Source organism: Capra hircus, assembly GCF_001704415.2.
Source record: "Capra hircus breed San Clemente chromosome X unlocalized genomic scaffold, ASM170441v1, whole genome shotgun sequence".
NCBI classification, from domain to species: Eukaryota; Metazoa; Chordata; class Mammalia; order Artiodactyla; family Bovidae; genus Capra; species Capra hircus.
The window spans coordinates 10,371,145-10,515,323 of record NW_017189517.1 but is presented as its reverse complement, the minus strand read 5'-3'; the positions used below and the strand labels follow the sequence as shown (position 1 = coordinate 10,515,323).

General features: G+C 40.6%; 1 protein-coding gene across 1 annotated transcript; it reads right to left on the bottom strand.

The window, feature by feature from the left end:
* Positions 1 to 38,556: 38,556 nt before the first annotated feature.
* Positions 38,557 to 136,721, bottom strand: ADGRG4 (adhesion G protein-coupled receptor G4). The gene is given in 31 exon segments (XM_018044067.1): positions 38,557 to 38,777; positions 39,674 to 39,799; positions 44,568 to 44,845; positions 48,282 to 48,360; positions 56,504 to 56,773; positions 57,718 to 57,838; positions 60,699 to 60,803; positions 63,459 to 63,503; positions 65,220 to 65,339; positions 71,042 to 71,070; positions 71,073 to 71,166; positions 82,634 to 82,787; positions 85,299 to 85,545; positions 95,348 to 95,466; positions 98,503 to 98,635; positions 99,659 to 99,822; positions 101,501 to 101,585; positions 104,273 to 104,361; positions 106,360 to 106,457; positions 108,168 to 108,346; positions 108,349 to 108,790; positions 112,697 to 113,929; positions 113,931 to 114,160; positions 114,163 to 114,204; positions 114,207 to 114,648; positions 114,650 to 114,988; positions 115,101 to 115,404; positions 115,677 to 116,390; positions 116,484 to 117,273; positions 136,098 to 136,653; positions 136,656 to 136,721. Coding segments are annotated over 31 exon segments (7,914 nt in total).
* Between the last annotated feature and the right edge of the window lie 7,458 nt (positions 136,722 to 144,179).

Here is a 144,179-nt window from a genome sequence, read left to right as displayed (position 1 = left end):
CCTGTGTGTTCTTTGGAAGGACTGATGCTAAAGCTGAAACTCCAATACTTTGGCCACCTCATGCAACGAGTTGACTCATTGGAAAAGACTCTGATGCTGGAAGGGATTGAGGGCAGGAGGAGAAGGGGACGACAGAGGATAAGATGGCTGGATGGCATCACCGACTCGATAGATGTGGTTTTGAGTGAACTCTGGGAGTTGGTGATGGACAGGGAGGCCTGGCATGCTGCAATTCATGGGGTCACAGAGAGTCGGACACGACTGAGCGACTGAACTGAGGCATATCTATGGGCTTCCCTGGTGGCTCAGACAGTTAAGAATCCGCCTGCAATGCAGGAGACCTGGGTTTGATCCTTGGGTCAAGAAGATCCCTCGGAGAAGGGGATGGTTACCTACTCCAGTCTTCTTGCCTGCAGAATCCCATGGACAGAGGAGCCGGGGGGCTACATTCAATGAGGTCACAAAGAGTAGGACACATCTGAGTGACTAAGCACACCCACACACAAGCATAAATATTAACTTGTCTAATGCTGATAAAAACTCTATGTGTTGGGGATTTTACTCATTATCCTCTCTTTACACGTGAGAAAACTGAGGTACAGAGAGGTAAAGTAACTTGCCCAAATCAGACAGCTTGTAACTGGGAGTAGGTATTTGAACTTATGTGGTTTGACTTTGAAGTCTGCGCTGTTAACCACCCACACCGCCTTTAACTGATTCCATGACTTTGGACAACTCACTCAATCTCTCTGAACCTCAGTCTCCTCATCTGTAAGCTAAAAATGTTGGTTTTGATCTCTCAGGTTTTTAATGGCTATACTATTTTAAGATTCTTGCTATTAATAGACATTTACATGTACCTAATACTGTGGCAATTACCAAAGACAATATAATGCACGTATTACTCATTCACTCAATACATAATTAATGTGTGTCTAGCATATACCAAACTGTATTCCAGGCACTAGAGATACAGCGGTGAACAAAACAAAAAATCTGCTCTTATAGTACTTGCATTGTAATAAGTAGATTTGTTTGTAGAGCAATTCCAGTGTGCCTGACTTTATGCTCTGTTATTTTGTAGGTCGTTGTTTCTTTTAATCTTTGCACTGGTCATGAGCCATATGGTACAGATGAGAAAACTGAAACTTGGGGAGGTGAGGTGCTTACCAAAGGTCACACCTAGTAAGTGGCAGAGCCTGGTTCATTCTGCTTGCAAAGTTCATGTGTTAACTCACGTCGTGCTACTTTCCTTATGAGGACTTTCTAACCAATGGGGTTTCTAACATACAGTATAGTGAACTGGCTTAAAAAGAATCTCTTGGTATTTTGATCATTTTTAAAAAGTGAAGCAAGAGTAATGGTAGGAACTTAACCTGCAAAGGCACATCAGAAACTCTCAGCTGATAAGCTAGAACATAAGGATTCCTATCTCTACAGTGACCACTGGGCCTCTTGAGAGGAATCACAAAAGGCATGTAGAGATTTCCTTTACAAGGATTTCCTTGCATTTCCTTTACAAGGATTAAAATTCTTGGACAAAGTAGAAGGCAAAGGGTGCCCTAACCTCTGGCTGTATGAACCACTATATGAACCATTGTACAAATGTCTTAAAATCAATTGCAACATAATGGATCCAATTGTCTGGATAGGTCCAAGAATTTGGCTCAGTTAACAGTGTGTGTGTGTGTGGTAGGGTAGAGTCATTCAGGTTTGAATCAAAGCTAGGATTCAGACATGCCTAAATTCTGTAACTTCACTGAGCTCTCCACTCTATCACGCCATCACTTTCTCTCAGTTCTTTACTCCTCCCAGCTCCTTGTGCAGCTTAGGTTCCATGAACCACTATTATAATCACTTCTTTTCAACTCTCTGGTTTCTCTATCTCTCTACCTTTTCTCCCTGTCTCCTCCCTGATAGTGTTTACCTGTCAAAAATCCAACTCTGATTGAACTCAGCACCGGAGCCACTAAATGTTTCTGGAGATAATCACAGAAGTGGGAGACCTGCCTTGACTTTCAGTTCACGATCACCAGTGAAAGCAGTGCAAGTCACTCAGTCATATCCAACTCGCTGGGACCCCACAGACTATACAGTCCATGGAATTCCTCAGGCCAGATTACTGCAGTGGCTGGCCTTTCCCTTCTCCAGGGAATCTTCCTAACCTAGGGATCAAACCCAGGTCTCTTGCATTGCAGGTGGATTCTTTACCAGCTGAGCCACAAGGGAAGCCCAAGAATACTGGAGTGGGTAGCCTATCCCTTCTCTAGCAGATCTTCCTGACCCAGGGATCGAACTGGAGTCTCCTGCATTGCAGGTGGATTCTCTACCAACTGAGCTATCAGGGAAGCCCAGTATCAAAAGGCAATTAATACCACTAGGCAGTCCTGGTACATTTTCCTGATAAATTCATTTTATCACTCTTCAAATTATTGATTTCACATCTCTCCTCTCTCGTCAAACCTGCTATACTCCTCATTCTCAACAGATAACCTCACTTTGTATTTCACTGAGATAATAGAAACCCCCATACAAGAACCCCCTCCTTCTTGCAGTTATCAGTCATTACCCACCCCTTGCAATACCTAGTCTTTCACTGAAGACTTCAGTACCTGAATTACCATCTCCTCGGCCCAAATTCTTGATATTCTTGGTGATTTCAGCATCTAAGTATAGGATCCCTCCAACCCTCTAGCTGCTGCTCAGATCCTTGACTTCCTTTCTCTTCTTGTGATCTTTCCCTCCATTCCACTCCAGTCTTTTGTCATTTGACTTTTGTCATTATCCAAATATTCACCACCTGCAAAATTTTGACTTAGAAGCATCTCTCTGATTGCTACCTCCAACCCTTCCAGCTCACTTTTTCTGGAGCCTCTATGCCAACCATTCTTTGACTCTTATCTAGACCTCCAATCCATTAACCCTACCACTTTTTCACCAACCAATTGAAACTCTCATGGCTTCACTTTCCAGCTTAGATTCTGCATTCCAATACTATGATTACCCCCCTTGCATATATCCTCAAAGGACTGATGCCTTTCTCCCACCATCATTCTTGCCTATCAAAACCTCAGTGGTGGTTAAATCCAATTTTCCACCTATTCTGAGCTGGCTCCTGAGCAGCTAAAGCTGTCTGGAGAAAAGCATGCAACCATATTAACTGGTCTCACTTAATACTTTTGCCAAGACCTCCAGCGGGCCCTTAGTTCTGGCTGTCTGTCTTCTTGTATACATGTCTCTAGTCAAGCCACTCTTCTGCTCTCCCAGATGATTATTTCACAGCTTCTCCTCTTCAACCTCCAAAACTCTTTTCACTTCTTTACCTCTCGAAAGATAACTTTTCTTTTTATTTCATGAGAAAATGGATATAATAAAAAGTTTTATATGTTTCTACCACCAAATCTACCAACTTATCTACCTCTACCCTTGTGATTAAGTTACACATAAACAAGAGGCCAAGCTCTCTACCTGTACACTGGATCCCATCCTCCCTTGTCTACTGGAGAATACAGCTCCACATATATGCCCCCACCCTCTGCATCATCAATATTCTTCTTGTACTGGATTATTACCATCAGCATACAAAAATGTGTTGTATCATTCATCACAGAAAAGTCAAATATCCTTCAAGCTGTCAGTCTTTTCCTCTTCTCCTCTTTACACCAAAACTCAAAAGTTATAGAATTTCACTGTCTTCCGTTACTTTCCTCCCATTCTCTCTTGAATTCACTTAAATCAGGATTTCATCTCCACTGGTCCACCAAAATTTCTCTTAATAATCTCATCGATGACCTTCATGTGACTTAATAGCTCACTTCTCAGCCCTCATCTTAGCATCACAGATGCTTTTGGCACAATGGCTCCATACACTTCTGGTTTTCTTCCTATCTTGGTAACCACTTCATTTCAGCCTCTCTTGCTAGTTCTTCCACATCCTTTCAACTTCTAAGTTTTGGAGCACTCCAGAGCTCATTCCTCAGACTCTTTTTCTTCTCTGTCTAATGTTGTTGTATCAATGCCCATAGCTTCAGGTGCCAGCCATCAGTTGATGACTCCCAAATTGCTGTCTCCAGTTATGACTTCTCCCTTGGGCTCCAGACTCATCTCTCTGACTGCTGTCTCTTCATTTCCACTTGGTTGTCTAATATAGAGCTTGAATTTAACGTTAAAAAAAAAAAACTCTAGATTTTTCTACTAAAATCTATTCTTCTCCTAGTCTTCTCATCTTAGTTAATAGTATCACCATTTATCCATTTGTTCAGCCCAAAAGCTGAAGAATCATCCTGGGTTACTCTCTTGCTTTCACCCCAATCCATCAACAAGGCCACTCAACTCTCCTATCCAAGTCATAGCCAATCAACCCCCTTCTCACTTTCCACAGCACCATCCCAGTCCAAGGTACGATCATATCTCCCCTACCTCTTACCTAGTTTCCCTGCTTCTTCTCTTGCTCTTCTGCAATCTATTACCTACAGAACAGCCAGACTGATCCTTTATCAAAGAAAAGGCTTCTCATTGCTATTAGAATGTAATCCAAAGCCTGTAAAGGTGATCGTAAAATTCCCATGCCCACCTTTCCCGTTCTGACTCCTATCTTTTTCATCAGTGCTACTAGCATATTTCTCCCCCGGGTTTTTTTGCTCATTGTTCCATTTCTCTGAAACTTTCTCACATTCTTTTAGGTCTCTTCTCCTCACAAAGGACATTTTTTGGGGTTAACTTGGAAAAATAGCTACTTCAATTCCCCCATACACACAACCACACAGTGACCTCTTAACCTATTTTATGCTTCCTCCTAACAGTTATTTTTTCCTGAAATTCTGTTACATATTCTGTGCTTTTAATTCTTTGTTATATGTCTTCTCCCTTAGAACAAAAACTCCATGACAGGAAAGGAGGGACTTTGTCTATTTCACATTATCCTGAGATAGAGCCCAGAACAGTGCCTGGTATGTGTTCAGTGAATGAATGAATTGTCTCGTCACCAAACCCATAATTCTGCCTTCATCTGTACATGCCCTCTCATCTTTCCTGATACAATGAAGACTATTTCTTTCTTCCAATGAAGACCAAACCCAGTTCTTGCAAGCTATAGCCCAACTCTTCTTACCCAAGGATAATGATGACAATAGCAACAATAAAAATAAATACTTACTGAATACTTACTATCTGTCAGGCACTGGTGCTGAATGCCTTATATACATTACCTTATTTAATTTATTACCTTATTTACAACATCCCTATAAAATAAGTACTACTTGTTACTTCCATATTATAGAATAAGAAGTTAAGGCTCTAAGAGATTAAATGGCTTGATTGCGGTCACACATCTAATATGTGGCAGAGCCTGAATTCAAATGCAGATTTCCTTACCTAAACCCACACTACAGCCTGTTCACTCTGCTAACCTGGAAAAAAAGAAAAGAAAGTGAAGAAAAACAACAATGGATAAATACAAACTATTACATGGAAATGCCTGAAGATATCAATAATGTTTCTCCAAACTTTCTCCCACCCCAAATATAATTGAAAAACCCAGGAAAATAACTATATTTCAGGTGAAAATAAGGCCATCTTTACTTCCTCTCAATCACCCGTAATTTCCTTTTTTCTTTTCCACGCACCACTCACTGGTGCCACGCTCGTGTGATATATGTCCTTATGTAAATTTAGAATCTTGAGGTTTCAAAACTCAGTTTCCTAAAATATCAAATGAATTGCAATCTTATTCTGCCTCTCAGGGTGATCTTTGGTGCAAGAACTCGCCATCCCCCTCTCCCCCGTCCCAGCATCTAGCTAGGCTGCGTAGGAAACTAGTCATCAGCTCACAGCCCCATGCTGTTAGATGAATTCCTATCTGATCACATTGCTCCCTGGCCCTCCTTTTGAGTATAGGGAAGTTTGGCCTGGGAGAGGGGAATTAACCAGGACAAAGGTGGTTGGATTTGGATCCCAAGGGCTGGAGGCTAAGACAGGGAATTACCCAAAGCTTCCAAGAGTAGGAAGAGGCAGAAGCACCAGTGCAACTCATGAGAACTGAGACTTAAGCTAGGGAAACTAGCGTAGTCACTATACTCACTATACGCCCATCAGCAGAAGTGGGGTGGAAAATGGGACACAAGGTTGAGAGCAGAATGAAAAGAAGGTTGGGAGCAGGTTGAGAAGGCCCAGGAGTGCTGAGCGGTCATTCTGAGTGCTCCCGCTTCCTTTCCAGGCTCCTCTGTCACCATCCTCCCCCCACCTAACAATATGAATCCCAGAAGTTCTTCCACACCTCTGAGATATCTCATAGGTTGTTCCCTCATCCTGGAATACCTTTCTTGTACACCTTGGCCCACAGAAATCAATTCACCTTTCAAGGATCTACTTAAAAGTCACCTCCTCCATGAAGCCTTCTTCATCCTCCTCAAGTTAAAATTAGTCACTGCATCCTCTATGCTATCAAGTTTACTTGTACCCTTCATAGCACATAAATTCTGTGTTATATTGTAGTTTTTTTGTGAACATGTCTGCATTGCTCACTACTGTGTAAGCTCGATGAGAGCAGTTTTGCTTCTTTCTTATACCTAGTTTCTTGAAGACAGGGAATTTTTAATCTTTGTCCTGTTTATCTTTGTGTTCTCAGGGCCTGGCAAAGGGGCTGGCACAAAGTGTTTATCGAATGAATGAATGACTGATGAATGAGGAGTGAAGGAATACCAAAGACAAACCACAGCATATAAAATATTAAAACAGCTGGCAAGGCAAAAAAAAAAAAAAAGACACCCTATTTTATCTATACTCCATCTTTTTCCCAAAAAGACTTGACATGGCTTGAAAGTCATATATATTTACATTAGGACAAATATAAAGTTAGAACATTGCTGAAGAGAACAGAAAGTGAACAACTTTTGTGGTAGTAATTGGTCTCTTGGTTTAAAGCAGTAAGAAATAAAAATCCATCTTCAAAAATCCCATTTTCTGCTTTTTCACTCTTGACAGAAGCACACAACTTTCAGCAAAACAGTAACCCTCTTAGAAGAACTCAAAGACACAGGATACTAACACACACGTCCTTTCTCATTAATTTTTTGTTATTCTTTTCTCAGCACTAACCAGTAAAGTACATAGGTGAGAAAACAAATGTCAAGGAGAGACAAAGAAGAGAAGTGTCAAAAAGAAATAAAGATTCAAGGCAAAAGATGAAGTAACCTTTGCCCACTGGGATATGCTGTTAAGTGAGTCAGCTGTCCTTAAATCTAACAGCCACCAACTTCTAAAGAAGATTTAAAGAGGCTTAATTTAAAGATTTAAAGAGAGAGAGAAAGACACAGAAAGACAGAGACAGAGAGAGAACATATTCCCAGGTAAGCTAAAGGAAAGATAAGGGGACGTCTCTGGTGGTCCAATGGTTAACATTCCATGCTGCCAATGCACACAAGTTTGATCCCTGGTCAGGGAAGTAAGATCCCACATGACACATGGTGTGGCTAAAAATAAATAAATTAAGGAAAGATAGGAAGAAAAATCAGCAACTCCATCAGGAAAGGAGGAACAGGAATGGACTGGGACATAAAGGTAGAAAGTTACCTTTAGTTACTGTACAGTAAGGTACAGTAACTGGCCTTCTTGGCAGTCAAGGAAATAATACACAAGGGGCTACAAATCTCTCTCTGTCTAAAGAAAACATGGCCCCAAGAGTAAGTCATCAATTCTGTTTCTCCAGGAGTGAGAATGGCTGTTTGAAACCCTCCCACTCTCTTAGCCATTGCCCTTTGTGACTGGTGACCCACAGTGGCAGGTTTGGCTGTGACCTTGAGAAGGAGGGAAGGGGAGTTGAGGGGTTCAGAACTACAAGGTTCTGAACATGTGGAATTGTTGGCTCTGTGCTCCTCCCACTGAGCCACCCAGTCATGGACTTTGACAAGTGATAGATAAGAAAACTTCCTCCAAAGAATCGTGTATTTAAAACAAATATTAACACTGAAAATATGATCATTTAGGTTATTTACCTTGAGCTCCTTTTTAAAAAGAAAACCATTGAAAATTACAGTGATGGTTTATTTAACTTCTCAATTTGGAAAACCTTCTCAGAACATAGGGCAGTAATAACTAACATTTTCTATTTGTTAATTAACTTTTCCCATTGCCAACAGCTTAAACCTAGTCCCCTCCTCCGTAGAAAGACAAGTTACAGCTAACGTTTAAACATTCATCTCCCCCTTCTAATTGCTGTGTAGGAGTAATTCTATGATTCTGGAAGGAAACTTCAGTGAATAAATGAACGACTCTCTCATTGCTATTTGGAAGTTATAAAAATTACAAGACATCATTCCATTATATTCTCTCATTTCCTTGTCATTGGAAAAGGTTCCAACCTTTCATCATATTAAAAAGCAATTATCAAAATGTTTTATTCCATAATAAGTTGACTACTAGGAGAGAAAGTATTCAGAAATCAAAATAAGGGGTTCTTTTTAGCATATAAACAAGTGAGTCAACCTTCCATATCTGAAAAAAAAAATGATCACTGAATGATTACCTTTAAAAGCAACTTTTGGGAATTTGGTGTCTTTATTTTGGTGTTTCTGTATTGACTAATTCTTGTGAAACCATTGTGATTGCATGAAAGATGTTATCTTCCTGCTGACTCTGCAAGTTTTTTTTTTTTAATTTTAATTTTTACTTTATTTTACTTTACAATACTGTATTGGTTTTGCCATACATCGACATGAATCCACCACAGGTGTACATGCGTTCCCAAACATGAACCCCCCTCCCACCTCCCTCCTCATAACATCTCTCTGGGTCATCCCCGTGCACCAGCCCCAAGCATGCTGTATCCCGCATCGGACATAGACTGGCGATTCGATTCTTACATGATAGTATACACGTTTCAATGCCATTCTCCCAAATCATCCCACCCTCTCCCTCTCCCTCTGAGTCCAAAAGTCCGGTATACACATCTGTGTCTTTTTTGCTGTCTTGCATATAGGGTCATCATTGCCATCTTTCTAAATTCCATATATATGTGTGATGGACTTCAGTTACAGCACCTTCCAAAGTTGGCCCACAGCGCATGTGCCAAGGTTGCTGGACTTTTTAGAGAGAATCTGCAGAGTGCATTCTTCTGGAGTCAGCCGGTCGACCAGCAGTAGGCTCTGACTACAACACACTGCAAGGCACTGTGCTTCTGAGCTGCGGAGAATTACAAAGGGATTTAAAGATATGCCGCCTAACCCCTTCATAATAATCCTTAACATCTGCACAGAACCTTTCAATTTACAAAGGGCTTTCCTCTAGGTTATCACTTTTTATCCTCACAGTAACTGATAGAAGCTAGTACACTAGGTCTTACCAATCCTCATTTGATAGATGATGAAACCCAGGCTCAGCAGATTTATGTGCCTTGTCTGAGGTGAGTAAAAAAGGATCCGCGGCTAGAGACGAACTCCTGTGAGGAAGAGTACAGTGCTCTTTAACATCTTGTCACTTTTCACTTATCAACAAATGCAGGGCACCCATGAAAGGAGTAGAGCAAAATAAAATTGTATACAGAGTCAGCAACCTGAGTGATCAGTCAGAAAGGAGCAAAAGATACCGGGGTTGAGATGAGGTGGGCTGCGGTGTCACTCATGCCCGAGGCTGCTAGACCGTAGGGCAGCTTTGTGTGAGTTAGAAAAAAAAGATGTTCCTTTCTAATGGAAGCAGTCCTGGAAGTACACGGAGCTTACAGAGCCTATGTGGGAAGTAGACAAAGGGGGAAAGTGGTGGAGGGTACCCCTTCCTGCCAACAAATGTGACCAGTGCCAGGATGCAGGGTCTGATGAGCACGGTTTAGCTTTCAACCCTCATTCTCCTTCTCCGCTGGGTGCCTTATGCTGGGCATTTCTACACAGCCATGTGGAGTGGCCCCAATTTAAGTAACTAGCAAGTCTAAGAATAGGGAAAGCTGGCTAGAGTCTTTGCTACTCAAAATCTTGTCCTTGGACCAGCAGCATGGGTTTCACCTGGGAGCTTGTTAGACATGCAAAATGGCAGGCCCCTCTTCCAGACTTCTGACTGAGAGTCGGCATTATCATAAGATATCTAACTGATTTGGGTGGACATTTGAGTTTGAGAAACACCAGGCTACAAGCAAGAGCCGGGCTAGGAACAGGATTTCTTGGAGCTGGAGACAGGACAATCAATGCTTTTTCATTGAACTGGAAAGCAGGTTTGTCTAGCTGCAGAAGAGGGCACTCAGACTAAAGAAGATGACACTCTGCTTGGAACTCAGTGTGGAAAAAACTTGAGCTCTTCTTTGTACTACTTCCTTTGGCGTTATTTGAACCATCTCTGATGCATTAAGCCCTACTCATCTAAAGCTCATAATCCCTGTTCTCAAGGAGGTCACAGAGATAAAAGAAAATATCCAATCCACTGCAACAGGAACTGCCAGTGAAGATGTAAACAAAGTGCTGGGGGAAGTGCAGAGGAGCAGCAAACCCCTCTCCTTGTGATATTTGAGTGTTGAGTTGAATCACAAAAAATTGATTACTCACACAGAGAGGAGAAAGTTGTCTCTGCAGGCAGAGATGTCTCTCTCCTGCACTGAATCATGGACCTTCTGTCGGGGTCTGGTTTAGTTTATATCTTGCTCCCCTTCCCTTATTTCAGGGCCTCGCACAGTGGCCAGGGCGTAACTGTTAATGAATGCTTGTTCAATGACTGATGAACCAACAGGCAGATTGGGTAAATAAATGAATGGCTTTGGAAAGAGGAATCATGTAGACTAACATGGGAGGTGGAGAGACCTGATAATTGCCCAGGAATAATATGGTTAAGATCTGCACAGGGGCTATGGCTAGAGAAACGAGGGAAAGATCTAAGAAACACTGTGCCATGCTAGTATTTCTTGTTTGAAAGAGAAATGTGACAATGAGACAGAGATATTCTTAAAATACACTTTTGTCAAATCTGAATGCCCCTTGACAATGAGCTGAGCAAACTGCAATCAAACCCATTCTCTCCAAATGGATTGAGTGGAGGGCACGGGAAAGGCCGCTACCAGGAATTAGTCTGACATTTTCCAGCTCACCGTGGGGTTCCATTTTGCTTTGGGTGAGAAAATGGGCATTTTCCTTTTACAGATCTTCACCGCACAGAATAAGGCAGTGGTCCCCTGAATGAAATCTGGTCATTAGTCTATCTTTCATAATCTGCATAATATTGCCAGAGTAGTGCAGAGGGAGGGGGTCTCAGGCCAGCAAGCCAGGGACCCAAAGGGGCCCATCTGGGCCCTGTTAATACAACAAAGCACATTGCAGCCCAGCAGCCCCAGAGCTTCCTTGCACTAAATATTCAGTAATGTGGCATAATTGGCTTGGAGCCTGCATATACTACTGTAGGTTGAACACAGATGGCATTTTCTACAATATGAGAAATACACTTGAGAAATAGAAGTAATTTAGGCTCTCCTCTTTAATGTAAGACATGATTGGACTTTCAGGGATGGCTATGTTGAACGGATGGCATGCGGTTGAAGCCAGTAGAGTTGGTGGGGCTGGGAGGGGGAGGAGAGACTTCATGTAAAAGATGCAGAGACACCGAATCAAGTTCATGGTTCACCTGGAGAAAAAGAGGGATGCAAGGACTCCAGAGGCATTTCAGAACTAGGGAACAAATTGAATGTGGGTGGCCAGACATTGGCAAGACACAAGAATGACTCTTAGATTTCTCATTTGGGGAGATGGGGTGAAGATGAGTTGGGGCATGAACATGTTGACTTGGTGTCTAGGAGTCATTTAGGTGGAGATGTTTGTTTCAATGAAAATTGGAAATATAGGGCTGGAGTCCAATAGAGAGGTTTAGGCTAGAGATACAGACATGAAATCTATAAGCATATTGTTGCTAACAAAAGCCATAGAGAGGATTCTTTCTCTCAGAGAGAATTCACAACACAAGAAGAGAAGACTGAGGAGAGAATGCCTGTGGGAAAAGAGCCAGGACAGAATGGTACCAAGGAAGCTGAGGCAAGACAAAATTTCAGCATGGAGGGGTCGTCAATACTTTGGAACACTACAAAAGGTTGAACAGGCTACAGGCTGAGAGGAAGTAATTAGATCAGTTAATTAGCAGGTCCTTGGTGCTGGAGATAGATCTCTCAGGAGGTGATGGAAATGTGTTTCTTAGAAAGGAACACCTTTTCATGGAAACAGAAAGGAATTAACAAGTAAACAAGCACAATAGAATAGAACGTAATGTTTTGGAGAACATCTTCACCATTAATAGAAATATTAGTGCCTGGAAAATTAGCAAAGAGGAAAGATGTAATCAGGCTTGGCTGTGTAGAAGAATAACTAATTTGAATCACTCATGCTAATAGCTCACCACTTATGCCTAATTAGCATGTGGCATGCTAACTATTGTGTATACTAATACATACTTGTCAGCTTAACTTTTTTTTTGGTCGCACCATGCACACGCATGTGGGATCTTAATTCCTCGACCAGGGATCAAATTCGTGCCCCCTGCAGTGGAAGTGCAGTCTTAACCACTGGACCACCAAGGAAGTCCTTCAACTTCATTTTAAGTTTTATTTTATTTCACAGCTAAATTTTCTTTGGGTCTGCTCAGGCTTCACAACTTGTAGCTTATGTAATATTGTTTGTTCACTATCTTAAAAAGGTTTTAGAAGGAGTATTAGCTTGGACAGGAGAAAATTCTCAGATGTTGGTTTACTTCTGTGACATTTAACTTGGCAATTAGGGGCTGAGAGAGGAAAAATAAAATGTATATACAGGGAAAATGGAGGCCAACTTTATGGCCTTGTCACACTCAAGAAATATGCTTGCTAATGGAGATGCTTGTTCCATTTTGAGAGAAGATTGTGTTTTTGAAAGAAGCTTTCTTCCCAGGCCTCTGGTAGTTACATATAATTACCACATCCTAGGGAACACAAATGTGATGAAAACTCAGCCAATGTGTTCTTTGGAGGTCATCTTGTGAGATGTGGTTTGATGTGCATTACAACAAAACTTATTCTAAGATTTTTGTTTGTTTGTTTCCCCACACAAAGACTCATTTGTTGGTTTAGGACACTAAAGTATGTATTATTTTAAAAGGTATTGGAATATGCTTTTAACTCTATTTTAATGTTATAAGGTTTGATGGATAAACAATATAATAACTACCTTTTATTGAGTGCTGATTCTGTGATAGACATGTTACATGTACTATCGCAGTACTCAAAAATTTGTATTGAATCTTCTTTAATTTTGTCCTTAATGTTAAGAAATGTGTGTGTGCTAAATCACTTCAGTCATGTCTGACTCTTTGTGACCCCCATGGACTGCAGCTCTCCAGGCTCCTCTGTCCACGGGATTCTCCAGACAAGAATACTGGAGTGCGTACCTGTGTCCTTCTCCAGGGGAACTTACAGACCCAGGGATTAAACCACCGTCTCCTGTGGCTCCTGCATTGCAGGCAGATTCTTTACCACTGAGCCACTGGGGAAGCCCTGCTAGGAGATAGACAATATTATCAATCCCTTTTTACAGAGGAGGGGCTAAGGGATCATCTGCCATCTACTACCCATTTCTTTCTTCCCAGTCACAGCAAACACCATTGAGTTGTCTCTGCTCCCTGTCTCCTGAGAGCTACTCCAGCCAGGCTCTTGTCTCCACCATTTATAACACCTGCTCCAGTGAAGTCACCAATAAGCTTCCCATTCCCAATCCACAGGTCAATTCTCAGTCACAATCATCCTTGACCCGTCAGCAGCGCTGAAGACAGTGGATACGCTTCCCTCCTTAGCTTTCAGGGCACCTCACTGTCTTGCTTTTCCTCCAGCTTCACTAATCCTTAGCTTCTGCTGGCTATGTCCTATCTCTGATGCAGTGGGGCCTCTGGACTCAGTCCTTAAAGCTCTTCCCTATCTCCACTCCCTTTTCGGGTAGTCTCATCTAGTCTCATGGCCACGACTCCCAGACTTCTCCCTCGAGCTTCAGATTTGTGTTCCTACTCAATATCACCTCCACCAGGATTTCTAATAGACATCTCCATGTGTCCAAAACACTGTTTCTGATCTTTCCCCACAATAAACAAGTAAGAAAGAATGAAACCTGCTCCAAACTCTACCTTTCACAGATGGAGGCCGTAACTATACCTTTCAGCAGATGGAGACAAGATTTCCATCCTTCTGGTTGTTCAGGCCAAAAACCTTGGAGTCATTTTGACATCTTATTTTTCTCAATCACCATACCCTATCTGTCATGAAATCATGATGGGTCCACCTTCAGAATATACCGAGAATTCAACCATTCCTCACCCCCTCCACTGTCATCTCTCTTTTCCTTGATCTTGCCAGGAATACCTCTGTCTGCCACAGGAAGCCCTATGGTTAATTTCCTTACCTCTTTGCCCAAATGTCACCTTCTCAATAAGACTTACCCTGACCACTCTATTTTTTTTCCTTTTTTTTTTTTTTTTAAATTTTAAAATCTTTAATTCTTACATGAGTTCCCAAACATGAACCCCCCTCCCACCTCCCTCCCCATAACATCTCTCTGGGTCATCCCCATGCACCAGCCCCAAGCATGCTGTATCCTGCGTCAGACTACAACCTGCACCCTCCCCCCAGCAACCCAATGCCCAAGTACCCTTCCCAGCTTTTTATTTAGTCCATGACACTTTCTACCTTCTAACACATCACATAACTTAGTTATTTATTATGTTAAATGTTTGTTGTCTGTCCCCCACTATTAGAATGTCAGTTCAGGAAGGCATGGATTTTCATCTGTTTTATTTGCTACTGTACACTCAAGCACTGAGTACAGAACCTTGCCTATAGCAGGCCCCATGGTTTTTTGTTGGATTGCGTCAAACAGCTTAAGTATCTTGCCAAGGGTTGGTGACATAGTGACAGGTCTAGCATTTAAACCTCAGCCTCTCTGATACTATAATGACTCTATTCTACTGCTTTCCATTATAGCCTGTGGCAGTGGGTCTCAGCAGGTGTGCCCTGTACCCCTCTGGTGAGTCAAGGAAGAGAAGTACTTTTACTATGCCCAAACATGCAAAATGATATGATGATGGCTATCATAAAGAATATTGTGCTGAGTAGACCATGGAATATAGAATAGATTGGAGTTCAACCTGCAAGGGAGGAAGAGGCAAAGGGCAACATCAAACAGCATCAAATGAATGTCACAGAACAACATCACCCCAGTGTCCAGAAAGACAGCAAATTCATGCGCCTCATGGGCATAGAGGTGAGGGTGGTCAGAATAGCGAATTTTTCTACTAAAACCGTGACACAGGATTGGTGTGTGTTGATAAACATGAGAATAAATGTAGCCACGCTATTCTAGGCCCTGTAAGGCATTGTTTTAGTGCAGTAGAGACCATCTTATTATTATTTTAAATATTTATTTGGCTGTGCCAGGTCATGTTTGCAACATGCAGAATCTTCCATCTTCATTGTAGGTGGGATCTTTAGTTGGGGCATGTGAATTCATAGTTGTGGCATGTGGGGTCTAGTTCCCTGATCAGGGATTGAACCTGAGCCCCCTGCATTAGGAGCACAGAGTCTTAGCCACTGGACCACCAGGGAAGACCCAGGATCACTTTATTATTATTGACTTGTTTAGTAAACTTTCAAAAGCCCTTCAAGCTTGCTGCCAAAAATTCTAGTATTCAAAAGTGTGTCATATCTCAATAAAAGTGTTTTTTAAAAAGCATGCCGAGATGATATGGGGAGGGTGGTGGGAGGGGGGTTCAGGGTTGGGAACTCATGTACACCTGTGGTGGATTCATGTCAATGTATGGCAAAACCAATACAGTATTGTAAAGTAAAAAAATAAAATTTAAGTTAAAAAGTAAATAAATAAAAAGCATGCCATAGATTTTTAAAAAGATTGTTGAGAACCCTTGCAATCAGGTTAAGTTTCACTGGCTTTAACCACTCTCCCTCTGTGTAAGCAAAGCAGGGCAGTATACCTTTTTCTTGCTTTTATTTTGACATTTTAAATATAATCAGAGGGGGGACATCCCTGGTGGTCATCCAATGGTTAAGACTTTGCCTTTCAATTCAGGGGTGTGGGTTCAGTCCCTAGTCAGGGAGCTAAGATCTCACATGCCTAGAGACCAAAAACCAAAATATGAAATAAAGAAACAGTATTGCAACAAATTCAATGAAGATTTTAAATATGGTTCACATCAAAAAAATCTTTAAAAGAAATTTTTTTAATTAAAAAAATAAAAAAAATAAACAAATAAGCAGAGCGATTTCCCTGGTGGCCCAGTGGTTAAGGTCTTCCCTGCTGGCTCAGTTGGTAAAGAGTCTATCCACAATGCAGGAGACCCAGGTTCAATCCCTGGGTCGGGAAGATCCCCTGGAGAAGAAAATGGCAACCCACTCCAGTATTCTTGCCTGGAGAATTCCACTGACAGAGGAGCCTGGTGGGCTATAGTCCATGGGGGTCACAAAGAGTTGGACATGACTGAGTGGCTAACGCTTCCACTTTCCAGTGGTTAAGACTCCATGCTTCCATTGCAGGGGACAGGGGTTCAATTCCTGGTCAGGGAATTGAATTCAAATCCTGGTCAGATCCCACATGCTGTGTGGTTCAGAAAAAAAAAGCTGAAACCATATGATGGAGATGAATTTATTTAAGATGCAGACAACAACAACAACAAAACAAGTGAGAATTCTCTGATACGCAGGGTTCAGGGAAAGGAGTACAGGGCTTGGGAGACCTGAGTCTAGTCTAAGCTTTACAACTGGGAGTGCAGCTTTGGCCAACTCATTTCTCTTCTCAGAGCCTCAGTTTCTTCCTCCATAAATAAGTGATGATGATGAGGTGAGGGGCAATTCTAGATGACCTGCATACTCTCCCCCAGCTTTGATCCTGTGTGTGTCCATTATTCCGTGTTGGAGATTAAGGTGTTGCTTGAAACAGAGTATTCAAGAGATTAGAAAGTATTTCGATGTATTTCTTTGTCTCTGTATTCAGTTAGTGCCTTGCTGCTGCTGCTGCTGCTGCTGCTGCTGCTGCTAAGTCGCTTCAGTCGTGTCCGACTCTGTGCGACCCCAGAGACGGCAGCCCACCAGGCTCCACCGTCCCTGGGATTCTCCAGGCAAGAACACTGGAGTGGGTTGCCATTTCCTTCTCCAATGCGTGAAAGTGAAAAGTGAAAGGGAAGTTGCTCAGTAGTTAGTGCCTTAGGTGCAGAAGATTGAGCTAATCAAACACATCTCATGACACATTTATCATCACTCTTGTCTTGTTGACTTTATTTGTCTGGCTTATCCCCACATTTTGGATCTTCCCGTGTGGCTCAGCTGGTAAAGAATCTGCCTGCAATGTGGGAGACCTGGGTTCGATCCCTGGGTTGGGAAGATCCCCTGGAGGGGAGCATGGCAACCCATTCCAGTATTTTTGCCTGGAGAATCCCCATGGACAGAGGACTATATGTAGCCCCCCATGGACTGGCAGGCTTACAGTCCATGGGGTCACAAACAGTCGGACATGACTGAGCAACTAAGGACAGCACACCCCCACATCTCATTCACACACTCCTTCCTCCCTCATTGGCCACCATTCTCTTCTGATTAATTTACTATATTTTTGTTGGTATGTATTCTTATAAAATGTGTATTATCATTTTCAGTGAATGCCTTTTTCATTTCTGTAAATGGTATTACAGTACATATTATTCTTTCTTGCTTTTTTCTTTAACCCATCAGTATTTCCAAATTCTATACATGCTGCTCTATTTAAATCTAATCCCTTGCTTCTAATCACTGAAAATGACTCCCAAACGTTGTGTCCACCACATTTTGCTGCTCCACTCTCCGGGTGATGAATGCCAGATTGTTTCCAACTCCCTGTCACCATAAATAATGCTGCAATAAGAGGCATTCCAATTTAGAGAAGAATTGTAGATGAAGGTGAGACTAAGAAAGGCAGCTGCTTCTGAACTGTGACTAGAATGCTAGTTAGGTCTTTTCTTCAACAGGCTATAAAGCCTCAGGTGATGGAATTCAATGCAAATACTTCCTTCAGGGCAGTAATCAGGATCTGAGTTCTTGTGGCGCCAAGTCATTATGTTAGCAGGTTTCTTTCACTGAACAGCTGTTTGAATCTATTAACCCTGTTAGAGATTTTGACATTGGGTAGACACTTCACCTCTACCCTCACTCCCAAGAGATGAACCCACACCATTCCCCATCCCCCAGTGATGCAAGACCATGGTCTTTGACTTCAAGTGGCTCTTGAAGGAGGTCAACAAATTCTTCTGTTTCCTTACTCAGCGCTTCCTCCCATTCTCTATAGCAGCTATTACAAACCTTCTCGATTTTATCACTTCTCCCCGTACTCTCAGCAGGTTACATCACCTTGTACTTCAGAAATAAAATAGAAGCCACTGGATGAGAATTCCCTTCGATTCCTATTACCAAATCTATAATGTGCCTGCATCTACTCCCATCCTTTCTTCTTATTATAATAGAATGCTCCATCTCTGTCTAGGAGGAATCCTTCCATCTGGGCTGTGGATCCCATCTTCTCCTTCCATGCTCTTTGGGTTAAATTGTATTCTGTCAATATTTCAATCTCTCCCTCTCAATATTTCAATCTCTATACTTCTACTAGCCACTTCTCATCACCACGCAAATGTGTTCAAGTCTTTCTGATTTTAATACTATGTTTTAAAAAAACTCTTATGATTTGGATTCCTTTTATTACTTTTTCTTCTCTGATTGCTATAGCTAGGACTTCCAGAACTATGTTGAATAATAGGGGGAAAGTGGACATCCTTGTCTTGCTCCTGATCTTAGGGGAATGCTTTCCATTTTTCACCACTGAGAATAATGTTTGCTATAGGCTAATCATATATGGCCTTTACTATGCTGGAAGAAGAATGGAGCTGGAGGGATCAACCTGCCTGATTTCAGATTATACTACAAAGCTAAAGTCATCAAGACAGTATGGTATTGGCACAAAAAACAGAAATATAGACCAATAGGACAAGATAAAAAGCCCAGAAATTAACCCATGCACCTCTGGGTGCCTTATTTTTGACAAAGGAGGCAGGAATATACAATGGGGCAAAGAGAATCTCTTCAATAAATGGCACTGGGAAAACTGGACAGCTACATGTAAAAGAATGAAATTAGAACACTTCCTAACCCCATACACAAAGATAAACTCAAAATGGATTAAAGACCTAAACATAAGACTCAGTCAGTTGGTCAGTTCAATCGTCCAGTCGTGTCCAACTATTTGTGACCCCATGGACTGCAGCACACCAGGCCTCTTTGTCCATCACCAACACCTGGAGCTTACGCAAACTCATGTCCATTGAGTCGGTGATGCCATCCAACCATCTCATCCTCTGCCATCCCCTTCTCCTCCTGCCCTCAATCATTCCCAGCATCAGGGTTTTTTCAAATGAGTCAGCTCTTCACATCAGGTGGCCAAAGTATTGGGGTTTCAACATCAGTCAACATCAGTCCTTCTAATGAACATTCAGGACTGATTTTCTTGAGGATGGACTGGTTGGATCTCCTTGCAGTTCAAGGGATTCTCAAGAGTCTTCTCCAATACCACAGTTCAAAAGCATCTATTCTTCGGCACTCAGCTTTCTTTATAGTCCAAATCTCACATCCATACATGACTACCGGAAAAACCATAGCTTTGACTCACAGACCTTTGTTAGCAAAGTAATGTCTCTGCTTTTTAATATGCTGTCTAGGTTGGTCATAACTTTTCTTTCAAGGAGCAACCATCTTTTAATTTCATGGCTGCAGTCAACATCTGCAGTGATTTTGGAGGCCCCCAAAATAAAGTCTGCCAGTGTTTCCACTGTTTCCCCATCTATATGCCATGAAGTGATGGGACCAGATGCCATGATCTTAGTTTTCTCAGATCATGTTGAGTTTTAAGCCAACTTTTTCACTTTCCTCTTTCACTTTCATCAAATTGCCAGTCCAGGTTCGATGCATGATACTGGATGCTTGGGGCTGGTGCACTGAGACGACCCAGAGGGATGGTATGGGGAGGGAGGAGGTAGGGGGGTTCAGGATAGGGAACACGTGTATACCCATGGTGGATTCATGTTGATGTATGGCAAAACCAATACAATATTGTAAAGTAATTAACCTCCAATTAAAATAAATAAATTTATATTTTTAAAAAAGAGGCTCTTTAGTTCTTTGCTTTCTGCCATAAGGGTGGTGTCATCTGCATATCTGAGGTTATTGATATTTCTCCTGGCAATCTTGATTCCAGCTTGTGCTTCTTCCAGCCCAGCGTTTCTCATGATGTACTCTGCATAAGAGTTGAATAAGCGGGATGACAATATACAGCCTTGACGTAATCTTTTCACAATTTGGAACCAGTCTGTTGTTCCATGTCCAATTCTAACTGTTGCTTCTTGACCCACATACAGATTTCTCAAGAGGTCAGTCAGGTGGTCTGGTACTCCCATCTCTTGAAGAATTTTCCACAGTTTGTTTTGATCTACATAGTCAAAGGCTTTAGCATAGTCAATAAAGCAGAAGTAGATGTTTTTCTGGAACTCTCTTGCTTTTTCAATGATCCAGCAGATGTTGGCAATTTGATCTCTGGTTCCTCTGCCTTTTCTAAACCCAGCTTGAACATCTGGAAGTTCATGGTTCACCTACTATTGAAGTCTGGTTTGGAGAATTTTGAGCATTATTTTGCTAGCTTGTGAGATGAGTGCATTGTGCGGTTGTTTGAGCATTCTTTGGCATTGCCTTTCTTTGGGATTGGAATGAAAACTGACCTTTTCCAGTCCTGTGGCCACTGCTGAGTTTTCCAAATTTGCTGGCATATTGAGTGCAACACTTTTGCAGCATCATCTTTTAGGATTTGAAATAGCTCAACTGGAATTCCATCACCTCCACTAGCTTTGTTCATAGTGATGCTTCCTAAGGCCCACTTGACTTTGCATTCCAGGATGTCTGGTTCTAGGCGAATGAGCACACCATTATGATTATCTGGGTCATGAAGATTATTTTCATATAGTTCTGTGTATTCTTGCCACCTCTTCTTAATATCTTCTTCTTCTGTTAAGTCCGTACCATTTCTGTTCTTTATTGAGCCCATCTTTGCATGAAATGTACCCTTGGTATCTATAATTTTCTTGAAGAGAGATCTAGTCTTTCCCATTCTGTTGTTTTCCTCTATTTCTTTGCATTGAATGCTGAAGAAGGCTTTCTTATCTCTCCTTGCTATTCTTTGGAACTCTGCATTCAGATGCTTATATCTTTCCTTTTCTCCTTTGCTTTTCACTTCTCTTCTTTTCACAGCTGTTTGTAAGGCCTCCTCAGACAACCATTCTTTTCTTTTTCTTGGGGATGGTCTTCATCCCTACCTCCAGTACAATGTCACGAACCTCCGTCCATAGTTCATGAGGCACTCTGTCTATCATATCTAGTCCCTTGAATCTATTTGCCACTTCCACTGTATAGTCATAAGGGATTTGATTTAGGTCATACCTGAATGGTCTAGTGGTTTTCCCTACTTTCTTCAATTTGAGTCTGAATTTGCCAATAAGGAGCCACAGTCAGCTCCTGGTCTTGTTTTTGCTGACTGACTGTATAGAGCTTCTTCATCTTTGGCTGCAGAGAATATAATCAATCTGATTTCAGTATTGCCCATCTGGTGATGTCCATATGTAGGATCTTCTCTTGAGTTTTAGGAAAAGGGTGTTTGCTATGACCAGCGTGTTCTCTTGGCAAAACTCTATTAGCCTTTGCCCTGCTTCATTCTGTACTCCAAGGCCAAATTTGCCTGTTACTCCAGGTATTTCTTGACTTCTTACTTTGGCATTCATGTCCCCTATAATGAAAAGGACATCTTTTTTTGGGTGTTAATTCTAGAAGGTCTTGTAGGTCTTCATAGAACCATTCAACTTCAGCTTCTTCAGCATTACTGGTCAGGGCATAGACTTGGATTACCGTGATATTTAATAGTTTGCCTTGGAAATTAACAGAGATCATTCTGTCATTTTTGCGACTGCATCCAAGTACTACACTTCAGACCCTTTTGTTGGCTATGAGGGCTACTCCATTCTTCTTAGGGATTCTTGCCCACAGTAGTAGATGTAATGGTCATCTGAGTTAAATTCACCCATTCCAGTCCATTTTAGTTCGCTGATTCCTAAAATGTCGACGTTCACTCTTGCCATCTCCTGTTTGACCACTTCCAATTTGCCTTGATTCATGAACCTGACATTCCAGGTTCCTATGCAATATTGCTCTTTACAGCTTTGGACCTTGCTTCCATCACCAGTCACATCCACAACTGAGTGTTGTTTTTGCTTTGGCTCCATCTCTTCATTCTTTCTGGAGTTATTTCTCCAATGATCTCCAGTAGCGTGTTGGGCATCTACCGACCTGGGGAGTTCTGCTTTGAGTGTCCTATCTTTTTACCTTTTCATACTGTTCATGGGGTTCTCAAGGCAAGTGGTTTGCCATTCCCTTCTCCAGTTGACCAAGTTTTGTCAGAACTCTCCACCATGATCCGTCCATCTTGGGTGGCCCTACAAGACATGGCTTGTAGTTTCATTGAGTTAGACAAAGCTGAGGTCCACATGATCAGATTGGTTAGTTTTCTGTGATTGTTGCTTTCAGTCTGTTTGCCCTCTGGTAGAGAAGGATAAGAGGCTTATGGAAGCTTCCTGATGCGAGAGACTGACTGAGGGGGAAACTGGGTCATGTTCTGATGGGCAAGAAATATAAGACTAGGAACTATAAAACTCTTAGAGGAAAACATAGGCAGAACACTCGATGACATAAATCAAAGCTACATCCTGTTTCCCACCTCCTAGAGTAATGTAAATAAAAACAGAAGTAAACAAGTGGGACCTGATTAAACTTAAAAATTTTTTCACAGCAAAGAAAACTTGAAGCAAGGTGAAAAGACACCCCTCAGAATGGGAGAAAAGAATAACAAATGAAACAACTGACAAAGGATTAATTTCCAAAATATATAAGCAGCTCATGCAACTCAATGCCAGAAAAACAAACAACCCAATCAGAAAGTGGGGGAAAGACCTAAACAGACATTTCCCCAAAGGCTTACAGATAGCTAACAAACATATGAAAAGATCCTCACCATCACTCATTATTAGAGAAATGAAAATCAAAACTACAATGAATCAGCCATGTCAATATATGGCAAAAACCACAATATTGTAAAGTAATTAGTCTCCAATTAAATAAGTAAATTAATTTTAAAAACATGATCTTATAACAAAGCCTATCTTTAATAATCTGTATGAAATTCAAATAAATCACAGAATAATGATTGGAAGAGTAAAAAAAAAAAAAAAAACTACAATGAGATATCACCTCACACCAGTCAGAATGGCCATCATCAAAAGCCTACAAACTATAAATGCTGGAGAGGGTGTGGAGAAAAGTGAATACTCTTGCACTGTTGGTGGGAATATAAACTGATACAGCCTGATATATAAACTGATACAACTGATACTATGGAAGACGGTATGGAGATTCCTTAAAAAACTAGGAATAAAACCACCATATGACCCAGCAATCCCACTCCTAGGCATATACCCTGAGGAAACCAAAGTAAAAGAGACACATGTATCCCATTGTTCATTGCAGCACTATTTACGATAGCTAGAACATGGAACCAACTTAGATGTCCATCAACAGATGAATGGATAAAGAAGTTGTGGTACATATACACAATGGAATATTCAGTTCAGTTCAGTTCAGTTCAGTCACTCAGTCGTGTCCGACTCTTTGCAACTCCATGAATTGCAGCACGCCAGGCCTCCCTGTCCATCACCAACTCCCAGAGTTCACTCAAACTCACATCCATCAAGTCGGTGATGCTATCCAGCCATCTCATCCTCTGTCGTCCCCTCCTCCTGCCCTCAATCCCTCCCAGCATCAGAGTCTTTTCCAATGAGTCAGCTCTTCACATCAGGTGGCCAGAGTGTTGGAGTTTCAGCTTTAGCATCAGTCCTTCCAAAGAACACACAGGACTGATCTCCTTCAGAATGGACTGGTTGGATCTCCTTGCAGTCCAAGGGACTCTCAAGAGTCTTCTCCAATACTGCAGTTCAAAAGCATCAATTCTTTGGCACTCAGCTTTCTTCACAGTCCAACTCTCACATCCATACATGACCACTGGAAAAACCATAGCCTTGACGAGATGGACCTTTGTTGGCAAAGTAATGTCTCTGCTTTTGAATATGCTATCTAGGTTGGTCATAGCTTTCCTTCCAAGGAGTAAATATCTTTTAATTTCATGGCTGCAGTCACCATCTGCAGTGATTTTGGAGCCCCCCCTCAAATAAAGTCTGACACTGTTTCCACTGTTTCCCCATCTATTTCCCATGAAGTGATGGGACCAGATACCATGATCTTAATTTTCTGAATGTTGAGCTTTAGGCCAACTTTCTCACTCTCCTCTTTCATACTCAGCCATAAAAACGAACACCATTGAGTCAGTTCTAATGAGGTGGATGAGCCTAGAACCTATTATACAGAGTGAAGTGAGTCAGAAAGAGAAAGATAAATATCATAATCTAACTCATATGTACAGAATCTTAAATAATGGTACTGAAGAATTTACTTACAGGGCAGTAGTGGAGAAACAGACATAGAGAATAAACTTGTGGACATGGGGAGAGTGGAGGAGAGGGTGAGATGAATGGAAAGAGTGACATGGAAACTTACATTACCATATGTAAAATAGCCAACAGGAATTTGCTCTATGGCTAATGAAACTCAAACAGGGGCTCTGTATTTACCCAAAGGAGTGGGATGGGGAGGGAGATGAGAGGGAAGTTCAAAAGGGAGGGGATATATGTATACCTATGGCCTATTCATGTTGAGTTTTGGCAGAAAACAACAAAATTTTGTAAAGCAACTATCCTTCAATAAAAAATAAGTTAATTAAAAAAAAGTTTTCAGCCTCAATCCCTTCCAGTGACCTCCACCTTTCTCCAGCACCAACTCCTGAAACATAGCAAATAATTTATTGGAAGCAATAGTTTTTTAAAAATTAATTTTTATTGGAGTATAGTTGCTTCACCATGTTGTATTAGTTTCAGCTGTATAGCAAAATGAATCATCCATATGTATATACATATATCCTCTCTCTTTTGGATTTCCTTCTCATTCAGGTCACCACAGAGGATTAAGCAGAGTTCCCCATGCTATACAGTATGTCCTCATTAGTTATGTATTTGATAGTGGTGGTTTAGTCGCTAAGTCATGTCTGACTCTTGTGACCCCATGGACTGGAGCCTACATAGTATCAGTAGTGTATATGTTTCAATTCCAGTCTTCCAATTCCTTTCACTCTCTTTTCCCTCTTGGTATCCATACCTTTGTTCCCTGGGTCTGTGTCTCTATTTCTGCTTTGCAAATAAGATTATCTATGCCATTTTTCTATGTTTCACATATATTATGTGATAGCTGTTTTTCTCTCTCTGATTTACTTCACTCTGTATGACACTCTCTAGGTCCATCCACATTTCTACAACTGACCCTATTTCATTCCTTTTTTATAGCTGAATAATATTTCATTGTATATATGTACCACATATGTTTTATCCATTCCTCTGTTGATAAACATTTAGGTTACTTTCATGTACTGGCTATTGTAAATAGTGCTGTTATGAACATTGAGGTGCATGTAGCTTTTTTTTTTTTTTTTGTGAGGCCCCACTTTCATGGTCTGTATTCGTACTGAAAATCAAGATCAAGCAAGCTTTTGCGCTTCTGCTCCACAGGAGGTTTCTGTCCTCCCTATGCTCACCTTAGGCATGTATCTTTTTGAATTATAGTTTTCTCGTGGTATATGCCTAGTAAAGGAATTGTTGGGTCATATGGGAGAGCTACATTTTTGAGCAATCAATGTAAGTTTAGAACCCATCCACTGGCCTCATCCTTTTTAACTATGGCTTGATCTTTCACCAAAATGGCTGCCAGCAATTTACCACTAATTGTGGACTCATGCAACTGAAAAAGTACATTAGAGCCACTTCCCATGAAATCATTCTCTAAGAACTAGTGAAATGTTTACAAGAAAAATAATAACTAGTCAGGAGGGGAGTATTGGCAATCATTTTAATAGTTTGACTCCCATGAAAAAATTCTATATTGACTAAGTTTCCTTAGGTGTGAAAGAGCTACATTTGTGCCCCTACACACTCATCCTCCAAGATCTCACCAGAGTTTCCTTGTCCCTAAATCCAGAAGAGACATTTCTCCCTTGTCATATTTCCATTCTCCCCAGCAAATTGTCACTAGGTTGTTTTGCTGTGAACCTCTCCCTTCTTGCCTTGCATGACACCTCATAGTTCTGGTTTCCCTCCTACCTCTCTAGCCATTCCTTCAGGATGTCTTTTGCAGGCTGATCCATTTCTGTCTGACCCTTGGTATTTCTCATGTCTGGGCTTCCTTGCTTCCATTATTCTATCTTTTATATTCTATCCTTCAGTAATGCCACTGATTCCTACAGTGACTTTGATTACCATCCATATGCCCCAAATCTCTATTTCCATACTTAACTGCTCCCCTCTGCTCCAGACCACATATCTAATTTCTTTTTAGACATCTCCACCTGAATCCACAGGCATCTCAAAATCAGATGCCCAAGACTGAATTTATCATCTTTCTCAACAATCTCCATTTGATCACCTCCACTGTTACTATCTCAGTGAGTGAATGGCATCAGCTAAGCCAGGGAAACTCAAAAGCACTATAAATATTCTGATCATTACTAAAATTTTAAGTTACAAAAACTATAGATGCTTTAATTACATAAAAAATTAAAACAATCCATAAGTGGGACTTCCTTGGTGGATTCCTTAGTGGTTAGGAATCCACCTTGCAATGCAGGGGATGTGGGTTCCATCCCTGGTCAGGGAGCTAAGATTCCCAGATGCCTCAGAGCAACTAAGTCCATGCACTCTGGAGCCCTCACAACACAACAAAAGGCCCTGCATGTCACAATGATGATCCAGTTTGCTGTGACTAAAACCCAATGCAGCCAAATAAGGAAATAAATAAATACTTTTAAAAATCCACAATTATATACAATAAAAAGTGAAAGTCCCCACCAATCACTCTTCCCACAGGTAAACCACTATTGACAGGAGGGTATATCCAGATGGCCCAGGGGTAAAGAATCCACCTGCCTATGCAGGAGGTGGGGGTTTGATCCTTGGGTTGGGAAGATCCACTGGAGGAGGGCATGGCAACCCACTCCAGTATTCTTGCCTGGAGAATTCCATGGACAGAGGAGCCTGGTGGGCTATAGTCTATGGGGTCATAAAAGAGTTGGACACGACTTACTGACTAAACAAGTATATCCTTACAGACATTTTGAGCTACATATATATGGAAATGAATACACACACAGTTTTATTTTTACACATATTTTATCAAACTATATGTACTATTTTGCAATTTGCTTTTTAGCATAAGATATATTACAGATATCTTTACATTATTAATCATATTGATGCAACATTCTTTCTATTAGCTGCATATTATCTCACATTATATATAGCCCACATTTATTTAACCATTATAATATTGTTGGGCTTTAGTTTATATCCAGTTTTCACTGTTCCAGGGTTGCAGTAAAGACCCTTGCCCTTAAATCTTTGTATTTCTGTGCTAGGATAAAATGCTGGAAATGGGGTTTCTTGGGATAATTACATGTACATTTATATTTGGATAGACACTGCTAAGATATCCTCCAAAAAGCTTTTTCCCTTCTACTTTTCAACTGAGAGACAGCACGCATACACTAAAGTGGATAAAATGCTCTATTTTAAGTGTGCAGCTGCATAAATTTTTATATATGTAAATTCCTGTGTAACCAACATCTCTATCAAGATATATACCAGTTTCAGCACCCTAGAAGTTCTCCTCTTGCACCTACCCAGTTTATCCCCTCCCTCAGAGATAACCTTTATCTGACTTCTATACTCATCAATTATTTTTGCCTGTTCACATACATGAAATCATACTGTATATAATGTTTTATGTCTGGCTTATTTGACTCAACATAGTGTTGACATTTACCCACGTTGTTCTGTGTACCCATAGGTCGTTCTTTTTTCACCATCATGTAGTAGGACTATGTTTGGGTTTCCCACAATTTGTTTACTCCGGGTGCTGATAAGCATCTGGGTGCTTTCCATGTTTTTGCTGTTATGAATACCAAGTGGATATGAGCATTTGTCTTCAAGTCTTTTTGTGGTCATTTGTTTGTATTTTTCTAAAGCACATACCTAGCAGTAGAATTGCAGGGTCATAGGGTTGTTTAATTTTTTATTAGAAATTACAAAACAGTTTTCTAAAAAGGCTGTATCTGTTTGTCCTCCCACCAGTCATATAAATTGAGACCTCCACGAAGTGTATGAGAGTATCATACACAATATTGTTACTGAGTATTTGGTTTTCTTTCTCCCCAGTCAGTTGTAAGAATAGTGTCTCTCTCATTCAGCACCTCAAAATTAATGGACTCTCAATAAATATTGTAAGGTAATTCAGTTCAGTTCAGTCACTGAGTCGTGTCCAACTCTTTGCGACCCCATGGATCGCAGCACGCCAGGCCTCCCTGTCCATCACCAACTCCCGGAGTTCACTCAAACTCACGTCCATCAAGTCGGTGATGCCATCCAGCCATCTCATCCTCGGTCTTCCCCTTCTCCTCCTGCCCCCAATCCCTCCCAGCATCAGAGTCTTTTCCAATGAGTCAACTCTTCACATCAGGTGGCCAAAGTACTGGAGTTTCAGCTTTATCATCAGTCCTTCCAAAGAACATTCAGGACTGATCTTTAGAATGGACTGGTTGGATCTCCTTGCAGTCCAAGGGACTCTCAAGAGTCTTCTCCAACACCACAGTTCAAAAGCATCAATTCTTTGGCACTCAGCTTTCTTCACAGTCCAACTCTCACATCCATACATGACCACAGGAAAAACCATAGCCTTGACTAGACGGACCTTTGTTGGCAAAGTGATGGCTCTGCTTTTGAATATGCTATCTAGATTGGTCATAACTTTTCTTCCAAGGAGTAAGTGTCTTTTAATTTCATGGCTGCAATCACCATTTGCAGTGATTTTGGAGCCCCCCCAAAATAAAGTCTGACACCATTTCCACTGTTTCCTGATCTATTTCCCATGAAGTGATGGGACCAGATGCCATGATCTTCGTTTTCTGAATGTTGAGCTTTAGGCTAGTTTTTTCACTCTCCTCTTTCGCTGTCATCAAGAAGTTCTTTAGTTCTTCCTCACTTTCTGCCATAAGGGTGGTGTCATCTGCATATCTGAGGTTATTGATATTTCTCCTGGAAATCTTGATTCCAGCTTGTGCTTCTTCCAGACCAGCGTTTCTCATGATGTACTCTGCAAAGAAGTTAAATAAGCAGGGTGACAATATACAGCCTTGATGTACTCCTTTTCCTCTTTGGAACCAGTCTGTTGTTCCATGTCCAGTTCTAATGGTTGCTTCCTGGCCTGCATACAGATTTCTCAGGAGGCAGGTCAGGTGGTCTAGTATTCCCATCTCATTCAGAATTTTCCACAGTTTATTGTGATCCACACAGTCAAAGGCTTTGGCATAGTCAATGAAGCAGAAATAGATGTTTTTCTGGAACTCTCTTGCTTTTTCCATGATCCAGCGGATGTTGGCAATTTGATCTCTGGTTCCTGTGCCTTTTCTAAAACCAGCTTGAACGTCTGGAAGTTCATGGTTCACGTACTGCTGAAGCCTGGCTTGGAGAATTTTGAGCATTACTTTACTAGCATGTGAGATGAGTGCAATTGTGCAGTAGTTTGAGCATTCTTTGGCATTGCCTTTATTTGGGATTGGAATGAAAACTGACCTTTTCCAGTCCTGTGGGCACTGCTGAGTTTTCCAAATTTGCTGGCATATTGAGTGCAGCACTTTCACAGCATTATCTTTCAGGATTTGAAACAGCTCAACTGGAATTCCATCACCTCCACTAGCTTTGTTTGTAGTGATGCTTCCTAAGGCCCGCTTGACTTCACATTCCAAGATGTCTGGCTCTAGGTGAGTGTTCACACCATCGTGATTATTTTGGTCATGAAGATCTTTTTTGTACAGTTCTTCTGTGTATTCTTGCCACCTCTTCTTAATATCTTCTGCTTCTGCTAGGTCCATACAATTTCTGTCCTCTATCGAGCCCATCTTTGCATGAAATGTTCCCTTGGTATCTCTAAATTTCTTGAAGAGATCTCTAGTCTTTCCCATTCTGTTGTTTTCCTCTATTTCTTTGCATTGATCGCTGAGGAAGGTTTTCTTATCTCTCCTTGCTATTCTTCGGAACTCTGCATTCAGATGCTTATATCTTTCCTTTTCTCCTTTGCTTTTCACTTCTCTTCTTTTCACAGCTGTTTGTAAGGCCTCCTCAGACAGCCATTTTGCCTTTTTGCATTTCTTTTTCTTGGGGATGGTCTTCATCCCTACCTCCTGTACAATGTCACAAACCTCCATCCATAGTTCATCAGGCACTCTGTCTATCATATCTAGCCCCTTGAATCTATTTGCCACTTCCACTGTATAGTCATAAGGGATTTGATTTAGGTCATACCTGAATGGTCTCGTGGTTTTCCCTACTTTCTTCAATTTAAGTCTGAATTTGCCAATAAGGAGTTCATGATCTGAGCCACAGTCAGCTCCCAGTCTTGTTTTTGCTGACTGTATAGAGCTTATCCATCTTTGGCTGCAGAGAATATAATCAATCTGATTTCAGTGTTGACCATCTGGTGATGTCCATGTGTAGAGTCTTCTCTTGTGTTGTTGGAAGAGGGTGTTTGCTATGACCAGTGTGTTCTCTTGGCAAAACTCTATTAGCCTTTGCCCTGCTTCATTCTGTACTCCAAGGCCAAATTTGCCTGTTACCCCAGGTGTTTCTTGACTTCCTACTTTTGCATTCCAGTCCCCTATAATGAAAAGGACATGTTTTTGTGTGTGTTAAATCTAAAAGGTCTTGTAGGTCTTCATAGAACCGTTAAACTTCAACTTCTTCAGTGTTACTTCTTGGGGCATAGGCTTGGATTACCGTGATATTGAATGGTTTGCCTTGGAAATAAACAGAGATCATTCTGTCGTTTTTGAGATTGCATCCAAGTACTGCATTTCGGACTCTTTTGTTGACTATGTTGGCTGTTCCATTTCTTGTAAGGGATTCCAAGTAAAGTAATTAGCCTCCAATTAAAATAAATGAATTAATTTAAAAATAAATATTTGAGGAATTAGATTTGTAGTTAAATGACTTCTATATATTATGCTTGAGGATCTCTACCACACAGCTGGAAGAGTGAACACATGTTACTGAGGATAATTTGTTTCTGGTGTGGATGTTTTATTACACCCAGGATAGTCCGAGTTTGTTATGGGTAGCACTTTGACATACATTGCTGCCTCCAAGAATCCCATGGACGGAGAAGCCTGGTGGGCTACAGTCCGCAGTGTTGCAAAGAGTCGGACACGACTGAGCGACTTCACTTTCACTTTCATTGGTGTTTTAGCATGGGACTGGGTCCAGAGGAAGCACCTATAATGACCAACATGCAGTGCTTGGTCAGATAAACAGCTTAAAAGAATGTCAGACCTCCGTGAAACCTTTATTTTCTCACATTTCTGGACTCAGTCACAAGGAGGCAGAGCAGAGAGGGATTCTTTTCTAGTTGTCACTAGCTGTGTGGCCCCTAGCTCTAATACTAGGAAAAACAGTCCCCCATCCTCAAGTGCACCCTCCAATTTTTTTTTACTTGTGCAAGACTATTTATTGCAACATTTTTTTGAAATAGAAACAGTTTGGAAACTGTCATTAAGAAACCTGCTTAAAGAGTTATGGTGTAGCCATACAATGGAATGCCATGCAGTCTTAAAAGAAATAGCTCTTTATATACTGATATATTACTAAATGTAAAACAACTGCAATATCAAAGAAAAAGTCAAGGTGTAGGAGGAGTAGGTATATTACCTGACCATTGTGAGGGTTAAGACAAGAGGGGGAGAAGACCTAGAGGAATATTTCCCGGGTGGAAGGCAGCTAGAAGCCAATCCAGCTCACTGACAGCCTTCACAACCTGATTTCTTAGGTCCACCAACGGGGGACGTCTGATCCACTATTAAGTATACCCCTCTGTCTCTACTCCTGAAAGGGCCAGTGTCTGAGGATTTGATGGAGCCTCTACACTAGGTTCTTATTCTTCCCCTATAATTGCTCTAAAGTTTTCCATTCTTCTGGGAATTGGTGGGCTGAGGGTTGTTTTTTTAATCTTTCTCGCATGAACTAGGCCTTCATCAAAATTCACTGCAACTCAGATTAATTTCCATTTCTAGTCCCACTGCTGTCCAAAACCAACTAAGCATGATGGATGAGCTGGTTAACATTTTGAAGGTGAAAACTATCTATCTATCTATCTAACCATCTATCTAGCACGTCCCCTGATCTGAGTGCCTTCCCCCTGTTAATGTAGCACATCCTTCAGGCTCGCCTCCCCCCCCCATCTAAGTGATAGGGGGTGTGAGCAAAAGCCATCAACCATGTTTCTATGATGAATACTAGGTTCACAGAAGTAAATGTCGAAAACTTGGGAATTTGCCAGTCCTAATTTTTTATTTAATTTGCATAATCATTTGCATAGGACTGCATACGTTAAGGAAACATCTGTAGTTTTCTTATGCATGTAGATGACATGAATTTTTTCAATATTTGAAGTTACCACTTATTATTGATTTCTTTTGCATCTTTTTTCAATATTCACACCAGAGTCCTGCAACACAGGGCCCTGAATGTCATATGCCTTCCCTGTTTCTATAAATCTATGTCTGTGAGTCTGTTTCTGTTTTATAAATAAGTTCATTTACATCATATTTTAAAAATTAGTTCCATGTATGAGTGATATCATATGATATTTGTCTTTGACATATTTCACTCAGTATCAGAATCTCTAGGTTCATCCATGTTGCTACAAGTGGTGTTATTTTGTTCCTTTTTATGGCTGAGTAATATTCCCTTGTATAGATGTACCTCACCTTCTTTATCCATTCTTCTGTTGATGGACATTTAGGTTGCTTCCATGTCTTGGCTATTGTAAACAGTGCTGCTGTGAACATTGAGGTGCATGTATTTTTCAGATTATGGTTTTCTCTGGGTATATGTCCAGAAGGGGGATTGCTGGATTATATGGTAGCTCTATATTTAGTTTTATGAGAAACCTCCATTCTGTTTTCCATCAGTGGCTGCACCAATTTACATTCCCAGCAACAGTGTACAGGATTCCTTTTTTGCTACATTCTCCACAACATTTTGGAGAAAGCAATGGCACCCCACTCCAGTACTCTTGCCTGGAAAATCCCATGGACGGAGGAGCCTGGTGGGCTGCAGTCCATGGGGTCGCGAAGAGTCGGACACGACTGAGCAACTTGACTTTCACTTTTCACTTTCATGCATTGGAGAAGGCAATGGCAACCCACTCCAGTGTTCTTGCCTGGAGAATCCCAGGGACGGGGGAACCTGGTGAGCTGCCGTCTGTGGGGTCACACAGAGTCGGACACGACTGAAGCGACTTAGCAGCAGCAGCAGCAGCCACAACATTTATTATTTCTTTCCTTTTTTGATGTTCAATTTAAACCAATATTTAATGAAGAGCACTTACCTGTGGTATTGAGAAACAGAGTTTTGCCTTACCCAAACTGCACCCCCAAACCTAGAATACCCCACTCTCAGCCTGACTAAACAGCACATCATTTCCTGCAGGGGATGCACTTCTCTTTCACCACATCCTTGCTTTAATCATTCACTCTTCCAATGTGTGTATCTTGTCTCCCCAGGTAAACAGTAAGCTGCAGGAGGTAGTGGCCTAAGTACTACATGTCTGAATCTTTCTCTTCTTGGCAGAGCTCAACGAATGCTTGGAGGTTGACTGTTGATTGAAAACAGCCTAAAGGTTCTAGAGTCTCTGTCCCATAATTACTCAAGTCCTTTTTCAAGCAAGTGTCTGCCATTTTGTGGGTCTAGGAAGAGTAAACCAAAGGATACCTGAAGGATATTTAATCAGTGTTGTCCCTACAGTCTTTCAGTGTTGTCTAATTTGCCATAAACTCATGTTTTACTAATTAGCAGGAGTAGTCATGAAACGAATCATGAACTTTTCTATAAACTGGTGTTTCTATTCTTGACAGCATGTCAGATCATTAGAGACAAGCTGCACATTCAGAACAATCAGCATCCTATTACTCCCTGAAAATAAATACAATCGGGGCATTTTCCAAGGTCCCAAATGGTCCCCCCAAATCAAAGCACTTCCAGAATCCATTTTGTTGTTTCTGTTTAGTCACTAAGTCATGTCCAGCTCTTTTGCAACCCATGGACTGTAGCCTGCCAAGCTCCTCTGTCCATGGGATTTCCTAGGCAAGAATGCTGGAGTGGGTTGCCATTTCTTTCTCCGGGGGATCTTCCCAACCCAGGAATTGAACTCATGTTTCCTGCATTGCAGGTGGATTCTTTACTGCTGAGCCACTGGAGAAGTCCATAAATATGCATAGGTTTGCTAATTACACCCAAGTCTTGTCCCTAAATCTATTTTTGAATGAAAGTGACTTAATGTTGCCAAATCAAAGACATTTTCTAACATTCAAGATACATTGTTCATCATTTATGTCAGTCCTTTCTCTCTCACTCACTCACCTTCCCTTACCAAAAAAAAAAAAAAAAAAAGTACACATAAAGCCCTATGGGGAACAATGGAGGTGAGATTTCATGAGGACAACATTTCATAGACAACAGGGTTGACTCAGTCAGATATTCAGGGGCCTAAGTGCCTACCTACAATTTTTTGTTATGTGAGACAGTAGAGGAAGCACACAGGGATCTAAGAGCTTTATACCAGTGACTAGCACCAATGTTCCAGTCTGTTTAGTAGTCAGTGTTAAATCTTGCTTAGAGGGGTTAATACAATAGCTTTAATGGGAGTAGACCTGGTGGGTTGGACCATGAGGGAGTGAGAGCTGAGTTACCAATATGAAGAGAAAGTGGTTAAGTTGTATCATGTTTCTCTGTGCTAGAAAATGTATAGCCCTCATCTCATTTAAGCCTCACTTCAACTCTAAGATGAATGTAATATTACTACCCCAAGCCTCACGTCTAGGAATCTGTCATATCTCTGCCAAGAGCTGCGATATGAACTCAGCTCTGCTCTCTCCACGGCCCACTGCACCACAGACATTTATGAGAGTAATGGGGAACTCGGTTTATGATATTGAAACCCAAGAATTTACCTCTTTGTTCCTCATTGGAAGAGTCCAATTACCTTTATTTATTTTCATTTATTTATTTCTTGAAGAAATAGTACACTCAGCACAAGATTCAAAAGACACAAAGAGATATAGGGTGAAAAGAAAATCTCCCTTCCTCCTTGGTTCCCAGATACCCAGTTCCCCTTCCTGAAGACTATCACTCATACTTGCTGCTTGTGTATCCTTCCAGAATGTTCATCTCTTCACTTGTTTATACCTAAGGGCAAATGTGAGCAACCTGCCTTGGCTGGGAAGCCTTGGTGACAGCATTTGAGATGAGATCAAGAAGGCCACCCGTTGTGCTTAGCCACAGATAGCAAGGTAGGCAAAATTCATCCTCAGGGTCGCTCCATTTCAGTGAGTCTTCTCACCTCCATCCCTCTACTGTCCTGCTTAGCCTGACCTATCCTTTCCTCCCAAGGGAGAACCACTGGCTTCAGACAGCTCCTGTCCTGTTCCCTTGCTCAGATCCCTGCCTGCTCTGCCTCAGGGGCTGTCTTGGTTGAGTTCATCCCCCCTAAGGAACTGATGGGTGTCTGGATTGATGAGCCACCGTTTTCACAAAACATGTTGACATTTTAACAAAGGGCTTCAATCAAAAGAGTAACTTGAATAATGGGGATTTCAGATGCTTTGTCATGACAAGCCAACAGGATAGCATTTTTTTTTTCCTCAAAAGGTAGGACCTTGTGACTTTTCTTCTCTCCTTCCTGCATGCGTGTCAGACCAACTGGGCACCTGGAAACTTGGGCCTCCTGAAATTGCTTGACCCCCAGTGCAGTGAGGACTCTGACCATGATCCTTTTTTCCTTTCAGGATGTGGACATGAGAGTTTTTGAAACAAAATCTCCAACTCTGTAGACAGTTCTCCCCTAATATAGGCTCATGTCTTCTCTACCAAAAGAGAGGAAACAACTATTATAATGAATAGGAGAATTATTCTAGCTTTAATATTCACTAAATGCTATCTCATTCTGCCCCTTCCAAAATAATATTTAGAATACGAAGTTGGAACAGATGGTTTTACAAATTCAACATTTTCCACAATCTGGGGGTGGGGGAAAGTGGGATTTCTGCCGGGATTTATTTATAAAATCTTTGTTTGTGAATGGAATTCATTTTGATTTTCTCAGGTCATATTCTTCTCACACTATTAGACACAGCTTCACAACTCAAGGAAGAGAAACAGTTGGGATCTTCATCAAAGTAGTCTGCATTGGGAAAAAAAAAAAGAGCATTTTCAGCTGTGGCATTACAGGCTTTGCACATATAGTAGCATCAAAAGAGATGTTTATCAATTGAAGGAATGAATAGAAGAATTAGAAAGGAAGTAAAAGTTGTGGTGCTTTCCTCAGATAGTTTAATCTAAATCTGGGGTGAATTAATTCATTCTGACAGCATTGTTAGGCAATTACAAGTGCATCCGTTCAGCCTGCATTATGACTTACAAGCTGTGTTATTCACAGTAACCCTAACCAAGGGGAGGCTAGTCATGGGCAAAGACTGGAGGCCTTCAGGAAGAGACAACATAAAATAATAGCACACCTATCTGTATCCCCTATGAAACTGATATTCTTGCTCTGAAGGTTTAGCTGTTTCTCAAGTCTGAGAGTGCCTAGTGGTACAGAGGGTGCAAGTTTCCACTCAGTGCTAATGGAATCAAGTTTCTGGCTGCCATTCGTCTGATGGCAGCATCCAGATTGCAGTTTTAGAACCTGTGGCCCAAGAGGCTGGACATCCTGCCCCACTGGCTGAGTTACTGTCACAAATAATGAGCATCTCGGTGCTGGCTGCAGGCACCTGGGCTCTCCAGGTCTATAGCTTGTTGTTAAACATTTCAATCCAGGATGTGGTATTTACTACTGCTCTTTCAAAGAAAAACATTTCCATTTGTGTTGCATATTTGCTAATGAAACAATATCCCTCAGAGGCAGCAGGGGAGCCAGGAGTAATTCACCCTCTTAGAAAAATATTCCCCAATCAGTCACAGCTATTACCATCCAAGAAACTCCCACAATTTGGCCCCCCATATGCCATGCTTCATCAGTGCCTCCATATGAGCACCAACATATCTTCAGGTTAGCTGGCCAGAGTTTGATGGATGCTTGTGGCCAAGGAAAGATTTTCTTCATACGCACCACCAGGCAGAAATGGAGACAGAGACCCCCACACTAGTCAATGAGCCTAAACTGGAAAATGATGTTGCTTCACACGGTCCTGAAGCTGATAGGCACTTTGGAGATGGTCCATCTTGGCCCCCACTCCACCCTCCACCATGTTGAAGGTAAGGAAATGTCACTCTGAGTAGGGAAGTGATGTGCCCAAGGTCACAGAGTTAGTGGCTTAAGCCAAAGCCTTCTGACTCCAAATTTGGTGCTTTTATTTTATTTTTTTAACCCATCATGCTGCTTCCAGATTGGCTGCAGCTCTTGGAAACAGGACTACTGAAGGAGCCAATAGAATGAAAACTACAATGGATGAGGCTGTCCCACCACCAGCACTGAGATGGTGGGAGAATGACTACAGCCAGGCCACCAGAGGTGTTCTGTGTGTTGGCTGGACTCTACTTTGGTCTTTAAGAAAGGAAAACAGGCTGCAGTACGATACAGCCGGAAGCACAGAACATGAAGTCATTACATCACCACCTTGAAGCTCTTAAGTTCTTGCTCTAGTTTGCCTTTCTCTTTACCTTAGGCTTTCAGATCAATCCTTTCGCTACACTTTCCCTCCTAACACCCAACTCCAACTCAACACCAGTCACTGTACCTAGAAACTTGGCTTCCTATGGAAGAAGGTGAGCATCTAAGAGTGACGTGCAGCACACCCTGTATTCTCAAGGGTGTGCGATGAGCAACTAGCCTGGGAGCCAGAAGACCTGAGTTCTGGCCCCAGTTCTGCTGCTGGTGGGCTGAGTGGCTGTCCATAAAGCATACTCCTTTTCCTGCTTAAGGTCCCTCATCTGTAAAATAGGGGCTTGCACTGAGCAGTGTATAAGGTGCCCTTGGATTTTAACAGTGTGTGACGATCATTTGCAACTGCCCATGAATAATTTGTTTACCTCCAGTCTTCTCTCCTTGTAGTTTCATTGAGTTAGACAAAGCTGAGGTCCACATGAACGTTCAGCATGTGCTTCTATGCAGTTTCTCAGCCCAGAGTGAGCCTGGGTGTACACATGGACCTGCGCGTGTCGTCTTGAGGAAGAATCATTTCCCAAGACCGCATCTGTGGCCTCACGCTAATTCAGTGTCTCTGGAATGTGAGTGTAGATAGCACAGCCTTTTCTCTCACCATTTGGGGAGCTTGTTTCTCTAGGAGTGCCTTGGGCAGAGCCTAAAGATTTCACAATGGAACTAGCTGTAGTTGGCTTGACTGATGATGTCAACAAGTTGTGCACAAAGGTTTCCCTCAGTCTCTCCTGTTTCTGCCTGACACTGGGCCCACACCAGGTGCTGCCATCTGAAACGACACCCCAAACAGTTAAAAATGGAAAACTCATCAAATTGTGGTCTTCAAATGGGTAGATTACACCTCAAGAATCCTCTTAAAAATATAAAGCTCAGTGTACAGACTGTTCACTCTGGGTACCTCAAAGAGTGAAAAGTAAGCCTGAACCATAATGTGTGGTACAGGCAGAGCCAATTCACTTACCAAGGATGCCTCTCTCCCTAGAGCCCAGTACAGGGACCAGCAGGTTACTGACATGCCCAGCAAAAAGGAACAGGATCTCTGTGCTGCTTATAGAATCTTCTAGTTCAAGCTCCACCTTCCCTAAAGGCAATAACCTGAGCTTTGCATGGAGACTGAGAGAAGCTACCTAAATGGGATGGAAGAGCCTTTGGATGTGTAAAAAACTGGTTCGCCTGGACTGGAGCTCTTTTCAGTGGCAACACCAGAGTCCACTACATCTCTCACTGTGCAGGAAGGACCTTTGGTGCATCTGGGCAGCCCACCAGCCATCTTAGGGAAGCTGACATGTTCTCTCCTCCTCTACCATCACTCCTTGTTTCCCACATCTGGCTACGGGCCAGAAAGCCCCTGGGACCCAGTGCCTGGAACACAGCAGGCACTCAATCAATGTTCTTTTAATTGAATTGAGACTCAAGTGACAGCAAGGACAAGCAGTCCAAGGAATTTAGGCCAAAAGTGAAGCCTCACTAAGTTAAAATATGGCCCAAATCACATCCTTCACCTGACTTCATTCATCTCCACACAAAAGTACAAATCATTTTCCTGGCAAGGAAACAGCCTCTGTTTGATGCTAACACTGTATGAACTCAAGTCAGGAGGCCAGTTAACCTCATCAATTTGGAAAAGCTGCAAAAGTCAAAACTTTACCCCAAACGGCATCTTACCAGAAGTGTTATCCAGTCGCCACCACCCATAACAGAAAAGCAGCTGCCACTGCTTCCACGCATGCTCCTTCACTGCACAGTGGAACACAAAAATGAGGAACCCGAAGTCAGGAGAAGAAGGTCAGTCTCTTTCAGCTTCTTTCACTCCCGGTCACCAGTGCCTAGACTCAAGCCTACTCTTGCCACCATCAATACTCCTAAGGAAACCCAAGGCTATTACTAGTTTTCTGAGGTCACCTTTCTAGCTCCCTCCCAATGACAGTGATAATAAGAAAGTGTATCAAGATTTCACATCAACCATAGTTTTAGAGCTTGAGAGGTCAGATGTGCAATGAGAAGCAGCCTCTGAGATGGCTTTCAATGTAGCCCAGACCCTGGCATTCATATCCTTATATAGTCTCCTCCCATATTGTACCAACAGAATAAAATATGGCAGAAGTGATGGCACATCATTTGCAAGACTACATTATAAAAGACATTGTACAATCTCTCTCTCTCTGGCTCCTTGTCTTTCTCTCCCTACCCACCCTGCCCCCACCCTCAGAGCTGATTAGAAGCTACAATGGTAATCATATTACAATATATAATGGGTAAAATGGAGTATAAGCTTTAAAACCTGTGAATCACTATATTGTACACCCGTAACTTAAATAACATTGTACAGCAACATTACGTCAATTTTAAAAAAAGAGAGAAGGGACTTCCCTTGTGGTCCAGTGGTTAAGACTCTGTGCCTCCAATGCAAAGGCCATGGGTTCAACCTCTGGTTGGGGAATTAAGTCCCCACATGCCACATGGCCCAAAATTAAGTAAATAAATAAATATATGCAACTTAAAAATTTTTAAATAAATAAAAATAAAAACCATAAAGGCTTCCCTGGTGGTCCAGTGGTTACGAATCCACCTTGCAATGCCGGGGACACTGGTTCAGCCCCTGATCTGGAAACATTCCACATGCCAAGGAGCAACTAAGCTTGTCATGTGCCACAACTAAATAAAGCCCGTGCACCTAAAGCCCAATCTCTGCAACAAGAGTTGTTGTTTAGTTGCTAAGTCATGTCCTACTCATTCACGACCCCATGGACTGTATCCCGCCAGGCTCCTCTGTCCATGGGATTCTCCAGGCAAGAATACTGGAGGGGGGTGCCATTCTCTTCTCCAGGGCATCTTTCTGACCCAGGGATCAAACCTGATCAATCCCTGATCTCCTGTACTGCACACAGATTCTTTTCCGCTGAGCCACCAGGGAAGCAACAAGAGAAGTCACCTCAATGAGAAGCCTGTATACCGCAACCAGAGAGAGTAGCTCCCAGTCACCACAACTACAGACAGCTTGCACAGCAATGAAGACCCAGTGCAGCCATAAATAAATAAAAATAAAAAAGAAAGAAAGAAAAAAGGGACATTAAATGCTCTGCTTCATGGAGTGGGGAGCTTTCTGTCTCTAGGAAGCTTCAGGTGGAGGCTTACTGTTACTTGATGGGAAGATCTGGCTTCCCAAGCCCCAGCCCTGAGACTCTCTGATTTCATGTGGGAGGCAGCAATCTGGAGGCTAAACAGAATGAGAAATCTCACTACCTCCCCTGAGGGGTTTATCTCCATTTGTAACCGAACCACTGTGATGAGGAAGCCAGCAGCACTCGCTCTTTGGCTAAGCAGCGACCACCTAGAAGGTAGTCCAGCAACTTGATGAGAGCACACCCCAGTCTCGGTCTCAGGGCAATTAAAACTCCTTCAGCTTCAGCAGGAATAAGGAGGCCACAGTGATAAAGCAGCCCCTCTTACTGCTCTGATTTCTTACACGGAGTTTAGCTAGTTCTCAGAATTAAAGGTTATTCTGTGAATTGCAATGAGCTGCGTGCCAGCTCTCCCTCTCTGCCTGACAGCCTCCCTTTTTCTTTCCAATAACAGATTGATCTGCTTACTCACTAGCACATAGCCATGAGGGAAGATGGCAGGTTTTTGCCACCTGTATTTTTATTTGTGCATCCCTCCTTCAGAAATAGCTCATCAAGAACATCATTTTTTCACACCTGACCACAGGGCAACCCCCTTCAGCCAAACTTGCAAACTTGCCATCTGTCTTTTAAATGGCTAATTTGTTCATGTGTTTCATTGCATTCTTGTTTTGAATGTTTGGGACGTGTACGTGCGTGTGTATGTCTATGGAACTTGAGTTTGAAACTCTGAGATCCGAAAACCCCCTCTCTGCAAGATGGCACATTCTATCTTGCAGGTGGGACTAGGAACTAGGAAGGCTTGGTGATTGACATAAAGCCTTATCCGACAGACAGAGACAGCCTGGCTCTGTCGATGCTGGATCTGTGGGGCTTTGGTTTTTGTCCTCAGGAGATATCTCCCTGGATTCTGCATGTACCCATCCAGGCTTCCCATTTAGAGACGACTCTCTCCTTCCAGTGTGAGAATGGAGCACGTGATGTTTTGCAAACACCCCTCCCCTGCTTTTAGCTCCAAACTTCTTTGCTTTCTGATTCTTTCGTCAGCTTTCGCTTTAATCCCTGTTTCCATAAGGTTGAGTGTGTTTCTCCTCAGAGCTCGTGTGCCTGAGAGAAGCCTGGAGTTAACTGCTTAGGAAGCAATCCACACAGGCGTTTGGTTCTGAATCCACCTCCGTACACAGTCTAGAGCAAGGCACTTTCGTTCTCAAAGCATCATGCTGCTGAGACTGGGGTATCTCAGTGGAGGCCAGGTAAAGTCAGGAAGTAAAATGAAGAACCATCGCCAGGGCCTCCCTCGGATATGACTAGGTGCTGGCGGCCTCAAAGGAAGCCATGTGACGGTGGTGTGCAGCACTTTAAAAAACTCTGTCCCCACTGCCAGAAGAAATAAAGATGGCATGCGGACAAAAACAACACATTTTGTGTCTCTTTATATTCCAATCAGAATTGGCTATATAAGGGACATCCCTGGTAGTCCAGTGGTTAAGACTCCACACTTCAATGCAGGGTGCATGGGTTCGATTCCTGGTCAGGTAACTAAGATCCTGCATGCCACTCGGTGTGGCCAGAAAGTAAAAACTTTTTTAAAAGGAATTGGCTGGTTGGTGGAATCCAGTGGAACAGAAAGTTTCTTTCTTTTTTTCTTAAAGATTTTTTTTTGATGTAGACCATTTTTAAAGTCTTTATTGAATTTGTTGCACTATTGCTTCAACATTGCTTCAGTATTGCTTTTTGGGGTTTTTTGACCATGAGGTATGTGGGATCTTAACTCCCTGATGAAGGATGGAAGCAGCACATCCTGCATTAAAGGTGAAGTCTTAACCACTGGACTGCCAGGGAAGTCCCAAAAAGTTTAAGTTGATACACCTCATTGCTCTAAAATGAGATGGTTTCTTGAATCACAGGACTTGCAGTAAAAGAGTATACCTTATTCTGAATTGTTCCCCCACCCCCTGAAGCACCTTGTAAATGACTGGCCTAAAGTAACTGCAGAGAAATTCACATTTCCCATGTTTCCTCAGGGGTTAACAACCACAAGGATAAAGGATTCTGAGGTTTTTAAAACGCCAAATTTGAAACAAAGTTTTAACGTTTTTTCCTCAGCAGCATTTCTCAGAGCTTGTAGATGCCAAGGTACATTGCGCCATTTCAAGAGTGAGGGAGGTACTTTTCTGCATTCCCCAAAGTTCTTTGACCATAGTACTCTTTCTTGCTGAGCACCCTATGGGATCACCAGCTGCCTTTACTCTAGTAGAAGGGTTAAGAGCAATAAAGTGAAAGTGAAGTCGCTCAGTCGTGTCCGACTCTTTGCGACCCCATGGACTGTAGCCTATCAGGCTCTTCCATCCTGTAGCCTATCAGGCTCCTCCATCCATGGGATTTTCCAGGCAAGAGTGCTGGAGTGGATTGCCATTTCTTTCTCCAGGGGATCTTCCCGACCCAGGAATCGAACCCAGGTCTCCCACATTGCAGGCAGAAGCTTTACTGTCTGAGCCACCAGGGAAGCCCCTAAGAGCAATAAAGGAGACCCTAACTCAGTGGACTTCCCAGGTCGATTCACAGCCTGCCCTAGTAGCCCAAATGAACTGAGCCAATCTTGAGGATAATAGTGTGGGGTAGAGTTTGAGACATCCAGGATTATTCTGTGTGCCTCTTCTTGCCAAAAATTTTATCTAGGCAACATCAGATTAAAACAAACAGCAGCAATGACTCGGAGGTGTGTTAACTAGAGCCCTAGCTTTTACTTTTCATGGCATCCTTGGTCTTCCATTTAATAACTTCAGCAATCATTTGCTCCTTTCACTAGAAAGTAGAGAGTAAGGGCTATAAAGTCATTAACTTAGGATCAGTTAATTCAACCAGCTGTGGTAACTTTTTCAAGACTGGTTTGTAGCAAAACCAAGATCAGAACCTTGGCTTCTTGCCAGGACCCACTGCTCTTTGCTCTCCACCTTCAATCCCCTATGGCTCTAGAACTTCCTAACCAGGTTCCTTCCCACAATATGAGGATACCTGATGCAGCCAGAGTCTATAGGGTCAACAGTTGAGTGTTTCCACTGCTCAGTAATTTCTATGTTCAACAGGATTTGAATCTGTACACTTAGGAGCATGATGTATTGATGCAACGAATACTGTAGGAAGTATTGCCAATTATTGTTCCATAGAGACATGGCCAGCTAGCTGGAGCTGAGTTAGCTATCTGGGTTTCTGTCTACATCCCTGAGTAAGAGAGAGAGGGCTCATTTAATGAAGCCCTAACATCTAGCCAATGTTTCTAATGGCTTCCTGTCAGTCATTGACAGCAGAGGCCTCTTGGATTATTTTTTCCTCCTTTGAAAAAATACTGAAGACTAAAGGTAAGATTTTCTAAAGCAGTAAGAGCTTTGATGGAGGTCTAGCTTGAGCCACACAAGGTACAGAGAAACAACAGTTACTTTGCAAAATGTTAAAAATGGCGAAAAGATATAAGAAAAGGATCCTCACAGGTCCCCAGGCTAAAAAGGCCAACTCCCAGGTGAGACCACGTAAGGTCAGGCCAGTTGTGCCTTTGAGGTCTTGTAGAATCATCTTCCATCAAGTCTTCTGGCTTTGGGATTTCATGGAGTTCAGTTGAGCAAGAACAGTGCAGAACATGAAGAGATTCATGAAAAATATGAGGCAAAAATCAGCCACCACTGAGATATAGAAGATAGGATCAGCTTTAATCCAACAGCTGGAAGAGACCAAGGAGAGAAGCCCATTGAGAGGTAGAGAAACATAAACTGTTACTTATTTTATTGGAGTATAGCTGATTTTCAATGTTGCATTAGTTTCTGCTATACATCAAAGTGAATCAGTTATATATACACATATATTCACTCTTTTTAAGATTCTTTTCCCATATAGGCCATTACAGTGTATTGAGTAGAGTTCCCGGTGCTATACAGTAGGTTCTTATTAGTTATTGATTTTATACATAGTAGTGTGTGTATTTTCAATACACACAATTTATCCCTCCCCCTCCTTCCCTCCTGGTAACCATAAGTTTGTTTTCTACATCTGTGACTCTGTTTGTTTTTAAACTGCTATTTTTTTATGAGCCTCTGAAGATCACTGAGTCAGTTTCATTTCACATGAGAACACCTGTAAACCAACCCGAAAGAGTTCACTCATGCTCACTGGGGGCAGAGCTGAGACCAGAACTCCAGTCTCCTGAGCCTCAGTCCAGGGTTTTTCCCAGCCTCAATTTAGAAATCCTAGAGGACAGTTCTGCCTTAGGCATGCAGAAACTTCTCAGTCCAGTTCCCTAGGAGGCTATTTTCTTCCTCAACAGCAGAAAATGAAATTATATATTTTCCCCCAATGTGGCTTACACCTGAGTTTTTATTTGCAGGATAGATTCTGCTTTGCATGATAAATATCACAGCGAAAGGACATAGGTAATGACTGGCTTTTCAGAATGTTATATCAAACAGTAAAGAGATCATCAGAGGTAATGAATATGCAACAAAAACAGGACAGCTCTAAATGTATTGCTTTCAAATATGATGTTTATTTTTGACCTCCCACCACAGCTAGAGATTCAAATTTCAAAAGGCAACTCTGGCCACTGGATTGGTTAATGGCTCTACAGTTTCTATTAAAGAAGAAATATGTAGTAATTTATATGAACAGATACTTCATCTCATAATATGCCAGTTACTACAGACATTATCCCTGATTTTTTAAAAATTTTACTTTACAATACTGTATTGATTTTGCCATACATCAACATGAATCCGCCACAGGTATACATGAGTTCCCAATCCTGATATCTCTGATTTTTGAACATAGACAAGCTTTACTAGTATAACTGTGTGTCAACTTAGCTGAGACTTCTTTTCCAGAACCAGGAAAATCCCCTGTGGTCATATTGTTCATGTTGGTATGGTTACTTTCATATACAAGTGCCTTTTGTGTGTTTGTGTGGGTGAGATGGGATTCAGGGTGAGGGATGCATTTAATTCTCCCAGTAGAAGCTAATACTTAGGGTTCCCCAGGCTTGTGGTTACCAGTGGGGATGGGGATGGGAAAGGGTTGGATTGGGAATTTGGGATTAGCAAATGCAAACTGTTACATATATGTGTAACTGAATCACTTTGCTGTATACCAGAAACCAACACAACACTATAAATCAACTAGACTGGATAAAATAGATTTTTAAAATAGATTTAGATTTAATAAATATTGTTACTGCATTCCTGTATGTGCTTATTTGCCAATCTGAAGTGCAATGAATTGGGCATTTATTGCAAAATGTCTGTAGCTTATAATAATAAAGATGTTCGACCTTGTGGTAAAAAAAACAACAACCCAGAACTTAAGGTTCCCCAAATATCATCTTCAACCTTGAAAAAGGCTATAAAGTGAAGTGAAGTCGCTCAGTCATGTCCGGCTCTTTGCGACCCTGTGGACTGTAGCCTACCAGGTTCCTCCATGCATGGGATTTTCCAGGCAAGAATACTGGAGTGGGTTGCCATTTCCTTCTCCAGATCTTCCTGACCCAGGGATTGAACCCAGGTCTCCCGCACTGTAGGCAGATGCTTTACCATCTGAGCCACCAGGGAAGGCTATAGAAAACTCTTTAAAAAAGGTAGCACTACATGTTCACATAGAGAATCATCTCCATGACATGTTAAGTACAAAGCAGTGTATATCTACTATTTGGGTGATAAAGTGTGCAGGAGAATATCTACACAAATTTGATTGTTGGTAATGAGTTGCATAGAGGGATGAAACTGGGGAGCTGGGCTTTGAGAGTGGACTTTACTTTTCATCCTCTACCCTTTTGTACATTTGAATTTTATACCGTTGCTATACCGTATACTATTTCTTCAAAATACAATTATTTTTTAAAAAGCTCTTAGAGTACTCTGCCTTTTCCTCACCAATTCACATATGAAAGGGTTCTTTTCAGGGAGAGTGGAGTGGATTTTGTTCCGGTTTTGCTTTTGATCTTTGAAGAAGAATCAGCATTAGACAACGGGGACCCTTTAAGTCACAAAACAAGCAAGGAGGGAGGATGGAGGAGGAGATGAGAAGAAAGGGAAGAGAAAGGGGAGAGAAAGAAAGGATAACAAGGAATTATAATTAGAAGGCATCTGCTGGCAGTGGTAATACAATATTGACCCTCTGGAAACTGTCATCTCAATATGAAAGACAGAGAGGTCTGGGGGGCAAGACCTCGTGCATTTGATTGCAGTCCAGCGGGAGAGGAAATCTATAGTGAAAAAGAACTTGAGAGCCTACAATAAAGAGAATGAAGATAATGAAGAATGGATAAGTAAAAAGTGATTCAAAGTATAAAGTGACGTTGTACAGCCTGAAGGACTGCATGGTAACTATCTACAGGCCTGTGAAAGAAGGTTCTGGAAAGGCAGAGTGATTTGAATGGCTATTCTCTGGTACTTGTGGGTGAGAGAACCAAACAGCTGGGCTTGTATATCAAAAAGAAAAAAGAGAAAATACAACAACAGGACAATAAGGCCAAGCCAATTTACGAAGGAAAGTGGTGGAGTCTTCTTTAGGAGACCTTTGTGGCTGAAATACAGAAAAGGTTTCCAACCCACTTTAGTATTTCTTTATAGTGGCTCCTCCAACTCCTAAGTTCTGAGAGCTTTCTAATCATGACAGCTGCTGATGTCTATTATGTCGATTTCTTTTACTGTTTCTTTGCATTGTATCTACATCATTATCATACTCCCATTTCATAAATTTGAGAGCTCTTTACCAGCCAAAAAATTTATAAAATAGATAAACTAATTAATAATCGCAGCCAGATGCATATTACTTACCATGGAACAGGCCACATGCTGAGCACTTTATATACATGGCATCATTTTAATCTGCACCCAGCACTGAGCATAAACATTATTATGCCCATTTGCCAGAGGAGGAAATGGAAAAAAGAGGTAAAGTAAGTTGACCAAGGTCGTATGGAGTCCAGACGCCTCAGATACCCACCTAACCATTATATCAGTGCGCCCATTACTTTGTTAGAGTAAAAAGGCTGAGGCTAATTTTCTCCCTGAAGCCAGTGTTTCAAGACCAAGGCCCAGGCCAGGAACACCTCACCATACCCTGATGGTCGAGACCACCACCATTGGAGAAGCAGAGATGCTGGTACTTACAATGGAGTTGTTGAGCTCAGAGTCCCATACAGATCCTTTTTCACAGTGAGTATGATTGCCACCATGATGGCTGGGATTCCTAGAGTGGGGAAGCAAGCCAAAGGCATCCCATTAGGAAACAGGGGAGAGTTCCTGATCAATGATTGTGAGTGCTGGTACACTAAGGCACTGTTTAAATGAGCCACAGATGTGCGGGCATCAAAATACCATTGTTTGCAAAATGTTTGTGAATTCTTCCAAGTTAAACATTTCTAGGAGTTCTCCAATCTGCTAAACTAAACAGCATGCCAATGGCTTCAATACAACACCCACTGGTTATTAAAAATAGCACAAGTGCCAAAAATCAACTTGGCAATGAAAGTATCTCGTTCATGGGAATAAAAGTTCGCATCAAGCATTTCTGCTCAGATGATCAGCTGCCAATTTGTCTCCCTTACAATACTGCCCATTAGTTCTGGTCTCTTTTTGTCTAGGTCACCTTGAAGGAAGGGCATAGGCAATCAGCTGCAGCCTTCAGTGCTTTTCTGACAGGGGAGCTGCTTGCACACTCGTTACTAGTTTGACATTTTGACTAGATCGACCAGTTAACAACCAGTCAATTTAGCCTGAGTATAATAAAGCAATCAGTTCAGTCAAAGTGGTCAAACGTGATGTGAGTATAGACATGGGGTTTAAAAAATCCAATTACATTTACATTTGCAAAACTTTCATGATTTCTCTCTTTCTCACAGTGTATTTCTCCTAAACGAGGAGCATTATACTGGCACACATTTTAGGGGTCTTGTAAGATACTTTCCAAAGCTGTTTCAAAGCCCAGAGTGTCAAGCATCTTGAGAAATCCTCCACTTCCCCTGTCCTGTCCTGTGATGAACAGGACACTCCCTTCTGGTCTATATGTGGCTCACCTAGCACAGGGGCCAGCGTTATATCGATGGAAAAAATATCACCCTGAAAAAAATCCCACCCTGAAGGGAGGGATGGAGGGAGGCCTCTCATTTAAGAAGAAATCTGTGGGACAGTCTCCAATCTGTGATTATACTTTGCTTATTGAGACCAAAAAAAAAGGTGTCTACTGGTTATTATAGGGCTTCCCCTGTGGTCCAGTCGGTAAAGAATCCGCCTGCAATGCGGGAGACCCGGGTTCGATCCATGGGTTGGGAAGATTTCCTGGAGAAGGGAAAGGCTACCCACTCCAGTATTCTGGCCTGGAGAATTCCATGGACTGCATAGTCCATGAGGTCGCAAAGAGTCGGACACGACTGAGCGACTTTCACTTCACTTCACTGGTTATTAAGAAATGTGGACAACTAAATCTACTGCCTTGGACAGGGATTTAAATAGAGGAATAAAACCTTTGAAACAGGCTGTTTTGGCATTAGGAAGATAGAGCTTCAAACATAAACAGAGGCTCATATTTGTTTCCCTTACAGTTGACTGCGTTTGTCTAATATTTAAATGCTCTGAGACTCCCTGTAGCGGGCCGGCTCTGCAGTGATTCCCGGGCCAATGCGGCAGGGATCCAGAGTCCAAACAGACAAAGGCCTGAACCATGGCTGATATGAATTTTGGTGGAATGCCATGTGACCCCCGACGAATTCGAGAAGACAAGGCAGTCCTGTGAGGAGGCACTCTGAGGCCATCTACTACTTGCCACCTCACACCCTGTGGAAGCCTGTCATGATGCAGTTTCTCATCACCTTCCCTGGTGCGGGGCTTTGCACCCTGCCCCCTCAGAACAGAGTTGCACAATAAAAGTACCAAGCCTTAGCCTTGCCTGTCTCCCCCTGCATCCCAGCAAGTGTGTGTGGGATGTGCAGGTCAAACAGATGAGAAGCCAGCCCTAGGGAATACCAACATGGAAGGAACAGGCGAAGGAAGAAGGGTCAGGAGAGGAAGCTGAGAGCGAGTGTTGCCCAGGGACTGAGTGCTATTTCCAGCCCCTGCATGCTTAGCTACATGTGTGTTATCCACCTTCTGGATTATTCATGAAACCTCTTCCACAACATTTTTCAGTCTTTCAGTTGACTCGAGGTGAGGGTTGCCAGGCATAAACGGGAATATTGACTATTTTTGTCTTTGTACATCTGACGGTTCCAACGTATACTAGAAACATGTTTTAGATTGTGCTTTGTTTAAAATTAGCCAGTCTCCATTCGCCACATTAACATGGGTAATAGCACTAACTGTGTATCCAAAGAAAGCACAAACTACATTAATGAACTCACTGAAAGGATGAGTAGCTAATTGGGAAGCTATTGTCTTCACAAGGCAGCGGAAGGTAAAATCTATCTTTCCAGGTATCCTATGCATCCCACTTCACACACAGCTCCTATTTTGTTGTCCCTCAGTCATGTCTGACTCTTTGCGACCCCATGGACTGTAGCACACCAGGCTTCCCTGTCCTTCACCATCTTCCAGAGCTTGCTCAAACTCATGTCCATTGAGCCAGTGATGTCATTCAACCACCACATCCTCTGTCGTCCCCTTCTCCTCCTGCCTTCAAACTTTCCCAGCATCAGGGTCTTTTCCAATGAGTCAGTTCTTCACATCAGGTGGCCAAAGTACTGGAGTTTCAACTTCAGCATCAGTCCTTCCAATGAATATTCAGGACTGATTTCCTTTAGGATGGATTGGTTGGATCCCCTTGCAGTCCACGGGACTCTCAAGAGTCTTCTCCAACACCACACTTCAAAAGCATCAATTCTTCAGTGTTCAGCTTTCTTTATGACCCAACTCTCACATCCATACATGACTACTGGAAAAACCATAGCTTTGACTCTACAGACCTCTGTCGGGAAAGTAATGATTCTGCTTTTCAATATGCTGTTGAGGTTGGTCATAACTTTTCTTCCAAGGAGCAAGCAACTTTTAATTTTCTGGCTGCAGTCACCATCTGCAGTGATTTTGGAGCACAGGAAAATAAAGTCTGTCACTGTTTCCATTGTTTCCCCACCTATTTGCCATGAAGTGATGGGACCAGATACCATGATCTTAATTTCCTGAATGTTGAGTTTTAAGCCAGCTTTCCACTTTCTTCTTTCACCTTCATCAAGAGGTTCTTTAATCTTGTTTGCTTTCTGCCATAAGGGTGCTGTCATCTGCATATCTGAGGTTATGGCTATTTTCCCTAGCAATCTTTTATTTTTAAATCATCAAGCCCCTGTAGTTTATTTACTGTACTGCTTTTTAACAGTCTATTCCACTATATTCAAGTCATGCTTCTGCTATAGAAGCATACAATTTGCAAATCTATGGAAGCATATAAGAGACAATAAGTAAACAAAGAAAATCTCACTTGCTTAAAAAGAGTCTCTAGATTAAAGTGATCAGCAATGAAAAGATAAATAATGAGAAAATCATAACATTAGATATATTCTTGACGAATTACTGAAGTACAAATGTTATCAAAAAAGCAAAGAACCTCATAAATTCCCAGCAGGACAGATAAAACAGGAGGAAAAGGTAAAAAAAAAATTAACCACCCAGGAAAATAATAATATTCATGTTAATAGCAGAGAAGGCAATGGCACCCCACTCCAGTACTCTCACCTGGAAAATCCCATGAACAGAGAAGCCTGGTAGGCTACAGTCCATGGGGTTGCAAAGAGTCAGTTGGACACAACTGAGCGACTTCACTTTCACTTTTCACTTTGATGCATTGGAGAAGGAAATGGCCATCCACTCCAGTGTTCTTGCCTGGAGAATCCCAGGGACGGGGGAGCCTGGTGGGCTGCCATCTATGGGGTTGCACAGAGTCAGACACAACTGAAGCAACTTAGCAGCAGTAGCATGTTAATAGATGCAGTCCTCCCATAAACTTTGTAAAAAAAGAAATAAGCAAAAATAATCCTATTATAATATGACAAATATTATTTACTGTATTCAAAGAAAGTATCACTTTAAATAACAAAACTTAAAAATCACTTCAATTAATATCAGGAAGTTTATAGTGATAACTATCAAAACTATAATTTAACATTGGAGTTTTGAGCAATAAGAAAAGAAAACTATTAGACAACATTTTTATACTAACGTGATTTTAAGCTTAGGTAATCCAAGATATTCCCATCAACTACTAGAATTAATTTAAAAATTTATGAAATTCACATACATAAGACAGAGGTACCAAAAATAAACAGTTCTCTCTTGTAGAAAAAAGAATCTAGAAATTAAAATATATACATCTGTGTTTTCCTCCTTTTCCAATACAATGTTGAAAAACTCTAATGTATTAAATCTACTTACTAAACAATTCAATGCTACAATTGGTATCTTTGAAACTAATTATGTCTCTTTACAAAAATCTTAGTACAAAAGCTATCTTCACAACCCAGATAATCACGATGGTGTGATCACCCACCTAGAGCCAGACATCCTGGAATGTGAACTCAAGTGGGCCTTAGGAAGCATCACTATGAACAAAGCTAGTGGAGGTGATGGAATTCCAGTTGAGCTATTTCAAATCCTGAAAGATGATGCTGTGAAAGTGCTGCACTCAATATGCCAGCAAATTTGTAAAACTCAGCAGTGGCCACAGGACTGGAAAAGGTCAGTTTTCATTCCAATCCCAAAGAAAGGCAATGCCAAAGAATGCTCAAACTACCACACAATTGCACTCATCTCACACGCTAGTAAAGTAATGCTCAAAATTCTCCAAGCCAGGCTTCAGCAGTACATGAACCGTGAACTTCCAGATGTTCAAGCTGGTTTTAGAAAAGGCAGAGGAACCAGAGATCAAATTGCCAACATTCGCTGGATCATGGAAAAAGCAAGAGAGTTCCAGAAAATCATCTATTTCTGCCTTGTTGACTATGCCAAAGCCTCTGACTGTGTGGATCACAATAAACTGTGGAAAATTCTGAAAGAGATGGGAATACCAGACCACCTGACCTGCCTCTTGAGAAACCTGTATGCAGGTCAGGAAGCAACAGTTAGAACTGGACATGGAACAACAGACTGGTTCCAAATAGGAAAAGGAGAACATCAAGGCTGTATATTGTCATCCTGCTTATTTAACTTCTATGCAGAGTACATCATGAGAAACGCTGGGCTGGAGGAAGCACAAGCTGGAATCAAGATTGCCGGGAGAAATATCAATAACCTCAGATGTGCAGATGACACCACCCTTATGGCAGAAAGTGAAGAAGAACTAAAGAGCATCTTGATGAAAGTGAAAGAGGAGAGCGAAAAAGCTGACTTAAAGCTCAACATTCAGAAAACGAAGATCATGGCATCCGGTCCCATCACCTCATGGCAAATAGATGGGGAAACAGTGGAAACAGTAGCTGATTTTATTTCACTGGGCTCCCAAATCACTGCAGATGGTGATTGCAGCCATGAAATTAAAAGACACTTACTCCTTGGAAGGAAAGTTATGACCAACCTAGACAGCATATTCAAAAGCAGAGACATTACTTTGCCAACAAAGGTCCATCTAGTCAAGGCTATGGTTTTTCCAGTGGTCATGTATGGATGTCTGAGTTGGACTATAAAGAAAGCTGAGTGCTGAAGAATTGATGCTTTTGAACTGTGGAGTTGGAGAAGACTCTTGAGAGTCTCTTGGACTGCAAGGAGATCCAACCAGTCAATCCTAAAGGAGATCGGTCCTGGGTGTTCATTGGAAGGACTGATGTTGAAGCTGAAACTCCAGTACTTTGGCCACCTGATGCAAAGAGCTGAATCATTTGAAAAGACCCTGATACTGGGAAAGATTGAGGGCAGGGGGAGAAGGGAATGACAGAGGATGAGATAGTTGGATGGCATCAGCAACTCAATGGACATGGGTTTGGGTGGACTCCAGGAGTTGCTGATGGACAAGGGGGCCTGGTGTGCTGCGGTTCATGGGGTTACAAAGAGTTGGACATGACTGAGCAACTGAACTGAACTGAACTGAAGTACAAAGATATTAATCTCTAAAGCAATTATCCTTCAATTAAAAACAAATTTTAGAAAAATATAATAAAACACCATAGATCTCTGGATGACTGTATAAGCTCTGCATTTCTAAGGAAGTATAATTTCCACCAGCTTTCTTGATTCCATTTTGTGGTTCACCCAGTCCAGCATTTTGCATGATGTACTCTGCATATAAGTTAAATAAGCAGGGTGACAATACACAGCCTTGACGTGCTCCTTTCCCGATTTGGAACCAGTATGTTGTTCCATGTCCAGTTCTAACTATTGCTTCTTGACCTGTACACAGATTTCTCAGAAGGTGGGTAAGGTGGTCTGATATTCCCATCTCTTGAAGAATTTTCCACAGTTTGTTGTGATCCACACAGTCAAAGGCTTTGGCATAGTCAATGAAGCAGAAGTAGATGTTTTTTCTGGAATTCTCTTGCTTTTTCTATGATCCAGCAGATGTTGGCAGTTTGATATCTGGTTTCTCTGCCTTTTCTAAATCTTGCTTGAACATCTGGAAGTTCTTGGTTCACATATTGTTGAAGCCTGGCTTGGAAAATTTTGAGCTTGATTTTGCTAGCATGTGAGGTGAGTACAATTGTGAGGTGGTTTGAGCATTCTTTGGCATTGCCTTTCTTTGGGAATGAAATGAAAACTGACCTTTTCCAGTCCTGTGGCCACTGCTGAGGTTTCCAAATTAGCTGACATATTTAGTGCAACACTTTCACAGCATCATCATTTAGGATTTGAAATAGCTCAACTGGAATTCCATCACCTCCTCTAGCTTTGTTCATAGTGATGCTTCCTAAGACCCACTTGACTTTGCATTCCAGGATGTCTGGCTCTAGGTGAGTGATCACACCATCGTGGTAATCTGAGTCATTAAGATCTTTTCTGTATAGTTCTTCTGTGTATCCTTGCCTCTTCTTCTTAATATCTTCTGCTTCTGTTAGGTCTATACCGTTGCTGTCCTTTATTGAGCGCATCTTTGCATGGAATGTTACCTTGCTATCTCTAATTTTCTTGAAGAGAGATCTAGTCTTTCCCATTCTGTTTTTTTTTCCCTCTACTTCTTGGCATTGTTCACTTAGGAAGGCTTTCTTATCTCTCCTTGCTATTCTCTGGAACTCTACATTCAGAGGGGTATATTTTCCTTTTCTCTTTTGCCTTTCTCTTCTCTTCTCAGCTATTTGAGGGCCTCCTCAGACAGTCATTTTGCCTTTTTGCACTAGCCATTTTGCCCTTTTGCGTTTTTCCATCTCCTATGGATCCAACACATTTTCTGAATGCTAAATCTTGTTTGAATAGGCAAGGGGTGGGGAATAGCTGAGCTGTTCATGTCACTTAGAATTACAGGAAAGCCACCAATGAGAACTATTCACGCTAAGTTCCTTCCTGGCTTCTTCTCTAGGGCGGCAGAATGGTGACAGTTATAAGACGTGGTGTGAAACGGAATATGTCTGATCCAGCACCCTCTCACATCTTTCCGGTGTTTTCCCTGGCCCTTAGACGATCTGACTACATCCTAGAGGTCAACGTCCAAACTATGGAGATAGACTCCCTGATTCAAACCCCAGTTCTGACACTTACTAGCTGTGCAAATTCTGGCAAATTCCATAATCTCTTTGTGCCTCAGCATCCTCATCTGTTAAGTGGGAATAATGATGAAACCTTTCCCATAGAGATATGGTGAAGATTAAAGGTTGTTGCTGTTGTTTAGTTGCTCAGTCATGTCTGAATCTTTGCAGCCGCATGTGCTGTAGACTGCCAGGCTCCACTGTCCATGGGATTTTCCAGGCAAGAATACTTGAGAATGTTACCATGTCCTTCTCGGGGAGATCTTCCCCAAGCAGGGGTCAAACATCTCCTGCATTGGCAGGTGGATTCTTTGCCACTGAGCCACCAAAGAATCCCTGAAGATTCAAGCTGAGATTCAGTGAGACGCTTTGAACCATGTTGGGCACATGGAACACTACCTCAGTGTTGGCTTTTGTATCCATGTGTATTTGTTGGGATTGTAACTTGAGAAAGAGAAGGATAAAAGCTGACAGGTTCACTACTATAGATCTAGCATTTAGCACAGCACAGCAGCAGCTGCTCAGTAAATATGTGTGAACCAGTGTCTCGCCATAGAGGTCTGAATCTTGATTTACAGAGCAATACAGACAGAAAAAGAAATGCCCACCCCAAAACCAGTGAGGCAATGCTTAATTCCTTACCTATGATAATAGCAGAAGTTTGGTCCCTAATACTTGTATAATAGAATTAGACAGACACAGGCTTGAAACATAGACATCAAGGACAATGGCAGATATACTTACCCCAACCAACCAGACAAAATTTAAAGATATAATTGGGAATGTATATGTTGAAGACTTTGACTAGAGCAAAATACATGTGGACTGCCTCCAGGCACATCCGAGTCAAAGACACAAGCAGAAAGTAATGAAGTGCCACAGCAGCCGTGATACAAAGGCCCACTTTCTGAAATGATGATGACCAGGAATTGACTAGAAATACCGGGTTTAGCATTAGCAGTGCTGTGTACAAGTTGATCAGGATTTTGGAAGGATGATCTTTTTGAAGTTTGTTAAATAAAAAGGTGCAATGTGAGGCAGGGTCTCTGCTTTTGATCAAGCATGGTCATGCTTTGTATGTATAATAATTAAAAGAATAAAAGAACTGCCTATTAAAATTTAATTATTCATATTGCCTTACATGTACTATGTAAGTACATGTACAAATTTTTTAGTCTCCCACCATCTTTCCAGGTAGAATCAAAATATTCCAAGCAAGGTGACCTTTAGTAATAGGAATAATAATAGCTTCTCTTAGCTAAGCAGTCTCCTGTTTTGAAGAAAAGGAAGGAAAGACTTTCTTGGATACTACAATTCCACCAACACTCCTTCAACTGACTCAAGACTAAATCTACACGTGACCAAGTGGGAGGATGGCTACAGGAACCATTTCACATAGTTACTTGGGTATTTCAAAGATCCAGACACTTGACTTCATGGAATTTTTCAAGAATTTTCCATTTTCATTTGAAAAGAATTTTCAAGTCTTTTGCCTGTTTTTAATGTATTGTCTTTCTTTTGCTTTTTGCTTTGTAGTTTTTAATATATTCTGCATACAAGTCCTCTGTCAGATATATGTATAGTGAATATCTTCTCTTAATCTGTGGCTTGCATTTTCATTATTTTCATGGTATCTTTTGATGAAAAAAAGCTCTTAATTTTAATTAAGTCCAATTGATTAACTTTTTCTTTAATACTTAATGTTTTTGTACCCTGTTGGAGAAATCTTTTCCTATCTCAAACCTATTGTTGTTTTAAAAATTCAATTACAATCTTTTTTTCAGAGGAGCCTTGATTTTTTTTTAACCTGGCAACTTCATAATCTAAAGGATCTGACCTCTGCTTATAGTGATGAATATGAACATTTTTGTTAAATTAACATTAAATTAACAAGGTTACAATGCCAAGTGCATCCATCAAACCAAACTAAACTTAGAGTAAAACTCTACCAACTTACTGAAAAGCTAGGTATGTCACTATTGCAGCTCCCAGGAAAATGGAGGCGATTCCACATCTGATATATATTATAATCATTAATATCCATTCATTCACTACATCCACTGCAGACCTGGATAAATCCTAGGGAATGCAATGTGTTGTATTTTATACATTTGGCTAGGCAAGTTTATGGTAAAAAGTTTCCAGTGCTCACTAACAGTAGGTTCCCAGGATGTACAGCATCTCTGTTAAAGCTCGCATAAAACCAGAGTATGTAGATGGATATACAGTAAGACTGTGTATTGTTCATTGATTATGCCTAGTGCAACTTACTGTGTATGGGGTATGGAGAGCCATCAACAGCACTGGAAGAACATTTAGTCCTTGGTTTTATTGTCATTAACATGTTCCACACTTCAAATATAACCAAACTAATAGATGTGAATTTGAGATACACTGTGAATTATTATCTGAACTGAGCGTTCCAAAACATTGCACAGAACATCAAAAAAAAAAAATGTTCCTTTCCCTTAGACCTTCAATAATTTTCATAAAATTAAAAGACAAATGGACCTTAGAGATCACATAAACCGGTAATTTCTTAACCTGAGAACTATGAAAGACTTGAAATAGTGTGCAAATTACTTGAATATATTTGTGCATCATTCTGGGAAGACGGTTCATACTTGTCATCAGATGGCAATGGAGCTTCGTGACTCCTAAAAGGTTACCAAATGCTGGTCTACTCTGGTAGTTCTCAACTGGACACAGTTTTACCCCTCCCCTGGGTCATGTGGCAACGTCTGGAGATATTTTTGGTTGTCACACCTGAAGAAGGTGCTACTAGCATCTGGTAAGTAGAGACGAGGAATGCTGCTAAACAACCTTGAATGCACAAAACAGCACCCACAACACAGAAATATTTGGCCCAAAATAGCAATAGCACTAAGGTTAAGACATCCTCATCTACTCCAATCTTTCACATTCCAGAAGACAAATTTAAGATCCAAACAAGTGAAATAACCTGACCAAGATCACATAGATAGCTAGTAACAGAGCTGGACTGTGAACCATGGTCTTTTGACTCATGCTGTAATGTTCTAACCAATTTGCAGGAGGGTAAACAAAATTCTTACAGTTCAATACGTATCAATGGGTTTACCTCTTATTTGTTGAGTACACATGGCAAAAAAAAAAAAAAAAAGAAAAGAAAAAGAAAACTATAAAACAGACTCTCAGCCCTCAGGGAGTTTACCATTAGTAGAAGAAACAACTCATACACAACATATTCATATACCAGTATATAATATATACAGTACAGTAACTTAGGAGAACTAAGAAAGCATTCAAGGGTGGGTAAAGAAGAAGGAAATGCATTTGAGAGCCATTTTGAAGGAAAACTCATCAAGTCCTGATGTTAGGGAGGACCACAGGAAATGAAAGGAGAGAAGGATTAACAATTACTCCAAGGCTCTAAGCCTGGATGTCCAAGTTGATCAGAAAACTCTTGCTTGGTTAACTATCGCAAGTGTTAAAAATAAATATTTCTTTCTTACACTGCAATTTAGCAATAACTATTAAAATTTAATATTCTAATTGGAAGCAATTCTACTTCCATCAATTTATTCTATAGAAATACACCAGTATTCAGTTCAGTTCAGTCACTCAGTCGTGGCCGACCCCATGAATTGCAGCACGCCAGGCCTCCCTGTCCATAACCAACTCCCAGAGTTCACCCAAACTCATGTCCATCTAGTCGGTGATGCCATCCAGCCATCTCATCCTCTGTCGTCCTCTTCTCCTCCTGCCCTCAATCCCTCCCAGCATCAGAGTCTTTTCCAATGAGTCAACTCTTCACATCAGGTGGCCAAAGTATTGGAGTTTCAGCTTTAGCATCAGTCCTTCCAAAGAACACCCAGAACTGATCTCCTTCAGAATGGACTGGTTGGATCTCCTTGCAGTCCAAGGGACTCTCAAGAGTCTTCTCCAACTTCAAAAACATCAACTCTTCAGCGCTCAGCTTTCTTCACAGTCCAACTCTCACATCCATACGTGACCACTGGAAAAACCATAGCCTTGACTAGATGGACCTTAGTCGGCAAAGCAATGTCTCTGCTTTTCAATATGCTATCTAGGTTGGTCATAACTTTCCTTCCAAGGAGTAAGCATCTTTTAATTTCATGGCTGCAGTCACCATCTGCAGTGATTTTGGAGCCCCCCAAAATAAAGTCTGACACTGTTTCCCCATCTATGTGCCATGAAGTGATGGGACCAGATGCCATGATCTTCGTTTTCTGAATGTTGGGCTTTAAGCCAACTTTTTCACTCTCCTCTTTCACTTTCATTAAGAGGCTTTTTAGTTCCTCTTCACTTTCTGCCATAAGGGTGGTGTCATCTAATAAATTAAAATGTGTACTATAGCATTATTCATAATGGAGGAAAACAGTAACAACTCAAATGCTTATTGTAGCAGATTGGTTAAATTTCACTGTGTTAAATTCACACAGTGGAATACCATAAAAATATTTTTAAAAATTTAAGTAGATAGACATATGCTTGCCTGAAAGGTGTCCAATATATATTGTTAAGTGAAAAGCAAGTAGTAAAAAAAGTATGTATAATTTGATCCCATTTTTTAAAAACCAAAAGATATATTAATATACACATATAGGGAAAGAATCTGAAGGAACATAACTTAGTTCATACATATATTCCTAGTCTGTAATCTAATAAAAGTTGTCAAAACTCTATTAAGGAGTGATTAAGAGGCAACCAGGCTTCCCTGGTGGCTCTGACGGTAAGGAATCTGCCTGCAATGCAGGAGACCTGGGTTTGATCCCTGGTTTGGGAAGATCCCCTGGAGAAGAGAATGGCTACCCACTCTGGTACTGTTGCCTGGAGAATTCCATGGACAGAGGAGCTTGGTGGGCTACAGTCCATAGGATTTCAAAGAATCCAACATGACTGAGCGACTAACACTTCACACACTGAGACAACTCACCATTAAGACTCCGAAATGGGTAAGGTGATCACATTGACAGATTGTGTAACTTACGTTTGTTTCCTTCATGTTATAGCCTGATGAGTTCCATCCACCTTGTCCATTTGCAAGTAACAGAAGGGAATTTCAAAGCAATTTTGCTTTTCTCAGAAATGTTTAACTTCTCATTATATGTACCTTTCCAATGTGTGCTATAATTAGTATTGTTCGTTAAGACACCAGGATAGCAGTATAATTGAACACTGAAATTAAATTAATCCTAATAGGCAAAATTGACTTGTGGAGGACTTTATAAATGGCAAAACTTTGATTCTCACTTTTCCTGCTCTTCTACAGATTAAGACAGACTTTAATGATTAACAGCAGTCCTGCCACTATGTTGGAGTGACAGAGTAAGGACTGTTTTTTTCAAGTAGCACAAAGAGGAAACAGATTTAGAACTTTTTGAAGCATTTGAGCTATGGAATACAGGCTGACGCGTCGGGTTCCTCAATGGGACTGGAATAAGCATTTGAAACAACCAGCTCAACCTAGAATTCAAATGGTCTCAAGTGTTTTGCATTCAAGTCGAATTATGGTCTAGAACTCCTTAGGACCAATTAAAGCCTCTGGTCTGCTTGACACCTGCCTAGTTTCTCACTCCTGAGCACATTCAGGCTTCTAGAACTAACCCACATACCTTGAGAACCTGTAGCTCTTGGGTTGCTGCTAAGTCACTTCAGTTGTGTTCGACTCTGTGCGACCCCATAGACGGCAGCCCACCAGGCTCCCCCATCCCTGGGATTCTGCAGGCAAGAACACTGGAGTGGGTTGCCATTTCCTTCTCCAATGCATGAAAGTGAAAAGTGAAAGTGAAGTCGCTCAGTTGTGTCTGACTCTGTGCGACCCCATGGACTGTAGACCACCAGGCTCCTCCATCCATGGGATTTTCCAGGCAAGAGTACTGGAGTGGGGTGCCATTGCCTTCTCCTGATCTTGGGTACTAGATGACATTTAGAGTTAAACCTCTAGAGTAGTTCTAGACTACAGGGGTTCTCCTAGCACAGGCAGCTAAGTGTGGTTAAATTTTGTCCATCCAGGATAACACTAAGAGATTCTAGAAGTTCTATATCCATGGACAGAGGGTGGGGGCAAAAGATGACCTGGAAGGAGCCCATGAATGGATATTAATGAACACACAGATCAGCTTATTGAGGCTATAGGGGACAAAGCTTATCATTTTACAGAAATCTTACCCTGAACTACTTGAAGGGGACCAGGAAAGGACAGGGATATCTCTGTTGTAAGAAAGTAGTATTCCCTTCCTCCACCCCAGAATTTCAAGGATACTAAAAAAGGAAACATACCAGACAGAGCTTCTACAGGTGGAAGGACTGCTCCCAGAGACACTCCTGGCATTCCAGGGGCAATTGCTTCTGTCTGGGAATTTTCAGAGATTGGGCTACCTCCCTACAGATTCCAATGGCAATGGCAAGCTTAAGAGGAACCCATTCAGCAATTCCTTTCCATCACCACTTCTCTCTCTTTTTAAAAATTTTATCAGAGTATAGTTGATTCACAATGTGTTAGTTTCAGATGTGCAGCAAAGTGAATCAGACATACATATACATATATCCACTCTTTTTAGATTCTTTCCCCATATAGGCCATTACAGAGTATTGAGTAGAGTTCCCTGCACTCTACAGTAGGTCCTTATTAACTATTTTATATATAGTAGTGTGTATATGCCAATCCCAAACTCCCAGTGTATCCAGCTTACCCCCTGGTAACCATAAGTTTGTTTTCTACATCTGGGACTCTATTTCTGTTTTGTAGGTAAGTTCATTTATAGCCCCCCCCCCTTTTTTTTTTAGATTTCACATGTGAGTGATATCCTGTGATATTTCTTTCTCTGTCTGACTTACTTCACACATTTAGCGCTTTATTTCCATGACTCTCTCTCTTATGGTCTTCAAAGACTCATACTCAATCAGGTAGGAAGGGTCCTTAGAGACCCCCTCCATGAAAAGATAAAAAGTTTGAAGCACCTAGAGAGTAAACCGGAGAAGGCGATGACACCCCACTCCAGTACTCTTGCCTGGAAAATCCCATGGATGGAGGAGCCTGGTAGGCTGCAGTCCATGGGGTCGCTAACAGTCGGGCACGATTGAGCGACTTCACTTTCATTTTTCACTGTCATGCATTGGAGAAGGAAATGGCAACCCACTCCAATGTTCTTGCCTGGAGAATCCCAGAGATGGAGGAGCCTGGTGGGCTGCCATCTATGGGGTCGCACAGAATCGGACACGACTGAAGCGACTTAGCAGCAGCAGCAGCAGCAGAGAGTAAGTGGACCACTCAAGGTCACACAGTCAATACAGAAGAGAAGAGGGAAAACAGAGGAGATAGTAGACCTGGCGGATCTCATGGGAAAGCTCAGATAAAGAGCCAGTTCTTCATTCCTCAGCTTTCTTCAAACAGCTCAAGGCTGCTCTGTACTGCTGTCTTCCAACTTTCTTTCTTCCAGTTTGCTGAGTTATGTGCTTTCTTTCTAATCTCCCAAATAAGTCTTTTTTTCAAAAAGAAAGTTTTAAAAATGAAACTCCCATGCCTTAATTAGATATGAAGCATATTCATATCTTGGTCATTCGGAGTTCCCTGTAGGGTCTGTTAAGACAGTAGCTTCAGTACAGCTTGCTCCCACCTAACTCCCAAATAGCAACATGGCCAGGAACAAAGTCTCATTGAGAGTGAAAGCCAAACCTTGCTATGAAAATTACTGTTATTCCCAAAGTCCCAAAATGCACAGCGAACTTGATTATAATTCTAGAAAAAAGAAAAATCAGAGGCAAATAGCTTTCCTTGTGACTGTCACCAAATAATGACAACTACACACAAGTCTTTTCTTCTTAATGTTTTCTCAAAGAGTAGACACACACCCACCATTTGTAAGCCAGTTTTAAAATAAACTCCAAGTATCTTGGACTTCCCTGGTGGCTCAGACGGTAAAGCGTCTGCCTACAGTGTGCGAGACCTGGGTTCGATCCCTGGATCAGGAAGATCCGCTGGAGAAGGAAATGGCAACCCACTCCAGTACGCTTGCCTGGAAAATCCCGTGGACGGAGGAGCATAGTAGGCTACAGTCCATGGGGTCGCAAAGAGTCGGACATGACTGAGCAACTTCACTTCACTTCACTTCATCTTGGGGTTTACAAGTGAGTAACAAAACAATATGTCAGTGCTACAGTGATTGGTATGTATCCTTGAATATCGTTGGTAAAGTGAGAATTTGCCATGTCTTCCTGGTACAAGGCCCAGGAGGAGAATTGAAGGGGCTCTAATGTGCAGTAGGTGCTTCTTGTGAAATTCTGGAATTTGGGGCTCATAGCTGAGATCAAGCCTTATGGATACAATATTCAGATGCCTCAGGCTTCCTTGGTGATTCAGGGGTAAAGAATATGCCTGCCAGTGTGACACGGGTTTGATCCCTGATCCAGGAAGATTCCACATGCTGTGGAGCAACTAAGCCAATGAGCCACAGCTACTGAGCCTACGCGCTAGAGTCCAAGAGCCAAAACCATTAAGCCCACATAGACCCTGTGCTCTGCGACAGAAGCCACTGCAGTGAGAAGCCCGAGCACCGCCACCAGATAGCGGCCCCGCCCACCACAACTACAGAAAAGCCCGCACCGCAACAGAGACCCAGCAGAGCCAAAAGTAAAACAAACACATTTTAAAATAAAAAAATATTAATCCGCCTCCTCATCAGGTCTAGTGAGCATTCCTGAAGCCTCACCAGCTCCTGCAACCTCCAAGGAGCTGGATGGCAATTAGAAATTGGTTATTGGGGATGCCTGGAGAGCTGTGGCCGCAGCCAGAATTAAGAGATCTTACCCGTTAAATATATTTTATTTGGTATCTTTTAAAAAGAACTCCTTCTCCCACTCTTCCTTTTTTCCTTCTAGAATTAAGACCTGTGAAAAATATGCTGTACCATATGGTCTTTTAGATTGGCAATGAAGGAAGCTATTAAGACTCCACACTGGACATAGATTAACATCAAAGAATGGAGTAGTAGTTCATTCTTATATCATGGCTAAATTTGAGCATTTAGTAATATATACCTTATGTTATGCCATATGACTATGGTTTTAATTCTTTGGTGATAATTAATACATATTTTAATGCTCTTCATGGAAATTCAAAGGATAAAAATGCTTCACTATGTTGGATTAACTTGCCTTTCTCAAAAATAAATGGAATTAAATATCATTTAGAGTGATGGGAAAACCAAAAGATCCACTTGCCCCCAGTCACTCCCCTGCCAATCTGTCACAGCACTGGAAATCTGCTGCTACTTATCCCTTTGGACTAAGGCGTTATTTCTAAAGTCCCCAATTACAATACACCTCTGCTACCTGGAGGGGAACAATCTTCGTTATATCTTGGAATCACATCTGTTAAGTAGCCAATTATTTTTAACAGGAGAATCAGGAAGGGGATCTGAGGCCTTATATTTTCAGATGAAAATGGATATGGTACCTGGTTTCCTTGAATATGCTGCAGAGTAATAACCACTGGGTCTGCCAAGTTTTGAATGGGTATATCAGAAATGCTGGCACTCACGACATATGCGGTTAATGCTTTTGTGATGTTTTTGGTCTGCAGATGAAACATACAAGGAAGAGGAGTTCAGGTCCTACCTTTCTAATTTCTGGCATGTTAATCATCAGTCTAGAATTCTGAAGTACTGCACGCATTAGGTACAGATGTGGAAAATAAAATCACAAGCTAAGAGGGAAGTTTCAGAGATAATTTAGCTCATCTCCTGTCTTCACATCAGGTCTAAATTATACACAGCTGGACCAATTTCCAGCCATATACCCAAATATCTATCCTATGAGCACTGGTTTTGCACCTGCAACAAAGTTCAGCTATTGCTTGCTAGTGAATTCCAGTCTCTGATATGACGCTGCTGCTGCTGCTGCTGCTGCTAAGTCGCTTCAGTAGTGTCCGACTCTGTGCGACCCCATAGATGGCAGCCCACCAGGCTCCCCCGTCCCTGGGATTCTCCAGGCAAGAACACTGGAGTAGGTTGACATGACACAGTTTATCCCAATTCTAACTCTCATCCATCCTCACTTTCTTTGAGAGAGCCTCTCCTTATTGGTGCTTTTGAACTGTGATGTTGGAGAAGACTCTTGAGAGTCCCTTGGACTGCAAGGAGATCCAACCAGTCCATTCTAAAGGAGACCAGTCCTGGGTTTTCATTGGAAGGACTGATGCTAAAGCTGAAACTCCAGTACTTTGGCCACCTCATGTGAAGAGTTGACTCATTGGAAAAGACTCTGATGCTGGGAGGGATTGGGGGCAGGAGGAGAAGGGGACAACAGAGGATGAGATGGCTGGATGGCATCACTGACTCGATGGACATGAGTTTGAGTGAACTCCGGGAGTTGGTGATGGACAGGGAGGCCTGGCATGCTGCAATTCATGGGGCCGCAAACAGTCGGACACGACTCAGCGACTGAACTGAACTGAGCTCCTTATAAGGAACATCAACTCATCATGGGTTAGTTACAACCTTTTCCTGTTGCATCCTCATTGGCAATGGAAGCTGGTTGATTATCATCCAGCTTGGAACAGTGTCCTCCCAGGACACCATGACCTCTTGAACATAGGCACTATGTGTCCTGATGTCCCCCGCATGGTCTAGGACACAACAGGGGTTTTATCTTGTACCTACGGTGAGCCAGTTACTTTGTTAAGGGTGTTTCACGTGCATTATCTTCAGTTCTCACTGGAACAATGTAGGCATTTTTCAGGTATACTGGGGCTTGGGAAGGCTCAAAAGCTTGGACAAAGTCACACAGTTGGTGAATGATAGAGCAGGGATGCATCATAAACATTGGTCTAAAGGAAATGTAGCCATTGAGATGCAGAGCTTGCTAATGCAGAGCCATTGAGATGGGCCTTGGCCCATGTGCCACAGGCCAAGGCTTTAGGCGGCCAGGCAGCTGGGAAGGAGCTGCTTCTGGGGCTCACCTGAAGAGATGAGAGGTGAGGCGGGTACAGGACAGGATAGACAGGAAGCAAAACTTCTGAGGACTTGCCAAGAAAGCCTAGAAGTGGGGCACCCTGATGATGTCTCATGAAGAACCTGCTGGGCCACTTTTAGAAGATACCAAGCCCTCAAATTTCCTCAAATTTTCCGAAATCACTGCAGATGATGACTGCAGCCATGAAATTAAAAGACGCCTGCTCCTTGGAAGAAAAAGCTATGACAAACCTCAACAGTGTCTAAAGGTCCATGTAGTCAAAGCTATGGTTTTTCCAGTAGTCATGTATGGATGTGAGAGTTGGACCATAAAGAAGGCTGAGCACTGAAGAATTGATGCTTTTGAACTGTGGTACTGGAGAAGACTCTTGAGAGTCCCTTGGACTGCAAGGAGATCCAACCAGTCAATCCTAAAGGAAATCAACCCTGAATAGTCATTGGAAGGACTGAGGCTGAAACTGAAGCTTCAATGCTTTGGCCACCTGATGTGAAGACCTGATTCATTAGAAAAGACCCTGATGCTGGGAAAGATTGAGGGCAGGAGGAGAAGGGGATGACAGAGGATGAGATAGTTGTATGGCATCACCGACTCAAGGGACATGAGTTTGAGCAAGCTTCGGGGGATGGTGAAGGACAGGGAAGCCTGGTGTGCTGCAATCCATGGGATCGCAGAGTCGGACACGACTGAGAAACTGAGCAACAAATAATTTCTGAGCCCTTCAGCCACTGATAAATGAGGAATTATGAACACAGCCTGGGGCCCCCTGAGGAAGCTACTCACTTTCTGTTCGTGATCAGCTCTGTTCAACCAAAGCCAGCCTGGTGGGTCAGTGCTTCCCTTCCCAGAGGAATCCCCCTGGGCAGTTCTTATGTAGAGGAGGGTTTGCAGCAAGATCCAGAGGAAAAGGGTCCTGGCAGATGGTCAAAAAAAAAAAAAAAAAGTCCTAGCCCAGGCCCTCTTGTTTCTTGAAAGTCCCTTCCCCTTTCTGGGACACTGGTAACATGAGGGAAGGTGGACCAAATACCTAACACCCTTCCCAACTTAGTCTAAGAGATATGGTTTTCTGTAGTGAGAAGGCCAAAGGGGGAGAAACACATAGTGACTTGGGACTGAATTAACCTACTTTCTGGCTTTATTTCCTTGACCTACAAAGTGGCAGCCATTCAGGGAAAGGAACTAAACCCTTGCTCACTCTTCTGCCCTTTAGTTCTAGGCTCTGGTTGGACCGATTACCACTTCTGAAGCTTTACAGAAGTGGTTTCCTCTGCCTGAAACACCCCTCCCTCCTTCTCCTCACCCTTTTTAAATCTTCTAGCTGGTACTTGACCTCCATCTCAGCTGACACCTCTCCTACAGAGGCCTTTCCTGAGCTCCCAGACAGCTGGGGTGCTGGGGCTCTGTGCTTCCAGAGCCCCTGGGCCATATTTTACTTGCCTTGGGCTCTGGCCCTCTCCCCAAGAGCCACCGCTAGTGGAGGGGTGGGAGAGGAGACACATGTTTTCCAAGAGTGGCGTCTTATTAACAATATGGGGCTTCCCTGATGGCTCAGACAGTAAATATTCTGCCTGCAATGCAGGAGACCCAGGTTTGATCCCTGGGTTGGGAAGATCCCCTGGAGAAGGAAATGGCAACCCACACCAGTATTCTTGCCTGGAGAATTCCATGGACAGAGGAGACTGGTGGGCTACAGTCCATGGGGTCTCAAAAAGTTGGACACGACTGAGTGACTAACACTTTCACTTAAGGTAATATGTTGTAATGACAGTTAAGGTTTTGACCAAAAGATGTTAGAAGAAGTAGTGTGAAAGCAGAGCTGTGAGACTTGGAACTTGGGCGGAGGAGGGTTTGTAGTTAAATTGTGGCATTTCTTATATGTGATTACTCCACCAAAATGAGTGGCTCAGGTCCCCACCTCAGGTCACCCTTTTGCATGTGAGAACCCTCCCCCAGCAGCACCACACAATACACATAGTAGGAATTTAATAAATATTTGTTAGTTGAATAAATAACTGGGTGAATAAGTGAATAAATTGTGTCACCTCCAGCAGGTCCCTTCCCCTCTCTGGGTCTCAATATCCTCATTGGTAAAATGAGGAGATGGGACAAAATGAATTATAAGGACCCTTCCGGTTCTGAAATTGATGGTAGGTTACTTCCAATCCTTCTTCATCTGCCACTATGACGTCTGAAGGCTAATTTTGGCAAAGATCTTTAATCTTTTTCAGTAGAAGGTGTTAGTGAATAAAAATGACTTATTAGGTGTGAAATTTATGCTAAACAGGTTTATCTTTTATTTTACAAAACAAGCACACCTCTCTGAAGAAGAGAGAAGCTAAGACCAAAATAATGGCATCTAAGGTGACAGAAATTACAAGCTTGCCAAAAGGATCTGAGTGCTATGAATCACATTCTTAATTTTTATTATAATTATTTGTTCATTAACTGGCTTGTCCTGGGTCCAGCTATTTTTCTCCATTAAAAATGCTTAATAAATATATAGCTAGTGAAAGCATGTTGAGTACGTAGCCCTATGCTAGGTGCTGTGAAAATAAAACATGTCTGAGCCATGACACATGCCACAGCCTCCTTGGGAATACCAATCTAGAAACTAGGCACAAGTGTAACACAAGAATACAAGCAGAGGGTAAGGAAGAGAGCAGAGGTTCATGAACTTTAGGCAAACTTCCTGGGTGGAATTTGAGCTAAGCCCATAGGAACAACTAGAATTTATACAGGGAGGGGAGCAATTACATAATTCCAGGAGAATAGCATCCTGGAGATATAGCTGGAGATAACGTTATAATGAATTGATATGTAGTATGTTTAAGCTGGCTCAATACAACCGCCTCCAAATAACTTTAGAAATTTAACCATTAGAAATTCATTTGTTTGGATAGTCTCTTTAAAAAATGTGCACACCCAGGCACTAATGCATGAACCTCATAGATGCTTGGACTTTGGAGTCAGACACCCTGGATTTGATTCCTAGCTATGCCACTTCCTAGCTGTGTGACTTTGGGCAAAATTACTTAACCTCTGTGTCTTAGTCTGTTAGGGCTGCTATAACAAAGTCCAGATTACATGGCTTATAAACAACAGAAATTTATTTTTCACAGTTCTAGAGGCTGCAAGTCCAAGACCAAGGTGCCTACATGGTTGGGTTCTAGTGAAGGCTTGCTTTCTGGTTGACACCTTCTTGCTGTGTTCTCACATGGCGGAAGGGGTGAGAGAACTCTCTGAGGCTTCTTCCGTAAGAGCACCAATCCCATTCATGAGGGCCCCATCCTCATGACGTAATCACCACCCAAAGGACTCACCGGGTGATACATCACCTTGGGGGTTAAGATTTCAACACAAGAATTTTGAGAGGATACAAATGTTCATATCAGAGCAGTCTTTGAGTCTTGCAGTATAAATACTAACAATTAAGAGTGATCATCAGCAACATCATGCCATCTGATTGCTCTCTTTCCAGCAGCTAGATGGGACAGAGCAGACTGAAGAAATGGGCTTTTCATTAGGCAGAGCCCCAAGATAATCAAATAGTAAAATCAATGCAAACACTTACATGGTGTTAATTGTGTACAAGGCACTATTCTAAGCATTTTATATGTATTAAGTCCTTTAATCCTTCAACAGCCCAGTGAGGCACTACTATCCTCCTGTTTACATAGGAGGAAACAAAGGCACTGGGAGCTGAAGAACTTGCCCACGAGTTCCCGTGGGTGGACAATGGCACAGCCAGCTTTAAATTCTGCATCCGGCCCCAGGGTTCCTGCTGTTAACCACCACGTCATACTGCCTCTCTGTTTAATAACAGGTGAGGACAGAAGCCCTTAGAGAAGGTTCTGTGGAGGCAGTGGGGAAGAGCAACGATGTCTGCAGGCAAGTGTCCTGCTGGACACCACTCAGCTTCAAATAAATTGGCCTGAGAAATGTGCGTGTTGACTTTGAGGATACAGGGGAGATTTGGGAGGGGAGCACAGATAAACCGAAACGGCATTTCATCAGGAGAACTCGCTGTTCTTTTCTGGTTTTGAAACATCTTGAGGCCTCTGTTTGGTCACCAGATAATCCTTAAGGTCCCTTCCAAAGCTGAGAAGCTGTGAAAATGAAAAACTGAGGAACATCATTAAAGTAGACGTTGATTCATGCTGAGAGCCAGGGGTTGTGCTGAGAAATTTACAGAATAAATCAGAGAGCATATTTGAGAATAAACAGCACATCATGTAAATACCAAGAGTTCATAATTACAGTGAGTCACCATATGTCAGTTCATGACAGTTACCAGAGGCAAGAACTTACCTTAAAGAGTGAAGTTTGGCCAAAAAATTAAACAAGATGGTGTGTAAGCTGCTAAGAGGAATTCTCTCCCTCAGTGATTCTCTCCCTCCCAAAACTCTCCCCAGAGGGACCTTGTCTAGGGAAATCTGTCAAGAAAAACCAGGAAATAAAAAACAGAGTCATCATCCATCAGCTTGAGGTCCTCCCCACTTTCTGCCCTAACCCCAGCCTTAGCCCTGGAGGATCTAACAGAGGGCTGAAGGGTGAGAACTAGCTCCACCAGCTATGCAAATCTTTTATGGAGTTGACCAAAAAGCTCCTTCAGGTTTTTGACCAATGTTATTGAAAAGCTTTTGTTGTGGCTGAATGAACATTTTGGCCAACTCAATACATGCACACACTCAGATTACAGGCCAAGATGTGACCCGGGGGGGAACACAGATACACAGACACACACACACATACACACACGTACACACGACTTTTCCTTTCTTAACCTGTCCTTATTTCTGTCCCTTCGATCTGCTTCCACCTGAGTATTCACAGAGGTGGAAGAGGGATGATAAATAAGATGATTTGCCATAATTCTCAGGAATAAAGGTCTGTCTTCAAAAGCAGGCTACCTTCTCCCTTACCGTTCTGAGAGAGGAAGAAAAAAAAAAAAAACAGAAAAAAAAACCCAACACAGTGATGTTAGGCATTGTCTTACAGTTTATTGAGCAACACTTTTCTTAAAAAGTGGGGCAGGGAAGTGAGGCATTAGGCCTTAGGAATTAGAGGCTCACTATTAGAAGAGTTTGCTGATTTGATTGGTGCATGTGAGCATAGTAAGTCGCTTGAGTCATGTCCTACTCTTCGAAACCCGAAGGACTATAGCCCGCTAGGCTCCTCTTTCCATGGGATTCTCCAGGCAAGAGGACTGGAGTGGGTTGCCATTCCCTTCTCCAGGGGCTCTTCCCAACCCAAGGATCGAACCCAAGGTCTCTAATGTCTCCTGCATAGGCAGACAGATTCCTTATTACTAGCGCCACCTGGTAATAATATCTGATAAGTACAGGTATATTTTTGAGAGTGAAAGAGGGCTTTATCAATAATTACACTGGAACCACAGTTGCAAACCTGGACTTTCCCAGGAAAAACAAGGGTATATGAGACCCTTACATGTATCCTGTCATTGAACCCCCTCTATTGACTCTGAAAGATATGTAATATTATACCAGGAAATGAAGGCTCAGAAAGGTTAAGTGACTTGTCTAGGGTCACACAGCTGGGATGTAGCTGAACGAACATAAATGTAATCTGCACCCATATTCTCCCCATCATCCATTTTGCTTTTCAAGGAACTATTATCTTGCCAGGTATATCATGGGGAGATGAAAGTTTGTAATATTTCTGAAAATGAATTGTAAGCCCAAAAGCCATATGGCTCTTCTCCTGGCACAAATGAACTTTGCTACAGCAATCAAGTACTATGAAGAGGTGATGATTTAGCTTCAACATGTGAGTGATTTTGGTACCAAGAAGTTCACTGGGGTTGCTTGGCTTTTTTCTTGACCAGGGTCTTTAATAGGAAAGCCTATATGTAAACAAAATGCAGTGGGAAGACATTTACTTCCAGTATGGTTGAGTAGCTCCAGATGGACTCAGCCTTCCTACACATAACAAGTATACAGAATACAATGACTTGAAGACACTGGAAAATGAACAAAACCAGGCAGGTTCTGGAGAAGAGTAGACACTTGGAAAAAAGTGGCATCACAAGATGAATTAGCTGTTTTTATAGCTGTTAGCCAGATGGCAGCCTGAAGCAAACACTGTGAAGGACACTCAAAATTCTGATGGAAAACCTTCAGTCTTTGTGGCATGAAGAACCAGAAAACAAAGGTCAAAGTAACTACAGCCCCTGGGAGGTCAAGGGGAGACCTTGTAAGGGAGAGAGCTAGTGATGGGGAGCCAAAATTCTGAGTGTAAACTTAGCCTGACCTCGGAACCACATACATATAGGACAGACTTCAACTAAGGATAAAGGAATTTAACTGACATTTGAGCTGCCATCCAAGAGATGGAATCTAGTTTGACTCCAACCATGTTAATTGTCTGGTATAACAAAAACAAATAATTTTCAGAGAAAGACAGAAAAATCCAGAGTCTCTACAATATACCATTCACAAAAGCCAGGACATAATCCAAAGTTACCCTATATGTTAAGAAAAAATGAAAATGACCCATTTTCAAGTGAAGACAATCAATGGAAATCAATCTTGAGTTTACTCAGATGCTAGAATTAGCAAACAAAGATTTTAAAGTAGTTAGTATAACTATGCTTAAGTGTTTAAGCATAATTTTTGAAATTATGCTAAAAGAGTAAATAACAGAAACAGAAGCAAAAAAGAACAAAATGGAAATTTTAGAACTAAAAATACAATATTGAAATTTTTAAAAATTGCACTCAGTGAACTAAGTAGTAGCATGAAGATGACAGAGGTCAGTGAACTTGGAGAGAAATCAATAGAAATTATACTATCAGAAGATTAAAGAGTAAAATGATTGCAAACATGAATACAGTCTCAGGGACCTGTGGGGCAGCATCAGAAAATCTTACATTCATGTAATCGGAATCTCTAAAGGAGAGGAGAGAGAGAATGGTGAGGAACCAATATTTAGAAAAATAATGGAGGAAATCTCCCCAAATTTGGTGAAAGACATAAATTTACAGATTCAAAAAACTCAGCAAACTTCAAATGGGAAAGATATAAAGAAAAACATGCCTAAGCACATAATAGTCAAACTGCAAAAAGAGAGAGAGAGAGAAAATATTGAAAGCAAAGAGAGAAAAATGACATCTTACACATCATAAATAGAGAAACAAAATTCAAATGATTACTGATTTCTGATCAGAGAACACAGAAGCCAGAATAGAATGGAACAACATCTAAAATGCTGTCAATCCAGAATTCCATAGTAAACAAAAATACCCTTCAAGAATAAAGGCCAAAAAAACAAAACATTTTCAGATAAATGCAAGCCAGGAAAATTCTTTATCATTAGACCATATACTACAAGAAGTGCTAAGTGAATTTCTTCAAATTGAAGGGAAATGTCACGAGACCTTCAGGAAGAAAGGAAGAATATTGAAAATGATAAACATCTCGATAAACATAGAGCTTCCCTGGTGACTCAGATGATAGAGTTTGCCTGCAGTGCAGGAGACCCAAGTTCGAGCGCTGAGTCAGGAAGATCTGCTGGAGAAGTATTCTTGCCTGCAGAATCCCATGGACAGAGGAAACTGGTGGTTCCATGGGGTCACAAATAGTCATACACAACTGAGCAACTAAAACTTTCACACTTTCCCTGGTGACTCAAACAGTAAAGAATCTGCCTGCAATGCAGGTTCAATCCTTGAGTCAGGAAGATCTCTAGGAGAAAGGAATGGCAACCCACTCCAGTATTCTCGCCTGCAGAATCCCATGGACAGAGGAGCTTGGTGGGCTACAGTCCATAGGGTAACAGAGAGTCAGACATGACTGAAGTGACTGAGCTTGCAAACATAAAAGGCTACTGTCTAGTGCAGTTTCTGATCTTGTTAGTAATAATACATATGACAACTGTAACTTAAAAGACAGAGGGTATAGGGACTTCCTTGGCAGTCCAATGGTTAAAACTCTCTGTGTCTGCTGCAGAGGGTGCAGGTTTGATCCCTGGTCAGGGAACTAAGAGCCAGCATGCCACACAGCCAAAAAAAAAAAAAAAACGGAGAGTGAGAGAGAAAGTTTCTTGAACTGAATAAAAATGAAAATACAACATATGAATCTAAAAGCATTTTTAAAAAGATAGAGGGTATATATAGATATGTATGGTTAAAGTTTCTACATTTTCCATGAAGTGGTACAATAGTACCTCTAAGTAGACTGCAAAAAATATAAGGATGTATACTGTAATCTCTAGAGCAAACATTAAGAAAATAATGCAAATAGACATAACTAAAGAGGCAGAAAAAATTAAAATTCAATTATAAAAACTATTAAATCAAAAGGAACAAAAACCAGAAGGACAGATGGAAAATAAAATCAAAAGGAGTCTTAAATACAACCATATCAAAAATTACGTTAAATGTTAAAGAAGTACACACTCTATTAAAAGGCAGATATTTTCAGATGGATAAAAAATGAAACACAAAGAGTGTGCTATCTGCTGCTGCTGCTAAGTCGCCTCAGTCATGTCCGACTCTGTGCGACCCCATAGACGGCAGCCCACCAGGCTCCCCCCTCCCTGGGATTCTCCAGGCAAGAGTACTGGAGTGGGGTGCCATTGTGCTATCTATAAGTGCACAAATACAAAGTAAGTGGTTGAAAATACATATTATATATGTATACATACAGTAAGTATAAGAAAGCTAGAATGACTATATTAAAACCACTTAAATAGATTACAAGACAAAGAGTATTATCTGAAAAAGAAAGGCTATTTCATAATGATAAACAGGTTAGGATTAGAGGTATAATCAGGAAGACATGACAACATAAATGTATATTCACTTCATAAACAAAATAAAATTTGATGCAACTAAATGGATAAATACACAATTTCACAATCCAAGTTAGAGATCTTAGCACCCCTTTAAACTAGGAAACAACTAAGAAAAAATCAGTAAAGATGTAAATGATCTGAACACTATCAACCACCTTGAGATCTAATTGATATTTACAGTACAGCATATCCAACAACTGTAGAATGCACATTTTTTCCAGTGCACATAAAGCACCAAGGTTTTCAAGTGTATGAAACACCAAAATAGATCATACACTGGGATATAAATCAAATGTCCATAAATTTAAATGGATTGAAGTTATACTGAATATATTCTGTAACCAAAATGAAATAAACATGAAATCAATAGCAATAATATTCTTAGACATATCCCAAATATTTGGGACTTAAAAAATACACTCTTGGGACTTCCCTGGTGGTCTAGTGGTTAAGACTTTGCCTTCCAATGCAGGGGGTGCAGGTTTGATCTCTGGTCAAGGAGCTAAGATCCCACATGCCTCATGGCCAAAAAACCAAAACATAAGGCGGAAGCAATATTGTAACAAATTCATTGAAGGCTTTTCAAAAATGGTCCACATCCAAAAAATCTTTAAAAAATAAACAAAAGAATACATTCCTGAATAAGTCATGGATCAAAGAAGAAAGTAGGAAATATTTTGAACTGCTGATGACAAAAATACAACATATCAAAATTTACGGACTACAACTTAAAGCAGTACACAGAAAGATATTTATAGCTTTTATGACTACATTATTAATAGAAAAGAAGAAAGGTCTGAAGTCAGTGGTCTATGGATCTATCTTAAGAAGCTAAATAAGGAAGAACAAGGTAAACGCACAATAAATACAAGGAAGGAAATACTACTAATAAAGATAGCAAGAGCGAGCAAAGTTATTTCAGTTATGTTTGACTCTTTGCAACCACATGGACTACAACCCACCAGGCTCCTCGGTCCATGGGATTTTCCAAGCGAGAATACTGGAGTGGGTTGCCTTGCCCGCCTCCAGGGGATCTTCCCAACCCAGGGATCAAACCTGCATCTCCTGTGGCTCTTGCATTGCAGGCAGATTCTTTATCACAAAAAATTTACAAAGCCAAAAATTGGTTGTTGGAAAGGATCAACAAACTTGAAAATATCCCTAGTTATACTGATCAAGAAAAAAAGAGCTAGAAAAGAAAATTATCAATATCAAAAATGAAAGAGGTATTATCACTATAGATCAGAGACTGACAAACTGGTCAGCAGGGCAAATCACATCAAGGGCCTATTTGGTAGGTCTAAATATGGCTTTTATATTTCATATTTTAAATGGTGTGAAAAAGAAAGAAGGAAGGAAGAAGGGAAGAAAGGAAGCAAGCAAAGAAAAAATGTGCAGCAGAGAGAGACCATTTATGGCTTAAAAATCCTAAAGTATTTATTATCTTCCTTTTACAGAAAAGTTTGGCTGACCACTCATAAATGTTATAGATGTTAAGAAATAATAGGAATGTTATGCACAACTTCTGCCAATAAACTTGAAAAGCTAACTGAAATAAATTCTTAGAAGAATATAACTAACCAAAATAGACACGAGATGAATCAGAACATCCATTAAACAAATTGGATTTGGTATCACAATACTTCCCATAAAGAAATTTCAGACCCAGAAAGTTTCCTAGTGAGCCCTATCAAGCATTTAATGAAAAAATAACACCAATGTCACACAAACTCTTTAAGAGTTTTATAAAGTTGGCAAAACACCAACCCAAAGTCTGATAAAGAAACTAGGAGGAAAAAAAACTTTCAGGAGCTTCCCCAGTGGCTCAGTGATAAAGAATCTGCCTGCCAATGCAAAAGATGCGGGTTTGATCCCTGATCTGGGAAGATTGCACATGCCTTGGAGCAACTAAACCAGTGCGCCACAATACTGAGCCTGTGCTGCAGAGCCCGTGCTCTGCAATGAGAAGTCACCACAATGAGAAGCCTGCACACCGCAACTAGAGAAAAGTCAGTGTAGACCCTAAGACCCAGTCCAGCCATAAACAAATAAATAATTTCAAACCTACATCCTTCATGAATATAAGTGCTAAAATACTTAACAAAATATTATCACTGTATAAAAATGATAATACATCATAACCACTAGGGTTTCTTCCAAAAATGCAAAGATTGGTTTAACATCCTAAAATCAATGTAATTTACCATATTAGATAATGGACAAAAGCCAAATGATGATTTCAAGAGACACAGAAAAAGCGTTTAACAAAATTCAACAACCACCCACAGTAAAAATTTTCAGCAAACAAGGAACAGAAGAAAACTTCCTTAATCAAATAAAGGGTATCTAAAACACAAAACAAAAACATGGCTAATATCATAGTAATAGTAAAATAGTGAATACTTTTCTCCTGATATCAAGACAAGATGTTCACTTTCACCACTTAGTCAACATTTTATTGCAAGTACTAATATCAAAATAAGTCCAAAAGAAGGAAAAAAAGGAATAAAAATTAATGAGAAAGATGGCTAATGTCACTATTTTCAGATGGCATTACATAGAAAGGCCCAAATAATCTCTAAAACAACTACTACAGCTAATAAGTGAGTTTAGCAAGTTCATAGGATACAAAATTTAGATGTATGATAGATGGATGGATAGATAATGAGAGATTGGTGATAGATATAGCTTATCAATCTTACTTTAAAATACTTGTAGCAGATAATTGTAAAATTTAATTTTAAATTTAAAAATAATTTCACTTGTACTAAGTCAGAAAAAGGAAGACAAATACCATACGATATCACTTATATGTAGAATCTAAAATAGGACACAAATGAACCCATCTATCAAACAAAGCATCATGGACATAGAGAGTAGACTGGTTGTTGTCAAGGGGGGTGCAGTTTGGTGAGGGTTTGATTTGATGTAAATTGGTATATACAGAATGGATAAACAACAAGGTCCTACTGTGTAGCACAGACAGTTGTATTAAATATCCTGTGATAACCATAATGGAAAAGAACATGAAAAATAATGTACATATATAGAGAGAGATATAACTGAATTGTTTTGCTGTATAGCAGTAATTAACACATTGTAAGTGGATGTGAGAGTTGGACTATAAAGAAAGCTGAGCACCGAAGAATAGATGCTTTTGAACTGTGGTGCTGGAGAAGACTCTTGAAAGTCTCTTGGACTGCAAGGAGATCCAACCAGTCTATCATAAAGGAGATCAATCCTGAGTGTTCATTGGAAGGACTGATGTTGAAGTTGAAACTCCGATACTTTGGACACCTGCTATGAAGAGTTGACTCATTTGAAAAGACTCTGATGCTGGGAAAGATTGAAGGCAGGAGGAGAAGGGGACGACACAGGATGAGATGGTTGGATGGCATCACCGACTCAATGGACATGAGTTTGGGTAAACTCTGGGAGTTGGTGATGGACAGGGAGGCCTGGTGTGCTGCAGTTCATAGAGTCGCAAAGAGTTGGACACCACTGAGTGACTGAAATGAACTGAATTCAACTATACGTCAATAAAAAAATTTTTAATTCCATTTGCACCTGTATCAAAAAAAATACTTAGGATGAATTTAACAAAAGACAGGCAATACCTCTCCATTTAGCATTCGTGGCCAACTCATGTCAACGTATGGCCAAAACCACCACAATATTGTAAAGTAATTAGCCTCCAATTAAAATAAAAAATTAAGTTAAAAAAGAAAAATAAATAAATAAAAGGAAAAAAAAGCATTGCTGAGAGAAATTAAAATAGACCTGGATAAATATTACAAGATTCAATATTACTAAGAAATCAATTCTCCCAAAATTGTGCAATCCAAATTATAATCTTGGCAAGGTTTTTTTTCTACAAATTGACAAGCACATTTGAAAATTCACATGGACATACAAAAGGCTTGGAATAACCACAGCAATCTTGAAAAAAGAACAAAGTTGAAGGACTCCCACTACCTGATTCAAGACTGTAGAAATAAAGATATGTGACATATATTTTTTTTTCACAAAAAATCAATAGAGCTGAACAGAAAGCTCAAAAATAAGCCTACACAAGGAATTCCATGGAAGTCCAGTGGTTAGGACTCTGTGCTCTCACTACCAAGGGCCCATGTTGGGGAACTAAGATTCTACAAGCCATGCACTGGGGTCAAAAAAGAATTTTTTAAAAAAATAGACCTACACTTACATGAGTATTTGGTATTTTGTCAAAGGTGCCAAAGCAATCTATGGAGAAAGGAAAATCTTCAATAAATGATGCTGGAATAACTGGATTTCTAAATGGAACAAAATTAACTCCAAACCACACACCATACCACACCTCATACCATACAAAAATTAAGTTCAATTAATTAGGATTATCATCCTAAATGTAAAAACTGAAACCATAGATCTTTTAAAGGAAAGAGTATCTTCATGATCTGTTGATAGGCAAAGATTTCTTAAACAAGTTATATATTGTTATTCATAAAAGAAAATAAAAACTGATGAATTACACCTCACCAAAATTACAACTTAATCTCATCAAAAGACACCACTTATCTAATAGATAAACCACATAGAAAATATTTTCAAAATATGTATCTGACTTATATCCAGAGGTTGTAAAAAAAAAAAAAAGTACTTTCAACTCAATAAGAAGACAAACAATTCAATTGAAAAATGGGCAAAAATTTTAACAGATATTTTACCAAAGATATAGAAAAGGCCAATACAAAAATGAAAAATCGCCCCATATCCTTAACCACTTTAAAAAGGAGTATGGTTAGTTCTTACAAATTTAAACTTATGACTTATGAACCAGCAATTCCATTCATAGGTTCTACTCAGTTCAGTTCAGTTCAGTTGCTGAGTCATGTCCAACTCTTTGTGACCCCATGAACCGCAGCACTCCAGGCCTCCCTGTCCATCACCAACTCCCAGAGTTTACCCACACACATGTCCACTGAGTTGGTGATGCCATCTCATCCTCTGTCATCCCCTTCTCCTCCTGCTTTCAGTCTTTCCCAGCATCAAGGTCTTTTCAAATGAGTCAGCTCTTCACATCAGGTGGCCAAAGTATTGGAGTTTCAGCTTCAACATCAGTCTTTCCAATGAACACCTAGGACCAATCTGCTTACTCAAGATAAATGAAAATATATATCCACACAAGGACTTTTACCTAAATCTTCAATGCATCACTAAACATAATAGCCCCAAACTAGAAACAATCCAAACAATCTGTGATATATCCATACAATGGAATATTACTCAGCAATAAAATGAATAAACTACAAAAACAGAAGAATGAATCTCAAAAAAATCCTACTGTAGTACATAGAAGAAGGCTTATATAAGACAGTACATATCATATAATTCATTTATAGAAAGTTCTAGAATAGGCAAAACTATGGTTAAAAAAAAATCATAACAGTGATAGGCAACAGAGGTAGCAGTCACAGGGATTGATGGGAATGGCCACAGGAAGGCTCAAGAGTGATAGCAGTGTTTTATATCTTGACAGGGGTTTGAGTTACACAGATACACACATTTGTTGAAAATCAGAGAAAGTATACTTCAAATTTATGCTTTCCCCATATGCAAACTTCATAATTTTTTAAACTATAAATTTAAAAAGACTGCTCTCCCAAACTTTTCTGAGCCAGGGTTGGTGGACAAATGAGGTAGTGTGGAGTAGAGAAAAGGGTTCAGACTTTAAAGCCAGCCAGACATAAATTTGACTTCTAGCTCAGCCATTAGGCTGTGTGTCTTTGGGCAAATTAATTTCTCTGTTTCCTTATGTGTGCAGATGAAATAGTAGCACAATGCCCAACATACAGTAAGTGCTCCATAAATGGTTTGTGATAGTTGCTCAGTCACGTCCGACTCTTTGTGACCCCATGGACTACACCCGCCAGGCTCCTCCGTCTACTGGCTTTCTCAGGCAAGAATACTGGAGTGGGTTGCCATTTCCTTCTTCAGGGGATCTTCTGGATCCAGGGATTGATCCCAGCTCTCCTCCATCACAGGCGGATTCTGTACCCACTGAGCCACCATAAATGGTAGTTATTGATAAACTGACATTTGAGATGATTTGGGGTCACAGGGCCAAAAGAGGTATTATTGCATACCTCATGGACAATGTTCCAACCAAGCTATTGGCCTACTAAGGGTTATACATGAGTCTTCCCAGGGATATTTGTATTTTCATAAGGCTCCATGAAGAGGAACTAAAAAACCTATTGATGAAAGTGAAAGCGGAGAGTGAAAAAGGTGGCTTAAAGCTCAACATTCAGAAAATGAACATCATGGCATCTGGTCCCATCACTTCATGGGAAATAGATGGGGAAACGGTGGAAACAGTGTCAGATTTTATTTTGGGGGGCTCCAAAATCACTGCAGATGGTGATTGCAGCCATGAAATTAAAAGACGCTTACTCCTTGGAAGAAAAGTTATGACCAACCTAGACAATATATTCAAAAGCAGAGACATTACTTTGCCAACAAAGGTCCGTCTAGTCAAGGCTTTGGTTTTTCCAGTGGTCATGTATGGATGTGAGAGTTGGACTGTGAAGAAGGCTGAGAGCTGAAGAATTGATGCTTTTGAAGTGTGGTGTTGGAGAAGACTCTTGAGAGTCCCTTGGACTGCAAGGAGATCCAACCAGTCCATTCTGAAGGAGATCAGCCCTGGGATTTCTTTGGAAGGAATGATGCTAAAGCTGAAGCTCCAGTACTTTGGCCACCTCATGCGAAGAGTTGACTCATTGGAAAAGACTCTGATGCTGGGAGGGATTGGGGGCAGGAGGAGAAGGGGACGACAGAGGATGAGATGGCTGGATGGCATCACCGACTCAATGGACATGAGTCTGAGTGAACTCCGGGAGTTGGTGAAGGACAGGGAGGCCTGGCGTGCTGCGACTCATGGGGTCACAAAGAGTCGGACACGACTGAGTGACTGAACTGAACTGAACTGAACTGAAGGCTCCCTGAAGGTTAAAAAAGTACCCCATCTCCTTCCAAGGAGTAGATGAATGAAGATTTGGAGCAGTGTTTGGCTGATTTGCTCTCAGTATCCTGAGCTCCACTCACCTCAGGCTCTGTGCTTTCTTCATAGGAGCGAATGCTGAAGGCCACGCCTTCAAATGTGTGGTCCACCCGTAGGACAGCCAAAGCCAGCCTGGCCATCATCAGATGTGATGTCCTCCCAGGAAACTCCATCTTGTGACCAGCACACTCAATTATCCTCAGAATTCTGTAAGGAATAACAGGTAGAGAAGAGTATTCCTAGCTTTTGAATGTAAAACCCATCCTCCTTACAAAATTTCCTCTACATAAAATTTTCTTTGAGTTTAAATCACTATCTTTATATTGCTTAGAAATTAGTAGATAAGCACATAGGCTTTGAAGTCAGAGCAGCTGAAATTTAAAGCTTAGTTGCTCTAATTTCTAACTGCGTGGGCAAATCAAATGACCTCATCAAGCTTCAGTCTCCTCACTTGCAAAGTTAATAATATGAGCACTCATCTCAAAAGAATGTATTAAAGATTAGATGAAATTGATATACGTAAAGTCAGATCCTGCAGGGTCTCATAGGCCAAGAAATTTGGATTTTAGTCTATACGTAACAGAAATCTACTGAGTGGTTTTAAAAGCAAGACAATAACATGATCTGATATAAGCATAAAAGATCATTCTGTAGAAGATAGACCACAGAGAGGCAAGAGCAAATGTTGGGAGATTGGTTAAGAGGTTATTGTAGATCAGCTGAGAGAAACGGAGCTAGGCCTAGAGTAGTACTGGTGGCAATGGAGAGAAGTAGATTGTTTCCAGGAATAATATGCTAGCAAATTTGGAAACCTCAGAAGTGGCCACAAGACTGGATACGTTCAGCTTTCATTCTAGTCTCAAAGAAGGGCAATGCCAAAGAACATTCAAACTACCATACAATTGTGCTCATTTCACATGCTAGCAAGGTAATGCTCAGAATCCTTCAGGTTAGGCTTCAACCGTACAAGAACCAAGAACTTTTAGATTTACAAGCTGGATTTAGTAAAGGCAGAGGAACCAGAGATCAAATTGCCAACATTCATTGGATCTTAGAAAAAGCAAGGGAATTCTAGAAAAACATCTACTTCTGCTTCATTGACTAGGCTAAAGCCTTTGACTGTGTGGATCACAACAAACTGGAAAATTCTTAAAGAAATGGGATTACCAGACCACCTTACCTGACTCCTGAGAAGCCTGTATGTGGGTCAAGAAGCAACAGTTGGAACCAGATATGGAACAAGGGACTGGTTTCAAATTGGGAAAGGAGTATGTCAAGGCTGTATATTGTTATCCTGCTTATCTACCTATATGCAGAATACATTGTGTGAAATGCTGGGCTGGATGAAATGCAAGCTGGAATCAAGACTGCCAGGAGAAATATCAATAACCTCAGATATGCAGATGACACCACCCTTATGGCAGAGGCCAAGAGGAACTGAAGAGCCTTAATGAAGGTGAAAGAGGAGAGTGAAAAAGCTGGTTTAAAACTCAACATTCAAGAAATGAAGATCATGGCATCTGGTCCCATCTCTTCATGGCAAATAGATGGGGGAAACAATGGAAACAATGACAGACTATTTTCTTGGGCTCCAAAACCACTGCAGATAGTGACTGCAGCCATGAAATTAAAAGACGCTTGCTCCTTGGAAGAAAAGCTATGGCAAACCTTGACAACATATTAAAAAGCAGACACATCACTTTGCCAACAAAAGTCCATATAGTCAAAGCTATGGTTTTTCCAATAGCCGTGTACGGATGTGAGATGGTGCTATGTTGCTTCAGTGATGTCTCACTCTTTGTGACCCTATGGACTGTAGCCCACCATGCTCCTCTGTCCATGGGGATTCTCCAGGCAAGAATATCGGGGTGGGTTGCCATGCACTCCTCCAGGGGATCTTCCCAACCCAGGGATCAAACCCGTGTTTCTTATGTCTCCTGCATTGGCAGGTGGGTTTTTTACCACTAGTGGCACCTGGGAAGCCTGGGATGTGAGAGTTGAACCATAAAGAAGGCTGAGCACCGAAGAATTGATGCTTTCAAGCTGTGGTGCTGGAGAACTTCTTGAGAGTCCCTTCCTCAGCTAGGAGATCCAACCATTCAATCCTAAAGGAAATCAACCCTGAATATTCATTGGAAGGACTGATGCTGAAGCTGAAGCTCCAATACTTTGGCTACCTGATGTGAACAGCCAACTCAATGGAAAAAACCCTGATGCTGGGAAAGATTGAGGGCAGGAAGGAGAAGGGGGTGACAGAGAATGAGATGGTTGGATGGTATTACCGACTCGATGGACATGAGTTTGAGCAAACTCTGGGAGATAGTGCAGGACAGGGAAGCCTGGCGTGCTATAGCCTATGGGGTCACGAAGAGTGGGACAGAACACAGGGAAGTAATTAGTGTCCTCAAGTTTTTTGCTTGAACCTTGGGTGGATGCATTATGTAGAAATGGGGAACATTGGGGGAACACCAGGAAATAGACTTAACGTTTGACTTGGGGTAACTGCTTATTTGGAAAGTTGCTGTCATTAAGGTTCAGTTAGAATTTGAATGCATTCTTTCGCAATTGGGATTCCAAGAGGATGACCCCCGGCATGTTGTGCTCACGAAGCATTCAATGCATAGCTACTTGACCTTTAGTACTGGCAATGCCTGTATGCAAAGGAATTAACCTTATATATTGTAAATATTTTGAAATAACTTATTTTACCTAAGTACTAGTACTTATTCATTGTTTACTTCATGCAGATCAGATGCTAAATGGTTTTGCTTTCCCAAAGCAGCACTGAGAGCAGCACTGATTATTTGTAATATAGTCTGGGTTAGGGTCATACTTATCTCATCACATTGTGAAATATCAGATACTTTCGAAACAATAATCTTTGTCTCCTCTTCATCCAGAAGAGGGGATTCATTGATTAAATTTAAAATGTGCTCTGCAACATCATTCACATTTTCTGGGGAAAGAAAAGTGAAATATAAAAGCTGCTGCATTACCTAGCTTTGGGCCATGCTGGTCTGCTTCTTTCCCTTTAAAAAGTAAAGGCAGTAAAATGGAAACATATTACAAGTCAACAAAATTTGTGAAGGAAACACTGGACTTCAATTTCTACAACTGGTGGAGTCCCAGAAAGCAGCACATAAGTCAAATTTTTATTCACTGAATCCTTTTTAAAATACTCCCCCAGGGAAACCTTTCTTGTCACTAAAGATTATCTTGCAATTAGATTCTAATTAAGTTAAGACTTTTGAGTATTGGATTGAGTTAAGTAGATCCCATCTGTACTCAAATATCACACTCACTCCATGCTTTCATAATCAGGGATGGTGATTATGTTGTTCTGTCAAGAACTAGCAACATGCAGAACAAAAGCAGATATGGACCACATAACAATAAAGAGCACTTCAGGTTTTTCTAGAGAGTAAGAACAATAGATATTAATTCACCTACTTTTTTCTTCATTTTTTATTATGGAAATTTTTAAATATGCACAAAAGTAGAAAGAATAGTATAATGAATCTCAGTGTACCTCATGAATCACCTAGCTTCAACAAGTGTCAATGAAGAGCTCATCTTATTTTATCTACAATTCCGCCTACCTTCTCCCAATCCCAGATTATTTTAAAGCAACCCCCAGACATCATATCATTTCATCCATGAACGCTTCAGAATGCATCTCTAAAACAAAGGACTACAGTTATCCTCCAATTAAAAATAAAAAATAATAAAATGAAAAACTTTGTCAGAACCACAATACCAGCATATCTTTTAAAAGTTTATAATAATATTATCAAATATCCAGTCAGTGTTCAAAAGTCCTCATGTCTCGTAAGTGCTTTTTAAAAGCAATTTTTTGTTGGGATCATCACTCACTGTTAAGCAGCTTTATTAGACAAATACAAAACTAGGTTTTAGTTTGATATAACCTGTATGAAGCAGTATTCTTGTCTGGAGAATCCCATGGACAGAGAAACTTGACAGGCTATAGCCCAAGGGCTCGCAAGAATCGGACACGACTTAGCAACTAAAGAGAGAGAGAGATGAAGCTGGGCTCCCTTGTGGCGCCCTCCCAGCTTAGAACACTCACATTCAAATCCAATAACCAAAATATAATGGAAAATAATTGAAAAATAATGTGAAAGTCAACAATAAACGATTTTTGAGAAATTTCTTTTAAAAACAAAAATACAGTCTGTTGAGAAAAATTCCAGAGAGAGATTACATTCGTAACACACTTAACCCGAGTTACATTACAAATGACCAACTCTTTCTCTCACTGTTTCTCTCTTTGCATCCTCCACAGTTGGCAGCATCTCTCCAAACCTCACTCTCCTACCCCAAGCACCCCACAACTTTATCCCCAACATAGCTTACAAAGGCCATTTTTTCCTTTCCCCCATTTTCCTCATTTCTTGCTTTAATCTCTGTCTGTCTGTCTCTCTCTTTAGCCTGTTCTTATCAACATAAATTAAATAATCTTAACTGCTGCTGCTGTTGCTGCTAAGTTGCTTCAGTCGTGTCCAACTCTGTGCGACCCCATAGATGGCAGCCCACCAGGCTCCCCTGTCCCTGGGATTCTCCAGGCAAGAACACTGGAGTGGGTTGCCATTGCCTTCGCCAATTCGTGAAAGTGAAGTCGCTCAGTCGTGTCCGACTCCTAGCAACCCCAGGGACTGCAGCCTTCCAGGCTCCTCCATCCATGGGATTTTCCAGGCAAGAGTACTGGAGTGGGGTGCCATTGCCTTCTCCGAATCTTAACTGAGATCCTCTCAATTGTCTCTCTTTAACCATTACTCCAATCTGTCCAGCAATGGCAGAAAAATAGAGCATGCTCAGTCACAGATGTTTCTACTGCTCTTATTAAATTGTCCAGGCTTTGCTGTAAATGGGAGCTGCCTCCCTGGGTCATTATTCTTTGTGTTTCAGTGATGAGACTTCACTTCATGCACTCCTGCTGTGGCCAAATGAAAGTAAACAATAGGCCAATGGGAGACTATTATATATTGTGGAAAGTAACTACAGACTTTTCACTGGGGGTTGTATGGTTTTTAAGCAAAATTCAAGACAAATTACATGCATTGTATAAAAATTCTAAGTTCCCAAGCAAAAGCAATAAAAGGAATCCTATTAGCTGTAGAATAAATAACCTCCAATGCTTGAAGTAGTTAAAATTAATCTGCCAGTAATTATAATAATGAAAACAGTAACATCAGTTATTCATTGAGCAACTTCTATAAGCCAGTGTTCTAGTTATCTACTGCTGCAGAACAAACAACCCCAAAACTCAATGACTTAAAACAACAGTTTATTGTTATCTCTCATTGCTCTCTGTGTTGATGAACCTCAGGTGAGCACTTCTGATTTGGAGTCTCTCATGTAGGTGCAGTCAGATGACAGGTGGGACTGGGGTCATCTGAAGGTTAGACTGGACTGGACGTCCAAGATGGCTCCCTCACATGCCTGGCAGTTGAGGCTACCATGGACTGGTCAGTTGAGGTTGTTGCCTCTTGAGTCAGTTGAGGCTCTTCCCTACACATGACCTCTGCTGCTGGCTTAGGCTCAGTGCTACACTGGATCTGGTTTATGGTGTACTGGAACCAGCTTGTGTCAACTATTGAGAACCAATTGTTACATTTTCACGAATTTTGTGAGCCATTTTTAAAAGTTAAATTACATAAACTTACAATTAAATAAAGCATATTATAAATAATAGTGATAATCAGAACTCATTACTTCCTAATTATTTTATTGCATTTTATTTATTTTTTAAAAATATAAATTTATTTATTTTAATTGGAGGTTAATTACTTTACAATATTTTATTGGTTTTACCATACATCAACATGTATCTGCCACAGGTATACACGTGTTCCCCAGCCTGAACCTCCCTCCCACCTCCCTCCCCGTACCATCCCTCTGGGTCGTCTCAGTGCACCAGCCCCAAGCATCCAGTATCATGCATCGAACCTGGACTGGCGACTCGTTTCATATGTGATATTATACATGTTTCAATGCCATTCTCCCAAATCATCCCACCCTCGCCCTCTCCCACAGAGTCCAAAAGACTGTTCTATACATCTGTGTCTCTTTGCTGTCTCGCATACAGGGTAATCATTACCATCTTTCTAAATTCCGTATATATGTGTTAGTATACTGTATTGGTGTTTTCTTTCTGGCTTACTTCACTCTGTATAATTGGCTCCAGTTTCATCCACCTCATTAGAACTGATTCAAATGTATTCTTTTTAATGGCTGAGTAATACTCCATTGTGTATATGTACCACAGCTTTCTTATCCATCCATCTGCTGATGGACATCTAGGTTGCTTCCATGTCCTGGCTATTATAAACAGTGCTGCAATGACCATTGGTGGTACACGTGTCTCTTTCAATTCTGGTTTCCTCGGTGTGTATGCCCAGCATATTTTACTGCATTTTAATAATCTATGTGATTGTTCACATCTACTGTGTTCATACATCTCTTACCAACTTTATGTTCAGTGCTATATGTTGTAGTTCGTGTTCAGCCTTGGGAGGAGTATTACAGCAAAGAAATCAGCAAATGCTAAAAATTTATTACTTTTTCCCCATAGAACCTGCCATTAAACATTTTCCAGCACACCACCGTTTGGGCTTTTGGAGTCTGGGTTCTGAGAGGATGAGAATGTACCAATAGAAAGGAAGGAGAAGATTCCAGTCTTCTTAAAAGTTAGTTCCATAAATGGCGCAGTAGTCACTACTGCCCAATTCTATTGGGTTAAGCAGTCACAAGCTAGCTCTGATTCTACTCTCAATTGACAAGGAGGGAATGAATTGATGGTGGCTACTTTGGAGACAAGATATCATAGCAGGGCCATATACATACATTTCTTTTCATCTCATCATCACTTTAAACCTATGTGGTGGGTACTAATATTATGTCTTTTATATAGATTAAGAAATTAAGACACAGAGATTCTAACCCAGATTTTAAACCAGGCCTGCTTGATTCCAAAGCTAGTGTTCTTCAATATCATTTCCTGCTACAGCATTTGTGCCTTTGTCCCTTTTCTCCATGGTGTTGGGGTTGGAGCAGCTGTACTTTGCAGGCCTTCTCCCTGACATCCTGAGAATTACATCATTCTCTGTCAATCACATACTCTTCTACCCTGATGGTGGAATGAACACAGACAGGAGACAGATTTATGAAAAGTTCTAGCAAACTTCAGAGAGTGATGCAGCCTCAGCATCATAGAGGTAACAAAAATTCAACACAACGAAGAATCTACAGAACTTTGAAATAAGGGTGGCTTTTCTACCTGTGATATTAAGGAGTTTTGTGAATTGAGAATTTAAGTGGGGAAATTATGAGTTTTCTCCAATCAAGATATCTCACACTTGTCAGCAAGACTGAAAGCTAAAGAAAAATTGTTTCAACGTGAATGCATTTTTCTTTCCTTTACTGTACTCATTTGTCATTAAGCTTCTACCTTACAAGGTGAAGGATTCCTCCAAAGCTAGTAAATTTGATAAGTTTATTTTTCAGTCATATACATTATAGTTACCCTCTCACTCTTCTGTTTCTCTGCAGATTTTTTAAAATAAAGTGACTTCTGACAGTTAATTTTCTAAAAATCCCAATCCAACGCCATGCTCTTGTTGTTATTATGGTTGTTTGTTAACTTTTTCTTCCACAGAGAAAATTCTATTCGCATGTCTAAGAAAAATGTGTCACTGAGAAGGAGGGAGGCCAGCATGAAACACAGACCTTTCTATCTTGCCACCCACTCACTTCAAGCTGCAGCACTCTCTCTTGCCCGGACTCATGATTTCAGATCCAGAAACCATCAGAGATGTGCTTGCTTTTCTAATTCCTCTAGGTATTCCTTGGCAAGGATCTCGAATTTAAATCTTCTGCAAAAAGACAAGACTCAGAAGTTCACTGCCTCAGGGCTCTTCCCTGGCCCTTTTGCAGGGTACTGGAATGCCTACATCTCAATTTCTAACTCTTCATCATGGGAGGAAACCACTGTATGCAGTAGAGCAATGCCTGGCAGGATGTAGAAAGTTTATGCATAATTTAAAAAACACTGACAAGCAGAGGCAGGACTTTCAGGATAGTGTAGTAAGGAGAGGCAAAGGGAAACACTCACCAAGAGAGATCTCTGATGCTGGTCAACGTTAGCTAAGATAATCATTCAAAGTCCCTGGAGATTGATGGGAGATCTTACAGCAGACTGACAAGCATTTATTGAAGAAAATCTACAGAAATTTGTCAAGTGCAGTGGCGGGCCATGGCGTCTGAGCTAGGAACTGCACCCATCCTCTACAGATCTGTCTTGTGAAAGAATTTTTTCACTGGGCTAGGCAGCTGAGTGGCACTTACCATCTCCCCCAGGTCCCTGAGATGAAAGAACTGTTCTGAGTGGATTTGATGGCAAGTGAACGTTTACAGTTCCCACCTTTCCAACTCTGAGCTGTTGAAGATCCATACTAGGCAGTGGCAGCAGCTGAGTGTCAGCAATAAGTCCCTTTTGTCCCCAAGTGCACACACACAGCTCCTGTTGCATAGGGAAGACCCTAGTGAAGTACCTGGTGAAGGGCATATTCACCACCACCACCACCCCCAAGCTCTTGCCCCATACGACAGATATTTTGCCCAGAGGAGGATAGAAGAAAGCCTCAAAGATTGATAGTACTCTTCTCCTAACAAGGGCACAGACTTTAATTGGGTCAAACTGTGGAGCAATTTATACCCTAGGGTTTTGTAAAAAATGGCAGAGCAATCAACTGTCAACTAGGATGTTAACAACTGGCTGTGATACCAACAGAGGAAGGCCAGCCAGAAGCTTAGTGGGGAAATCAGAGAAATAGAGAGAACTCAGCTAGAGCCACAGTTGTTCCTAGTGCTCAAGGAAAATGTGTGCATCTCCAAGGCTTCATCTTAAGGAGCAGCATCAAAGGATGTACACTGCAGGGGAAACAGACTTCACCAAACTGGTCTAATCAATGGCATTTTTTACAGAGATAGAGCAAACAATTCTAAAATTCATACAGAACCACACACAAAAAAAGTAAGCAAGTTGGACTACATCAAACTAAAAGCTTCTCACAGCAAAGGATATAATCAACAGAGTGAAAAGACAACCTACAGAAGGGAGAGAATATTTGCAAACCATATATCTGATAAGGGGTTAATTTTCAAAGTATGCAAATAACTCCAACCACTCAATAGAAGAAATCCCACACAACCCAATTTAAAAATAGGGTAAGAACTTGAGCAGACACTTCTCAAAAGAAGATATACAAAAGGCCAATGGTATGTGAAAAGGTGCTCAACAGCACTAATCATCAAGGAAATGCAAATCAAAATCACAATGAGATGGTAATTATTAAAAATAAATAGATAACAAGCGTTGGCAAGGGTGTGGAGAAAGGGTACCTTTTATACACTGTTTATGTAAATGTAAACTGCTGCAGCCACTGTGGAAAATAATAAAAAGTTAAACATAGAATGATCCAGCAATACCACTTGTGAGTATATATCCAAAGGATATAAAATTATTATCTCAAAGAGATATCTGCACTTCCTTGTTCATTGCAGCGTTATTCACAATAGCAAATATTTGAGAATAACCTAAGAGTCTGTAGAGAGGTAATTGAATAAATAAAATTTTATTATACATATATAAGTATACATACATACAAAATGGAATATTATTCAGCCTTAAAAAGAAGGAAATCCTGTCATCTGCAGCAACATGGATGAAACAGAAGGGTATAATGCTAAGTGAAATAAGCCAGACTCAGAAAGATCAATATGCATGATCTCACTTATATGTGGAATCTAAAATAGTCAAACTTACAGAAGCACAGAATAAAATGGTGATTACCAGGGGTTCTCGGAGAAGGCAATGGCACCCCACTCCAGTACTCTTGCCTGGAAAATCCCATGGATGGAGGAGCATGGAAGGCTACAGTCCATAGTTTCGCCGAGGGTCAGACATGACTGAACGACTTCACTTTCACTTTTCACTTTCATGCATTGGAGAAGGAATGGCAACCCACTCCAGTGTTCTTGCCTGGAGAATCCCAGGGACGGGGGAGCCTGGGGGGCTGCCGTCTATGGGGTCACAGAGAGTCGGGACACGACTGAAGTGACTTAGCAGTAGCAGGGATTAGAGAAGAGGGAAGTGGGGAGTTACTAATCAACAGGCATAAACATTCAGTTAAGCAAGATGAGTAAGTTCTAGATATCTGCTATAAAACATTGTGTCAACTGTCAGTAGTAATGCATTGTACATTTTAAAATTGTCAAGAAAGTAGGTCTCAAGCAAAGTGTTCTTACAACAATAAAATTAAATTAAAAGAAGAAAGAAAGTAGATTGGACTAGGGGAAAGAGGGAATGGAGAGTGATTGCTAACATGTATGGCGTTTCGTTTAGGAGTGATTAGAGTGTTCTAGAATTAGTGGTGATGGTTGCACAATCTAGTGAATACACTAAAAATTAGGAACTGTACACATTACATGGCTGAATTTTATGTCAATATCTCCATAAAATTTTTAATTACATTGAGATTAACTTATCAAATCACAAATATCCAAAAACCTGATAACATGCTGTGTTGATCTGAAAATGTTCAGAAACAGGCACTTTCACACCTTGCAAGTGGGAGTATAAGTTGGTGCAACTTTTACAGAGAGCATTTTGATATCATGAAAAGTATGATTGATTTGAAAAGATACATGCAGCCCAATGTTCATAGCACTATTTGTAATAACCTATACATGGAAGCAACGTAAATATCCATTGACAGATGAATGGATAAAGAAGATGTGGTATATATATGTGGAGTATTACTCAGCCATAAAACAGAACGAAATGATGCCATTAGCAGCAGCATGGGTGGACCTACAAGTTATCATACTAAGCTAAGTAGTTCAAAGAGAGATATCATATGATATCACTCGTATGTGGAATCTAAAATATGAGAGAAATGAACTTATTTACAAAGCAGAAACAGACTTGGAGACAAAACAAATTTATGGTTACCAAAGGGGAAGCAGGGAGGGATAAGTTAGGAGTTTGGGATTAATACACTACTATATGGGGAAGGCAATGGCACCCCACTCCAGTATTCTTGCCTGGAAAATCCCATAGACTGAGGAGCCTGGTAGGCTGCAGTCCATGGGGTCGCTAAGAGTTGGACACGACTGAGTGACTTCACTTTCACTTTTCACTTTCATACATTGGAGAAGGCAATGGCAACCCACTCCAGTGTTCTTGCCTGGAGAATCCCAGGGATGGCAGAGCCTGGTGGGCTGCCGTCTATGGGGTCGCACAGAGTCGGACACGACTGAAGTGACTTAGCAGCAGCATATACAAAATAGATAAACAACAAGTTCCCACTGTATAGCACAAGGAACTATACTCAGTATTTTGTGATAATGTACGATGGAAAAGAGTCTGAAAATTTATATATATGCACACATATAACTGAATCACTTTGCTGTACATTTGAAACTAACACATTGTAAATTAACTATACATGCATGGATGCTAAGTCACTTCAGACATGTCCGACTCTGTGAGCCCATGGACTGTAGCCTGCCAGGCTCCTCTGTCCATGGGATTATTCAAGCAAGAATACTGGAGTGGATTGCCATGTCCTCCTACAAGGGATCTTCCCAACCTAGGGATCGAACCCACGTCTCCCACAGCTGCTGCATAGCAGGCAGCTTCTTAACCACTGAGCCACCAGGTAAGCCCAAATTAACTATATTTTAACTTTAAAGCTTCCCTGATAGCTCAGTCGGTAAAGAATCCACCTGTAATGCAAGAGACCCCGGTTCAGTCCCTGAGTCAGGAAGATCCGCTGAAGAAGGGATAGGCTACCCACTCCAATATTCAAAAATGCCAGAAGAAATAAAGCAAGTAAGAAAAAAGAAATGCTAATGTAAAGTACAGCATTATCAATTCAAAAAATTTTGGCATAGCAAATAAAAATAATTTATCTTAAAAAAGGTATGATCGACCCAGCAATTCTACTTTTGGGAATTTATACTTTGAGCATACCATACTTACACAAAATGACACTTGCACAATATCCCTTACAGCAGTTTTTAGAAAACAAGGTGTAATTATCAAGTTAAATGTCCATCCATATGGACATCCATAGGCAACAGGTTAAAGAAATCAATTGGGGCATATCTGTGTTAATACAATGCAGTGAAAAAAAATAAGGCAGCTCTTCATACATTAATATGATAATTTCTGCAATATAACATTAAGAGAAAGAAGCAAGGTACAGAACAGCATGTATATCACTCTCCACTATGTGTACAAAAAGGGAGGAAGAATATACATACACATGCACATTTCCTTATAGATGCATAGGTATCTCCATGGATACTAACTAAATGGCTGGGGTCAGCTGTGGGAAGGAGAGGTTTCACAGCATACCCTTTTTTATTTTTTCAATATTGAACTATATGAAGTAATATCTACGAAAACTCTTAAAAGTTAAAATAAAACAAAAATAATAGCTAACCAAACATTATAAAATAGAAAATATTACGAAACAAAAATCACTGACAGTTCTGACTTCTCATGCTCCACTCCCACTTTCACCACCAGGAACTACCTCATTTCTGAAATTTGATTGTTGTCAGGTAGATTTTCCTATGGGAGGTTTGCCTGTACTCTCTCTGATCTCAGGTCAAGTAGACAAACTAACTGAGGATTCATTATTTCTCTAATGTGTGCAGAATAGTCTTACCGTCACTTACTGTAATATTAGCAAGATCCACAATCTTATTAGGAAGCGCTTGAAGCAATTTGCATTGTTTAAACTTTGGTTTTTCCCAGTGAGATTTGCCAGTGTCGATACTGATTGAGCTGAAAAAGAGAGGAGAGACTAACAGAATCTTCACCGTTGGAGGATGAGGTCAGAATAGTTTGAAAGCGAATGATGAAGGAACATGGTATGTCTTTGGCATGCCTCCCCTTAGCCTACTGCTAGCTTCCTAGCTGAGATGGCAAAGGTAGGAACCCAGTGTTTGTACAGTGAATAAAACTTTGCTCTTGGGGGCCAAGTGAATGTAGGGTTCCCATGAAGGAAGCATAGACAGGCAAGAGAGCCCCCGATGCAGGGCCACGTCCACTAGACCAAGAGTCAAGGCAGAAATTTTTGCCACTCTGGACATGACTCCTACCCTCACTTTTGCCTCTTACCCTCATTTTAAGAGAAAATTCCTATTACAATTGTGGTCTCTATTTCAGCATATTCAATCACTCAAGACAACCACCCCCACTGTGGTTCATTGGCCCGCATCATCCACCCTCCACTATGCCCGATCCAATTCAAGCCAGTTCATTGCAAATCAGCTAACCCATTTATTGGGAGTCTTCTGTGTTCTAGGACTGGTAGTAGGTACTACAGACAAACAAGACAGCTCCTTGAGGAGCTTGCAACTTGGTGCTTTGAGATTGTAAATGTAACTACATTTATTAGGCAAAATATGAAATGGAAAAACTGTAGAAATGCAACTGAATCTATTGAAACACCAAGCAAGGAGAACTTACTTGTAACTTTTTAAAAATAAATTTATTTATTTTAATTGGAGGCTAATTACTTTATAATATTGTATTGGTTTTGCCACACATCAACATGAATCCGCCACAGGTATACACGTGTTCCCCATCCCTCCTCCCTCCCCATACCATCCCTCTGGGTCATCTCAGTGCACCAGCCCCAAGCATCCAGTATCATGCATTGAACCTGGACTGGCAATTCGTTTCACATATGATATTATACATGTTTCAATGCCATTCTCCCAAATCATCCCACCCTCTCCCTCTCCCACAGAGTCCAAAATACTGTTCTATACATCTGTGTCTCTTTTGTTGTCTGGCATACAGGGTTATCGTTACCATCTTTCTAAATTCCATATATATGCATTAGTATACTGTATTGGTGTTTTTCTTTCTCGCTTGCTTCACTCTATATAATTGGCTCCAGTTTCATCCACCTCATTAGAACTGATTCAAATGTATTCCTTTTAATGGCTGAGTAATACTCCATTGTGTATATGTACCACAGCTTTCTTATCCATTCATCTGCTGATGGACATCTAGGTTGCTTCCATGTCCTGGCTATTATAAACAGAGCTATTATAAACTGCGATGAACATTTGGGTACATGTGTCTCTTTCAATTCTGGTTTCCTCAGTGTGTGTGCCCAGCAGTGGGATTGCTGGGTCGTACGGCAGTTCTATTTCCAGTTTTTTAAGGAATCTCCACACTGTTCTCCATAGTGGCTGTACTAGTTTACATTCCCACCGAGAGTGTAAGAGGGTTCCCTTTTCTCCACACCCTCTCCAGCACTTATTGCTTGTAGACTTTTGGATTGCAGCCATTCTGACTGGCGTGAAATGGTACCTCATTGTGGTCTTGATTTGCATTTCTCTGATAATGAGTGATGTTGAGCATGTTTTCATGTGTTTGTTAGCCATCTGTATGTCTTCTTTGGAGAAATGTCTATTTAGTTCTTTGGCCCATTTTTTGATTGGGTCGTTTATTTTTCTGGAATTGAGCTTCATGAGTTGCTTGTATATTTTTGAGATTAGTTGTTTGTCAGTTGCTTCATTTGCTATTATTTTCTCCCATTCTGAAGGCTGTCTTTTCACCTTGCTTATAGTTTCCTTTGTTATCCAGAAGCCTTTAAGTTTAATTAGGTCCCATTTGTTTATTTTTGCTTTTATTTCCAGTATTCTGGGAGGTGGGTCATAGAGGATCCTGCTGTGATGTATGTCGGAGAGTGTTTTGCCTATGTTCTCCTCTAGGAGTTTTATAGTTATTTGTAACTTTTGAGCTGAGCTGGGCACTAAAAGAACAGAGATGGAGAAAGTGCCCCCTCTCCGCAACCAAAGAGAGCAAATAGCACAAGCAGAGAAAGAGATGCAAGTCCAGAAGGGCAACGGTCCATCTAGGGGGGAAGGAAAGGGGCCTGAGGGTCTTAGGTACTTTATTTAGAGTTTTGGATTTAATCCTTAAAGCAATATAGAACTGGAGTGGGAAATCGACATGTTGACAGCCATACTTCAGGACAATTATGCTGGCAACAGTGTGAAGTAGAGCTGGGGGTGGGGAGGTAGTGGGCAGTTAGAAGGCCAGGAGACTGCTCTAATTGTAGGCACCCAGGGAGTGGCAGTGGGGTCAGAAAGGAAAGGGCAGATGTAAGCTCTGTTTGTGACCATAAAAGCTGCACGACTCACTAAGTGACTAGACGTAGGGAAGAAGAGGTAGGACTCAGTCTAAGATGTCACCTTCCAAAAGACAGCTTTTACATTTTTGTCAAAACCTGCTGTCCCTCCTATCTGCGCACTTAAGTTAATGGCATAAACCGGTAGCAAAGAGCAAGAAAAGAGGGGCTGATGAAAAGAGGAAAATGTTAAAGTCAAGAATAGTAGAGTGATTTAGTAAATTATTATGGCCCATCAACGAGGTAGCTTTTGAGGCAGGTTTTTGAAAAGGTCATTAAGACAATAAATGTAAAGCATGGAAAATGTTTGATAAACCATTGAGTGAAAGGTTAAATAACATTACTGCTATAAGAAGGGTGAATACCACTAGATAAAATTTAAAACGCATAAAAGGCTACATGGGAAAAAAAAATACGACCACCTAAAAGCAGCTGTGTTCAGGTGGTTGGATCATGGGAGGTTTTTTTCTCTTTTGTCTTCTTGAAATTTTTTCTGGGTTGTTATTGTGTGGCATGTATATGCTTAAGTAGACCCAAAAGGTGAAAGAAAGGAAGATGGGCACTAGAGGGGGAAGGAGGAGGTGTGCTCAGACAAAGGATTTGGAAACATGCTCCCAATTAAGCAGATCTTTGTGTACCCAACTAGCAATTAGAACTTAGCCGGTGCATACCAGAGTCTAGTAGCACTTCCATCTTCATTTTTTATGCATCTACTTTGGGCTGTCTCAGTAGCGTTGGTTAAGAGCCACTTATATGTCCCTTTGTATTTAGAGGCTGTTTCTTCGGCTTTGCACTTTCTGGGCTCTACAGAGAAAATGAATGTACATTTGAAAGGGCAAAAGGCACTTAAAAGTTTCCTGAACATCCATTACCACCCATCATTATTACCCTGCACATAAACATCAGCAAATAAAAGGGGAAACTTTTCTACCAGGCAATTTAAAGCAGGATGAAAATAACATTAAATTGAACCTTTTTTAAAAATAAGGCTCCCAGTCAGATCTCACATTTGGTCCTTTGCTTTAAAGCTACCACTTGACAGGACAGTTCTTCTGCTTCAGTTTCATTAAAATGGTACATACGCATTGAAAAAAGTCAAGCCACACAAAGAGATGTAGAGTAAAAATCGAAAGTCCCCACCTGCCGACAGCCTTCCTTTTGAGTGCAGTTGTTAATAGTTTGGGGTGCAGTGACCAGACATTAAAGGCTGACTTCTCTTTCTTAATGCACTTTGGGCTGGACTTGGCTTTAATAAATTCCATGTATTCATCATAAGTAGTATAGATCAGGATGCTCTGTTCTGATATTGATGCTCTGTTCTGATATTGATGCTAAAAGCAAAGTTTTGCTGCCAAGTGTTGTCACATAAAGGGAGATGCGTCCTGAGCTAAGTTTTTGTGAGAAAGTCCCAATTTTTACTGACCACCCACTTGGTTTGTTTGATTCCATAAATCAGGGTGGCCTGAGAAGTAGGTCAGCAAGCCTTGCCCAGCCATCCCAGTCTCTTCTCTAAGGGCATAAGACACCTTCCTTTCCTTCTCTAAGCATTTAAGCAAGAGAAAAAGTGCTCCCACTCCACTGATGAACTGGCTGCTGCTAATATCCAGAGCAGGTTGATGGTCTCTGGTAACTCCCCTGGTACTCTGGTTTTTTTAACAAGCTCTTCCAGGTAAAAAGGCTGTCAGGGCATGATGAATACCAAGGATGTGGAAAGGAACTTAAAGACAGTTTCTCTCCCCCTCTGAAGGCAGGGTTTCTTGCTATGTATGCATTTGGAACTTTATAAAAAAGGGAATTAATTCATATGAAAACATTCACCCAAATTACCTAGTTTTCTCACTGCAGCATGTCCAGACTTTACTAATAATATCAATTGATTTTGTGTGAAGTTTCCATGCATGAAGTTACCATGTATTTTACTTTTGCTCCTGCTAATCAATTTGGTGGGAGCTAAAGAAGAGGTGGCCTTTATGATGACCTGACAATGACAGCTAAAAAGCAGAGCAAAAGAGAAAGATGTTGCAGTTATGGCCACAGAGTGCAACTTGGCCTGCGGTGCTGAAACTCTGTGCAGATGACTTAATTAGTAGTCCATAAATATCAAGCATTTTACAGCTATTAAGGGGCAAATCTTCAGAAATGATGGAGTACAGCACATTGAAGTCATCTGATAAATTTTCTCGTATCCAAAACAAACAACTCAAACCCCATTTTTAAAAGAGCAGTCAGCAACATTTGCATTATGTTGAAATTGACTAGCTATGCAATTTCTAGGGGTTTGTGATAATTAATAGAGAAGATGGAGCATTCAGAGAAAACCTTTTACTCTTCTGGTCTCTAATTTATCCATCATTACCTCAATAATAAGGCAAATAGGCACATGCTCAATTAGTCTAGAAAACTGTGTTCTGCAGAAGGCCTATTTCTATAATAAATAATAATGATGATCATAATAGTAGCCAACATTTGTAGAGCTCTTGTTCTGCATGTTTTAATTCATGTTATCACAAGAACCTTATGAAGTAGTGCTATTATTCCCCCCATTCTGCAGATGAAGAAACTGAGCCTTAACCAAGGTCACAAGGACCTAATATCTTATTTTGGAATGTTCTCTCCATTAAAGATATGATGTGAAAAAACAGGGCTGTTCTTAACTTCAAGCTCTATAGCGAGGTCCTCAGACGTTCCTAGTATCTCTATCTTCCATTACAAAGCACATTTCAGACTTACAAGTTTACCTATGCTTTTTCTCCATTTCCGTTTGTAGATCCATCTTTTGAAGAAATACTTTCTTATATTTCCTATCAGCTCTCAAAAGTCAGATGTGCCTGTGTTTACTCAGAATTTCTCTCTATGTCCAATCGAAGCCACGCCTGCCCCATCCCCACCGCTGATCCATATTTAGTGAAGTCCTTGTTCATACTACCCATTCCACTGGTAGCCAATCTCTTCTCAGCTTCCATCTTCTCAGTCTGAAGAGGGATTTTCTTTTTAAACCTCTCCTCCTGCTGCAAGAGTAGAGCAGACCCTCTACCCTTCGCACCCTAAATATTTTAAAGACCTTCCCATGAAACTTCTGCAGTTATATGTCCTTTTTTTCCTTTCTTTCTTTTTTTATTGGAGTATAACTGCTTTACAATGTTGTGTTAGTTTCTGCTGTACAACAAGGTGAATCAGCTCTATGTGTACATACACTCCTTCCCTCTTGAACCTCCCTCCCACGCACCCCCATCCCACCCCTCTAGGTCTATATGTCCCTCTTGGGTTGCATCAAGCAGAACAATAATAGCCAGTGTTCCAGGAGGACCTGGACCACGAGCCTGAACAGGACCGAGGCTGCTTTCCAAGTTGTTTTGCAATTTCCCTACTCAGTATTTCGTGGAGTTTTTTGATGACAACACTATATCGCCCTATCCCCAAATTATGACCACTTTGGACCCCATTTTCTCTTCACTACAAAGAGGCAGCAGGCAGGCTGCTAGGCTGTGCCATGACCAACTGAAGCAGCTTCTTTCTTAAAGGCAAGAGCCCAGTTATAGCATCTGCAAAATAACCAGCAGGTGCTTTGATCTCCCTCTGACAGCTCTGACCAACAGGCTACACATACAGAATTAAATGGAAAGAAAATTAAAAGTAAATGTGCCAGCTCTGAATAAACTCAGTTCCTACCTGTATGGTACGTGGGAAATTGTAGCCAGTCCTTGCCCTTCTCTGTTTCAAATAATGCAAGAGAAAAGCACATAGTCACTGAAACCTTTAAACAAATGTCACAATTGACCACAGGCCTATTGCTAACAACTACAATCATAATTATACTTTATATCTATATAACCCATTGCCATCTACAAATCACCTGCAAAACATCAATGCATTTAGTCCTGACACCAACACTGCAGGGTGGATAATGCACAGATGTGTCCCTCCATGTTCTAGTCTCAGAGAACTGAAATGATGTGCCCAGTATCCCACAGAACTGGCAGCAGAGTCAAAGCCTTCAGGCTCTTCAAACATGGTGATGACAAAGAAATCACTACCAGGATTTCATGCTCTATGTCCTGTACTAAGCACTCTATGTGGGTTATTCCATTCCTTCTTTCCAACATCCTTGTAAGGAATGGTCATATTATTATCTCCATTTGACAGATGAGGAAACTGAGGCACAGGGAGTTTAATTAAGTCGCCCAAGTTCTCATAATCAGGAAATGGAAAAGCAGGGATTCTGACTCAGGCAGCCTGACTCTGGGGGCCGCATTACCACCAAAAGGCTTTTACGCCTATTATTTGAGAGGAATTTTAGTTATGTCACATTCTGTATACTGTTTTCAATTTTTACATTCTGACTCAGGTATTTACATCATTTTAAGTGATGGCAGATAATTTGGAATGCACTGTAGGCTTGACTATATTTTGTGTAGTCAAAATATTTATCTCAGATTTAAATGACTTAAAACCTTGGTGCATACTAATTATTTCAGAATCTAACATTGTAAAGCTTTAAGGCACTGGAACAAATAATGGGAGATAGTTTTGTCACATTGACTTGAATTCTACACAAGAGTGGATGCCCATTTTGCAAATAATTGTGTCACTCTTGGAAAAAAACAGGTTTCTTTGCCAGATGCCTATAATCAAGAAATTTCATTTATCATTTGCAATCCTCAAATCATTCCATACTCCCATAGACCCCAAAATGTGCTTCAAAAAATTACCACATATACAGTTCAGAAATGCAGAGATTGGTTTTCTTAGTGGATTCTTGTGCAGATCCCAAAGAAAGTAATGTAGTTTGCCCCTCAATTATTACAGCTGAACCTTGCCTGATAATATACAGTTGAATTGAAGAGCTATTTACCTATATATAATCAGGTATAGGGTGGGTTACAAGTAGATTTGTTTTGAAAAAATACTTACAAATTGGTCCATGGTTATTTCTTTCCCAGTAATGTCTCTGTACCAAAATCACCAGAAAATTATAGGAAAATAAACCACAGTACCAAATACATGAGAGAACAAGTTCAGGAGAAAGACAACTGTGAGGTAGATGGTAGAATCCCCCTGCTTGAAATTCGGATAATACTAGGGCTCTAAGGAGACACTTTAAAAGAGCTGGGTCTAAAATGCCTGTTCAACCCTCTTGGAAAAAAAAAAAAGAGCTGGGTTATTATTTGCATATCAAAATGGTGGTAAGCCTTTGACTCAGCAATCCCACTTCTAGGAATCTATTCCATAATAGTATGAGCAGGGGTGTATAAAAATATATATACAAAGGTGAAGAAAATCAAATGTCCATCACGAGGTAATTGGATAAATAAACCACAGCACATCCATACAAAAGAATTCTATGCAGTCATTAAAACAAATAAGCTACATCTGTAAGTATTAGCTGGAAAGGATATACATGATGTATTCTAAGGCAAGAAAAGAAAGTTGTAAAACAAAATATGGTCCCATTCTCTTAGCAAACTCATGACAACAAATCTAGAGAGATATATAAATATATAAAATGAGCCATTAACCAGTGTTCTTAAAGTAGGTGGGGAAAGGCAGCTTTCTGGAGATTTTTGCTGTCCATGTCATATATTTCTGTAAAGCTCTAAGTTTTTACATTGACCACATATTACCTTCATAATAAAGAAAAATCATAGACATAGTTTTTTGAAAGAATGGTGTATACTTTAGACATTTCCAATTTTCTTTTAATAACATGTCATGGATTTACTTCTGTTACTTTTTGTGAACTTTCTTAAACCCATTTATGTTTGAACATGCAAAAGAAACAAAAATCCCAGTGTATGGAAGACAGGCAGTCACACTCAGTGTTTTTAAAAAATCAGCTAACCATGGTGCACCAGAACCATGCTTATTTTTCAAAAGGATTCTTTGGGATTTTCCTTTAACAGAGCACTAGTATATGTGCAGGACAAGACCAAAGAAAATATTCCTCAGATGACCAGTTAACTTTGTTATGGTCTTCTGGATAGTACTCAGCACCTGCCAATTTCACTGCAATCACCTCTCCAAATCTGTGACCCAGGCAATTCTGGAACTAGCTAGCATTCCTCACTTGAAACATTACAAGTTCCCTTAGAATTTCTAATTCTTGAAAGTGCATTATCCAAAAATAAAAGGCCTTATTAATCCTCATACAATGGCCATCCCTAACGTTTCATCCCTTTAAGACATGATTTTTTCCCCTAAGTCACAGAATCATAGCATTTTAAAGCTAAGAGGGGTTTTAGGGGTAACTGAGTCCAATTTCACTACTTCCCCTATTTACTTTTTTCTGTTTTGTTCTCTCATTGACTTTATACCTTACAGTGATAATACAAACCTCTATATCAATCCGAAGAGAACCTATAGTCGGAAGGGAAGATGCAACTCAAAATGCAGCAGTCTCAAACAAAAACCAAGGGTATACCTTTCAGATAGGAACAGACCCACAGCAGATGACATTCACATATCTGCTTTTAATTTGAACAGCCAGATTAGCAAGAACAAATTCACTGTCTTGAAATATAGAATTCAACTGTAAAAGATAAAACATTTGTTGTAGTACTCCTGCTCCTCTTTCTTAACTCAGCAAAGTTACCTGAGATGATGTGACTATTAAGCTGCATTTATTATTTCAGTTGGTTTAACATTTCCATCTGCTCCACTCAGCTTTTTGATTTACATTTTACCTATTGGTATGGGATGAACTCATCCCTGCAAGATTCATGTTGAAGCTCTAACCCACTAATGTGACTGTATTTGGAGATAAGAGCTTTGAGAAGGTAGAGAAAGTGCAGCGTGTTAGTCACTCAGTCATGTCTGACTCTTTGTGACCCCATGGACTGTAGCCCACCAGGCTCCTCTGTCCATGGAATTTTCCAGGCAACAACACTGGAGTGGGTTGCCATTTCTTTCTCCAGGGGATCTTCCTGACCCAAGGATTGAACCTGGGTCTCCTGCATTGCAGGAGGATTCTTTACCATCTGAGCCACCAGGGAAACCTTTAAGAAGGTACTTAAGGCTAAATGAAGTCATAGGGTGGAGCCCTAATCTGATAAGAGTAGTGTCCTTATTGAGAAGAGGAAGAGACACTAGAGATCTCTCTGTGTACACACACACAGAAAAGGCCATGTGTGAGGACACAGTGAGAAGCCAAGGACAGAGGCCTCACCAGAAACCGACCTTGCCAGCACCTTGATCTTAGACTTCCAACCTCCAGAACTGTAAGAAAATAAATGTCTATAAAATAATATACACATAATTTTATCATTTTGCTGTATGTGTGAAATTGGCACAGTATCATAAATCAACTATACCTCAATTAAAAAGAAAAGGAAAAAAACGTCTGTCATTTAAACCACCGAGTGCATCATGTTTTGTTATAGCAGGCCTGGTGGATGAATACACCAACCCATTTTTCAAGCACTTATAATCATGTCATATATACTTGAAAATAAATGCTGATGGGGAGAGAGGGGAAACAGACATTATCAGTTACTGTTGGTGAGGGTGCAAGTTGGTACCACCTATCTGGGAGGCCACTTAATGATAGCTATCAAAATGTAAAATATTCATGTCCTTTGACCTAGCAATTCCAGTTCTAGGAATTTATCCTACAGAAATATTCAAGTACACCCCCTTCAAATTTATTGCAAGAGCATTATTGTCAACATTGTTTCCAAATAGAGAAAAAAAAATAGAAACAAACTAAATGTCCTCCAAAGGATGCCTGGATTAAAGCTACGAGGAAATCTTTTTTTTTTTTAAGTGCATGATGTAGGTCTATGTTTACTAGCATGAGTGCGCCTAAAGACACATGGTTAAGTGAAAAGAAAGCAAGTTGCAGAATAGCATAAATAGCATGATTCCAGCTACTTTTGCAAAAAAAACATGTATGAATCACTGTTAGTATATATAGAAAAAATCTGAAAGAAAATGCTTCAAACTGTTAAGAGGTGTTAATACAAAAAGTGATATTAGGGAGGACATTTATTTTCTGGGTTTCAGATTTTAGTGTCTGAATTTTTTACAGAGAGTAGGTATTACTGCTTATTATCAGAAAAATGTAAGGATAAATAAGACATTTCTTGCGTAAAAGAGAGAAGAAATGAAAGTACAGAAAACAAAAATATTTAAGTACAATAGGATACACTATGTTATCACAGCTCTCCTAGGTTCCCCAAGTAAGGAAACATGGCAAAGGTGCAGAATTCATATCAGTGGAGAAACATGTACAGTTCTAAACCAATTAATAACACCTCATAAAAAGCTTTCCAGCATTGACACTATAAAAGAGAGACCACATACATCTTAATGGTGTTGCTTACAGAGTGGATAAATTTCCAGCAAAAAGAAAAATCAAAACCAATGTGCTGTAACGTATTATGCATAGAAAAAAGTGAAGCCTAGTTTTATATATATCGGGTTGGCTAAAAAGTTCAAGTTTTTCCATAAGATGTTACATATTTATATACATATATTTATTCACTTTTTTTAGATGTAGCATAAATAGTCAATAGATTATTTACCCTTTTTTTTTTTTTGCAAATTCTTTTATGACACTGGTAATAGGGATCCTTGGCTCTTCATCAAAGAAAGAGAGGCTCATTTCAATATTGTAGAAGGAAACTGTAAAAATAAGGAGATCAATTTCATTCCTTTAGTTCAAGAAATTTAACTTCTGCAAGTCTGGTCAAAACTGCTCTTCACTTTAAAGAAACCAAACAATGAAACCTCATTCTTAAACTCTGCTTAATTTAACTCCAAGGTCAAGAAGCAGTACTTTTGGATCCATATACCAAAGCAAACCAGGATGTACCCTGGAAGTTTTGCTTTAATTTTTTGGGCTGTTCCTTGATTTCTGCACAATTGACAGATATTCTACAATTCCCCTCAAATCCTAGTTTTCATTGGCCAACAGATTTCTAGCCCTTTTAGTGGCCAAGCCGAACATTATCTCACAGGTTCGTTTGTACTGAGAAAATGTTTATTTCTTCCTATGCCCTTCTTTAATGCTTCAAGCTTTTCTCTTTATTCCCTTGTTTCTCTTGTCTGTACTATCAAATTTCAATTTAAAAAATTTTCTATTTTAGAATATTAAAGTTGAGAAAATGGATTTCCCTGGTGGTCCAGTGGTACCATTACTGGGGGCATGGGTTTGATTACTGGTTGGGGAAATTCTGTATGCCATTGATGTGGCCAAAAAATTCTGTATGCCATTGATGTGGCCAAAAAAATATCTATGTATACATCTATATCTATATATAAAAGTTGAAGGAACATCCAATATTTGAATGATTTGGAAGCCAAATACTCCCCGGTAACAGATAAGAATTAGAAGCCAGCTGGAGGTGGGAACTGGAGAAGATTGAAACCTGCATTAACAGAATTCAAAAAGAGCAAGCTGGAGTATCTTCTGGTGTTTTCTGGTATGTGGTCAACATGTTGGACCTAAGGCCATATAATCCTCTTATAGGGAAGGGGGTAAGTTTCCTGACTCATGCACTGGCAGAGTCAGAGCATTAGGAAGAAAATGGATAGAAAGGAGGCTTAAAAGTGTCATACATTTGCATTATATGTCAATAAAGGAAAGATAAGAAAGATGGCTAGAGAATTGTGTTTGGAATAAGGTACCCACTGTAGATACTGTCTGAAGGAGATAAGAAACACCTGTACCCTTCTTTTGCCCTTTCTGCCTTCAGAGAATTGGCTCTCTTTGAGAACACATATCCCATTGTGCATACATTCTATTATGCCACATACATTGCGGAACATATCATTGGACTTAACGGCAATCAGTTCAGTTCAGTTCAGTCGCTCATTCGTGTCCGACTCTTTGTGACCCCATGAATCACAGCACGCCAGGCCTCCCTGTCCATCACCAACTCCCGGAGTCCACTCAGACTCACGTCCATCGAGTCAGTGATGCCATCCAGCCATCTCATCCTCTGCCATCCCCTTCTCCTCCTGCCCCCAATCCCTCCCAGCATCAAAGTCTTTTCCAATGGGTCAACTCTTCACATGAGGTAGCCAAAGTACTGGAGTTTCAGCTTTAGTATCATTCCTTCCAAAGAAATCCCAGGGCTGATCTCCTTCAGAATGGACTGGTTGGATCTCCTTGTAGTCCAAGGGACTCTCAAGAGTCTTCTCCAACACCACAGTTCAAAAACACCAATTCTTTAGCCCTCAGCCTTCTTCACAGTCCAACTCTCACATCCATACATGACTACTGGAAAAACCATAGCCTTGACTAGACAGACCCTAGTCCCCAAAGTAATGTCTCTGCTTTTGAATATACTATCTAGGTTGGTCATAACTTTTCTTCCAAGGAGCAAGCATCTTTTAATTTCATGGCTATAGGTGAATTCAAAGTTTTGGTAGATAAAAAGGAAGGTGTGGAGTCCTGCCACGTTGTCTCAAAAGAGGAAGAAGGTAATGAGGACACATTTGCTGTAAAAGGATGTGTTACTCCGGTGGAGATGAGCGGAAATGGGGCTCCAGTATCAGCAGATGTAGTGGTGGCTTATTTAGAAGGGAGTCCTGTGTGGGCTTAGGAAGAACTAACATAGCGGGTGCTGATGCAGCTAGGATTCTGCTCCATGCAGATGTTGTTGTAGGGCCAGGTAGAAACATGGCACCAACAGATGGGGTATGGTCAACTGGAGGTGATTTACTCATTCTGCTAAAGGACGGAGCTTGAGGCACAGTCCTGGAGTTGGCAGTCACAGTGATTCTGGAAAATGCTTCAGAAGATATGGAAATGTAGGTACTGTCATTTGTGATTTTTATAGACACAGGGAAAGGACTTGGGAAGCCCGTAGTGATACCGTGCATTGTAGGTGTAGGGGTGGTTTTGGTGAGTACAGTACTTACACCAGCAAAGGGTCCTATTGTAAAGTTAGTGAGTGGGTGTGTTGGTGTTATGTCAGAAGTCAGAAATGTGAATTTTATTTTTTTGACCAACAGAACCTAACATTTTTGCTTTTAGAATTATTTTTAATTTATTATTATTATTATTATTTTACTTTACAATATTGTATTGGTTTTGCCACACATCAACATGAATCTGCCACGGGTGTACACCTGTTGCCAATTCCAAACCCCCCACCCACTCCCTCCCCAACATCATCCCTCCGGGTCATCCCAGTGCACCAGCCCCAAGCATCCTGCACCCTGCATTGAACCTAGACTGGCGATTCATACCTTATATGATATTATACATGTTTCAATGTTATTCTCCCAAATCATCCCACCTTCTCCCTCTCCCACAGAGGCCAAAAGACTGTTCTATACATCTGTGTCTCTTTTGCTGTGTTGCATACAGGGTTATCGTCACCATCTTTCTAAATTCCATATATATGCATTAGTATACTGTATTGGTGTTTTTCTTTCTGGCTTACTTCACTCTGTATAATTGGCTCCAGTTTCATCCACCTCATTAGAACTGATTCAAATGTATTCCTTTTAATGGCTGAGTAATACTCCATTGTGTACATGTACCACAGCTTTCTTATCCTTTCATCTGCTGATGGACATCTAGGTTGCTTCCATGTCCTGGCTATTATAAACAGTGCTGCAATGAACATTGGGGTACACGTGTCTCTTTCAATTCTGGTTTCCTCGGTGTGTATGCCCAATAGTGGGATTGCTGGGTCATAAGGCAGTTCTATTTCCAGTTTTTTAACCAAATGCTAATAAGTATGAAAGGGGAAATTAACAAAAGACATGTGGATTTTAATATCTTGTCTAAGCCATGCCCTGTGGGGCCACCCAAGACGGGCGGGTCATGGTGGAGAGGTCTGACAGAATGTGGTCCACTGGAGAAGGGAATGGCAAACCACTTCAGTATTCTTGCCTTGAGAACCCCATGAACAGTATGAAAAGGCAAAATGATACGATACTGAAAGAGCAACTCCTCAGGTCAGTAGGTGCCCAATATGCTATTGGAGATCAGTGGAGAAATAACTCCAGAAAGAATGAAGGGATGGAGGCAAAGCAAAAACAATACCCAGTTGTGGATGTGACTGGTGATAGAAGCAAGGTCCAATGCTGTAAAGAGCAGTATTGCATAGGAACCTGGAATGTTAGGTCCATGAATCAAGCCAAACTGGAAGTGGTCAAACAGGAGATGGCAAGAGTGAACATCAACATTCTAGGAATCAGCAAACTAAAATGGACTGGAATGGGTGAATTTAACTCAGATGATCATTATATCTACTACTGTGGGCAGGAATCCCTCAGAAGAAATGGAGTGTGAAGAAACTGACAAACAACTAATCTCAAAAATATACAAGCAACTCATGAAGCTCAATTCCAGAAAAATAAACGACCCAATCAAAAAATGGGCCAAAGAACTAAATAGACATTTCTCCAAAGAAGACATACAGATGGCTAACAAACACATGAAAACATGCTCAACATCACTCATTATCAGAGAAATGCAAATCAAGACCACAATGAGGTACCATTTCACACCAGTCAGAATGGCTGTGATCCAAAAGTCTACAAGTAACAAATGCTGGAGAGGGTGTGGAGAAAAGGGAACCCTCTTACAGTGTTGGTGGGAATGTAAACTAGTACAGCCACTATGGAGAACAGTGTGGAGATTCCTTAAAAAAACTGGAAATAGAACTGCCGTATGACCCAGCAATCCCACTGCTGGGCATACACACTGAGGAAACCAGAATTGAAAGAGACACGTGTACCCCAGTGTTCATCGCAGCACTGTTTATACTAGCCAAGACATGGAAGCAACCTAGATGTCCATCAGCAGACGAATGGATAAGAAAGCTGTGGTACATATACACAATGGAGTATTACTCAGCCATTGAAAAGAATACATTTGAATCAGTTCTAATGAGGTGGATGAAACTGGAGCCAATTATACAGAGTGAAGTAAGCCAGAAAGAAAAACACCAATACAGTATACTAATGCATATATATGGAATTTAGAAAGATGGTGACGATAACCCTGTATGCGAGACAGCAAAAGAGATGCAGATGTACAAAACAGACTTTTTGATTCTGTGGAAGAGGGCGAGGGTGGGATGATTTGGGAGAATGGCATTGAAACATGTATAATATCATATAAGAAATGAATCGCCAGTCTAGGTTCGATGCATGATACAGGATGCTGGGGCTGGTGCACTGGGATAACCTAGAGGGATGGTACAGGGAGGGAGGTGGGAGGGGGGTTCAGAATTTCATGCAAAGATGAGCTCGATAGAGGACAGAAATGGTATGGACCTAACAGAAGCAGAAGATATTAAGAAGAGGTGGCAAGAATACACAGGAGAACTGTACAAAAAAGATCTTCATGACCCAGATAATCACGATGGTGTGATCACTCACCTAGAGCCAGACATCCTGGAATGTGAAGTCAAGTGGGCCTTAGAAAGCATCACTACGAACAAAGCTAGTGGAGGTGATGGAATTCCAGTTGAGCTCTTTCAAATCCTGAAAGATGATGCTGTGAAAGTGCTGCACTCAATATGCCAGCACATTTGGAACACTCAGCAGTGGCCACAGGACTGGAAAAGGTCAGTTTTCATTCCAACCCCAAAGAAAGGCAATGCCAAAGAATGCTCAAACTACCTCACAATTGCATTCATCTCATATGCTAGTAAAGTAATGCTCAAAATTCTCCAAGCCAGGCTTCAGCAATACGTGAACCGTGAACTTCCAGATGTTCAAGATGGTTTTAGAAAAGGCAGAGGAACCAGAGATCAAGTTGCCAACATCCTCTGGATCATCAAAAAAGGAAGAGAGTTCCAGAAAAACATCTATTTCTGCTTTATTGACTATGCCAAAGCCTTTGACTGTGTGGATCACAATAAACTGTGGAAAATTCTGAAAGAGATGGGAATACCAGACCACCTGACCTGCCTCTTGAGAAACCTGTATGCAGGTCAGGAAGCAACAGTTAGAACTAGACATGAAACAACAGACTGGTTCCAAAAGAGGAAAAAGAGTACGTCAAGGCTGTATATTGTCACCCTGCTTATTTAACTTCTATGCAGAGTACATCATGAGAAACGCTGGGCTGGAAGAAACACAAGCTGGAATCAAGATTGCCGGGAGAAATATCAATAACCTCAGATATGCAGATGACACCACCCTTATGGCAAAAAGCAAAGAGGAACTAAAAAGCCTCTTGATGAAAGTGAAAGAGGAGAGTGAAAAAGTTGGCTTAAAGCTCAACATTCAGAAAACTAAGACCATGGCATCTGGTCCCATCACTTCATGGCATATAGATGGGAAAACAGTGGAAACTGTCAGACTTTATTTTGGGGGGCTCCAAAATCACTGCAGATGGTGATTGCAGCCATGAAATTAAAAGACGCTTACTCCTTGGAAGGAAAGTTATGATCAACCTAGGCACCATATTAAAAAGCAGAGACATTACTTTGCCAACAAAGGTCCGTCTAGTCAAGGCTATGGTTTTTCCAGTGGTCATGTATGGATGTGAGAGTTGGACTATGAAGAAGGCTGAGTGCCGAAGAATTGATGCTTTTGAAGTGTGGTGTTGGAGAAGACTCTTGAGAGTCCCTTGGACTACAAGGAGATCCAACCAATCCATTCTGAAGGAGATCAGCCCTGGGATTTCTTTGGAAGGACTGATGCTAAAGCTGAAACTCCAATACTTTGGCCACCTCATGCGAAGAGTTGACTCATTGGAAAACTCTCTGATGCTGGCAGGGATTGGGGGCAGGAGGAGAAGGGGACAGCAGAGGATGAGTTGGCTGGATGGCATCACGGACTCGATGGACGTGAATCTGAGTGAACTCCGGGAGTTGGCGATGGACAGGGAGGCCTGGCGTGCTGCCATTCATGGGGTCGCAAAGAGTCGGACACAACTGAGCGACTGAACTGAACTGAACTGAATATCTCTTCTGGAGAGGAAGATATAATGTGAAGAGTATTGGATCTAGTTGCCAGAGGTGAACCTGAAGGAAGACTAGATAAGATCCAAGTCAGCATGGGTGAAGTAGCAGCCTTTGAAATGATATATTCTGAAGCAGCAACAGAAATATTTGATTTGAGTGTGGTCCCAGGAGTTACAGTTGTAGTTGTCTTCTCAAATGTGTGCTTAAAGTCAGCCAAAGTAACAGGGATAGATTTTGAAGATATTGGTAATGAAGGACTCTCAGACATCTCCAAGGTAAGAAGAGTTCCTGTTGCAGAAATTGATGACATTGCCATTACATCTCCAGGTACAAGACCAGTCTGAGAGACCGGGAGTGTTGACAAAGACTCTAGACTAACGTAAGGACTCTCTGTTTGCTTCTTGTTGGATGTAGTTACATGAGCAGTGGTAGAAGCTGAAAATTGAGAATCTTCAGCTGTGGGTTTATTCCAGGAAGTCAAAAGCAGAGACTGGGCATTACTAGATGTGGTTCTTGTTTGTAGAACTGGAAATTCAACTCTTTGGGACATAGGAGGAAGAGAAGTCTTTGGAGTAGAGAACTTGGCTTCAGTACTTTGAGGTGAAAAAAGAACTGATGTCGAAGAGGGTGAAGTTGTACCGGATGGAATCCAGGGAGGGTATGAAGCAGGTGTATTCACAGACATGGCACCTTTTGTCAGTTCAGCTGTTGAAGTATTTTCTGATGAGGAAGTCTTCTTTTCTGTATTTGAAGAATGATAAACGGTAATTTTTACACTTTTTGTGGATCCAGGAGTGCTTTTAAAACCAGTCAAAGATGGGGAAATTTGAATATTCAAGGAAGTGTGGAGATTTTCCAGAGTAGATGAAAGCACACTTTCAGGGGCACCAGGTCTGGAATAAGTATTTGTGAAAGCTGTTACTTTACCACTGCTTACAGTTGAAAGAGAGCTGTTAGTAATCCCAGGGAATATGTCCAGAGTGGTGCCCTGATATCTTTGTGATGATTGTTGGGCTGTTGATAGAAATTATGAAAATGTGGTCTTTGGAATGGAAGAAATAGCTTCAGTGTTCTTAGAACTGAGTAGGCGAGAGACAGGGATGCCTATGAATGGAGTCACTGTCCCAGCCATGGTAGTGGTTGGAATGGTTTTCCCAGAGGGAAAAGTTGGCTCTGCTGGGGAGGAAAAGGATGTAGGTGTGATGCTGGATGATACTTTTAGTTATTTCTGAAGTAGTGAAAGCAACGGAAGCCACTGCATTTTTTGAAGCAGACCCAGCATATGTCAAAGGTGTGACATCTAATGACAATGTTTGCATGGTCATAGAAGGCCTGGGGGTAAGTGAAGACAATGAAGTACAGAATGATCCACCTGTTGTGGAAGCATCAGAAGAAACAGTAGGAAGTGGAAAAGCAGAGACATTAACTGACATTGAAGACATTTCAGACCCAGCCCAGAAGTGGCTACAGAGGTACTTTTCAAACAATCTGAATGTCTGTTTTAGAAATTCCAGTCATTAGTACAGTGGGAGTGCCCAAAACACTTTTAGAAGTGAAGGGAGTGCCACTAACTGGCTGTGAGGACATCTAGTAGATATGAATGGACGTTATTATAGAAGTTTTCCCAAGAAGTGCTATAGATACATTTGAAGCAGAAAGGGCTGTAGTGATCCTGTCAGTAGACACAGCTATAAAATTGGCACTAGATAGTCGAGCTGTGGAAAGAGATGGGGACTCAGGGGAAGTCTGTGTGCTTTCAGAAATGAGAGTGGCAACTGAAGACACCTCAGGCTGAGTCCTAGGTGAAAGCAAGTATAAAAAAGTTGTCTTAATGTTTATAGGATTTGATATCTTGGTTGTCCCAGAGGTTACAGTATCTACAAAGGAACTGTCCTGGCGGTGTGAGAAAGGGTGAGTCACAGAGGTGGTGCTTACTATCGTTTTCCTCAGTCCTGGGAGTATATACTGGGAGGGCACTCGTGCTCCCTTTTTCAGGAGACAAAAGTGTGGTAATTGTCAGAGCTTGTGAAGGGAGAGCTGTTTTCCCAAGACCAGTAGACATTTCTGAAACACGGACCTCCTCTGTGTTACTTGTGGTTGAGGTAGATGGAGTCTGTGCGCTCCCAGAAGTGGGAGATGGAGCTGGATTCCCCTCAGGTGGAGTTTCTGAAGTCCAAGGTCCTATGTAGATGTGGGTTGAATTGAAGATATCTGTAGTTTCGTTGTATGAACTCTTAGGGGTCGTTTTCATTGATTTTGTAGAAAACCAACTTTCTCTCACCTCAGCAGTTGTATCCCAATCGGGCAGTCAGCTTCTCTGCATCAGGAAAGGGGGAAATAGACTCATCTGTTGCTTCCAGCATTGTTGCAAATAGAGAAAGCTTAATCTTCACTGCTAGAGCCAATTTTCCATAATGGAAAGTTGTTTCTTTCCTTGTCACAGTAGCAATGAATCTTTGTATCATTGCAGAGTCTGGAACGGGGGCTGTTGTCTCTCCAAATGCAATTGTACCATTTATCTCTGTTTGTGTGTTCTCAGAAGCACTCTCCTCAGTAGAAAAATTGGGTTCCACATCAGCAAGGGTAGATATTCTATCTACAAGTGAAACAACTGTCTCCCTCGGTGTTGAAAGAAGTTCATTTCCAAGTACTGTGGATGCAGGAGTGGTTTTTAGTAGTAAGGTGCTAAATTCAGACCTGGGAGAAGGCAATGGCACCCCACTCCAGTACTCTTGCCTGGAAAATCCCATGGATGGAGGAGCCTGGTAGGCTGCAGTCCATGGGGTTGTTAAGAGTCGGACACGACTGAGCGACTTCACTTTTCACTTTCATGCATTGGAGAAGGAAATGGCAAACCACTCCAGTGTTCTTGCCTGGAGAATCCCAGGGACGGGGGAGCCTGGTGGGCTGCTGTCTGTGGGGTCGCACAGAGTCGGACACGGCTGAAGCGACTTAGCAGTAGCAGCAGCAGTTTGGTTACAGATGTGACTCCAGAAACCATGGAGAAATTAGTGAGCCATGGGGATGTCAATTTGGATAGAACTGTTGTATATCTGTCTGTAGTAGTATTAGCAATAGTGGTGGCCTTGCACTTTTTGGATGCTTCTGGTTGGATGATAATAGTAGTTGTGGATGAATGCTCTGTATTAGAAGTACTCCCATAGAACACTGATGTCAACAAGGTCTGATCTGGCCTGGAAGTCCAAGTGATCTCATTTGTGAAGGATAGATGGACACCTTCATCACTTGTTGATGTGGGACCAGACTCAGATTCCTTGGATGTGGAAGCTGATCTAGTGGAAATCACAGGAAGCTTGTTTCCACCACCTGTGGGTATATTCTATGCATATACTGGCCCAGTGATTGTGGAGGAAAATATAGTTTCAGCCACTGTAGGTGCAAGTGTTTTCCCAGGAGTCAAGGCTGTATGTGTCGTCTCAACATGAATAACGATCTGTACACTCTGAGCTCTGGTGAATGGAGAGGAGGCCCTGAAAGAAAGTGCCATAGAAGAGGCCTCTTTTGGTATGAAGGTAGATATTGCATCTTCCATTATGGGTGAAGAGTCAGCCTGGAAATTTGTAGATGGTGATTCTATTTCAGCTGTTCTTAGCACAGGTGTCATCTCAATAGACCTAGTTGAATAAACTGTAAATGGTATTTCCATATCAGTTGTGGCCAATGTGGATGCTATCTACTGCTGCTGCTGCTAAGTTGCTTCAGTCATATCCAAATCTGTGCCACCCCCTAGACGGCAGCCCACCAGGCTCCCCCATCCCTGGGCTGTCTGATTTCTAGGAAATACAGAATCCATTGAAACAGCTGTGGAGATAAGCACAGACTCAGGTGGCAGTGCTGACGCAGTCCCAATGGGAGTAGCTGTAGTTGAAGTCGGATCCACTGTGGACTGACGTACACTTCTAGCAGCTGTAGATGCAGGAAACTCCTGGCTAGTTGTGGCAATAGGGAGTGCCCCAATTCCTGTGGATTTGTGTTTGGGCCAAGATGTTGTAGACATGGATGTTGACTCAATAGGTGAGAATAAAGATGCTGTCCTCATAACAGCCGACTGAGATCCAGTTACTGAAGGTTTGGGTACAACTGAATTGTTGGTGAATCTAGATGTGTACAGGAAATTAGTAGCTACCGCTGAATGAGAAGTCTCACTAGCAATGGATTCAACCATTTTGGTTGTCCTTGTGCTCTCCAAAGATGGGGATTTAGTTATTTTCACGGAATTGGTAGTAGGGCCTACGAAGGTACTCTTGGTAGACAGAGCAATGGCTGCTGACATAGACAAAAGGTCTGCTGCAAATGTAGCTCTTTCCGCTCTGGAAGTCTTTAAAAAAAATGGTGCAGTCATTGTTTTCAGTGGTCGAGATATTGTATTGGAATACAGTCGAGTTGTATAATCAGTTGCAAATACAGGCATGCTTTTAGACACCACTGTAGAAGAATATGCAGTCTTTTGCGGTTTTAGTTCAGTAACTTGAGATGGAGTTGTCAAGTCTATTTGTTGTGAAAGAGTGGTACTTTTTTCTTGAATTATTATACTTTCAGAAAGAACTGAAAAGTTACAAAGCATATGTTAGTTTGCATTCAACTTTAGAAGTCAGAAAAGATTCTTTAAGAAAGAGCTCTATAATGGCTTTTCATATTCTTAAGAGGAAATAAGTATCAGATATGAATCAAATCACGTGGTTACAATTGACCATTGAATACAGGGGTTGAGTTGTGTGGGTCCACGTACACATGGATTTTTTTCCAATAGTATAAATTACAGTAATTCACAGTCCATGGTTGGTTGAATCCTCAGGTGTGGAACAGCAGATGCGGAGAAACAACAGATACAGAAGGCCAATTGTAAGTTGTAATGGAATTTTCACTGCTCTGGGGGTTGACGTTCCTCACTTTCCCTTGTTCAAGGGTCAAATGTACCTGGTTTTTCTTAAGATGATTTTCTACTTTCCAAAAATCTATATGTGGCTCTCATAATGCCCTGGTTAAGTAACAAGTAGAAGGACATCAATTCCATTATATCTTCATTAAAAAAAAAAACAAAATCAGGCATTCCTAACAGAGGTATGCATGGTAGCACACTGATTAAGAGGATTACCTTTGGAAGTGAATCAATCTCTTGAAAGACACAAGTTATCAAAACTCACTTAAGAAGAAATAGATGACTTTGAATAGTCCTGTATCTATTACAGAAGTTGGATTATGTCTTTAAGTCTTCCAAAAAAGAGGATCGGCTTTGGATGCAAATAGATGTATTTTTAAATCATGGTTCCCTCACTTATTCATTATGTAATCTTGGACTAGTTAGTTTACCTTTCTGTGCTTCACTTTCCTCCTTTCTAATAAGAGATAATAACACTGACCTTAAAAAAATTGTTTTGAGGGGATTTTCCTGGTGGTCCAGTGGATAAGATGCAGAGCTCCCAATGCAGGGGGCCTGGGTTCAATCCCTGGTCAGGGAACAAGATCCCACATGCTGCAACGATGACTGAGCATGCTACAACTAAGACCTGACACAGCCAAATAAATAAAGATTTTTTTAAATTGTTTTGAGAATTGAGTTAATGCATGTGAAAACTCTTAGCATAGCACCTGGGGCACAGTAAGTGCTCAAAAATGATTAACTGTTGTCAAATGCTTATATTCATCTCAATACTGTAGATTGAAAATGTTTTGATCTGGGACACCAAGATTAAAATTTCTTGAACATATGCCATTTATGTATGTATATTTACAAATAATGTGTATATATATAATAAATGTACAATATGTATATTATAAACATAGTCAAAATATGTCAAAAGAATGATAAAAATAAATAGAAACGTCGCAATATTTTCTTCCTGCACTCTAATGTATTATCTGTATGCTCCCTAGAATTGTGCACCTCACTTTGAAGACCACTGGAGCCTATCTTATGTCCCAATTCAAGTCAATTAAATTGAACAAGTATTGTAAATACTATTGTAGATTCTGTGAGAAATGTATAGAGTTTATGGCATGATTTTTTCCCTCAGAGAGATCACACTTTTATTGGAAAATCTTTTATTACTGAAATATTTTTAGACAAAATGTAACATAAAATTTGAAAAACAAAACAGTAAAAGCACAATGAAATAATACAGTTGATAATACAGTGAGCAATGGAATATACTCAGGTTTCACATCTCTAAAGTAATGAGTTGGCCAAAAAGTTCGTTTGGATTTTTCCATAAGATGTTACAGGAAAGCCCAGGTGAACTTTTTGGCCAACCCAATACAAAGGGCGATCAGTGCACTCAGTTCAGTTCAGTTCAGTCACTCAGTCGTGTCTGACTCTTTGCAACCCCATGAATCGCAGCACGCCAGGCCTCCCTGTCCATCACCATCTCCCGGAGTTCACTCAGACTCATGTCCATCGAGTCCGTGATGCCATCCAGCCATCTCATCCTCTGTCGTCCCCTTCTCCTCCTGCCCCCAATCTCTCCCAGCATCAGAGTCTTTTCCAATGAGTCAACTCTTCGCATGAGGTGGCCAAAGTACTTGGAGTTTCAGCTTTAGCATCATTCCTTCCAAAGAAATCCCAGGGCTGATCTCCTTCAGAATGGACTGGTTGGATCTCCTTGCAGTCCAAGGGACCCTCAAGAGTCTTTTCCAAAACCACAGTTCAAACGCATCAATTCTTCGGTGCTCAGCCTTCTTCACAGTCCAACTCTCACATCCATACATGACCACTGGAAAAACCATAGCCTTGACTAGGCAGACCTTAGTCGGCAAGTAATGTCTCTGCTTTTCAACATGCTATCTAGGTTGGTCATAACTTTTCTTCCAAGGAGTAAGCGTCTTTTAATTTCATGGCTGCAGTCACCATCTGCAGTGATTTTGGAGCCCAGAAAAATAAAGTCTGACACTGTTTCCATTGTTTCCCCATCTATTTGCCATGAAGTGATGGGACCAGATGCCATGATCTTCGTTTTCTGAATGTTGAGCTTTAAGCCAACTTTTTCACTCTCCTCTTTCACTGTCATCAAGAGGCTTTTTAGCTCCTCTTCACTTTCTGCCATAAGGGTGGTGTCATCTGCATATCTGAGGTTATTGATATTTCTCCCGGCAATCTTGATTCCAGCTTTTGTTTCTTCCAGTCCAGCATTTCTCATGATGTACTCTGCATAGAAGTTAAATAAGCAGGGTGACAATATACAGCCTTGACATACTCCTTTTTCTATTTGGAACCAGTCTGATGTTTCATGTCTAGTTCTAACTGTTGCTTCCTGACCTGCATACAGATTTCTCAAGAGGCAGGTTAGGTGGTCTGGTATTCCCATCTCTTTCAGAATTTTCCATAGTTTATTGTGATCCACACAGTCAAAGGCCTTGGCATAGTCAATAAAGCAGAAATAGATGTTTTTCTGGAACTCTCTTGCTTTTTCCATGATCCAGCGGATGTTGGCAATGTGATCTCTGGTTCCTCTGCCTTTTCTAAAACCAGCTTGAACATCAGGGAGTTCACGGTTCACATATTGTTGGAGCCTGGCTTGGAGAATTTTGAGCATTACTTTACTAGCATGTGAGATGAGTGCAATTGTGAGGTAGTTTGAGCATCCTTTTGCATTGCCTTTCTTTGGAATTGGAATGAAAACTGACCTTTTCCAGTCCTGTGGCCACTGCTGAGTTTTCCAAACTTGCTGGCATATTGAGTGCAGCACTTTCACAGCATCATCTTTCAGGATTTGAAAGAGCTCTAGTGGAATTCCATCACCTCCACTAGCTTTGTTCGTAGTGATGCTTTCTAAGGCCCACTTGACTTCACATTCCAAGATGTCTGGCTCTAGATTAGTGATCACATCATCAAGATTATCTGGGTCGTGAAGATCTTTTTTGTAAAGTTCTTCTGTGTATTCTTGCCACCTCTTCTTAATATCTTCTGCTTCTGTTAGGTCCATACCATTTCTGTCCTTTACTGAGCCCATCTTTGCATGAAATGTTCCCTTGATATCTCTAATTTTCTTGAAGAGATCTCTAATCTTTCCCATTCTGTTCTTTTCCTCTATTTCTTTGCATTGATCCCTGAAGAAGGATTTCTTATCTCTTCTTGCTATTCTTTGGAACTCTGCATTCAGATGCTTATATCTTTCCTTTTTTCCTTTGTTTTTTGCCTCTCTTCTTTTCACAGCTATTTGTAAGGCCTCCCCAGACAGCCATTTTGCTTTTTTGCATTTCTTTTCCATGGGGATGGTCTTGATCCCTGTCTCCTGTACAATGTCACGAACCTCATTCCATAGTTCATCAGAGTTGGGCACGCCTCTATCTATCAGATCTAGACCCTTAAATCTATTTCTCACTTCCACTGTATAATCATAAGGGATTTGATTTAGGTCATACCTGAATGGTCTAGCGGTTTTCCCTGCTTTCTTCAATTTGAGTTTGAATTTGGCAATAAGGAGTTCATGATCTGAGCCAGTCAGCTCCCGGTCTTGTTTTTGTTGACTGTATAGAGCTTCTCCTTCAGTGCGCTAGCTCCAAGCTAATGAGGAAGCTGTTTTTTAGAACACGTGGGCCTTTTGAGAAATGATAGGGTTTGGATAGTGAAAGCAAACTCACACAGCAATGAATACAGAGGCATTGAAAGGACCAGTCTAACTGAAGGGAGTGATGTTGACTAGGGGTACAAAAGAATGTCAGACTAGGATGGGTGGGCAGACAGATAAGAGAAGATAGCAGCTTTACTTTACTACAAGCCAAGCACTGTGCTACTTGCTCTCACATTTAATGCACCTAACAACTTTATAAGGTAGATATCACAATTAACCACATTTTAGAGTTGAAGAAACTGAGTGTTAGAATCTTTACATGAATTAATTGCTCAAGTTCACACTTGGAAGTCTGTCATCTATGGTCTTAATCACTATTCCATTTGCAAAGATGTAAATTCTTGAACAAGGAGATTGAGTTGATAAAAAGTAAATTTTTAAGGGTGAGTCAGATGGTAAAGAAGCTGCCTGAAATGCAAGAGACCTGGATTCAATCCCTGGGTTGGGAAGATCCCCTGGTAAGGGAATGGCAGCTCACTCCAGTATTCTTGCCTGGAGAACTCCATGGACAGAGGAGCCTGGTGGGCTACAGTCCATGGGGTCACAGAGTTGGACACGCCTGAATGACTAACACTTAGAACTTACTCTTTAAGGAAAATGAATTCTATGGCAGTGTACAGGATGGGTAGGAATGGGAAGAAACTGAGGGCAGGGAGACTTTTAAGAACACTGATAGAGTCCTCCTCCCCACCTCACTCCCACCAACCCAGCCATCCACTCCACCTGCACTTGAGCAGACAAACACTGCTGGACATAGCCATATAGGAAGAGGAATTAATATTTCTATAAATTCATGATCACCAACCTCAAATAAGCCTTTCACACTGTGCATCCAGCCTAGTACATTTCTCTGGTCAGTTTATGCTCCTACTCTGCAATAACTATTGATAGTCTTCCCCATTCTCAGACTTTACCCTCACATGTTTATCAAGTAACCTTGCCTCTTACTTCATCAAAAAAACAATAGAAGTCATTGGACAGAAACTTAGCTGTGCTGACTTCCCCTCCTGATTTTAAACATGTTCCACTCTCTTGCAAAAGAAAACAAAACCTGTATATCCTTCTACAGGTACTGTCCTCTCATTCTTCTCCCCATCACACTCAAACTTTTTTTAAAAAGTTTATCAGACATCCCTGGCAGTCCAACGGTAAAGACTTTATGCTTTCACTATAGAGGGCTCAAGTTTGATCCCTGGTTGAGTTCAGATGGTAAAGCATCTGCCTGCAATGCGGGAGACCTGGGTTCGACCCCCCAGGTCGGGAAGATCCCCTGGAGAAGGAAATGGCAACCCACTCCAGTAGTCTTGCCTGGAAAATTCCATGGATGGAGGAGCCTGGTAGGCTATAGTCCATGGGATCGCAAAGAGTCGGACACGACTAAGCAACTTCACTGGCACTGAGGAACTAAGATCCTGCATGCAATGCAGTGCAACCATAAAATAAAATAGAACTAATAATAAACATCTTTAAAAAGTTTATCGATACTGGCTATCTCCATGTTCCCCTGACCCATTCTTTCACCCACAGTAAGCTGGCTTCTACCATCATCATTCAACTGAACAGCACTCACTAAGGCCACCAGTGGCCTCCATGTAGACAAATACTATGAATACTTTGTCAGTCCTCATCTTACTTGACCTTTTAACAGCTTTTGATAACGTTGTCCACTCCCTCCCTCTTAAAATACTCTTTTAATTGACTTCCGAGACATAATGCACTCGGGTTTTCTCCTACTTCTGTGGCCACTCCTACTGGCTATCACCTTTGCAGACATACTTTATTTTACCTGGCCATTAAATATCAGGGTTCCCCAAGGATCAGTCCCAGCACCTCTTTTCTTCTCACTCTATGGTTTCTTCACACCTTGGATTCCAACTTACACCAATACACAGATGAATCTCGAAGTTATATTTCTAGACCAGATCTCTATTCCAACCTCCACACTTATGTAACCAATTGCTCACTTGACATCATCTCTTGCATAAATATCTCATTAACACCTCAACTCAATATGCCCCAATCTGAACTCTCTCCAAACTGGGTCCTCTTTCAGTATTCCCTAAGTGAATGACATCATCATACATTACACTGTGCAAGTCAAAACTCTCTCCCTCTGTCTCCTTCATTTTCTTTCATCTGCTATAGCCAACTCATAATCTTGTCCTATGGATTTTACCTGCTAAACATCTCTAGATTCCATCTTTTTCTCCCTCATTATCACTTATCACTGTGCCAAAGCCACCATCAATCTCTCACCTAGACTATGACAGTAGCCTCCCAACTAGATTCTGCCTTCATTCTTGGTGCTCCTCCAATCTGTTCCATAATACAATCAGAATGATCTTTTTGACATTCAAATTTGATCATGTATCACACACACACACATACACACACACACACACACACACACACCTTCACATACTTAGCTCCCTTTAGTGACCTTGTGTTACTCATAGGATTAAAAAAGAAAAATTTTCAGGACTCCCTGGTGGTCCAGAGGTTAAGAATCTGCCTTGCAATGCAGGGGATGGGGTTTGATCCCTGGTTGGGGAACTAAAATCCCACATGCAGCAAAGCAGCTAAGCTCGTGAACTGCAATTACCGAGTCCACACACCACAAAGAAAAATCCCAGATGCTGCAGTGAAGATCACACGTGCCACAACTAAAACCTGAACAGCCAAATAAATACATAAATAAAGTATTTTTAAAAAAATTTTAACAGAGCTTAAATAAACTATGCATGGTTTGGTCCCTACCTACCTCTTCCTTCTCAGTTTGTACTAAATTTCTCCCTTGTATTCTGGGCTTCAGCCCATCAGCCTCATTTTAATCCTCTAATACTTGGCATTATTTTCCCACCACAAAAGCATTTCATATGCTGCTACTTCTACTTAGAATGATCTTCCCACCCTTCTTCATCTGATTAACATCTATTCATCCTCCAGATCTCACTCATGCATCACTTCTTCAAGGAAGCCTTCTTTTGCCTCCATGACTGGGTCAAACCAATCTATGACAAGTTTCTTATGACATCCCTCATACCTCTTCTTCATAGTGCTTGTCACAGATGCAGTTTTACATGTGTGCATGTGTGCTTATTAATAAATGTCTTTCTCACTACACTGTATGGGTAGGGACCTCATCTTTCTTTGCTCACTCACCATTGCATTCTCAGTGCCTAATACAGTGCCCAGCACATGGTTGATGTCCAATATATATTTGCTAACTAACTGGACAAGTGGAAATGATGAAAGTTTGTAATAAGATGAGAGTAGTGTGGGAAATCACAATCCTACAGCTATTGGAAAGGAAGAATTGACAGGATATGTTAGCAAAGAGGTTTAAGAAATGAAGATAGAGTAGTCTTGGAGAACTTAACTTCTACTTTTGAACTAATTGGAGAACAGTGGTGATATTCATAGAAGTAGGAAAATTGGGAGAGCAGCTTCATTCGGAAAGAAAACACCCACTTCAGGCTTGGATAAGGGGAATTTGGAATGATGGTGGAAAATCTAAGTGAAAACGGTACATAGTAAAATTTAAGACTAAGTCATAATTTTTCTTCAGTTCAAAACACCCAAAATGAAATCATGCATGTTCACCATTGGGAAATTATCATTTTAAATCTACCTGGGAAGCACAACATCTATGATGTAGGAATAACTATGGTGGTAGACAATCTACTAACTTATTTCACTGTCTCAGGCATTAAAATTGCTTTTAATTTGCATGTACAGAAATTCTGAGATGTGCGTGGGATGTTCTTTGAGATTCTGTGGTCATCAGCAAATAGAATGAGTGACAATCAGAAACCTGCAACTAACTGTATAGACCAGTTGAAAAATTCACACATTTATAAAAAGAAAACAAAATAGTTTAAGAAGTACTTTTTAACTTAATTTTACAACATTGTTTCAATTATCAGAGATTCACATCCTATCAAGCTATGCTGCTGCTAAGTCACTTCAGTCGTGTCCCACTCTGTGCGACCCCATAGACGGCAGCCCACCAGGCTCCTCCATCCCTGGGATTCTCCAGGCAAGAACACTGGAGTGGGTTGCCATTTCCTTCTCCAATGCACAATACTTATTTCAAGCTTTCTGCCTTCCAATTTGACCATAACTGCGAGTAAAAGAATTGTCAGGATCTTGGCTCCCATTTTTACAGATGGCTTTATCACAGCCAATTGGCTTAGCAAACCTGTTAAAGTGTCACTTATATCACATTGGAGGAGTGTGGCATCCCAGGGCCTTAATCACTCCCCATGAATGCACTAATTATCGAGAGAAGGGTTCAAAATTCCCATTCCTTAACAAATGATTTATGATTGAGTTGCATTCACTTTTAGGAAAACAATAATACACTAAATACCACAAAAGCCTAAGTTATGTTCTTTGATGCAGCATTCAAACAGCACTGTTACAGAAACCCTTAACAAGTAACGGGAAACTCTTTTAGAACATAGAGGATGGGAATTAGGCGTGGTATTTTTATCTAGAGAGGGCTGAGCTATAGATGTTAATTGTTATTAACACTTCTTGTAAGCATCTCAAAAAGAAGCAAAAGATTGAGAAAAAGACAAATGAGTTGAACAAAATTGCCAAGCAGGTGGCGTTTTAAGTACCAGATATCGCTTAGGAAATAATGCAACTTTCATTTTAACTTAGGGGCTTCCCAGGTGGCGCAGTGGTAAAGAATCCACTTGCCAATGCAGGAGACATAGGAGATAGGGGTTCAGTCCCTTGGTCAGGAAGATCCCCTGGAGAAGGGAATGACAATTCACTCCAGCATTCTTGCCTGGGAAATCCCATGGACAGAGGAGCCTGGTGGGCTGCAGTCAGTGGGTTAGCAAAGAGTCTGAGCAACTTAGTACACACACATGCACACATTTTAACTTAAAACCTGGATTTGTATATTTCAGCAAATATCTTTCAGATGAAATGTTTTTAATAAAGACTCAAGTCTTCCGTAATTAAATCACAGAATTTTAGAACTGCCTTGGAGATTGTATTCAATCCCCTCACTTAAAGATTAGGCCCAAAGAGGTGCAGTGTTGAGAAGATGAGATTTGCACAGGTGAAATATGTAGAGAAGAAATAAGACGGTGTGCGCTGGTGCTTCAGTTATCTGGTACCCATAAGTGCATGCCCTCAATTTACACAGAAAACCACAAACCCTGGAAAAAGAAGGGACTCTATCTAAAAGAATCAAGGATTGGAAAATGTAAATAATAGAAGCCAGGTTGTGCAGATGCTGAACTGCTCAACAGAAAGCAATCACCCAGAACAGACAGATAAAAACTTAGAAGAGATCATCACAGTGCTAAACCAAAACATGAAGACACCTTGCAAACCTTGGCATTGAAACCCATTGGGAATCCCAAATTATAGCCATGGTCTGAAACAATGTTGTTGTTTATGTTTAAACAAACATCTTGAAAAACACCTACTTCTGCTTTATTGACTATGCCAAAGCCTCTGACTGTGTGGATCACAACAAACTGTGGAACATTCTTAAAGAGGTGGAAATACCAGACCACCTTACCTGTCTCCTGAGAAATCTGCATGCAGATCAAGAAGCAACAGTTAGAACTGGACATGGAACAACAGACTGGTTCCAAATTGGGAAAGGAGTACATCAAGGCTGTGTATTGTCATCCTGTTTGTTTAACTTATATGCAGAGTACATCATGCAAAATGCCAGGCTGAATGAAGCACAAGCTGGAATCAAGATTGCTGGGAGAAATATCAATAACCTCAGATATGCAGATGACACAACCCTTATGGCAGAAAGCAAAGAGGAACTGAAGAGCCTCTTGATGAAGGTGAAAGAGAGTGAAAAAGCTGGCTTAAAACTCAACATTTAAAAAATGAAGATAATGGCCTCTTGTCACATCATTTCATAGCAAATAGATGAGAAAACAATGGAAACAGTGTCAGACTTTATTTTTCTGGGCTCCAAAATCACTGTAGATGGTGACTGCAGCCATGAAATTAAAAGATGCTTGCTCTTTGGAACCTAGACAGCATATTAAAAAGCAGAGACATTACTTTGCCAGCAAAGGTCCGTGTAATCAAAGCTATGGTTTTTCCAGTAGTCATGTATGGATGTGAGAGTTGGACCATAAAAAAAGCTGAGCACTGAAGAATTGATGCTTTTGAATTGTGGTGTTGGAGAAGAGTCTTGAGAGTCCCTTGGACTGCAAAGAGATCCAACTAGTCCATCCTAAAGGAAATCAGTCCTGAATGTTCATTGGAAGGACTGATGCTGAACCTGAAACTCCAATACTTTAGCCACCTGATGAGAGGAACTGACTTATCTGAAAAGACCCTGATGCTGGGAAAGATTGAAGGCAGGATGAGAAGGGGACGACAGAGGATGAGACGGTTGAATGGCATCACCGACTTGATGGACCTGAGTAGGCTCTGGGAGTTGGTGATGGACAGGAAGTCTGGCATGCTGCCGTCCATGGGGTCGCAAAGAGTCAAACACAACTGAGCGATGGAACTGAAATGAACTGAACTGAAACAGTATTCCTTGAATAATCACTCGTATCCCAAATAGAGTCAATCTAATCTCGTCAGTAGCTTTTTAACCAAGATTCATGGGAATTAAAGATCTTTTCAAACCCTAAGTCTAGCAATTAATTAGAATGGCCTAGCAAACCTGTTCAATTGATGCAGAAAAATCATTTGACAAAATCCCACATCCATTTATGAAAAAAATATCTTGGCAAGTTCAGAATGGAGGGTGTTTCTATTAACTTGATAAAGATCACCAAGAAACCTACAACATCAACCATAATGGTGAAAGGCTGAATGTCTTCCCACTAACACTGGGAAATAGACAAGGATGTCAATTCTCACCACTCTTATTCAACATAAATAGTATGGAAACTTAGAGGCACTCCAATAAAAAAGAAAAAGAAATAGTAGGCATTGCAAATTAAGTGATTGTCCATGCAGAAAATCACAAGGAAGCTAAAAAAAAAAAAAAAACCCTCCTGAAACTTAAAAGTGAGTTCAGTAAGATTGGAGGATACAAAATTAACACAAAGTAAAGCATTCTTAGACTTGATACCAAAAGCATGATCCACAAAAAGAATAATGATAAATTATACTTCATCAAAACTAAAAGCTTTTGCTCTGTTGGAAGCCCATGTGAAAAGGATAAAAGAGTAATCTACAGATTAGTAGAAAAGATTTGCAAAACATATGTCCAACAAAGGACTAAAATATATAAAGCATTCTCAAAATTCAACAGTAAATACATCCAATTTAAAAATGGCAAATAAATTAGTAGTCCGGGATTAACATATACACACTACTACATATAAAATAGCTAAACAGTAAGGACTTGTATAGCACCGGAAACTATACTCAATATCTTATAGTAACCTATATGAAAAAGAATCTGTAGAAGAATATATATGTGTATAACTGAATCACTTTGCTGTATACTTGGAAGGAACACAACATTGTAAATTCACTATACTTCAATTTTTAAAAAAATAGGCAAAAGACATGAAGAGTTCATTGAAGAGGTTATATAGATAGCAAATAATCACAGTAAAAGACGTTCAACATTCTTAGGCATCAGGGAAATGCAAATTAAAACCACAATGTGACATCACCACATACTTACCAGAATGGCTAAAATTGAAAAACAGTGACAATACTCAATGCTGACAAGAATGCTGAGAAACTGGACCACTCATACATTGCTGGCGGAATAGAATATGGTGCAACCACTTTGGCAAACAATCTGACCTGATGTGCTGCAGTCCGTGGGGTCACAAAGAGTGGGACACAACTTAGCAACTGAGCAGCAACAACAGGGAGCTGAGATTCCACATGCCTCAGGGCTAAAACAAACAAAACATAAAACAAAACCAAAACTGTAACAGATTCAATAAAGACTTTTTAAAAAATGAAAAAAAAAGAAAACGAAATGTTTAACTATTACACTTTGGGGCATTCATCCCAGAGAAACAAAAATCTATTCTCACACAGAAACCTGCACACAAATACTCATAGCAGAGGTTTTTTTGGTAATAGCGAAAAATTAGAATCATCACAGATGCCTTTTAACAGGTGAATAGCTAAAAAGTGATATATCCACACCATGGAATCTTGCTTTGCAGTGGAAAGAAATGAACTATGGGTAAACACAACAACCTGGATGACTCTCCAGAGAATGATGCTAAGTAAATAAAAGCCAATCCTGAGCTTCCCAGGTGGTTCAATGGTAAAGAATCTGCCTGTCAGTGCAGGAGATGCAGGTTTAATCCCTGATCCGGGAAGATCCAACATGCCGTGGAGCAATTAAGCCCATGTCCCAAAACTATTGAGTCTATTCTTTAGAGCCCACAAACCGCAACTACTGAGCCTGTGTACTGCAACTACCGAAGCCCACGCACTCTAGAGCCCGTGCTCTGCAACAAGAGAAGCCACCACAATGAGAAGCCCGTGCACTGCAGCTAGAGAGTAGCTCCCACTTGCCACAACTAAGAAAAATCTGCACAGCAATGGAGACCCAGTACAGCCAAAAAGACAAATAAATAAACAGATGAACTTTTAAAAAGCAAATCCTTAAAGGTTACATATTGTATGATTCCATTTGTTAATGTTTTTGTTGAATTCTTTTTTTTTTTTTTTACTTTATTTTACTTTACAATACTGTATTGGTTTGTTTTTGAAATGACAAAATTTTAGAAACAGAGGACGGATTATTTGTAGTTGTCAAAGTTTAGGGATGCGAAAAGCAGAGATGTGGGGAAAGGGAGGAAGGTGGGCGTGTTTATAAAAGGGCAACATGATGGATCATTACAGTGTTGAAACCTTTAGCCATTCTGTATCTTGACTGTGTCGCTGGACACGCAAGCCAACACAGGTAATAGAACTGTATAGAACTTAATACACACACACACACGAATGAGTACAAGTAAAACTAAAGAAATCTGAATAATATCAGTGGATTGTGTCCAGGTCAATATTCTGGTTGTTATGCCATAGCTTTACGAAACGTTACGATTGGGGGAAACTGGGTAAAGTGTACAAGGGATCTCCAGCTGCATGTGAATGTATAGTTATCTCAATGAAAATTCATTAAAAGAAGCAAATCCAAAAGTCCACACCCTGCAGGCAATTGAACAATAACTGAATGTCTGTTTGTACTGGAGAGACCACAGAAGCCATGGAGAGTGGCCTCCATCTTTGGAGGGCTTTGAACGTGTTTCATCTCATTCACCTTTTGTGAACAAGGGATCACTTGCGCAAATGACCTGCATGAGTTTTGCTGTCTGTGTATTTTAAAGCGGTGATAATCCATACTAATTCATAGGGGACTGTGGACTTAATTGCCATTTGCTCCTTCACTTTAGACCAAATTGTATTATTGTAACCATTGGGAGCTAGAGGACAGAGGTATGGAGTAGCTGAATATTCATGAGGCATTTTGTTGCAGATGTACCTGCCAACAGAATATTAAGTAGAACATTTGCTAAGGTACCAAATTCTGCTTGTGATTTGGGTATATCACCTCATATTAAATCTTTGCATTTTTCTAGACCACATTTCACATCTGATTTTTCTTTCAATCACGACCTCTGGAAATATAATTCAAAGTGTGTTTATTAGATTTGTGAGAGATATTGGTGACCAGAAACCATCACAGACACATCTGCCTATGGGGTAGAAGAAATACAAAATGAGCATCTTTAAGATGATGAGGAAAAAAAAATTGTTTTCAAAATGGTGTCTGTATTCAGTTTCCAGGCAAGGACACAAAAAATGAATCCTGCAATAGAGAGAGAGATAGGCTAGAAGTTTCCATCGCTGAATCCATAGACGAATGTCACCCTGTGCAGGAGAATACAAATAAGGAGGTTTGAACGAACTTCAAACAGCCCTTGCTTATCATTCATGATGAAAAATGAGTATCACACAGAGAATTGATGTACACGGGCAAAACCAAATCACCTTTTAGCTAGAAGAGCCCATCAGAGCATCCTATCAGAACTGATAATTGGACAGAAGGCTTAATAGTGGGCCAGACAAATGTCTTAGATAGTATGTAAACTATAAAATCAATCACTGCATATTTTAAGAATGGTTAGTTCATAAAGTAATTCAAAACAGCTAGAGCATTAGATTAATTAATGGGCTTCCTGGTGGCTCAAACAGGAAAGAATCTGCCTGCAGTGTAGGAGTTTCGGGTTCAATCCCCCAGTCAGGAAGATCCTCTGGAGAAGGAAATGGCTACATGCTCCAGTATTCTTGCTGGAGAATTCCATGGATTAATTTAATAAATCTTAGCAAATCAACAGCTTCATGCACACAACGACCTTATGCTTTGATACAGGGTAGATTTTGCAGAACTGACTCAATTCATGTTACTTTATTCTTTTCCAAGAAACGATTTCTCAAATGCATTAACTGAGTGATTTAATCTACATACCTTTAGGAAGACTCTTCACTTTCATACATTCCCAAGTCAGAACAAATCTTTGTTGGATCATGTGTCTGAGCTGAGAATAGGCAATTATGCTCAACATACCTAGAGAGGAATTTTAGTTTGTGATCAGTCCCTAACTGTCACTTCAAGAAATTTTGGTCACCATCCATTCTTTTTAAAAATACATTAGACTTTTGTCACATCTAAAGCCTGGAAACAACTTAAAAGTCCTTCAAAGGGAGCTCATTGAATAAATTATACCATAGCTCTATTCTATATAATCAGAAAGCCCTATATTTTCTGATATTGATATATCTCCAAAATATACTATAAAATGTAAAAAAAAAATACAGAGGACTATGCTCATGGTCATGATCTCAAATGTGAAAGAGAAAAATGAAGAATATTTACACTGAAACACAGTTTTAAACTGTTTCTGCAAGGATATATAAAAAAATTAATCATTACTTTAGTGGAGAAGCACTTGGGCTAAGGGATTGAAGTGGAAGGAGACTTTCACTTTATATCTTTATGCATTGTTTGAATTTTAGCCATGCATGTCATTACTTTTAATTTAAAAACTGAATCAATTTTAATGAATAGTTAAATTAATAAAATAACTAGCAAAAATGGTAAATCAATTTAAACTATAAAAGCTTATATCCTTTTGTCTTGAAATTGTACTTTTAATCATGTGTCCTATGAAATTACAAGCCCATGTATACCAAGATGTGTGTACAAGAAAATTCACTGTAGCATTATTTGTAACTTCAGAGTTGGAAGCAATTTAAATGCCCATTGATGGTGAGTTAGTCAAATAAATTATAGTACACCTATACAATGGAATATGAAACCCCAAAATGAATGAGGTGGGTATATTACTAAACATCTGATGTGTCCATCATATTAAGCAAATCATATTAAATCAAATTGTAAAACTACATGTACATATGTGTGTATTACTTTTGTTTTTTAAACTATACACATACATTACACCTGTGCATACATACACACATTATAAATCCACAGGAAAAAAAATTCTAAAAGAAAAATGACACCTCTGTGGAGAGGATATAAAGTAGGTTTTACTGCATACTTCATGTACTTCTGTATTATTTGAGTTTATTTTATTCACAACAATATGGATTGCATTTATAATATTTTTAAATAAAGAGATGTTTTAAAACTACTCTGAAATGAAATTACTAATGATTAGCACCTTTGCCTTGATTCTTATTAAATAATAAACACCTTTATTAAAATAAACCCTTTGTTTATTTCTGAGATATCTACAACTACAATGAATACTTGTTTATTAAACTCAGGTAGTGTTCATGGTTTTCAGCAAATGTTCCCCCAAAGCCTTGTTCTCATGAATATATAAATATATACATATATAATTTATGAGTAAATAGATTTATTGAGAATTATAACCTAGTAATGTGCTCATTACAATTTATTTTTGAAAGGTCATAATCTTTCTATGGAACATAAATAACAATTTATTAGGCAAAAGCTGAAGCTAGACATGTAGTAACCACTCCTATTTATTCAGATAATTGCCCTCTTTTTCCCAGATGTCTGACGGCAGCATGGAGGTAGAAGAAATTCTGTGGTGTTATAGTTCCTTCAGTGGGGAGCAGGCAGTGATCATAGCTGATAACCAGGTGGGTTAGCAGCAGCAGCAATTCACTTCAAAGGAAGCTTCTAAGACAGTGTCTCAGAACATTTTTGGGGGCCACATACTCCTTTGAGGTAGTCCTGCAAGCCATGGAGGGTGAAAAGAATGGCTTTGCAACAGGACAGATCTTTGTTCAAATCCCTAGTCTGCTACTTATTTGATGGGTGACCTTCAGCAATTTATTTAAACTCTCAGAGCCTCTCTTTCCTCATCCATAAAGTGCCTGGCACACAGCAAGGACTCAGTAAAAGGCAGCAATTATGTTATTTTAGAATATGATGAAAGCTACAGACTGTCCTCAGGGGGAAAAAATTCACCTTACATTTTTAGCATGGTGCATACCATCTCAAGGGCTTTGCTCACCCGTCAAAGCCATTCTGCACCTCAGGTTAGAAACCCCTAGTCTAAGGTTTGAAAAGAACATTTGAAGACACGAGAATAATAAAAATAACATTTTCTACTCCTTCTACTAACTGTTATTTTAGGTTGTGTTTTCTTTTGCTTGTTCATTGTATTGGATTATTTGTATATTATGTCCACTACAAGAGGATAGATTGTACATTAAAAAGTGTACAAAAGAGAAAAAACAAATGAGGGCCGTCTAACACTTTAACACTTCAGTTAGATTTAGTCATTTACCAGCAAAGTGTAGGAAAGACCATTGCCATTCACTGGCCAGATTAGGCTTTCAAAGACCACCACTAAGTATATGGATTTAATAGAGCCATATTTCTGGTTCCTTCCATCAAAGATAAAGTTACTTGAAACTGTTCTGAGTGAGCTGTTCAGGCTTAATCTACTAGTCCCTAGCTCAGTTTTTGTACGGAGCCAGCTTGGACTTTTCGCTTTCATTTTCAAGCCCTCACAACAGAGAAAAACCAAATGCCTTCAGGTAGTAGCTCAAAGGAATAGCTCTCCTGTTCCTTTGCATTAGTCTGAGCTCAAAGAAATACAGAAAGCTTCCAGAATGTGCCTCTGCCATTAACTCAAACAGCATCCAGACCATTGGTGAAAATCTATCTCCAGAATCAGTAAAAGCCCTATTAGGCATGGATATAGCCCCTAATCCCTCTCTACCCCCTCCCAAATCCATAAGAACAGTAAATAATATTCCTCTAAGAGTAAATAAACATTTCAGGAAATGAGAAAAAATTCTATCTGGATGCTGTTATCAATGACTTCACCCATGCTTTGGCTGCTGCTGACAATGATGGAGAAGATTGGATCCGAGAAGTGGGGTCATCCAGAGAAAAACAATCTTAAATTTCCTCCTTAAAAATGGAAAGAAATACATGTGTAATTCCAAAAACCCAATTTTCTTACAAGAGTTTCATTTTAAATGGTTCTCCCACATCACTATTGCTTTCATAAGAAAAATTAATTGGTATACCAATACTATTTCCCACTAAAAGGGACTGGGGTTCTTTGGTAAAATGGCTGAGTCTTGGGCTTAGTGGGAAAAGTACAAGATGAGCCTGTAACACTAGTATTGTGCTAGAAACTAAGGAAGTACTCAAAAAATAATGGGAATATGTTAAAAGGACACAAGAGCCAGATTGAAGGACTCCCACTGGCCAAATCGGGGCCAATCCAAACATGAAAATAAATGATAGCAACAGATTGTAACCTATTGAATAAACTAAGAGTCCATGAGTCTATGCTGATATAAACATATAAACAATCAGAGGAATAAATAAGTAAATGTGGAAGAAGACACTCTTCCTCAAATAGAATACTAACTAATAAATATGGGAAAATGATGGAGTTCTAAAAATCATCATTTTGTAGTCATTATAATAATAAGTGATTGAGGCATGAATCATCAATAGATATAAATCTACTGGGTGAAAGTTTAATAAGAACACGATATTGACATAGTTTCCAAATATCTCCCAGGAAATTACTTAATTACAAAGGAAAAAAATAGTAACTTTGCAGTGGAGAAATCTAACAGTCATTATCAGAATCAACTGATCAAAGTTACCATCAGCAGTAATGAGACCAACTGGCATCATGAAAGGCAGGGAAAGACAAAGGATCTGTTCCAGATAGAATCTATAAAGACTCATAACTAAATCAAATGCATGATCTGAGTTGGATCCTGGACCAAGTAAAACAAGAGAAGTTATTAGGACAATTGGATAAATTTGAATATGGACTATGAATTAGATATTAGTATTATATCAATGTAAAACTTCCTGATTTTGACCACTGTACTGTGGTTATGTAAGAAAATTTCCTTATTCTCAGGGAATTACACACTGAGATATTAAGGGATTGAAATGAAGTCTTATATCTGCAACTTAATCTCAAATTATTAAGAAATAATTTGTGTGTATGTGTGTGTGGGCGTGGGTGTGAGAGAGAGAGTGTGTATGGAGTGGGGGAAAAGAAGGAGAGCGAGAGGGAGAAAGATAAAACATATGAGGAAATTGGAACAGTCAGTGAAGCTGGGTAGATAATATACAGAAATTTTTTGCCCTATTCTTGAGATTTTTCTGTAAGTTTGAATTCATATCAAAATACAAGACAGAAAATAATATTTGCTCTAAGTTAAAAGAAAAATGACAAAACTGTGGCAACCTTAGGCCCCTCTGAGGAAGACAGAACTTGAGCCTAGGAGTGGGTTGTTTAGAGTTGCTAAGAAAGACAATTCATCAGTTACAGCAGCGCAGTTTCACATCAACAGTTGGAATGATCTTGTTGACAAGCCAAACATCTTTTTCCCAATTAAACACATTTCCTCTCAGACACTTCATAAACTCTTCATTTCCCAGGATGTGGTCCCAGAGTTGAAAGTAGTACAAGCTGCTGGTGAACCTAGGAACCAGGCGTTGAATCTGGTCATTGCCTTTCTTGAGAAAATGTCCTAGAACCAGAGTCCCATTAGGCGCTAGGTTCTGTGGTTGATCCATAATTACCAGTATCCTTTATTCAGGAATAGCTCTAATCTGCCCTTTCACACCATTCCATACCAGCCATACTGTGTGCCACTGAAATGGAATCAGGTGGTGACGGATGTGAAAGGTCTTGCCAAAGTTGTACACAATTAGTTGCTGATGATCTCCCGAGAGTTCAAGTTCTATGTCTTCTCTGCCCAAGAAAGTGTTATTAGTAATGTAGGAGAAAGCCATCCAATCACTTGATTTGACACTCACAAATCGCAGATCAAGGCCTACTGTGAATTGACTTAGTCCAGGAATATTGTTGGTCAGGCTTTGCCATATGTGTCAGCTTTGCCATAAAAATCCAGCCTTTTTCCTTTTAGTGAGAGTGCATCTGTCCACATTTGGGGGAAGGGAAAAGAGAAAACAAATGAAATTTCAGTAACAAAAAAAAATCAATTTTAACATTTAACATTTAACAATCTATTTTAACATTTTAACATCTTGTACAAATCCAGATTGTACAAGACTATTATGAGTCAATACTGGTGAGCATAAGCCAAAAGAGTAGATATTTTTAAAAAAAAAAGATCACCTCTATTTGACATGTGACTTTATTTTGGCAGAAGAGCTTCTTCCTAATTATATTTAGCCTGGGATAGTATGAAAAGTTAGATTAGTGTTCCCAGAGGCCACAGCACACACCAACTGAACAATCTGGGGGAGGGGGCATTTAGAAGTGTGTGGCTAGTGATGGGGAGAGGCTAGGAAAAGGCAGCTTGGAATTAGAATTTGCTGCACATCATACTCACTCATACAATCAAAAGATGACCATTTCCATCTACTTAACTGCCTTATTATATTCACATTGCAACAGCAATTTATTTCTCCAATGCCTTTTGCTGATCCAAAGTACCTGATTTATTCTGCCTCTGGAGATGGCTTCTCACTGAGGCACTGACAGGGGCCTGAAGGATGGACAACACTGGAGCTGCAGGGCTTCTGTTTGCATTCAGGAGGGGTGCAGTGGCACTGCCCGGAGTGCAACCTGATTCCCTCCTACCATTTCCTCACTAAGAGGGCTGCAGCAGCTTTAAGAGGCTCAAGATGGCCATGGACCTGGTTACCATTGACTCTGGAGTCAGACGACCTGGGTTGGAATCCCAGCTCTAACACTCTTCAGGTAGGTCACTTTGAGCAAGTAACCTAACCTCCCAATGCGTCAATGTTTGCTTCAGTAAAATGAGAATTTAGGGCCACAAAGTTGCATGAATGCACAACCCAGGGTCAGCACCAAATAAGTCTCCTACCTATCAGCCTTAAAAGATTGATTGAGGATTAAGTGAGATGATGTGTGTTCTTAAACATTACTGAAGGACATGTGCATTGGTCCAGTCTTTTGGCAGGCAATTTGGCAGAATCTAAGAAGGACAGAATAAAGGACAGAAATGGTATGCACCTAACACAAGCAGAAGCTATTAAGAAAAGGTGGCAAGAATACTCAGAACTATACAAAAAAGTCTTCATGACCCAGATAATTACGATGGTGTGATCACTCACCTAGAGCCAGACATCCTGGAATATGAAGTCAAGTGGGCCTTAAGAAGCATCACTATGAACAAAGCTAGTGGAGGTGATGGAATTCCAGTTGAGCTGTTTCAAATCCTAAAAGATGATGCCGTGAAAGTGCTGCACTCAATATGCCAGCAAATCTGGAAAACTCAGCAGTGGCCACAGGGCTGGAAAAGGTCAGTTTTCATTTCAATCCCAAAGAAAAGCAATGCCAAAGAATGCTCAAACTACCGCATGATTGCACTCACCTCACATGCTAGCAAAATAATGCTCAAAATTCTCCAAGACAGGCTTCAACGGTACTTAAACTGTGAACTTCCATATGTTCAAGCTGGTTTTCAAACAGGCAGAGGAACCAGAGATCAACTTGCCAACATCCGCTGGATCATCAAAAAAGCAAGAGAGTTCCACAAAAACTTTTGCTTTATTGACTATGCCAAAGCCTTTGACTACGTGGATCACAACAAACTGTGGAAAGTTCTTCAAGAGATGGGAATACCAGACCACCTGACCTGCCTCTTGAGAAACCTGTATGCAAGTCAGGAAGCAACAGTTAGAACTGGACATGGAACAACAGACTGGTTCGGGAAAGGAGTACGTCAAGGCTGTATACTGTCACCCTGCTTATTTAACTTCTATGCAGAGTACATCATGAGAAACGCTGGGCTGGAGGAAGCACAAGCTGGAATCAAGATTGCTGGGAGAAATATCAAACCTCAGATATGCAGATGACACCACCCTTATAGCAGAAAGTGAAGAAGAACTAAAGAGCCTCTTGATGAAGTGAAAGAGGAGAGTGAAAGAGTTGGTTTAAAACTCAACATGATCTGAGAAAACTAAGATCATGGCATCCAGTCCTATCACTTCATGGCAAAGAGATGGGGAAACAATGGAAACAGTGACAGATTTTATTTTGGGTGGCTCCAAAATCATTGCAGATGGTTACCACAGCCATGAAATTAAAAGACATTTGCTCCTTGGAAGAAAAGCTATGACCAGTCTAGACAGCATATTAAAAAGCAGAAACATTACTTTGCCGACAAAGGTCAGTCTAGTCAAAGCTATGGTTTTTCCAGTAGTCATGTATGGATGTGAGAGTTGGACCATAAAGAAACCTGAATGCCAAAGAACTGATGCTTTTGAACTGTAGTGTTGGAGAAGACTTAAGAGTCCCTTGGACTGTAAGGAGATCCAACCAGTCCATCCTAAAGGAAATCAGTCCTGAATATTCATTGGAAAGACTGATGCTAATGCTGAAACTCCAATACCTTGGCCACGTAATGGAAAGAACTGACTTATTTGAAAAGACCCTGATGCTGGGAAAGATTGAAGGCAGGAGGAGAAGGGGATGACAGAGGATGAGATTGTTAGATGGCATCACCGACTCAAAGGACATGAGTTTGAGTAAACTCCAGGAGTTGGTGATGGACAGGGAAACCTGTCATGCTGCAGTCCATGGGGTCGCAAAGAGTTGGACATGACTGAGAGACTGAACTGAACAAGGATATTTATTGCAGCATTGTTTGTAATTGAGAAAAAAATAGGAAAATCTCTATGTCTATCAAGAAGTGACTAGTTAATTGCTATCTGTATACAATGGAATCATAAAACATAGTAGATGTATAGAGTTGTGGAGAAATTTCCAAAGTTTACTATTATGTGAAATGGGAGTTACATAAATGGCAGAAAGTATTATCTATGTGCCAGATCCTATTTCAAAAATAAGGGAAAAATGTGTGTACTGGCAAATATTAGAAAAAATCTGAAAGAATATATACCAAACAGGTAAGAATGAGTATCTTTAGGTTTGAGGGTTTAGGGGGATTTTTACTTTCTATGTTATTTATTTCAGTAATGTTTACAATCTTTATAAATAAGGCATTATATTTCTAATCAGAAAAAAGGTGGATGTGTGGATAAATGATAGATAGATAGACACCACTTGTGGCCGTACTTGGGGTTCTGCAGATAGAGGTAACTTCTGCTTGTGTGTGTGTTAGTCGCTCAATCATGTCCAGCTGTTTGCATCCCCATGGACTGTAGCCTGCCAGGCTCCTCTGTCCATGGAATTCTCCAGCCAACAATACTGGAGTGGGTTGCCATTTCCTTTTCCAGGGGATCTTCCCAACCCAGGGATCGAAGCTGGGTCTCCTGCATTGCAAGCAGAATCTTTACCATCTGGGCTACTTTGAGCAGAAGTGTGGTGTAGTGAAATCCATAAAGGCCAGATTCAGGCCCCAGTTTTAACCCTTCCCTAGCTGCATGAGCGTGGGAAATGAATGCAGGTAAAAGCATTTAAATATTTCAAAATTTTTTATTAAAGTATAGTTGATTTACAATGTTGTTTAGGCTCAGGTGCTCAGCAAAGGGATTCAGATATATATATACCAGTGAACCAATGAAGTTGTTCAGTCATGTCCACCTCTTTGTGATCCCATGGACTGTAGCCTACCAGGCTCCTCCATCCATGGAATTTTCCAAGCAAGAGTACTGGAGTGGGTTGTCATTTCCTTCTCCAGGGGGTCTTCCTGACCCAGGGATCGAACCCAGGTCTCCCACATTGCAGGCAGATAATTTACTGTCTGAGCTACCAGGGAAGCCCATGTATACACACACACATTCTTTTCCAGATTTTTTTCCATTATAGGTTATTATAAGATATTGAATATAATTCCCTGTGATATATGGCTATCTATGCTGTATATAATAAAGTGTATATAGTAGTGTGTACATGTTAATCCTAAATTCCTAATTTATCCCTCTCCCATGTGAAAGTTTTTAAGACAGTATCTGGCACATAGTAGCGCTATATGAATGTTAAATAAACTAACATCACTTCTCTATGCCTCGTTCCTCCATGGTAAAACAGGAGGAATAATGACCTACCTCTCAGGGATGTTATGAAAGTAGATTCAATAAGTAACAAATTCAGGCAAAAACTAATGCTTCGGTCGCATATGTGAGAAAGTTGATAAACTGTAAAGCCCCATATAAATGTCAGCTGCCCTGTTTGCCATTGTCATTATCAGAGGTCTCTTCTCCCACCAGCTCTTTCGCGCCCTCACACATGCAAGCACATCCACACTGAGCCCTTTCTGCAGCCTCCAGGCCCCAAGCAGGGCTCCAAGGAGGCTGGGCTGCGATGAGGTGGGACAGGAGCTTTGTCCTTCTGTTTGGCCAGCCAACCAGCGCTCTCTGCTGGGCCTCTCCAGGGCCTGCTTCAAAGCCACTTGTGTTTTTGCATATGATTAAACTATCCACTGCAGATGTCTGCTTGGATGCTGCCATCTGTTCCCTGGCAATTTTCAAGTTCAAATTGCATGATTGCTCCCCTGAAGTGTATTCTCTCTTGATTTGGCTCCTCTGTGTCTCTTTGCCTCTACCCTCTGTTTCCTTTTATTTTAAATTACATTTATTGTTTCTCCCCTTTTAGAAAAAGAAGTGTGTTTTTTTTCCATTATAAAAGTGATACTGTACATATTTTTTAAAAGAAAAAAATGGAAAGTATAGAAAGTAAAAAGAACAAAGTCAGCCAGAGCCCCACCACCCAGAGACAACCATTGTAAACATTCTACAATATTTGCTTTGTTCCATACATGGGTTTTGCTTGTTTCTATGTTACTGAGAACATATTGTGTGAAAAATGTGGTGCCCTGCTTTCCTCACTTAACATTATGACATATGTGTGCTCCATGTTAGGAAAACCCTATCGTAAACCTCATTTCAATGACAAAGTTACAGCCACCAGGAGTGCCAGGCACTGTTGTATTTGTATTGATAAAACATGTATAACATAAAATTCACCATTTTACTCATTTTAAAGTGTACAATTCAGTGACATTTAATACATTCACAATGGTGTACAAACATCTCCAATATCTATTTCCAGAACATTTTCGTCACTCCCAAAGGGAACCCTGTACCAATTAAGCAGTCACTCTCCTTAGCTTGGCCCCTGCTGCTGCTGCTGCTAAGTCGCTTCAGTCGTGTCCAACTCTGTGTGACCCCATAGACGGCAGCCCACCAGGCTCCCCCATCCCTGGGATTCTCCAGGCAAGAACACTGGAGTGGGTTGCCATTTCCTTCTGCAATGCATGAAAGTGAAAAGTGAAAGTGAAGTCGCTCAGTCGTGTCCGACTCTTCACAACCCCGTGGACTGCAGCCTACCAGGCTCCTCCGTCCATGGGATTTTCCAGGCAAGAGTACTGGAGAGGGGTGCCAACCACTAATCTGTTTTTTGTCGCTGTGGATTTGCTTATTCTCGACATTTCCTACAAATGAAATCATACAATGTGCCTCTTTGTGTCTGGCTTATTCCACTCGGTATAATGTCTTAACGGTTCCTCCGCGTCATAGCGTGTGTCAGTACTTCACTCTTTTACATGGCTGAATAATATTCCATTGCACGGGTATACCACGTTTCAAAAATTAATTAATCTATTAATGGATATTTGGATTGTTTCTACCTTTTGGCTATTATGAATAGTGCTGCTATGAACATTCATGCTATTTGTTGTGCTTGAACATGTTTTCATTGCTTTTGTGTGTATAAGGAGTGGATCTTGGAGTAATTTTATGTTTAACTTACTGAGTAATAGCCAAACTGTTTTCCACCAGTAATCTATGAGGGTTCCAACTTCTTTACCTCCTTGCCAACTATTGTTTCCTGGGGTTTAAGAAATATTATAGCCATCCTACAGGGTGTGAGTGGCATCTCGTTGTGAGTTTGATTTGCATTTCCCTAACGACTAATGATATTGACCATCTTTTCATGTGTTTGTTGGCTATTTACATATCATCTTTGGCGAAAAGTCTATTGAAGTCCTTTGCCCATTTTTTAAACTAGATTGTCTTTTTGTTGTTATAAGCACTCTTAATGTATTCTGTGTACTAGGACCTTATGAAATATGTTGAAATATATGACCTGCATATATTTCCCCTTCTGTAGGCTGTTTTTTTCTTTTTCTTTTCTTTTTTGGCCATGCCATGTGGCATGCAGGATCTTAGTTCCCCAACCAGGGATAGAACTCATGTCCCCTGCAACAAAATTGCAGAGTCCTAACCACAGAACTACCAGGGGCTTCCCAGGTGGTGCTAGAGGTAAAGAATCAGCCTGCCAATGCAGGAGATGCAAGAGATGCAGCTTTGATTCCTGGGTTAGGAAGATCCCCTGAAGGAGGACATGGCAACCCACTCCAGCATTCTTGCCTGGAAAAGTCCATGGATAGAGGAGCCTGAAGGGCTATAGTCCATGGGATTGCCAAACACAACTGGGCAACTGAACACAGCACAGCAACCACTGAACTGCCAGGGAAGTCCCTGTAAGCTATCTTTTAACTTTCGTGATAATGTCTTTTGATGCACTAAAGATTTTAATTTTGATGAAGTATAATTTACCTATTTTCTTTTGTTCTTGTTCCTTTGGTGTCATTTCTAAAAATTTACTGTCAAATCTACTTCAAGATCATGATGATTTACCTCTATGCTTTCTAATAAAAATTTTATAGTTGTAGTTCTTATATTTAGCTCTTTCATCCATGTTAATCTTTGTATATGGTGTGAACTTCATTCTTTTACCTGTGTTTACATGTATTTTTATGTATACAATGGATATATGTTTATATATCCAGTTTTCCCATCACTTTTTGTTGAAGATTACTTTTCCTCATTGAATGGTCTTGGTACCCTTGAAACCATTCAATGAGGGAAAAGTAATTAATTGACCAGACATATATGGGTTTCTTTCGGGACTGTAATTCTGTTCCATTAATCCATGTCTATCCTTATGCCAATAATGTATTGTTTTGATCATTGTAGCTTTGTAGTAAGTTTTTAAATCAGGAGGTATGAGTCTTCTAATTTTGTTCTTTTTCAAGGGTTTGTTGCCTATTCAGTGTTCCTTGCAATTCCATATGAATTGTGGGATCAGTTATTCCATATTTGTAAAAAAGAGCATTGGAATTTTGATAGGGTTTGCATTGAATCTAGAGATCTCTTTGGGGTATATTGCTATCTTAATATTAAATCTATAAACATGGGAGCTTTTCTATTTATTTAGGTCTTCTCTATTTTAGCAATGTTTGTGGTTTAAGTGTAGAAATCTTTCACCTACTTAGTTAAATTTATTCCTAGGCATTTTATTCTTTTAGATAGTATTGTAAACAAAGTTGTTTTCCTAATTTTATTTCAGATGCTCATTGCTGGTGCATAGAAATACCACTAATTTGTGTACGTTGATATTGTATCCTGCAACTTTGCTGAATTTGTTTGCTAACTTAAATATCCTTTTT